Here is a 144,179-nt window from a genome sequence, read left to right as displayed (position 1 = left end):
GTATTTTTTTTTCAAGTTGGACAAACTAAAGAGGAGAAATGCCGCCGTCTAGAGGTCTTTTCATGAAACTGCGCTCCCTGAATAAAAAAAGATCGGAAAAAATTGTCATTAGAACACTAAAGGACTGTTGTTATTTTTTTTTATTCTACAATAAATCTTTTGAAAAATGAATTTAATTTAAAGTAGTCAAATATATTAAAATTTCAAATTTCATTTGTATTTTCTTGGAAACTCCTAAATAGATAGGTAGTTGTTGTGGAAGTAAAAGTTTCAGAATGCCCTGATGGATATTAGTTGATGTTGGGATTTGTAGTTAAAAAAAATGATGGATAGAGTCATGTCCAGAAAGCAAAAACTGTCCAGAAAATATTTGTGGAATTATATTATATCATTTGTAATTTCTTTAATAATATTTTGTGATATTAGAAATGTCTGTCTATACCTTGGCCCCGTCACATACGGTATCTCTTTTAATGTGTGTCATTAATACTGCTCTTATTTGTGTGTGTTGCTGTGTATATGGTTATTAGGCTTGGCTATGTACTATTAAGTCTGTAACCAAGTGGTAATTGTTTAAGTATTGTTCTCGACTCCGGAGCCCTTTGATTTAGTGATGAATTATGAAGCTCTTACTTTATTGATTGTTAATTGTTTTCCTCCTGTTCCACTTCCCCCTTGCACCCCATCTGTTCCTTTCTATGAGCCTGTGTGTGTTTTGTCTTTGTCTCTCCTCCTTTTATTGACACCTTCATTTCAATGGTCACTTCTGCCACCATTGGCAATCTCTTCTGCCCCATTAACTCATCGGCACGGGGGGCTTTCCCGACAAAGAGATGAAATGGGATCTGCTTCTTTATTGAATGCATTGTGTGCTGGCTAATTCCACTTTGTCTCCTAGTCTTTCCATCAGCCCTAGACATAGAGACCCCTGGAAGCTTTCACGTCTCATGCACCGACTTCAAAAACGACCTTCTAAAACTATATATAAAAAATAATAATTATAAAATAATGATAATAATTATTATCACCAGGACATTAAACATATAACTGATTAATAATAACACTTTAATGGCTATTATTATTATAAATAATAATAATATAATTATTATTAATATTATTATTATTACTACTATAACTAATCATGTATTATTATTAATAATAATAATGATCATTATAATTGTTAAAATTAATTATTCATTAATTACTTAATGTGTTTATAATTATTTTACAAAATTGAAATACCCCATCATTCATTATTATTATTATTATTATTATTATTATTATTATTATTAGAATTACCCCCATTATTGTCCATAAAAACAGTGTTATCATTATTATTTGTACTATTATTTTTAAATTATAACGAATTATATATTGTCAAATAAACATAATAATGACTAATAATGACAAAGATAATAATGACTAAGCGACCCACTTAGAGGGTCACTTATTCATTTTCTAAAAACAGACATGTTCTGCAAAATTCTTAAATTATATAACCTGTCAAAGAAAATAAAACCAAAAATATATATATAAAAAAATAAACATTGACAATAATAAAAATTTTCAAATAAATTGTATCTTTTCAGTTTAAAAATATACTCTATTTTTTGAGCTGGGTGACCACGGGCTCCTTTATAGATGAAATGGGTGACATATTTTGTTATGTAACGGCCTAATAGTTTTTGTTTAAGATTTAACAGGGTTTTTGCTATGTGTGTGCATGGGAGTGGATTTCTGTTCAAAATAGATATTCAAACTAGTTTTGAGACTATAAAGAATCTAACATATTTGTAACAGGTAATAAAATTATTCAATAATTTGGGCCGGCTGCATGAAGGTAATTATTGGTTTACTGTAAAACAACCTAACAGCCAAAGGGCAGCGCAGTTATGAGCACCAAACACCTGATATTAGGAACACAAGGCTCTTGTATTATAAAATTACACTTAATAAATAATTCAATAACTGTGTGAGTAAGCAATGTAAAACAGACTCTTTTATATGTATGACTGTAATTAGTTACTTTTATGCTTAGGGCTATTTATCCATTATTTTTTCATAATAATTTCACACGACTATTTTCAAAGTATGTCTGGCACTGGGGCCGTGACTTGTGCACTTTCTTACCAAATAATAGTAGTTCAAAGAAGCAGTTTTCGTTAGTAGATCTGATCTAAAACCCATGTCAGAACCTTCATACTGTGTGGAGTTAAAATTGGGTGGGGACTTTTATGTTAGTGATGGTGGTAGTCTATGGTGAGGATCTATCAGTCCCGAATTTTTTCGACCCTATCCATTGTTCCCTCAGCTTTCCCTCAGTCACAGTTGGCGGCTGAGGCTTCGTTCACATCTGCGTCAGGGTCCCGTTCCGACGTTCCGTCTGAGCTTTCTGTGGAAACGGGACCCTCACTAACACAAATGGAAACCAAAGGTTTCTGTTCCCATCACCATTGATTTCAATGGTGACAGATCCGGTGCCAATGGTTTCTTTTTGTCTCCGTTGTGCAAGGATTCCGTCGTTTTGACAGAATCAATGGAAACCAAAGGTTTCTGTTCCCATCACCATTGATTTCAATGGTGACAGATCCGGTGCCAATGGTTTCTTTTTGTCTCCGTTGTGCAAGGATTCCGTCGTTTTGACAGAATCAATTACGTAATCAAATACGCTATTGATTCCGTCAAATGACGGAACCCTTGCACAACTGAGACAAATGGAAACCATTGGCAGCGGATTCGTCACCACTGAAATCAATGGTGATGGAAACGGAAACCTATGGTTTCCCTTTGTGTCTGTCAGGGCTCCGTTCCAACGGAAAGCTCCGACAGAACGGGACCCTGGCGCAGATGTAAATGAAGCCTAAATTTGGAAAACTTCGACTGTCATCAGAATTATGCAACTGGTTGTTGAGTTTTTTTGACCAATAGGAATCATTAGTTAGGGTCGGTAATTCTTAATAAAAAGCAAGAAGGTCATCCTGAGGGGATCCCACAGGGGTGTTGTAACATGTCACAAAGATACTATTCTATAAAATATGTGGATGACATGATTGGTCCCATTACAGGTGAGGATGAAACCCCTTATCGATCAGAATTTCAGCATCTGGAGATGTGGCCTAGGGAGAATAATAGAGTCTTAAATGTAGAAAAACAATGATTATTGATTTCAGGAAAAATCAAAGAAGTTTAAAGGGGTTTTCCAAATTTGGAAAAAATGTGGTGAGAGCAGGAAATGTGTTAAAATAATAAAATAATCTCTACTCACCTGATAAATCCCCTGCTCCTCAGCCATGTACGGCATGAGACTGCCGAGGCCAGAGATTGGCTGCAGCAGTCATATGGGTGTACGGGGATGACATAGCTGTAACCAAAGACTGGTGGGGACTACCGATGTGGCAGAAGCAATTTATCAGATGAGCACTGCTTATTTTATTATTTTAACATTTCCCGCTCTAACCATATTTTTTCATGAACTTGGAAAATTCTTTTAAACTCCTTTACTAAATTTACCAGATTCCTACACATGGTAATCTTAGAAAGTACCTGCTGATTTTTATGTATTAAAATAATAAAATAACCAGTATTCACCTGATAAATCTCCCACCGCTCCAGCACTGCCGCATCGGTGGTCCCCACCATTTTATCAGGTGAGTAGTGGTTGGTTATTTTATTATTTTAACACATTTCCTGCCCTTGCTCCGTTTTTTTTTTCTTAACTCCGAAAACCCCTTTAATCTCCTAGAGATCACTATTTGTTGTGATTTGACATGGTCTAGTACAATAAATGCTTTAATGAAGAAAGCCCAGCAGCGGAATGTATTTTTTGACACTCTTGAAAAAGAATGATTTACGTGTTGACGTTTTGCAGAGTTTTTATCAGGAAAGAATTGAGAGTCTTTTAACGTACTGGATCACTGGTTTGGTATAGCGACAATAGAGGAAGCGGTTAAAACGGCCAGGTCGATAATTGGTTGTGATGTTCATGAGTTGCCAGGTATTTTTGAGAAAAGATGTGTAGGTACGGCAAACAAAATTGTGCAGGACCAGTTGCACCAGGGCAAGGACTGTTTCAATTGTTACCATCAGGCCATAGATATACAATGATTAGGGCATTTACATGTAGGTCTAGGGAATGTTTTCATCCCACTCCAGTGCATCTTTTAATGTTTTAGATATGTTTTTTAATGAATTATGTTAATTGTAAAATCTGTTATATGTGTGCTAATCCCATAATGTTTTACACTTTTCAATGTGGGGATTTCTGTTCACAGAGTTTTTCCTACTTGACATTAACCCCTTAGTGACCAGCCTATTTTAGGCCTTAATGACCAAGCATTTTTTTTACATTTTTCCATCGTCTCATTCAAAGAGCTATAACTTAGCTGTATAAGATCTTGTTTTTTTGCGGGACAAGTTGTATTTTTTAATAGCACCATTTTGGGGTACATAGAATTTATTGATTAACTTTTATTAACTTTTTTTGGGGGGGATAGAAAAAAGACAGCAATTTTGCCACACTTTTTTACGTCCTAAATTTACACCGCTTAACGTGTGGTATAAATAACACAATAACTTTATTCAGCGGGTTGTTACAATTGCAACGATACCAAATTCATATAGATTTTGTACATTTTACTACTTTTACACAGTAAAAAAAAAAAATCCAAATTATTTATTTTTGTGTCTCCATATTTCAAGACCCATAACTTTTTTATTTTCCGCCGATGCAGTTGTATGAGGGCTTTATTTTTGCGGGATGACTTGTAGTTTTTATTGGTACCATTTTGGAATAGATGCGACTTTTTGATCACTTTTTAATCACATTTTTTTAAGGCTGGATTCACAGAAAATAGTAATTATGGCGTTTACCGTGCGGGTTAAATAATGTAATAACTTTATAGTTGGGGTCGTTACGGACGCAGCGATACCAAAAATGTGTAACATTTTTTTAATAATAAAGCATTTTGTATGGGGAAATAGTGGGTTTTTCCTTTTCTTTTCAGTTTATTTTTTTTTTACTTTATTAAACTTTTTTTTACTTTTTACTAGTCCCACTAGGGGACTTCACTATGCGATCGTCCGATCGTTTTTATAATACACTGAAATACTTCATCTATTTTTGTAATGTCTGCCATTTTTGGTGGTATTGCCTATGATACACATGGAATTGCTCAGTACTCTCATAAATTTAAATTTATCAACATAGAAAAATAATAATGCAAAGGTACAGTTACTTAAATGGTGACACATTTTATAGAAAGTTGAGGATATTCCATACATTTCTGAGTAGGGAATAATAAAAGTGTGTGATACTTATCTACATTGTACTCCTGGTTATTCTGAACAGACTTCTCCAGCCTTTAGTTTCTTAAACATGAAGTAGCTGTCTGACAGCTAAAGTACCGTTGTCAGCCATGTTAGTTCTCGTGGGGCTCATTTCTCTGTCACCCAGCCTCTGCTTTCTCCCACTTTACCTTTTCAACTTTGGTGGTTTCACTGGAATCCAATACCAACCAAGTGTCTGAACATGTCCAGAAGAAAGAACATATTGTTCTTAAAGACGTCTCGGGAGGAGGATTTCATGGTTCGAGTCTTTGAGTCTCATCGTAGAGTGTAGTGTAGAATTTCTCATTATCATGGAGCCTAGTTGGGTTTTTGGTACTCAGAAGTGTTCAAAGAAGCAATTTCCATGTTCACAGTCTTTGGTCTTGATATGTTACTGTGTCTGGCATGCCCAGGCTGCATTTGGTAAAAGTTGGGGGTATGTGTGAGATGATTGGCTTACATGGAAGATCGGAGCACAGAATGACCAAGGCATGGCCATGGGAAAGTTTGGGTTCAACTCTTTTCGTTTGGGGATTGTTGTCTTACTATGCAAAGTTTGTTGTTCAACTTTGGAAATTACTTTGTGAACTTATTCTTTTTCTAGAAATCTAGGACATAATCTAGGAAAGTTCTAGATACGTAGTTAATATAAGTAGATGTTCTATGGAGTTGAAGCTTTCACAAACTAGCAGATTTTGTAATTCAATCCTATGTTAGTATTGCAATTCTGGTTTAGTGATAGGCAGATATAAAACTGCATAAAAAAGAAATGCAGGGCAGGAATACATATAATCTTAGTGTCTGAAAAATTAACATTGATATTGATAAATATAGAAAACTCACCATCTTTGAAAAGCGAGCTTTTACATTAGGTATACGATTATGTAGCATCAGGGTTGTGGGATAAATACACTCAACCGTCATGTATCCTTACTTCCAACAGTCATGAGTAATATTCGTGATGAAGAAAACTAAAAGTGAGTGTAACCACTTTGGTTTTTTTTTATCAAAATCGTTCTAATCTCTATATCGATTAATTTCTTAATTTAATTTAATTTATTCCAGTCAGAGCTCCATTTATCTGGGAGCTTCAAATCCCATTACATACAGTTTAATGATAAAAGTATTGCTGCCTTCAGCCACCACTAGAGAGAGCTTAGGAGCAGACTGTATACTATTTTTTCATTGAACTCAATAATAAATCAGTATACATAAAGTTCCCAAGCTCCCTCTAGTGGTGGCTGCAGGTTCCAGAAGTTTATAATTTAACGCTGTCTATGAAGAGGATTGGAGTTAAGGAATCACAAAAAAATATATACTAAGAAATTAATCAACACAAATAAAAATGACATAGAATGAAAAAATAGACACGCAATATAAAGTTTTGAGACAAGTTTACAACTGAGGTATTTGACATCTTAGTAAAGCGTTGTTCACATTTTAAAGTAGGTGAGTTTTCCAACTTTATCAATGTCTGCATCAGCCCTTCTGGGTCAGGAAAGACTTTTTTTTTTCCTACTATGACTAAAATGTAACAATAATTACCCATAGACTATGTCTTGCCTTCCTCTGAACTTGATGGCCATATAATGTATTTCGACCTATGTAACTATTTTGTAATTAGTCCCCTCTTTGGGTTATTGTACCTGTATCTTAGACCAAGATGCTCATTCATGGTTAAAATTTACGTACAAGGATATACAATTCAGGCACATCTTTAGTTGTTGTCTCATGAAAGAATGGCCCTTTTTTGGGCCATGTGATAAAAGAGACTCTGATGATGCAGTGTAAATATTGGGGGCTTTATGAATATTAATGCACCTGTCAACAATATTACTTTGGCCACTGGGGAGACTTGTTAGATAGTGCAAGTCATTAAAATTACGCATTTGTCAGACTCTTGAATGTCAAGGGCAACACAAAATCTTTTTACCAAAAATTTGCCAAAATATTAAAACATAGTTACTCGACCAAAATCTTTTTATTAAATATGTATGATTTTCTCATCCTTAATCTGCCCCTATACATTACTAAAAACGAATGGTATATTATATAAATTATAATCCATATTTTAGACATGGAAAAAGGTTTGTCACTTAATTTAACCCCCTGAAGACAGAGCCAATTTTGGCCTTAAAGGGGATGTCCAGGTTTAGAAAAAGCGTCCGATTTTTTTTCTTCCAACAGCACCATGTTTATCTATGAGCTGCGTCTTGGTATTGCAGTATTCACTTAAATGGGGGTGACCTGCAATACCAGACACAGACCATGGACAAGAGTGGCGCTGCTTCTGGAAAAAAAGGAGACTCCTTTTTCTAATCCTGGACAGCCTCTTTAACTGCTTGCCAATGCTTCAAATCTATGCTTGTCATGAGCAAGTGGAACCTGCCGCATAATGACGAGCATAGACGTCATGCTGATCGTGCGAGCACAGCAAGTGTGCCATACGATCAGAGCGCTAACGACAGAGATCAGAGAAATCGCCTCCATTAACCCTTAGAATGTCACGATCAAAGCTGCTCGCAGCATTCAAACACAAAATTGGAAGGGGGCCCCCTTTGATCGTGTCACAGGGAATCCTTGTGACGGAATTGAGGTACAGACCTTATATGGGCAGACAGCCCAGGGTCCATTGAAGGACCCTAGAGCTGTCTGACCATATTTACTGTTGTTAGGGCATACTTAGGGCACAACTGCCTGTGTGCTCCCAGTAGATATATGCTTGTACATTAAAGTTAAGAAAAAAAAATCTAAATTACAAAGTCTCCTATGGGATTAAAAAAAAGTTAAATGTATTCAATAAAAAGTCATGTAAAAAAAAAACATCAGTCGAAAAATACACACAAATGCAAATTTTTTATAATAAAATGTAATAAATATAAGTCCCAAAACATAAAATAACATGCACATATTTGGTATACTCACGACTGTAACAACCTGCACAACAAATTTATAGCATCATTTTTGTTGATTGGTGTGTGCTGTAAAAATAAATAAATGTATGAAAACTGCAGCGGAACCGCATTTTTTTCTGCATTTTCGCCAAAATTAAAATGAACATAAATTAAAAGATCATGTAAATTTACCAAAAAATGGCAACTCCATAAAGTAAGACTTGTCCCGCAAACACAAAATCTCATACAGCTAGGTCGCACAAAAAATAAAAAAGTTATGAGCACAGGGATGGCAAGAGAAAAAAATCTAGAATTATTCTGTCCTCAAATTTGGCCATGTCATAGCCGGGTTAGAAAGAGCGGGGCGACCCCCTCTAGCAGATCATCTCCCACCCGCAATGCAATCGCAGGGTGGCAATGGTTGCTATGGCAGCCTGGGGGCCTAATGAAGGCCCCCAGGTCCGCCATCTTTGTGCTCCTACTAAGGGCTTAATAGAAGCCTGTCACAAAGACGATATACTGCAATACATTAGTATTGCAGTATTAAGTGCAAGCGATCCGACGATCGCTGGTTGAAGTCCCCTAGGGGGACTAATAAAAAATGTAAAAATTTGTAAAATAAAGGTTTTTTTAATGTAAAAAAAAATAAAAAATATTAAAAGTTTAAAAAAAAACCCTATTCCTATTTCCCCCCTAAAGCATTGTAAATAAATAAATAAATAAATAAACATAATTGGTATCGCCGCATCCGTAACAGTCTGAACTATTACAATATATCATTATGTAACCCGCACGGTGTACGCCGTAAAAAAAAATGGAAACTCCATAATCCCTATTTTTTTGGTCACCTCATCCAAAAAAATGGAATAAAAGTGATAAAAACGTTGCATGTACCCCAAAATGGTATCATTAAAAACTACAGCTTATTCTGAAAAAATAATCCCTCATACCACTTAATCGACGGAAAAATAAAAAAGTTATGGCTCTCAGAATTTGGCGACACAAAATATATTGTATTTTTTACACTTAGTTTTTTCCATGTAAAGGTAGTAAAACATAGAAAAAACTATATCTATTTGATATTGCTGTAATTGTATTGACCCGCAGAATAAAGTTAACCTGTTGTTTTAATTGCCTGTGAATTCCGTAAAAACGAAGCGCAAAAAACAATAGCGGAATCGCTGTTTTTTTCATTTTCTACCTCACAAATATTTTTTTCCCCGTTTCCTATTACATTATATGGCACAATAAATGCCGCTATAAAAAACTACAACTCATCCCGCAAAAATCAAGCTCTCATAGGACTATATCGACGGAAAAATGTAAAAGTTATGGCTTTTGGAATGTGGGGAGGAAAAAATTTAAATTAAAATCTGAAAATTGTTTACGACGGGAAGGGGTTAAGGACCCAAGAATTTTTTACTATCTATTGGAACCACTTTGGGAAGTATATATATATATTATTGTTTTGTTTTCCTTATATCCACCATCTGATTATCCAGAAAGTCTGATAATGAGCACAGAACTCCAATGTAATGTGATATTAGAATAAGGCCTTATTCACACGAACGTGTTAAACGTCCGTGGGACGGCCGTTGAAACAGCGGCTGTCCCACGGACCTATGTAATTCAATGTGGCCGTTCACACAGCTGTTGTTTCAACGGACCGTGTGAAGGGTCCGTGGGAAAATAGGACATGTCCGTTCTTTTCACGCATCACGTATCCCTCCATAGACTCTCAACTATGAGGGATGCGTGACAACGCGTCCCGCAGCGCTGAGCACGGATGCACCTCGGACGTGAAGAACTGCCATTTTTCACGTCCGAGATGCGCAGCGCTCGCGTAAATCAGGCCTTCGGGTATATTCACATGCGGCAGATTTGTTGCAGAAATTTCTGTGACTCAAAATCAGTTTTATTCATCTGAAGTTGTTTTGGCGGCAAGCACATGGATTTCTGCCAGCTCTATTCAGATGAATGGGATAGTCGCAGAAATTTCAGTAACGAATCTGTCCTATGAGCATATACCCTTATAATAACTTCTCTCTTCATGAATGTGAGTGATCCAACGATACAGGAGAGAATTTCTGGGGAAATCAAGTGCCATGTGAATTCCCTTCAGCAGACACTTGCTGTTTTATGGCAGACTGTGCCTTCTGCACTATTAGTATACCTTCTTCTTTATGACTGTTAGTGATCCTAATACGGCCGCGGTCACGGACCGCGACCTTCACTTACCTGCCTCCCGCAGATCTTTCTCTTCCTGCTGGCATCTTCTTCCCCAGAGACGTCGGCACATGCGCCCCCGCTCACTAGATCACTAGAGGGCGCGCGCTGGTTCCCGGCCTTAAAGGGCCAGCGCGCATATGTAAATAATTAATTAATTATTCCCTGATCACCCTGAACTATAAAAAGGCCCCTGCCCTTCTGATCCTTGCCTGAGCATTGTTAGTTAATCCCATGTTAGTCTTTGCAAATGGTCGCTTAGTGTTATCCTGTTACCGTTGTTTCCCGTGCCCTGCTACCTGTATCCTGTATCCCGTGCTGTGTTATTGTTCCTGAGTTTGTTTAGTGTTTGGAGTCGTGTCCGGCTACACCCGTTGTTGTCCGCCACGTCTGGTACAACCTACTGCACCCGTTGTCATCCGCCACGTCTGCCGCAACCTACTGCAGCGGCTGTCTATCGCCACATCTGGCGCAACCTGCTGCACCTACTAACATCTGTGCCAGAGCCCCTGTCACCTGGACTATTTCAGGTACTCGTGCGCTACGAACTTGTATAGACTCTTGCATAGACTGTGACTTGGCCAGCTGCCTCTTCGCTATGGCGAAGCGGCCTAGTAGGTCCACATACCCCGTGATCATGATAGATCCAGTAATCGAGGAGACAAACTGTGGAAAAAGTTCACAGTGACTTCTAGGAGAGAATATATCCGTACACACAGAGTTTGATGGAGCCTATAGGGCTGTGCACCGGAACTGTATGGCTCCGCATACTGCTTTAAAGGCCAGTGTGCTCAAGCAGGGCACCCCCTTTATGATATCCATATGTGAAAATAGGGCATATTGATAGACATTTCTGTTCATCATCAATAACCTCGGAACGTCTTTTGTACAGTGATGGGATCTTGGTAAGAAGTTGAGTAATTGTCCTCCCTGCATTGGGTGATTACAAATCCTCTCCATATAAGATGTATAAGAATATATCGGTGTGCAAGCCATTCCAAATGGAACGACGCCTTTAAACATATCACAAAATAAAGAAAAATGTTGCAGTGACCAAGTTTTTGCTTCAAATTTTATTAGTGCCAGAAGAAACAAAACTGCGGCTTATTCATATGCTAATGTATGTATTTGTTCGTACTGATTCTAGACCTGATGAAGGGCACATGGCGCACAGCATTGTGTGTTCCCTATGTTTGTGCTTTAATAGACTGGCCTCAGGGGAAAAGCAGTAAAATAGTAATGTTGCTTTAAATAGCTTGCACTTTGGTGTGTTTCCGCATCTCATTACATGTAATCAGACAGAACTGGATTTAGTTGTTTTAGTTTCGATCACAATGTGCTAACAATGCAAATTTGGGGATTACATTTTCCTATTTTGGACACTTCTAATATTCAATTATATCGCCAGTTATTTCCAAATCAATAACATTACATTAATGAGTTTGCTGTAAAATACTGACATCTGGTGGATTGAAATAATTGGCGGTGGCGTTCATATGGAAATATCTAATGAAAAATCTATATGAACACAAGGGTTTGTTCTCTGGGGCTTGTACATTACTCTGGCGCCTGTTGTGTTGAATGCACAAATGAGCTTCTGTACAATAGGGATCAAAGTGCAAGTCTTGTGTTTTCCCTATCCTATTGTTCAATACATGTCACCAAACTAGTACAAAGCTGGCCATAGACAATAAAGAGGGCTAGCTTCAGTGCAGACGGCAACCCTAAGAACATATTGGGTCACATTAAATACGGATCATGACACCATATGGGGTTAACTATAAAAAGAATTCCTGTTCTAAGATTTTGCACAATTTGAAATTCTTTTTCAATTTTAACATAAAAAATTTTCACCAACCATTATGTATGGCCAGCCAGGCCCAAAACAAGCAACAGTCAATAAGGAATAGCTCAAATAATATGTTACCGTTTTTATTAGTTTAAAAAGACACATTAAATAACTGTTGGAAGAACGCCAGCTCGACTGAGAGTTACTTCTCCGGACTCCCGGTTGTGCAGGAAGCTACAGAATAGCCCCTACCTTTATTTGAATGGGGCCGTGCTGTAGTTCCCTGCACAACGGGAGGCAGTAGCACTGTTGTGCAGGGAAAAACACTCAGGATCGGTGACGGTCACCCAGAATTTTGGCCCTTATACTGAAACACATTTTTATAGGCGTTAGAGGTCCATTTTTCTGATAAAGAGCTCAAAAACTCCCCTGCTTCCCTTCACGCAGACATAGGGGAAGATTTACTAAGACTGGCGCTTCATGCGCCAGTCTTAGTTATCTGCTCCGCTGGAGTGGAGTAAGATGCAACAGATTTATGATGAGGCCCACACCTCATAATAAATCTGTTGTATCTTTCGGTTGGCCGTGCACTACAATTGTGGCGCAACAACTGCGGCCGTGTGCCATCCATTCCCTTCCCCTTGGAAATAAAAAAAATGAATGGTCATCTCATCGCTCCTCCTCTCCGAGACCCCTCAGCATACTACAGCTCATACGAAGCCCTAACTCTGACCAATGTCTGGGCCTTATATGCAACGCATGACTCAAGTGTTCAGTGCTGTGTCACATACAATGACCTGAAGATGGCCGGTACCAGTACGTTGTATCAGTCGCCGTGGCCGTTACATAGAGCCTGAGGAGACCCAGCGGGGAGAAGAGGAGCGGTGAGGAGAGTATACTTTATTTTAATATCTAATGGAGGGTAATCTGATGGGGGAGGGAGTCCAATCTGGCAGGATGAGGTAAGGGCCCGACACGGGCCTCTACCCTGCTTTTGCCCACCCTCAGATGTAGAGTAGAACTTTGTAGCGGCTCTCTGCCCTGGCTAATAGAAGGGGGTCCCGAACAGGGGACTCCTCTCTATTACATCTGTATGCCCTAATAACGTTTTTGCATTAGGGTTGTCTAAACTATCAACCGTACCATAGAATCCATTACAAAACCAAATATATTGCAGATTGGACATCATACTATTCATACATAGGGGCTGCACTGCAATATGATCACATTTCTCCTATCTGATAATTTCAAATATTTTCTAAGAAAGTAAAGATTTTATGCAATTTAAAGAAAGTCAAATTAATTATGTAGTTAATTGTTTTGAAAAAGCTTGGAGAACACATTTACACATGCAGACAATGCTGTAAACTGTCTACAGCCTGACACATTATTCTAATTGTTTTTGCACAGCACTTCAAATGTTTTGCAGAATCCAAAATCAGAAAATCTGTTTGTTTGTATGAGCGTGATGTGCAAAATCTATTTAATATGTAGTTCTGTATTTATTTCCAAATAACACTCAGAACAGAATTTATTCCCAAGAAAAGGTTCACATAATTACATTGAGACGTCACTGCAGCTAAATATACAGACAGGACGTTATTTGCTGTGTATCTGACGGATCCGTTAGGTCTACTAGGAGCTCTCATAGAGGGCAGATGCTGAGCTTGGATATATATATATCTTTCTTACCAACATTTAAATTCCTAAATGCAAAAATTTTGAAGGTCATGTTCTCTTCCATTATTTTTAGAAGGGTCCATGACAATCATATGATCACAAAGTGATCTTAGTCCTTCCCCTACACATACAGCTGTCAATCATTATCGGCCACAGCCCCATTTAGCCTCTTCAAGTGAAGTTTCTACGAAACGCCTGCTTGGGATTAGTACTATTTTATGGAAAGTGCCAAAGGGGTTGTAAGTCCTTCTTCTTAGGCCGGATTCACACGCCGTTTTGCGCGCGCAAAAGGTCCATAAAAGCTCCGAGTGTCATCACTATATGATGCGTGGCTGTGTGATTTTCACGCGCCACCATCATTATGACACTCTGTTTTTATGTTTGTAAACAGACTACTGTAGCGCGAATCACGCGCGGCACACGAAAGTGCGTCCGTGTGCCGTGCGCGGTTTTCAAGCACCCATTGACTTCAATGGGTGCGTGATGCGTGAAAAACGGGCAAATATAGGACATGTCGTGAGTTTTACGCAGCGGACATACGGTGCGTGAAATGGACAGTCTGAACGACCCCATTGACTAACATAGGTCTGTGCGACGCGCGTTGCACGGACGTATTATACGTTCGTCTGAATAAGCCCTGAGAATTAGTTTAGGTCCCAACAGTTGGATCCCCGCAATCAGACGACATTTTCTATTGATATACCTTCAATGTCTTGACTTGCTTAGTCAAGTCAAGACATTGATGACATTCACAGTTTTCTGATCAATGGAGGCCCCACCACTGGGACCCCGACAGATAGGTGAGAACGGAGGTCCCAAACCCCCAGATCCTTCTCATTGCACCTCCCGCAGTGAGGAGAAGCTTGAATGGCGCGGCGGTCAAGCATGCACCGACTGCTCCATACAATGTCTATGAGAATGACAGAAACTGCCTGTACTTGGCTACATCTGTCATTCCCATAGACCTTGAATGGAGCGGCAGCTCCATTCAATGTCCTCCTCTCTGCGATCAGACATTGACTTGGATCTGGGGGATAGGGATCTCCGATTTCACGATCAGTAGTGGTCTCAGCGGTGGGGCGACCAGCGATCAGTAAATTATCACCTTTTATGTAGTTAGGAGATAATTTTTGATTCTGGTATAACCCCTTTAAATGATACAGTCCCGCTTGCCTACAGCCACCATTGGGGCCCCTGTACAGGTAGAGGATTTGCTATGAATTTTCCATCTGAATTTGCAGGCAGAAAATGCAGCGGAAGACTGTTGCATGCAAATGGATGAGATTTTAAGTGGACGTATCATAAGTCAACCACCTGTCTCCTCAAAAAAACGTACCACGTGTTTCACATGACCACATTACATTCCAAAAACGCACAAAGATTCAATTAATTTTGCATAAAATTGGTATTTCTTATTACCAAATTAGTTGTAGTGCATGTAATAAAAATACAAAGGTACAATAATGTAGTAACATGTACAAATGTACCAAGAGAAAGGACAAGACCGTATGTATAGATACTTTATTTAGACCATAGGTATGAACACGTGAATTACTAAACATTTAAAAGAATCTCAAAACGACACGTCTCCGACACTGCCGCGCCGCCACAACCTAACCTGATCATCGGGCTACGCTTCAGTCCAGCTGGGTGGGACCGTGACGTCACTCAGCCCGTAACGGTTCCGGTGTGTGTGGTGTGTGTGGTGTGTGTGGTGTGTGTGGTGTGTGTGGTGTGTGTCAGCCAATCAGATTATAGGTTTCATTTTCCATGGCTGGATTTCAAAATGAAAGAAGAAATCTCAATGGTTGCTATTAGTGGCCTCTCATTGTTTTTCTATACACTGTTTTCAATAATACTCCCCCCATTCTACCGTGTCAATGAGACAGCCCAACACCACGCGGCGGTCACCATGGTTACTCTTCCTTCTAGTCAGCAAAACAACAACATGCCATGACGTCACTAGGGCGGGACGGGGACATGACAGCGCACTTTTACTACATGTGATATTACGGCATGACGTCATCACTGCGGGACGGAGAATGATGATAGCGCAGTTACACGGGATGACTTGTCTGGAACGTTCTGGGCCCGGTGGGAGGAGATCACGGAGGATGACTCCGCAGCTTAGGCCCATGACTCAGCATGAGGCACTGGTATATAACGAGTCGGGAAGGTCGGGACTGGAAACAGCGGGACGTCAGAGTGGTAAGAGAGCTGGGTCTTCTGTATATGGTAGTGATCGGCAACCTACGGCAGTGGTCTCAGGACATGCTGAGAGTTGTAGTTCCTCAGCAGCTGGAGGGCCACTGATTTTGGAAATTGGTGCAGTTAGTCGCTTTTTTTGTTTTGCGTCGCCTTATTCTGAGGGCCAAAACGTTTTACTTGAGTGGTGTGGGGGCTTGTTGTGGGGCGAGTTGTAGTTTTTCTTAGTACCACTTTGGGGTACATAGGATTATTTGGATCACTTTTAATTCCATTTTTTTTTTGTGGGAAATGAAGTGACCAAAAAAAACGCAATGATGGTGTTATGTTTATTTTTTAACTGTGTTCACCATGCATAATGTTCTATTGTAATAGTTCAGACTTTTACAGATGCGGCAATATCAATTCTGTTAAAATAAAAATGTTTCATTACTTTTGGGGGAAAATGGGAAAAGGTGTTTGTTTTTATTTTTTTAACGTAATATTTTTGTGTGTAATATGTATGTTGTTGTTGTGTGTTGTTGTTTTTTTTTTTTTTTTTTTTTTTACATTGTTTTTGTTTTTATATTTGTTAGTCCCCCTAGGGAACTTCAACTAGCGATCGTTGGATTGCCGCTTACACAATATACTACAATACTTGTGTATTGTTTTTTACCATCTCCGTTGCAGGGAGGGGCTATGGGCAATCGGAGGGGGTTGCCCTACTTGTTCTAATGGCGTAGATGCCACGGTTGCAATTTACCGTGGTATCGAAGTGGTTATACGGGAGGCATCAGAGTCATCCAGTGAAGTGTCAGTTGTAACATACATTGACACCTGCTGGACCCGTGAGCCCGCTCCATACTTCCCTCTTGTTGGCTATGATAAAGCACACAAAGCACAGAGACGCTACAGAAGTGTCAGGAGAATGAATACACATCATGTCCTGGCTGGAGGTAATGTATATTCATAGTCATGACACACGAGTAGCGTTACAGTGTGTTTGTGACTGCACATAGCGATATAGCTATATCATTATCTGCAGTGTAAATGAATAGCGGGAAGTGTATGACGCTGATTGGTCAGCGTCATACACTCCTCTGTACAACGCCCACTTGGTCATATAGTAAAACACGCCCAGTTGTCCATTGAGAAACTCATTAGCATAAAGCTAAAATAGGTCATAACTCCGTCAAAAATGATTGTTATTTCTAAATAAAAAAACTGCTGTAATCTACATTACAGCGCCGATCACATTATGTACAAAATAGGCCACTTATAATGTGGTGACAGAGTCTCTGTAAAGCTGTTTTTTCAGGGGATAGAAAGAAAGCTACCCTGCTGTATGGACAGTTTAACACTCTAGATGAATGTTGGAGTAGTGGTAGTCCCCGGCTATGGATTGCTGGACCAACAGACTTTTATTAATTAACCAGATTCCAACAAATCCTAACCGATCCCATTAGTGTCATATAAGACCGGCAGTTTTTTTTTTTTACGGCAGGAACAGTGTAGTCAAAGAGCAAGGAAACCCAACGGGACAGAAACCAGCATCAGTGTGATCAGACTTCCAAAATGTTCTGACCTATGAATTAATGTTTTTCTTCTTTATTATTTTTACCTCCCAGAATATCCAACGTTCCGAGAATCTTCCAGCTCTGTAGAATGGAGTTACCGGATTTAGGAAAACATTGCTCCGAAGTCACATGCAAACAACTAGGTATTATAAGCCGCTTTATCCAGTACCTTCTATGGCCGCAGTAACATTTAAAGTACAACTTCTGTCCATGTGCCCTCTTAGGACCCTGCTCAGAATCCCCTCAGATCCGTTATGTAATGGCCTCTATGTATTAGGCCTCATGCACACCACCGTAAGGGTTTTTACTATCTGCAAATACGGATGCACGTCCGTACCCTTCCGCAATTACGGAAGTGCCCATGGAATTCTATGGGCAAGTCAGTGCCGCAATTGCGGTTAAGAATAGGACATGTTCTATATTTTGCAGATCATTTCTCCGGCCTGGACACACCTGTGTAAATGTACTGGAAGGCGTCCGTGGCCTGTAGAAATGTATGGGTCCTCAATTTCATCCATAATTACCTGATCCGTAATTACGGATGAAAACTACGGTCGTGTGCATGAGGCCTTACTACAGGCGCTGCAGGCAAAATGTCTGTCTGGCTGTGGTTACCCCTAAAGAAACCGCTGTTTGCCGGTGGTGTCGGAGTCGGACCCGCAGTGATGATCTGATTGCCACTATGACTCCTATATGATCAGGGTTATCTGTGATGAAGTAAATCCTTTTAGGGCATGTTCACACGGCAAACTAAAAACGGCTGTGAAATACGGCGCCGTTTTCAAGGGAAAACCGCCCCTGATTCTCAGCCATTTTTGATGCATTTTTTTTTATGGCCGTTTTTGGAGCTGTTTTTCTATCGAGACAATGAAAAACAGCTCAAGGAGTGACCTGCACTTCTTTTTTACGGGGCGTTTTTTTTTTTTTTTTTTTTTTACATGCTGTTTTTCCCATTGACATCAATAGGCAGATGTTTGGAGATGTTCAGGCACTGTATTTTTAGCTGTTTTTCGGGGCGTTTACGGCCGTGTGAACATACCCTAATAGATGCCATGAATTCTTGGGGATATCCTAAAAAGCAGCAGCTAAAAATGTATTAAAGAGTGAGAAAGCCCCTCCTCGCATTTGGGCTGATTCCTGGCCATGTATGTTACTGCTATGGATATAAATACTATTTATTCCGAGCATTAAGCGGTGATTGGTGAAGGGCGGGGGGATTGGCGTTCCATTGCTGGACCCTCCTCATGTTGATCAGCCGTTATTTCCAGGGGCCGGGACACACTCCTTCAGGGGGGTTCCTGTCTTGTTACTGGAAGAGAATGTAAACCTTTCCCCAAATTTTTTTTGCAGATTTCCTCCCGATGACGTGTGATGCTTGCCAGGATGTTTTCTGCAAGGACCACATAACCTATGACCAACATAAGTGTTCTTCTGCTTACAAGAAGGTATGATCTGATGCGTCTGCTTCACGGGGGCAGGATAAGGACAAGGGGGCGTGTTAAAAAGCTGGTCTATGGGGATCGATTACCTTCTAGCAGAAGACTGCGAACCGTGGCTCTACAGGCGTTGTAAAAAGGACCTGCTGGGAGTTGTCATTTCACAAGCTGGAGAGCCGGGTTTGAGTACACTGCCTCGATCTCGTTAAAGGGAACCCGTCCGCCTGCTTTAGCTTCCCAATATAAGGGCAGAATAAAGTGGTGACAGATAAGATGATTTCAGCCATTGTCACTTTTTTATGTTAGTTGACGGGTTTTTCCCACTAACTAAAATACAGTTAAATGTGTCCATAAATGGCAGTTATACATTTGTGCAATTTCATGTCATTTTCGACAATGCCCTGTTATAAAGATATATTATTACCACAGCGCTGTCAGAAGTTTTGTTGTGTTACTGGTTGCCCTTGGATCCGACCATAACCCATTCCTCTGGCTTTGGTCGGGAAAAGACACATCCCGGCCACAGTATGGCCTTGTGGTCGCTTTCAATGTCCTCACGAACGCGCTTTATTTAGTTTGCACTCGGGAACGTCCGATTTATTCTGGAGTGGTTGGTGTGACTAGAAGCCTGTGCGCATGCGCAGCAGGAGCGCTATCCAAATCCGCGCATGCACTCGGGAACTGGCAACTGTTCCCGAGTGCTTCTGCTAAACTTGCATTTCAGCAAGACTGTATACACCCGGGAACCGGCGACTGTTCCCAAGTGCTTATTCTAAACTTCAATTTTAGCGTGCGCTACTGTGCATGCGCAGTACCATCGCTGTGGAAGATTGTATGCACCCGCGAACCGGCGGTTGTTCCCGACTGATTCTAATTTATTATTTCAGCGTCTGCTGCAAGTACTAGTAGCATCGCTGTCCAAATCTTAGCCTGCGCTAACAGTCGCCGGTTCCCAAGGGCAGGCGGGGATTTGGACAGCGCTACTGCTGCGCACGCGAACAGGCTTGTAGTCACACCAACCACTCGGGAATAATCGGAAGTTCCTGAGTGCAAACAAAATAAAGCGCGTTCATGAGAACATTGAAAGCGACCACAAAGCCATACTATGGCCGGGATGTGTCCAGAGGAATGGGTTATGGTCGGATCCAAGGGCAACCAGTAACACAACAAAACTTCTGACAGCGGTTTGGTAATAATATATCTTTATAACAGGACATTGTCGAAAATGACATGTAATTGCACAAATGTATAACTGCCATTTATTATTTTATTATGTCATACGTCAAATGTTTCGTGGTTATTGTATATTTGTTTGTTTTTGTGATGCAGTGACTAATTTCCCTTCGGGGATGAATAAAGTCTATCTTATCTTATTTATGGACACGTTTAACTGTATTTTAGTTCGTTGGAAAACACCTTTTAAGTGATTTTAGAGAACTTACATTGTGAACGTTGCAGCGCGCGGGGAGTAAGGAGTCCGGCGTATTCTTGAGCTGCCGCTACCCCTGCCCAGCCGCCTATGCACAGTAATATGGGGCGAAGGCTATCTATAATCTCTGGGCAGCGGCAGCTCATCAATACGCCAGACTTCTTTCTCCCGGCGAGATGTGAGCGTTGCAACGTTCGAAATGTAATTTAAAAAAAAAACAAAAAATACGAAACTGTCAGACATAAGGGACAAACCACTGAAATCAGCGTATCGGTCACTACTTTATGCTGCCTTCAGAGGGGGGAGCATAAATGGGCTGACCGGTTTCCTTTTGAATAAGTATTTATTGCAGTTCTATCCATATGGCCACAAGGTGGCAGTATAAACATTTAAATAAAACACATCATTGTACTAACCGATCTATGTAGAGGATCGTAATTCTTATTGACAAACAAATGCTGCCATGTTTAACCCCTTAAGGACACGGCCAATTTTGGCCTTGAGGACAGAGCAATTTTTTTTACATTTCACTCTTTGCATCCCGACGCTCATAACTCTCTTATTTTTTGTACGACGTAGTTGTATGAGACTTTGTTTTTTGCGGGACGAGTTGTACTTTATGTACGTACCATTTTTTGGTACAAATACATTATCGTTTAATTTCTATACATTTTTAATTAGATTAAAATGCCGAAAAAAAGCAGTTGCGCAGCAGTTTTTTAATTTTTTTTTTTACACCGATCATCATAAATAATGTTATACATTTATTGTACAGGTTGTTACGGTCGTGGCGATACCAAATATGTCTATATTATTTCATGTTTTGGGACTTATATTTTAAAAAGTTTATTATAAAAAAATGTGTTTTATGTGTATTTTATTTACTTTTTATTTATTTACCATTATTATTATTTTTTTACATTCATTTAACGTTTTTTTTTTTAAATCCCATAAAGGGATTTATCATTTTTATTTTGTAACTGCAATGTACTGGCATAGATCTATATGCCAGTACATTAGCCTGTTACTGATTGTACACAGGCAGTTGTTAGGACATACCTCAGTATATCCTAACAGGAAATATGTTCAGACAGCCCTGGGGTCCTTCACTGGACCCTGGGCAGTCTGGCCATATGAGTTGTGGGCTTTGATCGCGTCACAGTTATCTTCTGTGACGCGATCAATGTGTAGTCCCCCCTCTTTGAACGCCGCGATCAGCTTTCATCGCGGCGTTCAAAGCGTTAACAGCGGAGCGAAGAGGTTTCTCTCCTCTCCGCTGTCAGAGCGGGGCCGTGGCTGTGTATTACAGCCGTTGCCCCGCTCTCGATCGCACACACAGACGGCAGAGACTGCTGTCACACAGGACGATAGATAGATACACAGCACTCTCTTAAACGCGGTTGTGCATGCTTGACAACCGCTCCATTCAAAGTCCTTTCCGCGGTCGTGCCGGTGAGGAAGAAAGGGGGTTTCTGGGACGCCTATTCTAGTGATTGGTGGTTGTCCCTAGCAATTATACATTGATCACCTACCCTGGGGTAAACCCCTTTAAATGAAAGTTACATAACAGGATAAATCTACATATTGGCTTCTCCGTAATTGTAATAACTCTTATAAGGCCTGAAATAACAAAGTTAAGCCTGAAGAATGTAGCGAGTGAGAAGCGGAAAACATTTACTGCATCTTTAAGGCAACAATTGGGTGCGTTGTGAAACATTTTTATCTGTTTTCTGGAAATTGCTCTTCTCTCGTCTTTTCTTGTTTAACACCAGGTTTGCTGATAATGACCAAACCGGTTTCTCTAGAAATGTGTACACGTGGCCACTACACTAATCTTATTGTCTACTTTCGTCCTACTGTCTATTTTAGGATGTGCAAGTCCCAGTTTGTCCACTGTGTGGCGCTCCAGTACCAGTGAGGAGAGGAGAACTGGCAGACGTTGCTGTTGGTCAACACATTGACAGAAACTGCAGTTCTGATTCTTCTACGGGTAAACAGAAGGTATCATTATTTCTCTACTACCACAACCAAATATTTCAGGGACCTATTTGAGTTTGCATCCTGGCTAATTTTATTGACATCCAGTTCTGCATCTATATCTTTATATATTGCCTTATAGGGACAATTAAAGATGGTTTGTTAAGGAAAAGCTCACAGCAAAACTGATGCATTGTGTTAGGCTGGATTCACACGAGCACGTTCGGACCGTAATGGACGGAACGTATTTCGGCCGCAAGTCCCGGACCGAACACACTGCAGGGAGCCGGGCTCCTAGCATCATAGTTATGTACGACGCTAGGAGTCCCTGCCTCTCCGTGGAACTACTGTCCTGTACTGAAAACATGATTACAGTACGGGACAGTTGTATGACCGTTCTATGATGTTAGGAGCCCGGCCCACTGCAGTGTGTTCGGTTCGGGACTTGTGGCTGAAATACGTTCCGTCCTTTACGGACCGAACATGCTCGTATGAATCCAGCCTTATGCCTAATGTAGGCCTAGCATGTATGCCTAATGTAGGGCTCGAGGGGGTAGTACACTACACAGGGATTTTTTTTTTGGACGTTTGGATCTCTGTGTCATGCACTGCTCTCTCAGGCCCTACGCTAGTCCACACAAAGTGCAGGAGTTCCTTGGAGCGTTCCATTAAACAGTTAATTGAGTATTTTCCCTTTTTGTCAGGGAATTAAAAATACTATTCCGCCGTTTTGAGTTCTTGGGAAAGCAGACCTATGTGGCAGCTATATAGGTTGTCGCCCAGCTTAAAGGGAATGTGGCGCGAGAAAAATATATATATATTTTTTTTTAGTTAAACAGTTAGTATATAAATGATTAGACATTGTTCTAATTTTTTATTTTTTTTTCACAAGTCAGGAAATATTATAAATTACATTCTAATTTATAACATTTCCCTGTGCTGGTCACTAGAGGGAGCAATTCCCAAAATTGCAGCATTGGCATGTGGTAAAGCAACCACATTGCTTCTGAACATATGGACGGAGGCCGCGACCGGAAGTAGTCATCCTACTGTCCGGCCGCGGCTTCCGGTCCACATGAAAATGGCGCCGGATGTCACTCTGCCGAAGACCATCCTTTTGGACTGTGTGGGAGCGGCGCATGCGCAGTTCCCACACAGACGGCGTACACTATAGTGAATGGAACGGCTCCCGTTTGCATTCTCTATGGGGCTGTATCTGCCGTATTCCATCTCTGTATGTGTCGTTAATCGACACATACAGAGATGAAAAAAAATGGCAGCCCCCGTAGAGAAGTAAAAGAAAAAAGTAGAACACAAATACAATTTATTTTAATGACCTACTAAAAGCAATAACATATATATAAAAAAAAAATTTTTTCGTGACACCTTCTCTTTAAAGAGGACCTGTCACATGACATGTCTGCTTTAGTAAATACTTGAAATAATTCTGGAACCTATTTTCTTGCCACTCTACGTTGTGACATTCCTCTGTTATTCCTCCTAGAAATGTATGAAGAAATTGACAACTGGGTATTACCAGTTGGGGGTGTGTCTCTACGCAGACTGACACTGTCCAATCAGTGCTGACAGAGTGAGACTGGAGGGAAAAGATGTCCCACACTTGTCATTTCATGGGGAATACAAGTATTTACTAAAATAGACCTGTCAGGAGAGGTGACAAGTTTGCTTTAAGACTTCTAGGTAGGCACCATTAATGGGACAGTTGTGTAAATGAAACAGAAGCTATTTTTATAATTTTTTTTATTAATGACCAAGGTTTTTACAAATCGATGCTGTAAACCAGGATGCAAGAGGAAAGAGCTGATGAAGATTGAATGCCACCGGTGTCACAGTAATTTCTGCCTTTCCCACAGACATCCATCGGATCACGACTGCAAGTCCAAAGGGCAGGCGCTGTCTAAAGCTGGGTAATTAATTTACACACTGCTCCGGGAGTGGGTAGATGTTTATCTGCATGTCTCACACCGTTCACAATGACTGTAGTTTCAGCATGTGTTTCCTCCTTCACAGATATGCTGCTTTGATGAGATCTCCGAAGACGTCAGAACAAAACCGAGCAATCGTTAATTCTCCCATGAAGTTACAGGAGGTGACGCAGTCTGGATGCTGCAGAGCTATGGATGAAAGGTAGTGAACTGCCGCTATTGTGCCGTAATGTTTCTCAATATACATGTTAGGCTTCATTCACATCTGCGCTAGGGCTCCGTTCCGTCTGAGCTTTCCGTCAGAACGAAGCCCTGACCGACACAAACGGAAACCATAGGTTTCTATCACCATTGATTTCAATGGTGACGGATCCGGTGCCAATGGTTTCCGTTTGTCTCCGTTGTGCAAGGGTTCCGTCGTTTTGACAGAATCAATACCGTAATCGAATGGTGAAGGAAACGGAAACCTATGGTTTCTGTTTGTGTCTGTCAGGGCTCCGTTCCAACGGAAAGCTCCGTCAGAACGGATCGCCAGCGCAGATGTGAACGAAGCCTTAGTGTATTTATTTCTGTCCCCCTCTGCAGTCACTGTACATCATCCTAAAATTCCCCACGTTTTAACACTTTGGTGCCGTACATGTATGGCATAGGCTCAGGAGCTGTGTCTGTGACATCACCCATGGGAGTCGCAGTCCGCAGCCTTACACTGACAGGTGATAATGTCTTGGTGTACACTGGTAATCCACTGGATTATGGTAAAAAAATCTGTTCCCTAGTGGGACAACAGAATAAAACAAAGATTGAAGGGGGATTATATAAGTAAAGGAGAACAAACACATTTTGTTTCCATTCAAGTATTTTTTTTTTTTTTTTTAATTGAATAAAAGTCATCAAACATAAAAAATATATATACATATTTAGTATCGTAATGCATGTTATTTATACTGCGCGATGAATGGAGTAAAACAAATTCTTGTTTTGATTCCCTTGTTTGTTTGCATCTGGATAAACCTATTGCTCCCTCCCTCTGTAAACCACTTAAATGCTGCGGTCGCTAGTGACAGCAGCATTTAAGGGGTTAAACGGCCGTGATCAAAGTTAACTTTGATCACTACCGTCGGAGCAGGAGCCTGGCTGTCATCCGACAGCTGGGGCACCCACTCCAGCTCACTAGGCTGCCGTGAAAAGGCGGCAGTCTAGCCTAAGGCCTCTTAGTGGCCACTGTGAAAAGGTGTATTGGTGGTCATTAAGGGGTTAAATAAGGTAACCTATAACCTAATGTAAGTCTTCACATAAACCTGCTCTAACTTGTGCTTTTTTTTTTTTTTTTTTTTTTTTTTTAATCCAGCAACTCATTGGTGGCCACTGGAGAACCGGTTCTATCTGATTTTGGACTACTTAATGGATTGGTAAGAAAATACTTGTATACGTTCTGCTAAAACTTTTAGTTAGAACTGCATTTTAAATCTTAAGTAAATGGAGTGTGAGATGTCAATAACTGATCACAATTCTATTTCTGTGTGTCCAATAAAACTGGGTTATACTCAGGCCAAAAAACAAAATGGTTAAAAATTGGGCAGGTTGTTTTTGGGGCAATGGGTGCACAGGTTCCATTAATAAGCAGTAGAGACGTTACATCTCTGGAGCCTGTAAGTGCAGATTCTCTGCTCCTTAGGCTCCACCCATAAAATAGGCCACACCTTAAGTGCAACATCTCATGCCCTCTGCAGCCTTTCCATGTCTCAACCCCCCCCCCCCCCCCCTTCCTGGGTGTCCTCTACCACTCGCTGTACTTTGGAAAATAATTGACCTACGCAACAGTAGGAAAAAAGGAGGGGTTTTGAAAGAGAAAAAAAGCCATTTAAGGCCAAATTCAAACAAACGTAGAGTACGGCCGTTAAAACAATGGCCGTCACACGGACGCATATATTTCAATGGGGCCGTTCACATGGCCGTTGTTTCAATGGACCCTGTGAAGAGTCCGTTGACAAATAGAACATGTCCTATTTTGTTCCATTTTTACAGATTCCTCCATAGACCCAAGTCTATGGAGGTCCGTGAAAACGGAACCCGCACGGGGGCACCTCGGACGTGAAAAACAGCACGTTTTTCACGTCAGGCCAGATTCACACGAACATGGGGAAACTCGAAGAGTAAGCAGTTGGTTGATCGGCGCTCGACTGCTCATTTCATGAGGAGCAATGATTGGTTATGTATGAGGACGAGCGCTCATTCATCCTGACACATTCCCATCATGTTGGCAGCACATCTCCCTGTTTACAGGGGGAGATGTGCTGCCGACAACGATAATATTTCTTGCAGCATAACCGATAAAATCAGCCGATTGCACGTTCATTGGCTGATCGTTGCCCTGTTTACATAGGGCAATGATTGGGAACGAGCGTTCATGTGTAAAATGGCATTAGTAAGCTTGGGGTAGATTGGTGGTTGCAAAATCGACAAATAAGAGCTCACTTTTTTTTTTTTTCTTTTTGGAACACGTATTCATAAGTGTCTAGTTAACATCAATACGCATAATTTACATATGACTACACTAACCAGTACACGTAATATGTCAAGTTTCCCTTTAGCATTCACCCCCCCCCCTCCCCCCCAGGGCCACCTATAGGCGTACTGTGCCTAGAAATAAATTTCGCTCTGTTGACAAGCCAAAAACAGGTTAACTGTTCAATCTAATCCCTCTCACTAGGTCATGAAAAAAAAAACAAAGTTGAATTATCTATGTATATTTGTAGGATTCAGACCAGCTGAAGAGGATGGTTTTATTTAATTTTCATATTCAGCATCGCGGCCACACCTTTCCCCGCTACGTGTGTGCTTACTCTAAAATAAAATTTATAAGCTACTGCGAGATCAAAAACACTTACAATATGATGTTAAATATGAGATCTGAAACCCTGTTACCCTACGTAAAGTGATGGTAAATTACTGACAAAAAGCCCTGCTTCAAGGAACCCATAAAAGTTACCCAAATTCAGCCATGCTTCGTTATACAACTAGAGTACAACGACTAATGTGTAGAATATTCTTGTCTTTTCTAGAGTGAAGAAGAAGCACTGCAGAGGGCGCTAGAGATGTCATTGCTGGAAGCCGGAATAAACAACCTGCTAACTCTCAGGTAAGTGGCACTTTAGTATAGAATTCTTTATCCACACCATCATATTCCCATAAAGGTATTGTAATCAAATGCTAGGCTCGGACAGTCCAGTTTCCCCAACTATACACAGAGACATGGCTGTGTTTACAGACAGCTGGTTGTGCTGGAATTGTCTGCTCTGAGAGAGAGAGAAAGAGCTGCTTTTTTCAGTATTTGGACACAGAGGTGATGGTATTTTCTATGCAGGGATTTAAAGGGGTTTTCCCTCTATTGGAAATGATGGCATATCGCTAGGAAATGCCATCACTTCATGATCGGTGGTCCAAATGCCAAGACCCTCACCGATCCTCGAAATCGGGAAGTAGCTGCAGCGCATCACGTGAATTAGGTGAAGTTGCGTTTCCCTAAACAACGAGTGGCTGGGGGTACTGCTGTGCAGGGGAAAAACTGCCTTTAAAACAACGGCCGTCACAGACACATGTAGGTCAATGGGGACGTTCACGTTGCCGTTGTTTCAACGGAGTGTGTGTGACGGGTCGGTGGAAAAATAGGACATGTCCTATTTTCTTGCGCTTTCACGCTTCCCTCCATAGACTCTAGTGTATGAGGGATCCATTTTTTCATGTTTGAGGTTGCACACGCTCATCTGAATGTAGCCTTAAGACACTTTTTTTTCATCGACCGGTGCAGCGAGCGCGATCAACCGGAAATCGTTGATCGGGGCTCCTGTCACACGGAGCTATGGATGGGGACGAGTGGACGTTACTCAGATCGCTCGTCCCTATACCTTATCATGTCGGCAGCGCGTCTGTGTACACAGGGAGATGTGTTGCTGCCAACTGGAATATTTAACTTCTTTTAAAACGATACGACCAGCCGATGATCGAGTGTTTGCTTGTTCATCTTGTGATCGCTGCCCTCTTTATACAGAGAAATTATCGGCAACGAGCGTCATGTGAGCGCTTGTCTGCCCGATAATCGCCCAGTGTAAAACACAGTTTAGTCCTAAATGGAGAAGAAAGCACAATGCAATCTGAACTAGATAAGGAATGCAAAGTATTTAGACCGTTAATGAACTTTTTATGTAAGTTGTAACAGTGGAATGTTGTCAATGGTTAAATAATCGTCTCTCTACGTCTGATGTCATTTTTTTTTTACATTTTTTTTTTTTTTCTTTTTTCTTTATAGAAATCCCGGCATCAACACAATTCAAGCCAGCGGGCAATGAAAGCTTCTGATCAGTCCTGATAGTCCATAGGCTACAAATAAATGTTTTTATACCCATCGCATGACGTTTTTAAAGGCTCTAGACACCTTCACCAACAATTTTTTTGATTTTTCTTTATAAATTCATACAATGCAATAATAAAAAATAAAAAAAAAGTATGCAAAGGTATCCACAGTTTTTAGTCCAATAACTTTTTAATTCCACAAGAAACCCTTTTTTCTAAATCCTCTACATTATTGCATTGTAACCTCTTCATAGCGCAGTAGAACTCCCAAACCTGTAATATCGAACACCTCATTCTTCTTTCTATACCATGATTGAACATTGACCCAGCCCCACAAGATTTAGCTGCGTAGACAAAAAGCAGCTTTAACTTCCTCAGGTTTTTTTGTTTTTTTTTTTTTGTTTTTTTTATTGAATGCAGATCTGTTCTTCCCAGATCCTAAATCTTTAAAAATCATGGTGGCCCTCAGTTACCGCTCCTGGCACAGCTCTACACATCTGCTAATGTAGTTAATAGGCATCGTATACTGCTATATAAGTATGATACCCTTTGGGGGATTAGCCTTGGTCCACTAAGATTTGATATATTTATATACTCCCTATATTAAGAAAAGCTTTAAAAATATAGATTTATTGAAAGGTTATTAAGCACCACAGACACGTGACAGGTTAAACTAGTGGGTACAAAGAGCTCACAATCGACCATTTCCTTGATGAGAGGTTGGTCGGGCTATATACGGAATATGGCACCCAGCTTAATGGGACATTTGGGAGGAGTATTAGAAAGGAGAGCCCTGTCTATCAGCCAATCAGCATTGCTGAGAACACTCCAGCGATGCTGATTGGCTGAGACCAATTGAATGACACTGTAGCTTACAACGCTTCTCCCAAATGTGCTTGTTCGCTAGATGCCACACAATGTGTAGCTTCCGCCTAAACTCTTGTTCTGGGAGCTGTATAGTTATTTATCACCCACTTTAACCCTTTATCGATGCCCTTGTTTTAAGTGGCTCTGTGTCATGACCGTGGCACTTTTCGGAGTTGCCTATAAAAGGGCCGGCCACCGCTAGCCTAGGAATGAATCCGTTGAAACATGAACTGAACGATTTCTTAGCTGCGTTACTTATTATGATGTTTGTCGTTATCGATACTGGGATGTAAATATGGCTGCCTGTAACCAATAAATAGTTATATTTTGTAATGATTTGTCCTTTTCTCACACATGATGATTATGTCTTCAGGTAGAGCATATCGTTTTGTCACATACCATTTTCTCCCAAATTACATTGAATGTTCCCAAAATTATATATTTCCTACTTTTTTAAAAGGGGAACCCTTGGAAGCCATCCAAGATGTCAATGCAACTTTTGTGTCCCCTCCAATGCATCTAAAATAAAAAGCCATTTAGCAAAAATACTTGATATAAAAAAATCCTACTGATTTGTATAAACGGCTTCGAAGCAAACTGTTTGTCTCCATGGTCGCAGACTACAAACAAACCCTGTGTGTAGTCTGATTCTGCAGTCATGTCTTACAACCCTCTCCGACTGGCTGTATTTAAAGGGAACCTGTCCTGTTGGAAATACAGTCCAGTCTTCCGGTAGGGTGTTCTAGAGCAGGGTAGGTTAAAGTATGAATTCTATGTTATACTGAATCTTTTGCTACAAAAATATTAATCTAAACCTCTGCTCATTCTGAGGTTAGGAGTCCAGTGGGTGGTCCTACGCAGAAATTGACAGCTATCTCTGTATGCACACTCATTAAAGGGGTTTTACTATTGGGCATTTATGACATCCACAGGATATGTCAGATAGATGCAGGTCCCACCTCTGAGACCCGCACCTATCTCTAGAACGGGGCCCCTTAAACCCAGTTTGACCGCTCTGTGTTCTCGCTGAAGCGTGTGATTTCTGATTTACGTGTGTTTGATGAAAACAGTGGAGCTCGCTGAGCTACGCTATTTTTGTAAGTCCCATAGAAGTGTATGAGAGAAGGCTGTAATATTTTTCACCGCCGCTACAAGTTTGAAGGCGAGTCACACTGTGCGCAATCGAAATGAAGGGGAAGCAGCGGTCGTACGAGCGCTGCAGCCCCTTCAAAACAGATGATAGGCCATTGTGGGGGGTTTTTTGGGACTGGAAAACCCGCTTTACACATTTATGGCATATCCACACACGCCATTCTCTCCTCCAGACAGCGGCTGGATTCTGTGGCAGGTCCCAGAGCTGTCTAAGTTGTCTCAAACCCATTTTAGAGATTCATTTGGATCAGTAAAGCGTCTGAAAAGGTAGACATAACTTTTAATGGATAAGGTCCAGCATCCATGTAGCATGGCCATCAGTCTAATGGTCTTGCTATGCTGCCAGATCATTGGACAAACACTATGTTCCATTTCAACAACTGTGTGTAGCCAAACACACCTAAAACAAATCTCTTTCTTCATGTGGCAACTCCATTCTAGAACCACTGCAGCTGAAATGTCATTACCAGTTTATCTCCTTGATGCCCAAGTGAATGGGGCCAATCTGCAATGCCAAACACAACCCATGGACAGGTGTGGTGCTCCTTCTAGATAAAAAAACAAAAAACTGCCCCCTTTATATAATCTCAGACAACCTCTTTTTTTTTTTTTTTTACTTGTTAGGCTTCGTTCACATCTGCGCCAGGTTCCCGTTCCGTTGGAGGTTTCCGTCGGAACGGGATCCTGACTGACACAAACCAAAGGTTTCCCTCACCATTGATTTCAATGGCGGCGGATCCGGTGCTAATGGTTTCCATTTTTCTCAGTTGTGCAAGGGTTCCGTCATTTTTGACGGAATCCATAGCGTAGTCGACTACGCTATTGATTCTGTCAAAACGACACAACCCTTGCACAACTGAGAAAAATGGAAACCATTAGCACCAGATCCGCCGCCATTGAAATCAATTGTAACGGAGCCATGGCGCAGATGTGACCGAAGCCTTAGATGTACAGAGTCTCTTACTCTAAAGACGACCTTTCCTGATCACAGATTGCGGTTTGGTATACGTATGCTTAAGACTATAAAGAATATACTGTATGTGAAAGGCAAATATTTAGGTTTACAGCTCCGTTTATAAGAATTTAATGTACATCTTAAAATAATCAGCATATCGTCATCCCAGTCTTTATTTTCCAAGCATTTCAGAAACCTTAAAAATGTCCACCCTCTATACCAGTAGTTTTTAGCTGTTGCAAAACTACAACTTTAAGGCTTATTCAGACGAACGTGATATACGTCCGGGCAACGCGCGTGATTTTCACGCGCCTCGCATGGACCTATGTTAGTCAATGGGGCCGTTCAGACAGTCAGTGATTTTCACGCAGCGTATGTCCGCTGCGTAAAACTTACGACATGTCCTATATTTGTGCGTTTTTCACGCATCACGCACCCATTCCGTGGGACGCGCGTGATTCGTGTAACAGCAGTAAAAACTAAAACGGAAAAGCACCACGTGCTTTTCTGTTTACAAAACGTGTCATAATGATGGCGGCTGCGCGAAAATCATGCAGCCACGCATCATACGCTGCTGACACACGGAGCGGTTATGTACCTTTTGCGCGCGCAAAACGCACACGCTTGGGTGAATCCGGCCTAAAGCTGTCAGGGAATGCTGGGAATTGTAGTTTTGCAACAGCTGAGGAGCCACGGTTGGCGACCACTCATCTGTACGACTATAATCTTGAATGGTCCACATCAAGTGCCTGTTGCAATATGTTGACTAGGGATGTCACGATACCAGAATTTGGACTTCGATACCGATACTTCGTTTAGTATTGCGATTTCAATATCAAAACAATACTTTGCCAACAGTAATAAAAATAAAAAGGTTCTTCCATTTTCTGATGAGAGGCGCGAGGTGTGATGATGAATTTTGAATGTGCCTCGCATTAATAGTAATTAACCCCATCCTGTTTCTCAGTTATAATGGGTTAAGGTGTAAGGTACATGATGGGGTTAATTACTATTAATGTTAGGCACATGGAGGTTAAATTCATCGCACCTCGTGCCCCACAATAAGTGAAAAGTTTTTATTTTATTCTTTTTACAGCGTACACTTCAAAAAAATTGTTCTGCAGGTTATTACGGCCGCGCCAATACTGAATGTGTGTACATTTTATGTATTGAGACTTATTTTAATGTTTATTGTAAAAAAATGTGTGTATTTTTTTTATTTTATTATTTGTTTTTACTTTATTTTTAAACTTTAATGTACTGGCATATATCTATATACTGATAGTAATGTACTGGCATATATCTATATACTGATAGTACACAGGCAGTTGTTAGGGCATACCTCAGTATGCCCTAACAGGAAACATGGTCAGACATTACTGGGGTCCTTCAGTGGACCCTGGGCTGTCTGTCCATATATGGTATGTCCCTCAATCGCATCACAGGCATCCAATGGGCACCCCCCCCCCCATTTCTCATTTTCCCCTGAACGCTGCAGTCAGCTTTGATCGCAGCATTCAGGAGAATAACGGTGGAGATGAGCGGTTTCTCGGATCTCTGCCGTTATAGAGCGGGGCTGCGGTTGTGTAATACAGCCATTGCCCCGCTCCTGACAACTAGTGCGTGTGCGGTCCGCATGAGGTGATGCGGCTGGCGCGGTACTAATAAGCGGCGGTTCAGGCACTGAAGACTTAACATGGGAGTGTTTTGCAGTGCGCTCGCCATGTTCGGTTTTCAGTGCCGCCGCTCGTTATTGCAGCGCGCACTTGTCAGGACTCGGGAGCAGGGCAATGACTGTATTACACAGCCGCAGTCCCGCTCTCATACATTCATGTGTTACGATACTTAGCTGTATCGAACCGTTTGGGGATGCACGGTATCGAAATGGTATCGAAGTTTCGATGCATCGTGCATCCCTAATGTAGAATACGTTTTTGGTTTTTTGTTTTTGTTTTTTTTTCTTCAGTACTTTTGCAGGTGCTTGTCATACGAATTATTGCATTGGATTGTAAAATTGAGCCAGCTTTCTACTTTAATTGAGACCTATGGTAAAGTTTTATATATTTTGCATTCCCTAAGGCCGAATTCACACGAGCGTGTGCGTTTTGCGCACGCAAAAAACGTGGCGTTTTGCGTGCGCAAAAGACACTTAACAGCTCCGTGTGTCAGCCCTGTATGATGCGCGGCTGTGTGCTTTTCACGCAGCCGCCATCATTATGACACTCCGATTTGATGTTTGTAAACCGAAAAGCACGTGGTGCTTTTCTGTTTTCATTCGTCCTTTTCACTGCTGTTGCGTGAATCACGCGCGTCCCACGGAAGTGCTTCCGTGTGGTGCGTGTGATTTTCACGCACCCATTGACTTCAATGGGTGCGTGATGCGCGAAAAACGCACAAAGAACGGACATGTCGTGAATTTTACGCAGCGGACTCACGCTGCTTAAAAATCACGCAACTGTCTGCACGGCCCCATACAATAATATAAGTCCGTGCGGCGGGCGTGAAAAATCCCGCGCGTTGCACGGACGTATATCACATTCGTCTGAATAAGCCCTAAGGGTATGTTCACACGCAAACGTAAAATACGTCTGAAATTATGGAGCTGTTTTCAGGCGAAAAATGCTCCTGAATTTCAGATGTTTTTGAAAGTGCGTGCGTTTTTCACGGCGTCCATTACAGACATAATTGGAGCTGTTTTTCAATGGAGTCAATGAAAAACTGCTCCAATTACGTCCCAAGAAGTGACATGCACTTCTTTGAGGCGGCCGTCTGCACAGAACACCGTAAGACCCATTGAATTCAATGGGCAGATGTTTGGAGCCGTTTTTTTCGGCCGTAATTCCAGGCGTAAAACGCCTGAATTACGTCCGTAAATAGGGTGTGTGAACATACCCTTATAATGATTTATCAAAACTACAGGGGGCACTGTGTGTGCCACTTTCTAGAGGGAGCATAGCGTGTGTGTGTGTGCGCGCGTGTGCGTGTGCGTGTGTGTGTGCGCGCGCGCGTGTGCATGGGGCACAGCTTGTGGCACTATTTTCAAGGGGCACCGCATGTAGCCTTTTTTCTAGCACGCACTTTGGCATTTTATTTTCAGGGAGCACACTGTTTAACACAATTGTATTCATGGCACAAGGTGTGACAGTATACTCAGGGGTACGGTGCATGATGCTATTATATTTAGGGGCGTACTCTGGCACCACGAGGATTTTGTCTTCGTTTATAGTTACAGCTGAGCGGCAAACTGCAGAGATGAGTTGTGGTCGGGAGAAGACTGCATGGCGGTCTGGTACGGATGGAAAAGAAGAGAAAGTGAATGACTCCAGTCAGCTGTGAGTCACTGAATGTAAATGTTAATTCTTCCTCTGACTTTGTCGGATCAGTAGTGTAGTCACTTGTATGGGCGGCAGTGTGATAATAGGTGGCACCTACTTTTTTTTTTTTTTAAACAAACTCCCAGCATAGCATGACAAGTGTTCAGTCCATACTAGGAACTGTAGTTTGCACGTGCTAAGCTGAATCTGCAAATCCCTGTGCTGAGTTGTATTTGTGCTGGTGCTGTATATATTATGAGCTTGGTTCTGGTGCTGTATACATGTACTGGTGCTGTATATATGTAGTGAGCTTGGTTCTGGCACCATAGCTATGCATTAAGCTTGAGTCTGATACTGTATCTGTACACTAAACATTTGTTTTTAGAGGTTGTATTAAATAGCCAGTAGATTTGTCATAGCGCGCTACGTACGCCGCACTGTTCTCCATGCTTTTCACAATGCACAGCCTAACAAAATAGGGTACTGAATGTGCACATAGGTCTATGCGTAATTGGTTAGTTTAATATAACAGTGTGGTAGGTATGCATTCTTAGGGCAGATACAGACGGACGTTGCGTTTTTTGCGCGCGCAAAAACCATTTGACAGCTGCGTGTGTCATCCGTGTATGATGCGCGGCTGCGTGATATTCGCGCAGCCGCCATCATAGAGATGAGGCTAGTCGACGCCCGTCACTGTCCAAGGTGCTGAAAGAGCTAACTGATCGGCAGTAACTCTTTCAGCACCCTCGACAGTGAATGCCGAACACAATATACAGCAACCTGTTAAAAAAAAAAAGAAAACGTTCGTACTTACCGAGAACTTCCCGGCCGTTGCCTTGGTGACGCGTCCTTGGTGACGCGCCTCTCTTGACATCGGGCCCCACCTCCCTGGATGATGCGCCAGTCCATGTGACCGCTGCAGCCTGTGCTTGGCCTGTGATTGGCTGGAGCTGTCACTTGGACTGAATTGTCATCCCGGGAGGTCAGACTGGAGGAAGAAGCCGGGAGTTATCGGTAAGTCAGAACTTCGTTTTTTTTTTACAGGTTCATGTTTATTGGGATCGGTAGTCACTGTCCATGGTGCTGAAACAGTTTAACTCTTTCAGCACCCTGGACAGTGACTATCTCCGGACGTCGCGTACCGGAAATTTTTTTGCCGAGTTCGGCCAAAACGAGTTCGGCCGAACCCGGTGAAGTTCGGTTCGATTGTCCGGGTTCGCTCATCTCAAAGACGCTCCATTTGGATGTTTGGAAACAGAAAAGCATCCTTTTGACAGCTGGTGCGCTGTTTCAGTCGGTTCGCACGGAAGTGCTTCCGTGCGACCTGCGTGGCTTTTACGCACCCATTGACTTCAATGGGTGCGTGATGCGCGAAATACGCGGAGATATTAAACCTGTCGCGCTTTTTGCGCAGCTGACAAACGCTGCGCAAAAAGCACGGACTGTCTGTACTGCCCCATAGACTTGTATTGGTCTGTGCGTGGCGCGTGAAAACCACGCGGCCCCCACGGACCGAATACACGCTCGTGTGAATCCCCCCTTATGGAAATATATACATAGCGTGGTAGTCGGGAGCCACGTAAGCTTGGGAAGTTTCTAGAATATTACTGATACATACAAAAATATTTATTCAGGGTCCACATTAATATGTAGTGCAGTTGGAATATTGAAATCGTTTGATTTGATTATTAGAATTGGAATAATCTTTAATTGGCGTGACACACTGCCCTACTCCCAACATGTAATATATTTGTCGGCAAAGTAGAGAACCTGTTGTTTGAAAATTTGATGTAGGTATTTCAGCCTCACGGAAATGTAGAGCCCCCAAAAATTGATGGTCTCCTGACCCATACCACAGGCAAGACTGCTAGAGCATCGGTATACAGAGTAAAAACAGAAGACAAACTTACATTACCATCTTCAAAGTTCAGCGTGTAACTGGCTGTATACATAGTGAGCGTCCCTCGCAAAAATGCTACTCCTTATGTCTCATGTATGGTCTCCGAGACCGGATTACTCAATCTAATGACTCTAGCTTCTTCTTTTTCTTTTCATGAACTCCATATATTTCTTGCAATATGGGCAGTGACCTGATGCAAATGGGAAAGCTGCGTGTGGTGACTCACCTGCTATGTCTTGCTAAAATGCTTTTCTTAGGAAGAGAAATATTGTGACATCTCATGTATCATAGCACCTTAAAGGGAAACTCCACCTTTTAACACCCGCTTGTTTTTAGGTGTTATACTCTGAGCTGATTAATTCCTTTAAAGGGTTATTCCCAAGTTGAGTCAAATATTTTTTTTTAGGCATTCTGAGCTGAGCTGAAATAAAAAAGAATTTGCTATAAAAAAAATGTAAATATTAATTTCCTAACTATCTTTTTAAAACTTGATCACTCCGCTAGTGCTGGTTCTTTTATAAAAAGGGGCATGAGCGGCTTGATGTAAATTAAGCCGCTCTGCAGTGTGTGTGCGTCTGGTGTTGCTAGCTAATGTAGTTGTAGCAGCATCGGGAGAATGTGCCTCTCAACCAGGCATGGTAAGCCTGGTTGACACACGCACACGCACACGCACACGCACACGCACACGCACACGCACACGCACACGCACACACACACACACTCTCTTGAGTGGACCGCTGATTTCTCCTCACGACTGTTGCCCGGCATCTAATGCGCATGCGCCGCTACGCGCGTTCATGAGAGAAATTGCATCCTCTCCGAAGGACGGACAAGATATCATTGCGCAAGCGTGGCCACCGCTAAAGGTAAATAGTGGTGGCCGGATCCCTAGACAACGACCTACAAACAAAGAGGGTCTGAGAGCGACTTCAAGAAAGAATATCCAGAAAACGACATCGCTGGGATAAAGATGGGTGATTACAAAAATTATTATCTTTAGAAGGGTGAGATTAATAGCTAGATTTTTGTAGATGGGAATAACCCTTTAATATATGTTTATAACGATTAGAGCTTTTTATAATACAGAATTACACAATCCCAAGTTACTGCAAATACAAAAAGTTTAATGACAAAACGCCACTAGGAGGAACTTACTGTGTATCGTGTTATTATTGAGTTGTAGACCGTAAGCGCCCTCTAGTGGTGACTGCAGCCTGATTGGCTGAAAGGGAACTCGTGGTTGCAGCCGTGGGACTTATTTACAGAAAATAGTTGCAGCCATAATCAAATGATACCTCTAAACCAACTAGGATGGAAGGCACCGTAATAGGTATGCAGCGTGCTCTTTGAATGGTGCCCCAAATGGTAGTTGGGGGAACCCTTCAGCAGGGGCCCAGTCCCCTTTACTGCTGAGACACATCCCCTTGTCGAGAGAGTTAAAAAAAAGTGTCAAACACCTTATAAATGCGGCTTACGACAGAATGGTGTCGCAATTTCATTAGTAAATCTGCCCCAATGTTTTTGATTTATACAAGCCGTTATTAGCGACTATTGGTAGAAGGTATAACATTTCATGTTACATGGTTGATAATGGAAAAAAAAGATACAGCGGGAGATTTATTAAAACTGGCGCTACATATGCCAGTCTTAATATAAAGATCGCTGGAGTAAGAGGCGCCCAGTTTATTGCTTCTATGGTTTTCCATGCGCCAGAATATCTACTCCAGCGATGAGCTGTGCACTATAATATACACAAGCTTCTTACGTAAATTATAAATTTACCAGGCCACGCCCCATTTGGAAGGCTATGCGAACTATTGGCGTGTGTGACGGGAAACCGCACAAAAGTAGCCGATTGTGACATTCCTGCGCCATGCATCATGCATCCTATGACTTTATTTGCCTTGGCAGCAGCTGCCTGGCACTGATTGCTAAATAAATGTTGCCAACCATGAATACCCCCATATCTGTTTTGCCCAGTGTGTCCCCATTTAATGTGTAGTGGTGACATTTCTTATCTCAGAACCTTACATTTATGTACATTACAACTTTTTTTAACACTTCACGTTCAATTCGACCAAACAAAATAAAAAATAAAAACCGTAGCTTTCAACACTATGCTTAAACGTTACGAGAACACCGCCTAACGCCTTCCTGGCATGGCTGACAGTTCTAAAGAAATGGAAGCATATATGGAACGGACGCACTACTCGGCCTACAAGACCAGAGGTTAGTAGCCTGTACACTGTCTAGGGAGCTAATCGGAGTTGTAGCTAGTCTTTCCTTCGTCTAGGGCAAAGATTCAGTTTGCTGCCCTAGCCTTGTATCTAGATGCCAAGGCAAAGTAGATTGTAGCTGCCCCCCCCTGGCACTCCGCACCCAGGGCAGGCATTGCCAGCTCCATTTTTACTCCCGCCTATCTGTAGTGCTTATACAGTGGCCCCAGCTGTCTAATTTAACAGTGCAGAGCCCCTTGAGCTCTCCGGGACCTGTTTAGTGGGCCCACCGTGGTTAACCCTTGTAGATGCTCCCGTTTAAAGTGCCGACTTCTCATAATATGTTCAATTAATTAGCGAATTGCTTATTGTTCTGTTATAAGTTAGAAACCATACACTGTATGAGTAGTTAGTAATCTGAGGTTTATTTATTCAGGAAGTGAATTACCTGCGAAAGATATCTATAGAGTTTATCTACCCACAAAATCATCTTTCCATTTCTAGCAATCACAGCAACATAGAAAAAAAAGGTCCCCAGCACTGTGTATTTTTCTTTTCTACGTCGTCTTGTTTTTCTCCTTTTTATTAGCCGTATTATCCCCTCCATACATTATGTCCTATACATTTACCAGAAGGCACAGTATGAATTACTCATCAAACTGCTTTGTTCTACAGCAATTTTTTGTATTATTATTACAGGGTAATTCAACTTTAAAAAAAACTTCTGACGTGTCAGAAGCTTTGATCGGTGGGGGTCCTAGCACTGAGATCCCCACCGATCGCTAAAAGAAGGTGGCAGAAGCGCTCGGGTTAGTGCTGGGCCGCTTTGTTTCTGATAAGCTTTTCTCGGAAAGCCAAGCAATTAGTGTACGGACTCATAAACTTTCTATTGAGCCTGTACACAAGAGCTTCTACTGCTCCGCTTTAGCGATCACTGGGGGTCTCAGTGCTCAGATCCCCACCGATCAAAGCTTCTGACATGTCACTATGACATGTCTAATCTTCTGTTGCCCTTTAAAGAAATTGTGGTTTATGGTTATTTACATTATGGGGAATTTGACCTCATTCCCTTGGCAGATTGGTGTGTATTTAGTCCATACAGAGGCACACAGAGTGCCTGTAGCTCTGTACTACGTATGGTACCTGCATAGGGCACCATATTAGGGAGATAATTTTCCCTCAGAAGCATGGCACAATTTTTTTCCCGTTGGATTTAGATGGAATACGGCATCCATAACGCTCTATAGGGCCACACTGTACCTCTGTAGGTCTCTTAAGCGTACAGAGGTAGAGTATACTGCGGGCAAAATGTACACATTGTGTTATGCCTAGTGCAGAGCTTAAAATGGCAATGCATGACACAAGGATTCTTTCTTTGGTGTCCTTTGAATCCCTGTGTCCTGTATCCCCCTTCCGGTCCTGTACTCGGCATAATACAGTTTTAAGTTTAGCCCAAAGTTTTCCTTTCGATAGGCTATCCTATGAATCATTTTCATACCAGAAGTCCTGAAACGCTTTAAAGGGTAAATAAATGTTCAACAAACTTCTCATATGTCATAGTGACATGTCAGAACTTTTGATTGGTGGGGGTCCGAGCACTGAGACCCCACCAATTGCTAAAACAAAGCTGCAGAAGTGCTTGTGTGAGCGATCAGCCGCTTCATTTCTGTTCGGCTTTTTCCGGAAATCAATGTATCGGAGGACGGACTCAATAGAAAGTCTATGAAAGTAATTTTCAGTGTTTCTAGCATAAAAAAATACCGCATCATCTTTTGTCTCTCTGGTGTCCCTCCTGCTAATCTGTGCTGCTGGAGGAGGGTCACTGGTTGGAATCAGTCTTTTTCCCCCTCTGGCAGTTTACAATCTAGTTCCTTCTTACTTTCCAATCCAGTTTTGCAGTCCTAACAAGCTGAGAAGAAGTCTCCTCACCTGTACCGCCATGTTACTGCAGAGGCTCTGCTCCTTTCCTGACAAGCAGGGCAGATAACAATTTCTATTGGCTGCTCTGCAGTAAACATAGGATCAGTATGCAGAGAACTGAGAGGATAGTGACTGTTCATGCATGTCCACCAGCACTCCGCTCAGTAGGTGGACATGCATATCGCTTTACACTTTGAACATCAAGTGGCGGCATAAAATGTAAGTAAATGTCATAAAGAAAAAAATTATAATTTTTTTCTTTAAGTTTAAATACAAAATGTAAGACATGCAAATGGAAGACTGCAGTTGAAATGTGGGACTGACCGAGCATCCTCATGGGCAAGTCAGACATTTGGATACCGCCCAACATTTGAATCCCAAATGAGTAGACCTTTTAAGAATCATCCAGAAACACCCCCAAAGCAACCTAGAAACATTAAGACGTAGGGCTCGTTATTTGTTTGTGCCCCCTCAATCTTTCTAACTGCAAAAAACTGACTTTAAGATCCTCCTTTCCTTTAATTCCATCCTGTCCCATATTGCAGCCAAAACTGGGAAGTCTAACATATAAAGAATTCTTCTGTGTCCAGGGAGATCAGCCATTTTCTTCCTTCCCACAAACCTCTAGCTGTGCGGCAACTTGCTGCAGCAGAAACCCTCCCCCAATGCTCTGTCTGACATAGGAAACTAGAAACTCCTTAGTGAATACAGGCGACTCTCTGCAGGGGGCGCTAGAGCTTTTCTTGTAGGGAGCTGGAATCGTAGCAATCCAAATAATCGTAAATAATCCAAAAGCCTCCCGACTATCTTCATCCTTTTAATGTTCTGTTTGCAGAATATTACAATGTTTGTAAGGTAAATTAATCTTCTGACTCCAGCGAGTTTACATTTATTTCTGAACTATTCAGAACATTTAGACCCCATGCACACGAACGTGCTTTTGTGGCCACAATTCCCCCGAAAATCCACAGGAGAATTGCGGCCCCATTCATTTCTATGGGGCCATGCACATGACCGTGGTTTGCACCGTCTGTGCATGGCCCCGGAGCCCGGACCGCAGAAAGAACGGGCAAGGCTTATTACGCCCGTGTTGTGTGGTCCGGGCTCATTGAAAATAATGGCCACGGCCATGTGCACAGCCCGCGAGTGGCCGGCCGACCTGGAAATCACGGCCGTGCACATGGCTACGGTCGTGTGCATGAGGCCTTACAATTTCCATTTCTGAATGTTAGTCCTAAACTAGGACTGACTGGGAGCAAGTCTATATGTCCGCTCATTGCTGGTATAGATTTTGTTTTTTGGCGACCAGAGATGCACCTAATTTATTTAGGGGTGTGCCCCTATTAATAAATTAGCCGCATTTTACTCCAACTTTCTTTATATTTGTCCACACATAACGAAATTGCTGCAGAAAAATTCTGCAGAAACGACCAGAAATTCCGCTGCGGAAAAACCGCCCCATTTACTGTGTTTTCTACTGCAGAACATGGTGCGGATTTTGCTGCGTTTTTCTCAATGTTGGTGGAAAAACGCAGAATTTCAGTCCGCTTTCCGCAGCAGGTATTGACATTCTGCGGTACGAAAAATACGCACCGCAAGTCAATTTCTGGTTAGAAATTTTACGTAGGATGAGATTTGTTAAATCTCACCCACTTAGCTGCTACCGTATTCTGCGGCGTATTTTCCGTCCGCAATTCTGGATGGAAAATACGTAGCAATTCTGTTACGTGTGGACGAGCCCTACGGCTGGCGTATAAAAATTGCCCCCTTGGTACCCACTCCACTGCTAAAGAAGCAATTTAACTTCTTGTATAGTTAGTACGGTCTCACTCGTAATACACCTGGATTATAGCGTCTGTATTACGGCTTCTACACCTGGAACCCCGTGGTTCAATTGAATTGAACTTAGATCACCATAGTATCCTATGTACCGTATACAGTCTGATGGTAAGAAGTCTTTAAGGGGGTTGTACAAAATAAAACATGGCTGCTTTCTTCCAACACAGTGCCACACCTGTCCACAGGCTGTATTGCAGCTAAGCCCCATTCATTTCTATGGGGCTGAGCTGCAATACCAGACATAGCCCACGGACAGGTGTGGCGAGCTAGAAGAAAGCAGCCATGTTTTTTTTTTTTTTTTTTTTTTTTTTTTTTTTTACAACATTAATTTTTTATTGAGAGATAAATAAGGTAACACATACAGTTGCATAAACACTTGAAAACCAGGTCATTCCCTGCTTACATTTTAACAAAATTGACAGTATATAGTGCACGGTTGAAGCATACAAACTTTGCATAATGCCCTAATCACTTTAACAAAGGCTAGAGATATTGTCCCATTCACTGTCACAGGGTGTCGCGAGAGCCAAGCATATGCGCACCTTGAGGAGGAAGACTGTGAGTAAGGCGGGATTCACACGACCGGGTCGTTCCCGAGCCCGAGTGTCGGCCGGTAAAATCGGCCATTTTGCCCGGCCGGTTTGCATTATGTTTTGCATCCGTGCCGGGCCGGGCTGGGCAGATCCGGACAGTGACATCAGCGGCAACTCCTGAAGGGGAATCCCCATGTGTTCGGGGATTCCGCTTCAGGAGTTTCCCCTGATGTCACTGCCCAGATATGGACAGAGACATCAAGCGCTCTGTCCAGGAGCGGAATCCCCGAAAACACGGGGATTCCGCTCCTTCAAGGAGCTAAAGTGCGGCTAGCACATAGCAGAGCGGGGAGATACCTCCCTGCTCTGCTATAGTGGCGTCGCTACAGTAGCAGCAGCCGCAGCAGCAGCAGCTACAGCTGCTAGCGGCGCCATCGCAGGTGTCGCCGGGCCAGGGTGCTTTTAACAAGCAGGGGAAGGGAGCCAGCGCAGCGCTCCCTCCACCTGCTGTACACCCCGGCCCTGCCACACAGTGTACAGCGATGCCATTCGTCAGAATGGCATCAACTCCTCCTCCTCACATGCACTCTGCGCTGTGAGGAGGAGGAGATAGAGCGCAAGCGATGGAAAACCCGGCCATCACTCGGGACACATCCCGGTGATGGCCGGGTATTACCCGGCCCCATAGACTTCTATGGGAGCCGGGCGGCCGGGTACCCGGGCGAAAATAGAGCATGTCCTATTTTTTGACGGCCGGTTTTGCAGGCCGTCAAAAAATCGGTCATGTGAATAGCCCCATTAGGGGTCTATTATTCCTAATGCAGCCGGGTGCTGGCCGATTTATGAACGGCCGGCACCCGGCCGGGAAACCCTGCCGTGTGAATGAGGCCTTAGTTTTTTGGCATAGAACAAATTTAATAAATCAAGAAATAAACAAACAAAACTAAGAAACTAACCTAAACAAAACAAACTTAGCTCAGTTCACAAGGTCATAGAAATTGTATCATACCTGAAGAATCAGGTATAAAGAGAATCTACATAGTATTTAGAGGAAGTCCATTTATCCCATTGGAGACATTGAACAGTTTGTGATCTTTGTAGAAAAATCGTTCTTTCCATAATACATGTATAATTAACCGACTGTATCACCTCAGTTAACGTCGGAGTGGAGGTGTTCTTCCAATATCTAGCTATGAGGATTCTAGCAGAGCATAGCACATGAAAAATTATTGACCTATCATGAAAATGAAAATCAACTAACCCTACATTAAGCAGAGCTAGAGCAGGAGTGCAAACTAGGGGGTATTGTAGTATATTTGATAGCAGTTTAGTTATCTTGCCCCAAAATATTTGAATAGCCGGACAATACCAAAACATAAGTTTCAATGTCCCCACTCCTGATTTACATCTCCAGCATATGTTAGACGAGATAGGATATATCAATGAAAGACGATAAGGTGTAAAATACCATCTGTAAAGCATTTTTCTGGTAGCTTCTAGGTGATGTACAGAATTAAATAATTGAGAGGCCAAAGAAAAGGTGGCCTCCCAATCGACACTATCCTGAGGTATGGCTAAGTCCCCCTCCCACCTCTTGACACAATGAAGAATTGGCTGTAGCTGAACCTCTGAAATTGCTGAATAAGCCTTGGAGACGCCCTTTGTGGTTTTAAAAAATTGAAAAAAATATTCTTCGTAAAGTAATTTAGGGGGAGGGGTTTGCTACCAATAGTTTGCAAAAAATGCCGAATCCTGATATATTTATAAAATTCTGTAGATGGTAAGGAAAACCTAGTAGCCAGCTCTGTAAATGTAGAAAGAACACCTCCACTCCATATATCCCCAACTCTATCCATTCCCAGCGTTTCCCACAGTGACAAATTCAGATCAGGAAATAAATGTGAAAGGGTCCGCATAGACATGTCTGATATTCTTAGAGGAAAAAGAGCCTTCTGACCCACCATTAATTTCCACGTACAAATAGCAGCCTTAATGGTTAACAGAGGTGAAGTAGGGAAGGACAACTTAAGTGTTGTAGCCCATAGATAGGTAAAAAGGGAGTCAAAATGTCCACATGACTCTTCTATCAAGACCCACGACTTTGTAGGGACGGGGTTAAGCCATTGTCGTACTTGATCCAAGATACAAGAATGGTAATATGCTGCTATATTTGGAAATCCCAACCCTCCTTTAGCTACAGGAAGACATAAGATTTGAATAGCCACCCTCGCCTTTTGTTTCTTCCAGACATATTTAACTAAAAGCATCTGTAATTTATGTAAATAGGAAGCGGGGACCCATATAGGCAGATTCCTAAATAAATAAAGAATCTTAGGAAGAATCAACATTTTAATGACTGCAATACGCCCTACCCACGAAATTTCAAATTTTAGTTGGTCATAGATATCTTTTTCCAGCTGTGGAAGTAAGGGGAGATAATTAAGAGCATACAGTCGTGACACAGGATAGACCATCTGAACCCCTAAACATGGAAGTCCTTGAGAAGTCCATTCAAAGGAATATAAATTTTGCAAAGTATGAACCTCCTGCTCTGGTAATCCCATATTCCTAATTTTGGACTTGTTCTCATTCAATTTATAATATGAAACAGCGCTAAATGTGTTCAGAATTGACATAATGCAAGGAAGGGAGGTACAAGGATTTGATAAGACCATAAGTACATCGTCTGCGAAAAGACCAATTTTGTGCTCAATATGCCTAATAGTAACCCCTTTAATATCTGGAGTTGCTCTGATGGCTTCTGCCAAAGGTTCCATCACCAACGTAAAAATTAACGGGGAGAGTGGGCATCCTTGATGTGTGCCATTGGTTATAGAGAAGGACGATGATTGATAACCTGAGGCTAGGACGGTGGCAGAGGGTTTGGTATATAAAGCCATAATAATATCCCGCGCTTTACCCACAATTCCAAACGTGCAGCCATGTTTTTTTTAATCTTGTAAGACTCCTTTACTTCTAATTTTCCCAAACGGTATGTACTCTACCTCTATTAGTTGCACACGTGCATTTTGTGGACTAAAGACTATTACTTTTTATTGCGTTTTAATTGGATCGCTATCACATTATATCTACGCATTAATTTTGTGACTATGTTGCACTTATACTGATGCCTTCACGGAAATCCCCAAATCTTCCATGACCTTTCTACACAACTAAACGGTTTGTCATTGACCGCTCCAGTCTGGATGAAGCGTAGTTTAGGTCGAGCACAGTACGGTTGTGTTCACACATTGTGGTAGTGTGTTGCAATGGCAAAAATGCCACCGTTTTATAAACACATTAAAAACTTATTTCGCCTGTAAAATCTGCACGGCCAATAAACGCTTTGCAGAACTGTGACAATTCACCGTAAAATGCATGCGGTTTGGCCAAACGTTTTTTTTTTTACGACACGTCACACTACGGTAATGTGTGAACACTTCCTACTGAAGCAACGTGATATATTATATATTACTGCAAGCAAAAACAATGAAAATCTCCAAGCAACCAGTAAAGGAAATAGAAGATGTTATTAACTAGAATATTCCATTCTAAGACAATAAAAAAAAAACACTAAGAAAACTTTGTACAAAAAAATGAGAAGTTTCAGATCTGAACTATGTTGTTGGCAGCAGTGGTGACGTCACTATGGATGACACTTTACCATTGGTGGCCAACAAGCGGCTGCTGCAGTCACGTATACATAGTAATATGACTGCGATGAATTTTAGAGGTACGTATATTACAGTTCATTTTTTTTGAGCATTTGGCAACAGATGAAATATATGGTAATTGTAGTTGGAAAATAAGTATATACTGCCGGCGTAACATGTCCACACCAAAATATGTCCTAAAAGGCCATGTGAAAAAGGCCAGTGCTGACTGTCTATATATCACCAGACCATAATTACCTAGATATAAATCCCAAATCTTTGGACATTTTGAGCCTGCCTCTTTTCCGCCCAGGGATATCCCCAAAATGCTAATTTTTGTTCCTAAATTTTCGACGAAGTCTCCGATGGGTTCGCTGGGAAAACCTGCTGACCTGATCAAAAGAAAGCTTTGATTATACTGCCTGGGGCAATTAAAGGGTTAAATGGTCAGGATTAGAGGTTTCTCCGATCCCAGCCATTAAAGTTTCAGTGCAGCTGTCAATCACCGTTCAGTTGCTCTCCTGCAATTGTGCCATCGCCGTGCCTTATATGAACGTTATGGTGCATGATAATTAAGGTGTAAATGTACGGTGCAGTGCAGGAAGGGGTTAAAGTAATGGGTGTGCAGGGCTTGCAGACAATCACACCGGCCCTCAGCCAAGAAAACAAAACGGCGGAGCTAAAAATGGACAGTGTCCAGGTGAGATCATGACCATTGCACAATACTATGGTGACTACAAATACAAAGGAATACAACTATAAATCATGTCTAGCGTAAAGTCATCACATGTGGGGGGTTGGGAGGGACGAATTGTTTTCGATTTTATCAGTGCCCAGAAGCTCCAAGCTACCCCTCCGATCCTGGAGACGGCACACGTGCAACCTGCGGAGGAGCTTATTTGCTTTTGTAGAAAACATGAAAGTTCAGTACAAAGGGCATCATCCTGTTTTGCTCACAACTTCCCCTTTAATTTTGCAGTAATTTGCAAACAAGACGGTTACTAATCTCCCCAGAGAATTGCAAAACGTAACCTCTTCTAGTGTCACCATATCAGTCAACACACATTATATATCCAGCACGTACAAGTGCAAAGAGGAGCGGGCAGCTCTACCAACATGTCTTAGTAAATACTTGTATCCCCCATAAAATCACAATTTTGGAGCATCTTTTCATAGAACTCTATTTATTGCCGTTCCTCTGTTATTCCTCCTAGAAATTTATGTATACATTGACATCTGGGTGTTACCATTCCCCCTGTCAAAGGGGTGTGTCCCTACACACTTTCACTCTGTCAGCGCTGATTGGACAATGTCAGCCTGTGTAGGGACACACCCCCAACTTGTAACACCCAGTTGTCAATTTTTTCATACATTTGTAGGAGGAATAACAGAGTAACAGTACAACAAAGAGCTTTAAGAAAAGATGCTCCACAGTTGTTATATTATAGGCAGTACAAGTATGTGCTTAAACAGACATGTCAGGAGGGCCGACAGGTCCCCTTAAGGCCCCATGCACACGACCGTATTTTTCATCCGTAATTATGGACCCATTCATTTCTATGGGCTACGGACGTGTCCGTTTTTTTGTCCGTAATTACGGCTCGGACTCCCCATAGAAGTCTATGGACGCTTTTGGGATTACGGATGGCTACAGATGTGCATCCGTAGCCATCTGTAATTACGGAAGCGTTGCTGTGCGACGCCAGGAGATTAGCCAAGATTCCTCCCAGGTTTTTTTTTTGTGGATCCGTTCCATATATGCGGATGATTTACGGATGACTATAAATGACTACGGATTTGTATTTACGAACAGTATTTACAGATAGATGAAAAACAACCTGTAATTACGGGCACGGACGGCCGCGGACAGCCGTTTGCATTTACGGGCCGTGCTGCCATTATAAAGTATGGGAGCACGGTACGTAAAATAAAAAAATAGGACGTCCTATTTTTTTCAGAAAGTTTCTACGGCACGGACACCTTCCCGTAAATATACAGGAAGGTGTCTGTTGGCCATAGAAATGAATGGGTCCGTAATTACGGGCGATTTTACGGTCATGTGCATAGAGTCTTAAAATGTAACTTCAATTTTGGATTTTTTTTACCATGATATATATGATTATAGGCAACTTGTAAATCTGTACCATGGGGTGTGAAATATCGGCCTCATGCACACGACCGTATTTTTTCCCACCCGTAAATACTGGTGTAAATACGGGTCCGGTGTCACACGTATTCCACCCGTTTTGCACCAGTATTTACGAACCCGTGCCCGTAAATATGGGTCCGGTGTCACACGTATTCCACCCGTATTTACCTGCACGTTTTTGGCGGCAAAATAGCACTGCACTAATCGGCAGCCCCTTCTCTCTATCAGTGCAGGATAGAGAGAAGGGACAGCCTTTTCTGTAATAAAAGTTAAAGAAATTCATACTTACCCGGTCGTTGTCTTGGTGACGCGTCCCTCTCTTCACATCCCTGGATGACGCGGCAGTCCATGTGACCGCTGCAGCCTGTGATTGACCTGTGATTGGCTGCAGCGGTCACATGGCCTGAAACGTCATCCAGGACGTCGGGCCGAATGTCGAGAGGGACGCGTCACCAAGGCAACGGGCGGGAGACCGGACTGGAGGAAGCAGGAAGTTGTCGGTAAGTATGAACGTCTTTTATTTTTATTTTTTACAGGTTTATACTGATCGGTAGTCACTGTCCAGGGTGCTGAAAGAGTTACTGCCGATCAGTTAACTCTTTCAGCTCCCTGGACAGTGACTATTTACTGACGTCGCTTAGCAACGCTGCCGTAATGACGGGTGCACACATGTAGCCACCCGTCATTACGAGAGCTCCATAGACTTCTATGGACTGTCCGTGCCGTTATTACGGCCTGAAATAGGACAAGTTCTATCTTTTTCAACGGCACGGGCACCTTCCCGTGAGAAAACGGGAAGGCACCCGTCGCCAATAGACGTCTATGAGCCCGTTATTACGGGTCGTAATTGCGACCCGTAATAACGGGAGTTTTTACGGTCGTGTGCATGAGGCCTAACAGTGTCTATAAACACAGGACTTTTTTATATGGGGTTTCAAAAGAGAAAATATGATTCAGGGTTTTGTGGCACAAGAAAACTGACACAGAAATTGAGTTTAGAATATCATTTTGTCACACTGATTTGTTGTTTACACATTTTGTGTTCACCAAATGCTTTTAGTGGTACAAAATAGATTTTGTACAAATAGTGCCCCATATTTTTGTGGAATTTGTCCTAAAGCGATATGTTAAATAAAAGATAGTGAAGATCTATGAATTCTCATTCAGACAGTGTTGGTAGTGCACTGCTTTGTAAGAGAGGATATGAGCCTTCCGGGGACGGGGCATGGTGCATGGCCGCTTTTATTTGTGGCTCCTAACAGCCTCTTCTATCCCGGAAGAATCGGAGACATCCCGTCCCTAAAACCTGCTGGAGGCTCATACCTGGGTCAGTGGTGAGTGGGGTTGACGGAGGAGCCCCTCATTTTCTATTGTCTGAGGCAGTGTAACGCCATCTTGAGAAGCTGCGGGATGGCGGTGACTGCCCTGGTCGGTCTCTGGTGAGTGGATCTCCCCAGGGGGAGCAACTTGGTGGCCTCAGGGTCTCAGACGATCCACCTGTAGATACTCCTGTCCGGAGTGCATTGGCGGAAGTGCGGGAGCGCCCGCCGGTTTACTAGGCCGCGGGATGGCCTCCTCCCTCTGAGCTCCACATGGGAATTATCCCTATAGGCCCGGAGGACCCCATCGATCCCCCTGAACCCTGCAGATTACAGTGGGGCCCAAGCCTCACGAGGGGCCACACCTGCCCTGCACAATTGGGACTAGTGGGGACACCCCAGAGGGCTCCTGGTGCCCTTTTTACGGCTTCCTGGGGATTCCGTTGCTCTACCTGGTCCCATACAGGCCAACCTGCCTGGTGGTCGGCCTCCACTGTGACCATCACCCCCTCGCTGAATATCGAGAGAGTGTGGGTTGCTCTGCCTCATATTTGTCTGGGAACTGGACTTTGGCGGAACACTAATGCCATAATTGAATCCTAATGTCTCCTGTCCGGATCGGGAGCATAACGCCACTCATGTTTTAATGATTGTCTGAATGCTGTCGGGCAACTTCCCCGTCTGACCCTCTTTTTTTCTGTTCTAATACGTACTTTTGACTCCTTTTCCCTGACATAGGGAACTGTGTCATGGACAGATAACTCACAAAATCGTCAAAAGGAAAATTGACCCGCTCTCAGAACGCCCCAGTACTGGACTCCCCACGCTCCTCCACCATGCATAAAGATAAGGGAAACGCTAAAGGGGAAAATCATCTAAACTCATACCTGCTAAAGTGTGCTCTCCACAACCGCAATTCTCTCTGGAGCTACTTACAGGAGATATGCCCCCCCCCCCCCTTCAGCTGTCCCCACAAAACAGCCCTCCACACGGCTCTGCCATGGACTCACTTCATGCTACCCTGGTGGCGCAGGAGGTCTCGAAGTTGTTGATGCCACTCTGATAAACGCCTGGTTGTCCTACACACATCTATCAACTCTGCGCTAGCCCAGATCACCTCCAACTCCCAGAAGATTGCTGAAATGGAGACCAGATTCACCTCCGCTGAACACACCATATCAAACCTGGAGGATACCCTGCGCCAGAGCAAAGCCACGACTCGGGCGCTACGGGACAAACTGGAGGATCTGGAAAACAGGGACAGACGCAGCAATCTGAGATTTGTGGGTATCCCTGAAACGGTGATGGACTATCCCAGCAAAACCCCCCCGCAGGCGCTTGACCTTGGGGGTGACCCCCTCATGATTGAGAGAGCACACTTCCTAGGTCCAATGGAGGAGTGGGTGACACTAGACCACGTCTGGTCATAGCTAAGTACCTCCACGGGGCTATAAAAGAAAAAGTTCTGAGAGCCTATAGGAATCAAAGGGACTTTTTATTTTATTCCCGGCAAGGCTGAGAGTTCAAGATGGCGACCGCATCTGCATTTTTGAAGATCCGCTTCTGGCTCGGAGACCGCTTCACCTGGAGGACCGCGATGCCAAGTGATATGCAACTGTGATACCAGGGAATATGCCCTGGTATCATTGGACTTTCATTGGACATGTGCACATTTCGCCCACGGTTGCGAATTGATGCAGACAACGTTCAGTTTGCTTTATTAACAGTAACCTCGCTGTTCTTAGCCTGGATCGCTGTCACTGTTGTTCATCTAAGGGTATGTGCACACACACTAATTACGTCCGTAGTTGACGGACGTATTTCGGCCGCAAGTACCGGACCGAACACAGTGCAGGGAGCCGGGCTCCTAGCATCATAGTTATGTACGACGCTAGGAGTCCCTACCTCGCTGCAGGACAACTGTCCCGTACTGAAAACATGTTTTCAGTATGGGACAGTTGTCCGGCAGCGAGGCAGGGACTCCTTGCGTCGTACATAAGTATGATGCTAGGAGCCCGGCTCCCTGCACTGTGTTCGGTCCGGTACTTGCGGCCGAAATACGTCCGTGAATTACGGACGTAATTAGTGTGTGTGCACATACCCTAATTGTTCACCTGTTTTGCCTTTATTGCTGTTATTACCTGTCATTGAAAGAGGAGAGAAGACCTCAGACTCCTGGGTGCGCAACTCCAGAAATTGCTGACACCTCTCTATTTAGGCTACACATGCGGCTCGCTGGGACTGCGTGGAGTGGCGACTGGTTTACATCTCTACTGTTCCAGAACTTCCTACTAGTCACAGGATGAGTACCTCACATACATTGACACCTGACACTTATCACATATCACCACATTTAAAATTCCTCTCATGGAACGTTGCAGGCCTAAACACGCCTCTGAAGAGATGGAAAGTGCTTAACCACCTCAAGAAACTCTCCCCAGATATCATATTTCTGCAGGAGACTCACTGGAAATTGACAGCCCCCTGGTTGTCATTCCGCCTTGCACTCTTCTTCTTCGAGGGGGGTGGCGATTCTTTTTAGAAAAACCCTACGATTCAAGCTAGAACAATCCATTAGTGAACCTCAAAGCAGATACAGTGGAGGAAATAAGTATTTGATCCCTTGCTGATTTTGTAAGTTTGCCCACTGTCAAAGACATGAACAGTCTAGAATTTTTAGGCTAGGTTAATTTTACCAGTGAGAGATAGATTATATAAAAAAAATTAAAAAAATAACATTGTCAAAATTATATATATTTATTTGCATTGTGCACAGAGAAATAAGTATTTGATCCCTTTGGCAAACAAGACTTAATACTTGGTGGCAAAACCCTTGTTGGCAAGCACAGCAGTCAGACATTTTTAGTAGTTGATGATGAGGTTTGCACACATGTTAGATGGAATTTTGGCCCACTCCTCTTTGCAGATCATCTGTAAATCATTAAGATTTCGAGGATGTCGCTTGGCAACTCGGATCTTCAGCTCCCTCCATAAGTTTTCGATGGGATTAAGGTCTGGAGACTGGCTAGGCCACTCCGTGACCTTAATGTGCTTCTTTTTGAGCCACTCCTTTGTTGCCTTGGCTGTATGTTTCGGGTCATTGTCGTGCTGGAAGACCCAGCTACGAGCCATTTTTAATGTCCTGGTGGAGGGAAGGAGGTTGTCACTCAGGATTTGACAGTACATGGCTCCATCCATTCTCCCATTGATGCGGTGAAGTAGTCCTGTGCCCTTAGCAGAGAAACACCCCCAAAACATAATGTTTCCACCTCCATGCTTGACAGTGGGTACAGTGTTCTTTGGGTCATAGGCAGCATTTCTCTTCCTCCAAACACGGCAAGTTGAGTTAATGCCAAAGAGCTCAATTTTAGTCTCATCTGACCACAGCACCTTCTCCCAATCACTCTCAGAATCATCCAGATGTTCATTTGCAAACTTCAGACGTGTTTGTACATGTGCCTTCTTGAGCAGGGGGACCTTGCGGGCACTGCAGGATTTTAATCCATTACGGCGTAATGTGTTACCAATGGTTTTCTTGGTGACTGTGGTCCCAGCTGCCTTGAGATCATTAACAAGTTCCCCCCGTGTAGTTTTCGGCTGAGCTCTCACCTTCCTCAGGATCAAGGATACCCCACGAGGTGAGATTTTGCATGGAGCCCCAGATCGATATCGATTGACAGTCATTTTGTATGTCTTCCATTTTCTTACTATTGCACCAACAGTTGTCTCCTTCTCACCCAGCGTCTTACTTATGGTTTTGTAGCCCATTCCAGCCTTGTGCAGGTCTATGATCTTGTCCCTGACATCCTTAGAAAGCTCTTTGGTCTTGCCCATGTTGTAGAGGTTAGAGTCAGACTGATTAATTGAGTCTGTGGACAGGAGTCTTTTATACAGGTGACCATTTAAGACAGTTGTCTAATGCAGGCACCGAGTTGATTTGGAGCGTGTAACTGGTCTGGAGGAGGCTGAACTCTTAATGGTTGGTAGGGGATCAAATACTTACTTCTCTGTGCACAATGCAAATAAATATATATCATTTTGACTATGTGATTTTCTTATTTTTTTTTAATATAATCTATCTCTCACTGGTAAAATTAACCTAGCCTAAAAATTCTAGACTATTCATGTCTTTGACAGTGGGCAAACTTACAAAATCAGCAAGGGATCAAATACTTATTTCCTCCACTGTATATTATCTTACGCATCACGGTGGAAGGCACTCCCTATTTATTGGTTAACGCATACGCCCCTAACCAGGACCAACACGTATTTTACACGGAGGTTCTTCAGGTAATTCTGGGTCTCCCGCGCTGTGATCTAATCATTGACGGGGACTTTAATCTAGTCCAAAATGTCTCTATGCATCGCTCTCCACCAAACGCACAATCCCAAATGGCTGCGTCTTCCTTACAGTTTTTCGTTGACTCTCTTAATTTGTGTGACCCTGGAGAGTAGTTGACACTGGAGCTAGGGAATATACGTGTCACTCGAGTTCACATGGCACATTTTCCAGAATCGACTATTTCCTAATCTCCACCTCATTGTTTTGATTCCCATAAAAACTCCCAAATCTATCCGATTACTATTTTGGACCATGCCCCGATTACCTTGACTATGGCCTTGTCCTCCCCGACTGACAGATCTAAAATTTGGAGATTTCCTGCCTACCTGACAGATTCCTCTGAGTTCCAGCAACACCTTCAAATGCACTGGGGTAATTACCTGGATGACAACATATCTCAGTCATATCATATCCCTCTATTGTGGGCTGCATCAAAGGCTGTGATGTGGGGACATGTCATTAGTTATCTGTCTCGGAGGCGGAAATTACGCACAAATAGTTTCACGCCCTTACGTAGCTCTCTATTATCGACTCAAAGGACCCATGCTAATAATTCTACCCCGGAAAGTCATCTAGCATATCAGACAGCTAAGCACCTCTTGGACACCTTCATCCATGATGAATCTCACTGGCAGGTGAGAAATACCGACCATAAGTTTTATAGATGGGGGCACAAGACAAGTAAACTCCTGGCCGCTCTTGCTAAACAGAGCCACCTCTTTAAACCTATCCTCTCCTTGCTTAACCCCTCCACGAAAACCGTTTCCATAGACCCTACTGAGATTGCACAAATTTTATAGGGCTACCCTGACTTCACTTTCGGACATAGATTCCTTTCTGGACTCAGTTTGTTTACCCACTCTCTCTTCAGAACAACAGGTTTTGTTGAACTCTGAGATACAGGAGGAAGAGGTGAGACAGGCAATTTCTTTGACCTCTAATAGGAAAACGCCGGGTCCAGACAAATTGCTAGGCCCCCAAATTGTACCGATCCTGACGAGGCTATATAATGAAACCTTCATAAATAATAAGCCCATTGACCGCTTCACAGAATCTTGCCGGGTCCTTATACCGAAACCAGATAAGGACCCATACTTACCCTAATCTTATCACCCGATATCACTACTAAATCAAGATTACAAACTTTTGGCTAGAATATTGGCGGACAGACTCCAATGCTTTCTCCCCTCTGTGAGGCCCAGACTGGATTCACAAAAGGTAAGACCAGCATCAAAAATATTAGAACGGCGGTGACTGCGACTGTTTTGGCACAGGACCCGACACAACCGATCACCATGCTCATGAGCCTGGAGGCCGAGAAGGCCGTTGACACAGTCACATTCCCTTTTTTAGATGTGGTCCTCTCCAAATTACAATTTGGCACGGTTTTCTCTCACTTTGTACAGTTTCTGCGCTTTGATGCGGCGACGTGTGTGACGGTCAATGGGCTGACTTCTCCCCTGATAGATATATTTAGGGGCACAAAACAGGGCTGCCCTCTTTCCCCTTTACTTTTTAATCTGTCAATCGATCCCCTTTTACGTCATCTGGTGCAAACTCCGGTTTTTAAGGGAATTGACTCACACAATTTAGAATTAAAGGTAGCCTCATTTGTGGATGATATCTTGTTAGTGGTGTCGGATCCCAAGCGGGTGCTGGCCCCACTCCTTCAGGACCTGGATAGACTGGGGAGATCGTCCGGCTATGTGTTGAATGTGAAAAAAAAAAGGAATCTCTTTTTACTAAAGGGACCTTCTGTACCACTGTGGTCCTCGGCATTCCCGTTTCGGGGACAATCTTCAGTGTTCTCATATTTGGGGGTACAAATCTCCCTGGTAAATTATGTAGGCTTAACATGTCCCAATATATCTCCCAATTCGAGAAGAGATTAAAGGGAATGTGTCACTAGAAATTTATATATATTTTTTTTTCAGTTAAACAATTATTATTTAAGTGATTACACATTGTTTTAATGTTTTCACAAGTCAGGAAATATTATAAATTAGATTCTAATTTATAACATTTTCATGTGCTGGGCACTAGAGGGAGCAGTTCCCAAAATTGCAGCATGGTCAATGTGGTAAAGCAACCGCATTGATTTATGCTGCAAATTTGGGGTGGACACACTCTCTAGTGTACTCACACAATCCCCCCTCCCTTCTTCTGGCTAGTGCCAGGATAAGGAAGGGTTTGAATCTTCAAACCTTCTACACTGTGTGCCGCCATTTTCTGAGCGACTGCACAGTGTAGGAGGATTAGATACAGGGCTCAGCAGACCGTATATAATACATGTACATAATACACACATAATAACAACATAATAACACACGAACATAATACACACATCACATACACGGACATAAATTACCTGCCGCCGCCGCCTCGCTGGTACACGCTCCTATTCCTTGCACCTGAACATATGGCCGGAAGCCGCGGCCAGAAGTCGTCATCTGACTGTCTGGCAGCGGCTTCCAGTCCACATGAAAATGGCGCCGGATTTCCCTCTGCGAATGAGCTTCGTTTTGGTCTGTGTGGGAGACGGCGTACGCTTCTGAGAATGGAATGGCTCCCGTTCGCATTCTCCATGGGGTTGTATGTGCCGTATTTTATCTCTGTATGTGTCGTTAAGGGCAGATTCACACGAACGTTGCGTTTTTGCGCACGCAAACAACGCGGCGTTTTGCGAGCGCAAAAACCATTTGACAGCTGCGTGTGTCATGCGTGTCTGATGCGCGGCTGCGTGATTTTCGCGCAGCCGGCATCATAGAGATGAGGCTTGTCGATGCCCGTCACTGTCCAAGGTGCTGAAAGAGCTAAATCTTTCAGCACCCTCGACAGTGAATGCCGAACACAACAGCGAAAAACATGTAAAAAAAAAGATAAAGTTCCTACTTACCGAGAACTTCCCGGCCGTTGCCTTGGTGACGCGTCCTTGGTGACGCGTCCATGGTGACGCGCCTCTCTTGACATCGGGCCCCACCTCCCTGGATGACGCGGCAGTCCAAGTGACCGCTGCAGCCTGTGATTGGCTGCAGCCTGTGCTTGGCCTGTGATTGGCTGGAGCTGTCACTTGAACTGAAGTGTCATCCCGGGAGGTCGGACTGCAGGAAGGAGACAGGAGTAATCGGTAAGTTAGCTTCGGTTGTCGGGGTTCGCTCCTCGCAAAGACACTCCGTTTGGATGCTTGGAAACAGAAAAGCACGTGGTGCTTTTCTGTTTCCATTCATCCTTTTGACAGCTGTTGCGCAAACACGCAGTTCGCACGGAAGTGCTTCCGTGCGACATGCGTGGTTTTCACGCACCCATTGACTTCAATGGGTGCGTGATGCGTGAAATACGCAGAGTTATTGAACCTGTCGCGTATTTTGCGCAGCGAACAAACGCTGCGCAAAATACACGGACTGTGTGTACTGCCCCATAGACTTCTATAGGGCATTGCGTGCCGCGCGAAAACCACGCGCCCTACACGCTGCCAAATCACGCTCGTGTGAATCCCCCCTCAGTGAAGGTTTTTTACGGTCGTGTGCATTAGGACGGATATTAGGAACTGCTTTCAGCACCTGATCTGGTTTCAGGAACAGATACTCCTAGGAAACACACCAGTGTGAGGGTGCACATGATTTTGGAGTGATTGAGGTGTTGGTGGGAGTCGTGCACTCAGATGGCGTGTTCTCTTCCATCGGACGCCCCCGCAGCATTTACAGCGGCGTGGATGGAGATGGGCGGTCGGCTGGTCCCCGTCCCCCTCTTTATCCATGGTCGCATTAAGCCTTGATTAAGAGGAGGAGAGGCACGCTTTCTATTTTTATATGACATTAATGCAGCAGGAGATTTTGTTCTGCAGACAGGCTGACTTGTTTGTTTGTCGTCGTCCACCCCCCCTCCTTTCCCTGACTAATAATACGATCTATCCAGATTGACTGCTGTGTGTTTGTTTTATAACATCTGTGATCTCTTGTGACCACTTTCTGCTTCTGCGGATTCCGGGAATTCCCCCCAACCCCCCCACATTTTCTTTTACTTTCATTTGTTTTTATTTTCCCTCCCTTTTATTCCTGTACCCCATATCCAAAAAGTTTAATAAACAAAATTAGAAAAAAAAAAAGAGAGGATATGATTCTATATTTTGTGGCACACGGAAATTTTCCATGACTCAGAAATTATTGACTTACTGATTATCATTTTATGACTCTGATTAATCATTTACACAAATTTTGTGTTTCGCATCTCCTACCTTTGTGGCATTTTTCTGGTGTGGTATTGTAAGGCTCTGTTCACACGCAAAACTAAAAATAACTAAAATACGGAGCTGTTTTCAAGGGAAAGCAGCCTCTGATTTTCAGCCGTTTTTTAAGCATCAAACATTTTTTGTGCCCTTTTTTGGAGCTGTTTTTCCTTCAGTTTTTCCCATTGAAATTAATGGGCAGATGTTTGGAGGCGTTCAGCTTCCGTTTTTTTCAGCCATTTTTCGGGGGGTTTACGGCCCGAAAAACGGCTGAAAATAAGCAGTGTGAACCCTTAGGGTATGTTCACACGGCAGCCTCCGTTACGGCTGAAATTGCGGAGCTGTTTTCAGGAGAAAACAGATCCGGAATTTCAGACGTAATGGCAAGTGCAGGCGCTTTTCGCTGCGTCCATTACGGACGTAATTGTAGGTGTTTTTCCATGGAGTCAATGGAAAACGGCTCCAATTACGTCTCAAGAAGTCACAGGCACTTCTTTGACGCTGGCGTCTTTTTTACGTGCCGTCTTTTGACAGCGGCGCGTAAAAAAAATGACCGTCGGCACAGAACATCGTAAAGCCTATTCAAATGAATGGGCAGATGTTTGCCGGCGCATTGGAGCCGTATTTTCGGACGTAATTCGAGGTTAAAACGCCCGAATTACGTCCGTAAATAGGGTGTGTGAACCCAGCCTTAGGGTATGTTCTTCACATGTACAAAAAGAAGTGGCTGAAAATTACGAAGCTGTTTTCAAGGCATTTTTGAACCTTAAAATGAAGCTTTTTTTTAATTTGAGGCTTTTTTTTTTCTCTAAACTACGACTGGCAGGACATGTAGCGGTTTTACAAAAGTTTTGCAAGTCCTGAAAAACTTGGGGTTTTCAAATGCAAAATATCAGTGAGTTTGCAAAAATCTCATTCACATTCATGTCACATCTGGACACTTTTTTTTTCCTGTTGCACAAAAATGTAGCAGCAAAAACAGCAAAGTCTTCACATGGCTATATACTCTCATTGAGAGTTCATGTCTCAAAGGGGTTGAATAAGATTATGAAAACATGAACCCTTTCTTCCAGAAACAGCGCCACTCTTGTCCATGGGCTGTGTCTGGTATTGCAGCTCAGCCCCATTCACTTGAAAGGAGCTGAGCTGCAATACCAGACACAACCATTTTACTGCCCCCTTTAATAAGCAGCGCTATACAGATCAGGAGGTGATTGCTCAACTATAGAGGGGGAAATCTGAACGGTGCTGCAGCCACTTGACAATATTACCATATAATCATGTTTTAGATCTGGAATGTGATAAAATATTTATCATATGAAGAGGCCGGAAGCCTGCGTGTAACCACAAAACATGTGTTCACAAAGCTGTACGTTTTAGAGCTGGTTTCCAAGGACTGATATATAATCATAAGAGCTCATTCGGACCCCAATAACGGTGTCATATTTGATCCTTCTCTTATACATGGTCAGCAGCATAGCTATAGGGGTCGCAACTGCGATCAGGACCCTAAGCCTGGTGCGCCCGCAGGGCCCCTGTTGCCACACCGCGCTGGTCCCCCCTCCAACTGAATCTGCGTCTGCAGGACACACATTCAGTTGGGTTCAATGCATTAATTGTGCCGCGAGCGGCTCGGCGCAGGTAGGCGCGATGTAGTGACGTCATCGTGCCTGTCTGCGCCGAGTCACTCACAGCACAGTGCGGAGGAGGAGAAGAATCTCCTCCACCCGTCGTTGGAATGGGGATAGGTAAGTAATTTATGTTATTCTTTATCTATTAGGTACATACATATGGGGGCATTATACTGGGTACTGGAGGGGGGGCTCACATGGCAGCTGCTGAGAGGGCATTATACTGTATGGGGGCATTATACTGTATGGGGCAGCTATGGGTGGCATTATACTGTATGTGGCAGCTATGGAGGGCATTATACTGTATCGGGCAGCTCTGGGGGGCATTATACTGTATGAGGGCATTATACTGTATGGGGCAGCTATGGTGGGCATTATACTGTATCGGGGCATTATACTGTATGGGGCAGCTATGGAGGGCATTATACTGTATCGGGCAGCTGTGGGGGGCATTATACTGTATGAGGGCATTATACTGTATGAGGCAGCTATGGTGGGCATTATACTGTATCGCGGCATTATACTGTATGGGGCAGCTATGGGAGCATTATACTGTATGGGGTGTTATACTGTATGGGACATCTATGGGGGCATTATGTGAAGGCAGCTATGGGGGTAGTATACTATGGAGAGCATTATACTATGGGGGTATTATACTGTGTGGGTGGGCAGCTATGTGGGGCATTATACTGTGGCGGCATTCGTGGGGTCTGTCAGGCAAGGCAGCTGGGCATAGGCGTGCGCAGGGGTCTGGTGGTGTTTGGGAGGGGGCCCAAGCTGAATTCTTGCACCAGGGCCCATGAGTCTTTAGCTACGTCCCTGTACGTAGTCGTACACGATGTTGGGTTACAGAGTTATAATCTTCTCCCCTTCAGTGATGACAAGCGTCCAGAATGTGGCACTGTCATTGCCTCACAATGCCTCTGTCCCTACAGTTGTGATCAAATAGATTGCTTCAGTAGGGCAGAAATCTCTTAAAGGGGTAGTCCAGTTCGAGCAAACCCTGCTCATATGAATCTCCCAGCTGATGTGCTGATCCCTGAGGAGTCCGCTACCCGCACCCTCCATGATCAGCTGTTATTGCCTAGGGGTGTTATTGTCTGTAAAGCAGACAACTTCTTTAAATGGTTTGGCCACTTCAGACAATCCCTACTTGTTAGAAGGGTTCCCGGACAAAAAGCAGATCACAAATAGTCGTCCTACTGGAACCCCCAGCTGTAATCTGCAGTGAAACCTGGCAGTACGAGTTAAATTTCCCTGCAACGCCACTACAGGGGAAATTAAGTATTACACAATGCTCATTCAAATCAATGGGTTTACCGTGTAATGCCGGACAGGACAGGACCTCCCAGTGTAAGAGACGTTCTTGGTAACCAATCTTTAGTCTGGCTTATAGATGATAGCCCTGAACAGAGACCCCCCCCCCCTCCCCCTCTATTAACTCAGAAGTTGCAGGAACTGGGGGGCTTATTGTCCGTAAACCCCCCTAGGACAAAATCCTGTTCCTACCCCTGCTTGGCTAATATCTTAGAAAGTCCAGATGGGCTTCTAAAATTAGGTAGTTGGACTCTGGGTAAAGCAGGCAAGTCTAACGCATAGCTTGGAGTTTTTAGCTATATATGCCCCATTAGGGTATCTTAGGATAATTGAGGGACCTATACTTGGGCCCCATTCTATTAGCTATAGTTTTTTTGGAGGACAGCCAGGATATTACATATAAAAGCGGGTTTCCTCTAGAAAGGATCAGAAGGGGCACCTAATAATAGTGTCCGGTATTGACACCCAGGACAGGAGGGCCTGGTGTTTATTTCCCCCTCCACTTCCTATCTATGACCCATGGGCCAATCCCCAACTTGTTGCTTACTAGCAATGCAGTAGAGGGGGGTAGTCCTGCACGTGTGAGCAGCCTGTGAAAAAATAGGACATGTCAGATTTTTGCCCATTTTCACAGATCCCTAAATACTCTATTTGCATGGCTGCAAATCGGCCGTGAAAAACGACTGTTTTTCATGGCCGATTATACACACCCTTATATTCTTCTGTGAATTTAATATTTCATATGTCCCTAAAATACATGAAAACAGTGACCGAAATAAGTTCTGTTGTCTTTTTAATGATGCATAAAATAAAACGGACAAAATAAAATAATGTACAAAAAAAGTTTGTTTTTATTTTGGGTGCCAATAAGAGCGAGGAAGGGGGATGTCAGATCTAGGAAACTTATGTTTATATTTAACTGGAGCCAAAGAAAATAAATGCTGCTGAGATCCAACATGTTCACAGGAGGGTGTGCAAGGCAGGATTTACTGTAAGTGAGCGGCATGTAGTCACTCCCAAGAGTCTTCCCTGCATAATCCTCTCTTCTAGGAAAACTCCTTAAATATACCAGCTCTCCTGACGTGTCTATTGTAGACCTGTATTCCCCATACAATTGAAATTCTGGAGTATCTTCTCTGAGATCTATGTTGTGCCGTTCCTCAGTTCTTCCTCCGGGAAATGAACAAATATATTGCCAACTAAGGTCCCATGCACACAACCGTACCCGTAATCACAGTCCGTGATTATGGGTACGGACAGCCATCCGCATTTGCGGGCCGTGCTCCCATTATAAAGTATGGGAGCACGGCCCATAAAATAAAAAATAGGTCCTATTTGTACGGAAGGTTTCTACGGCCCGGACACCTTCCACTAAATATATGGGAAGGTGGCCGTCAGCCAAAGAAATTAATGGGTCCGTAATTACGGCCGAAATCTACGGTCGGGTGACTGGGGGCTAAGTTTTACCATTCCTCGTCAATAGGGTGTGTCCCTACACAATCTGACAATGTGCTAACAGTGTAGGCACACACCATATTACACAAGGGGAATAATAACACCCAGTTGTTAGTTTATTTATATATTTCCAGGAGGAAGTACAGAGGAACAGCACAACACAGAATATGCTCCAGAATTGTTATTTTATGTGGAATGTAAATATTTACTAAGGCAGACAAGTCAGGATAGGTGACAAGTTCCCTTTAATGACTTGTTATATGTCTGTTTTATCGGTTGAGGGGGTTGTGTGTGGTATTGCATTTTAGTCATTTACGTGAATACGTCAGAGCTTGAGTCTCCTGATTGGTGGGGGCACCAAAGAACAGATTTGCACTGATAATACAATGATGACTTTCTAAGGATATGCCTGCAGTCTTTAATAGTATTTAACCCCTTCTTGTCACTGAATCATCTATATACCTCACTGAGTATACTGTATGAAGTATAGTGATAGTCTATTATGCTTCACTCATCATCTGCCACGGATCAGATGTTGTATGACAGGTGATGTGTAGATGAAAACTATTTTTGCATTATATTGAATGTAGCATTTTTTTTATTTCTATCGATTCTGTTCATCCTGGAACGCAGCTTTGTACCCTGCCTATACTTCTACTAGAGCAGTGGTCCACAACCAGTGGCTCGTGATCTCCAGTTGTGCGGCTCGTGATCAACAGTTGTGCTGCTCGTGATCTCCAGTTGTGCGGCTCGTGATAGGATCCCTGACCATATGCATTGGCTATAATAAGCTTTCCAAATTTACTATATTGAAGACATATCCTAAAACACTTTCTCCATGTTTAGACTGTGACTCGCGACAAGTTTCATGTGGCTCACAAGGTCCGAAAGGTTGATGACCTCTATCCTAGAGGCTACGTGTCTGACCTCCTCACAGTGCTGGTTATTTTTTTTCTCCATTCGACCTTTGCACGTAAAAAAGTGAGCCAGTGTTATTGACTTTCCTAGATGCCCATGCAAAACCTGTAACAGGCCCCCTTGTAAAATGGGGGGGGTGGTATACCTCCCAACGTCCTGGATTCAGCGGGACAGTCCCGGATTTTGGGGGTGGTGTCCCGCTGTCAACTGTATCTGCGTCCACAGTTCAGAGTGGAGGAGCAGAGGGAGCTCCTCCGCTCGCCAGGGACTCCCAGAGCACAGCGCTGTGCTCAAGGAAGCCCTTGACGTCACTGTCCATATATGGACAGTGACGTCAGTGGCTACTCCTTGAGCGGAATCCCCGTTGCCGATGATTTGGCCGGAGATTCCGCTCCTAGAGGAAACCCCTGAGGTCACTGTCCTTATACATTGACGTCAGGTGCTCCTCCGTCGGCAACAGGGATTCCGCTCAACGAGTAGCCACTAACGACAGTGACATCAGAGCTTCCCTCTAGGAGCGGAATCCCCAGCCTATGCTCTTGCTGGCGTTTACGCTCCTAGAGGGAGTCCCAATGGCGCTATCTACAGGGGGGACAGTGCTATCTACACTATCTACATGGACACTGTGGCACTATATAGGGGCACTATCTACAGGGGACACTGTGGAGCTATCTACATGGGCACTATCTACATGGGCACTGTTGCACTATCTACAAGGGTACTGGGAATAGGGGAAGCTAAGGGTGCATTATACCGTATGGAGGCATCTAGGGGCATTATGCTGTATGGGGCAGCTGTAGGGGCATTATACTGTATGGGGCAACTATGGGTGCATTGTACATATACCACCGGCGGGCACCGCATATATGTTGCCACATACCCTGTAAACTACAGTATGAAAACTCAAAACACCAAATGGGTATGTATATGAGGCAAAAATATCATGAAATAGCTGTATTAGTAACCCAAAAATATATTTATTTAGATTTAATACACCACATGAATGATAAAAACATTTAAAATCAGCATAGAAATGCTATACAAAAATCTCTGGGAGGGGGGGCCACCCTGATAAGTGGCAAACAGTATAAACCCCCACTTACTCACCTAGACGCCTCAACAAGCTTCCTCAGGGGCGCCATTTTGTGGAGATACACGTGGGGTTTACAATCCCCTTCTCCCCTCATGTTTCAGGATCAGGACATGTCGATTTGATGCAACATTTTGCTACATACCTTATACATTGAACGCTTGTTGAGGGGTCTAGGTGAGTGAGTGGGGGTTTATACTGTATGCTACTTATCAGGGTGGCCCCTCCTCCCAGAGATTTTTGTATAGCATTTCTATGCTGATGTTAAATGTTTTTATCATTCATGTGGTGTATTAAATCTAAATAAATATATTTTTGGGTTACTAATACATCTATTTCATGATATTTTTGCCTCATATACATACCCATTTGGTGTTTTGAGTTTTCATACTATGGGTGCATTATACGTTATGGGGCAGCTATGGGTACATTATGATGCATGGGGGCAGCTATTGGTCATTATGCTGTATGGGGGGATTTGTTTGCACATTATACTGCATAGGGGCGTCTGTGTGGGCATTATACTGTATGAGGGCATCTGTGTTGGCTTTATACTATATGGGTGCATCTATGGGGGTATTATACTGTGTGGGGGCAGCTATTTGGCCTTATACTGTGTGGGAGGCACTATGGGAGCATGATACTGTGTGGGCTGTACCGGGTGTTTATGGGTGGGGATTGAGTGGGATTAGAGGCGTGGCTTAAAAGAAAAAAATTCTTCTACGCGCGCCGCATCAGTTGTCCCTCTTTGTGATGCCTGAGAGTTGGGAGCTTTGGTGGTGTGATGTGGCTGGTATGCTACAGAAAAAGATAGAACGAAGCAAGAGCTTAGAATAAACACTTTAAATTTTACTTTTAGCTTAAACAGGTTTTCCTAGACTGTAGATATATTTTTGTATCCGCAAAACCCTCCCCTCTAAAACACATTTTAAACTCTACTATGAAATATATATATGAAAAAACGGATAGAAACAAATTTCCTTTTAATGCTTGGGGGTAGGCCACAGCTTTTATTTTGTTTAGCCAGAAAAGGACCTTGTATATACAAATAAAGACCGAGTCCAGCAGAAATGCTGTCGTCACCGTACACACGGGGGGCATGAACTATTAGCTCCAAACTGGGACTCTGTTGATGTCCTGATGCACCGAGCAAGTTCCTCCAAAGGCGCCGGCCTGTGACAACGATATAAAGAGAAAAAACAGTTAATGACAAATAAACGTAAAAATTGTTTACAAAAGATAGTGAAAAAACGATACAAAAGTCCATAAAAAATTAAAAAACCTTTATATAAGGTAGCGGCTTGTACACAGTCTGAAGCGCGGTCCAAGAGGAATTATAGCGCTGGGGCTGTGACTTTATAAGGATTGGCTCCTCCCTGTTATGACATCTGCCCCCCCCCCCCTTTGGGCCAAACATTTCATTATTTTACCCTATTGTAACCAAATAAAACAGGGAGGCCTGCGGCTTAAGGCTACAGACCCCTCCAGTCAGGATCTCCCTAGTTAATACAATCAGTGGGGCTTGCATAATCAATATTTATCACCTCTCCACAAGCTGGCGCACTGCAGCCCCATAGTAATTAATGGAGTGGTGGCCAAACATGCATACTAGAGCTCACTAGAACGGCAATATAAGCCCGTTCTCGTGATCGCTGGGGTTCCCAGCGGTCGGCCCCCCACCAGTGGCGTAACTACCACTGTAGCATCCATAGCGGCTGTTACGGGGCCCGCGGCATTGCGGGGGCTTGTGCCTCCACTAACAGCTGCTATGGCTGCTACAGCGGTAGTTACGTCACATTCAATAGTATCTGCGTCCTTAGGACGCAGATACTATTGAACACTATGGCAGAGCAAGGATCACGTCGGCGTTGAGGAGCACTTCCTTCGTCGCAGGAATGGGGCCTAGTTAAGTAGAAATTTTTTGTTTCATTTGTTTGGGGGGGAGATATATGGTGCTATTTACAGGGCGCTGTATAGCACTGTCTGAAGGGGACGCTGTATAGCACTGTCTACAGGGGGGGGGCTGTATAGAAGTGTCTACAGGTAGGGACTGTATAGCGCAGGGGCTGTATAGCATGGTCTACAGGGGGGCCCATGTAGCACAGTATACAGGGGGGGCCCGTATAGCACTATCTACAGGGGGGCCACTATCTACCAAGGGGGGCTGTGTGTAGCACCCAGGGGAGGGGGCCCAGTCAAAAGTTTGCAATGGGGCCCAGTGTTTCCTAGTTACACCACTGTCCCCCACCGATCACATATTATTGATAACCTATCCTGTGGATAGGCTCATAAATAAGGATTATGGGAAAAACAATATGTACAGTTAATTTGCTTTTGCTGATGTTACACTCGGCCAGAAATATTATATTGTGATAGATAACTTCTTTTTGGAGGGAGACATGAAAAATGTGAATAATTACATAAGGAATATGGTAATGAAGTAACATACGAAGTAAAATCAAGGTGAAGGGAAATTAATATTTATAGGAGTATTTGATGGGATGATAAGGACTGGAGAAAACCAATGAGTCAAGGATTAAAGGGACAGAGAATTAAAAAAAATACATTCGATATTGCAGAGAAAAGATAAAAGATTCCCATACGATAATTCCTATGGTTTAATAATCCAGAATTACTCAAGATAGTAGTACGTTGTATATGACAATTTTATTTTGGGCCACACAATTATTTTTATTGGTTCGTATGAACACTGTTAAGGTGCATTTTACTTCTCCATGTCTGTATGATATTCTTTCATCTGTTTGGTCCTGATGATGCAATGTCCCATTAATAATTAAAAGAATTTTACTCTAAAAAAAAAAAATTGAGAAAGGAAATTATATGAGGGTCATGTGAAGTTTGTGAAAAAAATATTCTTTTTAACTTTTTGATTTGTTTGGGCTCATTTTACCATTCACCAAAAATGTTGAAAATAATAAATGTTATTTTTGTTGTTTGATTAAATATATTATTTCATATTATCATCATTCCACGTATGTAACTTCAATGATTAGGGTCTTATTTATGTAATTTCTATATTCATTTATTTTTAATTTTTTTGTGTGCAATTAAATCAAATGGGTGTTAATTAGTTAATATGTCAAGCACTTGATTTATTTTATACCAAAAATTTCAACCTACAATAATGCAATGGTCCATCCTCTCTGCTCTCATATGGCTGCAAAAGAAGGAAATTTAGCTCCTTAGGACTAAAAAGGTGGTGCAAAAAAGATCAAAAAGGACAGCATCCGAAGCCAATGTCACAATAGCATGCGTGGTGCAAGTCTTGGGCTCCGTCCAACTGCCCCGACACAATATCCAGCAACACAGCAGACAGCACTCACGTCTTGATGCAAAAACGTAATAACGTTAATCCGGTCGTGCTTACTAGATTAAAGTTATTACACTTTTGCGTCTAAAAAAAGGTGAGTGATAGCTGTAGGAGCCATAATGGCGGCAATATTGGTTGTCATCCAGATTTCTCAGAAACCGATAATGAAACCTCTAAATTACCATAAATCTTGTTAAAATGATGCCCTCTGACCCACATATACCTTAGACTTTTTATTTTACGACTCTAAATGATTAGGTTTATTTAAATCTGCTCAAATCTATGCTATATGTACCATAGAGGCAGCCAATGAAGCTCTGATGGGCCAGCCAATGAAGCTGAACTTGGAAGATTTACATCAGTCGAACTTGCCGGATTCGACCATCTAATGTGAATTAGATGTACTGCCGGCGTTCAATCGGCAGAAGTCGGGGGGGGGGGGGGGAGGATCAGGCATGTTAAATTTCAACTTGCCAAATCCTTTATTTTCAAGGGAGATAAGCCGATGCCAGAGGTTTGGCTGGTGCAACAAGCAAAGATCAACGAGAGAGCTAGTATAGGGATGAGCGATCATTACTCCGATCGTCCGTCCCCATACATTTGTATCGTGTCGGCAGCGCGTCTCCCTATTTACACAGCGAGATGTGCTGCCGACAGCGGTAATATTTTGCACATTAAGAACGATACGATCAACTGATGAACGTTTGCCCGATAATTGGCCAGTATAAGGGCCTTTATTCTCTTCACCCAATGAAGAACATATATACGCTCGGCCGAACCAACCATGTATGTGTATGTGAAGGTCAGGAGAAACAACGAGCGTTCGGCCGACAGCTATTAACGTTGTATGGCCACCTTAAGAAATAGATTGATCCCAATTGATTGATGAAGAGGGGAGCAAGAGAAGAGTGCTGGATGAAGTAGAAACAAGGGTAAATTATGGTGGAAACCGGAGACAATAGCCCAGACACTCAACATACCAATAGGGGTAGACATATAGTCTTAAAGTGTTGATTTATTTGACAGGGGGTATAGCTAGGGGGTACTGGCGGACAGTGGCGTAGCTATAGGGGTCGCAACGGCCGCAGTGGTCACGCTTACAACTGTATTTGCGTTTTCAGGATGCAAATACAGTTCAATGCAATGCTGGAGCAAGGCTCCAGCATTCACTGTGCCGCGAGCGGCTCGGTGAAGGCAGGCGCGATGTAGTGACGTCATCGCGCCTGTCTGTTTCGAGTCGCACAGACCGGAGGAGAAGGATCCTCCACCCTTTGTAGGAACGGGGATAGGTAAGTAATTATGTTATTATTTTTCTATTAGGTACATACATATGGGGGCATTATACTGGGTATGGGAGGGGGGGGGCATTAAACTTTGAGGGGCATTATACTGTATGGGGCAGCTATAGGGGGCATTATACTGTATGGGGCAGCTATGGGGGCATTATATTGTACAGGGTCCAATATACTGTATGGGGGGGCATTATACTGTATGGGGCAGCTATGGGGGGCATTATACTGTATGGGGCATTATATTGTATGGGGGGCAATATACTGTATGGGGTGCATTATACGGTATGTGGCAGCTATGGGTGGCAATATACTCTGGGGGCAACTATGGATGGTAATATACTGTGGGTCAGCTATGGGGGGCATTATACTGTGTGTGGGCAGCAATCGGGGGCATTATACTGTATGTGGCAGCGATGGGGGGCATTATGCTGTATGGGGCAGCTATGGGGGCATTATACTGTATGGGGCATTATAGTGTATGTGGGTATTCTACTGTGTGTGGGCAGCTATGGGGGCATTATACTGTGTGTAGGCAGCTATGGGGGCTTTATTATACTGTGTGTGTGTGGGCCGCTATGGGGGGCATTATACTGTGGAGACATTCATGGGATTTGTCGCGCAAGGCGGCTGGGCATAGGTGTGCGCAGGGGTCTGGTGGTGTTGAGGAGGCCCAAGCTGAATTCTTGCACCAGGGCCCCTGAGCCTTTAGCTACGCCCCTGCTGGCGGGGCATGTGCCTCGGGTACCAGGTGGCACCAACAATACACTCTGCCTTGGGAATTTAGATAGAGGACTTGGGCAGTGAACTGAATTTTTGCCTGGTGTGAAGAAAAGCTTAGCTGCAACTAGTCTAGTCTAGCAGCAAGAAGTGAAGGGAGGAGGAGGGGTGATATGACTGGAGGGTGTGGGCACTATTCGAAAGAACTTGCTCTGTTAGAATTCCTTCTGCATGCGTGTGTCCGTTGCCTGGAGATCATCTGAACTAGAAAGTTTGCAAAAATATGTTTGGCGAGACCGGAGGTCAAAGTCAAATTGCAAAATGCTGTATGTTAAAGGCACACTAAACCTAAAGACTGTAATATCTACAACAGAAGACAGAGATTTATTAATTGCTCCTTGTAAGGCTGCGCTTCAGACTGACAAGGGGCCAGAAACCTAGAAAAATCTCTTCCCCTACGATCACTACTTTATCTCACATATATGCGGATCTGAGCATCTTTATGGACTGTTTCATATGTATGTGTTGTACTATAACAGCACTTTTCTAAACTGTGGACTGTAGGGAAAATGCTCCGTAAATTGAGAAAATATTTGGATAATTTTGCCTGTTACAGGCTATATATACACTAGTATAGAAAACACGTTACACTGGTTTGCTAGCAAAAGGAATGCAGTGGTCTGTTAATATATATAAATGCTCCCCATGGCTGCCCCCACACCGTATAATGCCCCCCATAGATGCCCCACACAGTATAATGCCCCCATAGCTGCCCCCACACAGTATAATGCCCCCATAGATGCCCCCACACAGTATAATGCCCCCACAGTATAATGCCCCCATATAAGCTCCTCCCACAGTATAATGCCCCTCATAGATGCCCCCCCATACACCGTATAATGCCCCCTCCCTCGTATACACAGTATAATGCCCCCTCCCTCCCAATCACAGTATAATGCCCCCCGACCATCCCAAAGACAGTATAATGCCCCCTCCCTCCCATACACAGTATAATGCCCCCACACAGTATAATTCCCCCCATATCCGCTCCTCCCACAATATAATGCCCTCCATATCAGCTCCTCCCACAGTATAATGCCCCTCATAGATGCCCCCTCCCTCACTTTCACAGTATAATTGCCCCCTCCCTCTTATACACAGTATAATGCCCCCTCCCAAATAAACACAGTATAATGCCCCCATAGATGCCCCCACAGTATAATGCCCCACACAGTATAATGCCCCCCATATCCGCTTCCCGACATTATAATGCACCCATATCAGCTCCTCACACAGTATAACTCACTCATAGATGCCCCCCTCCCTCTTATACACAGTATAATGCCCCCTCCCTCCCATACACAGTATAATGCCCCCTCCCTCCCATACACAGTATAATGCCTCCCCTCCCTCCCAAACACAGTATAATGCCCCCCCCCTCCCTCACAAACACAGTATAATGCCCCCTCCCCTCAAAGAAACTTCAGCACTGAATTGGTCTTTGAAAAAATAGGTTTTGGGAACGTTCTCAAAATTTTTAAAAATTGCTGCTTAAAGTTATAAGCCTTGTAATGTCCAAGAAAAATAAGAGCTTACAAAAATGAGTAGACATATAAAAAATATTTATTAGTAACTATTTTGTGTGGTATTACTATCTCTCTTACAAGCAGATACATAAAATTTTTGAAAAATGCATATTTTTCCCACATTTACACTAAATGTTGGTGTTTTTCACAAAGAAACACAGAATGTATCCACCAAATGTTACCACTAACATAAAGTACAACGTGTCACGACAAAACAATTTTGGAATGGTGAAACATGTCAGATTTAAAAAAAATTAGACTCTGTTGGGAAGGTCAACATTGGCTGCAACGGCAAGGGGTTAAATATGAAGCCACTAGAGGGTTTCGAGTAAATCCAGCAGCTTTCCAAGCTGGAGGAGAAGATAGTTTCAATTTGCATTTTGTCCCTGCCCACAGTACGTGTGTCAGAGCTGGGAAACTATGCACTTACAAAGTACAGGAGGAGAACAGAACTGAATATAGGAGGCCGGGCTATCCTGCCTTTGAGCTGAAGAGGAAATACGTGCGATGTGTCGATAAGAATAGCAGAAGAGACATTTCTGGGCATATACAGATATGAGAAAGGAAAAAACACCTAAACACCGAATTGTCTTCAACTAGGTGACGGATGGAAAATATAAGGTACGTTCACCAAAACTTATAGCCATGTATCTATAGGGAGATTGGGGTGGTACCGAGGAAGGTTGAAGGCATTAGCTCAAGAGATCCAACTTAGGTGAAGATAAGACCAATCTTGATCAAAATCAAAGGTTCTTGGAGTAGAACTTGTCCATTTTATGTTTCTCCTCATAGATGGTAAGAGTCTTGGTCTTCTTGACCATGTTTAGTGTCTCATAAACATGTGTCCACCTATGGAAGAAGGTCTAGGTAACGTCAATTAAGCTTTACTGAAGACTTGACCCAGTAGACCACGACCATTAATTGTGGTACAGGTCGCTACTCATCGGGGGTGAGAGATCAACATATGGTGGTTGTCTTTTCCAATCTTATCAGAAACATGGTTGATCTACCCTATAGAAGGAGCCCTAAGCTCTACTGAAAAGACGGACCAGGAGAGTGAACTATAGTGCAAACACCCCCCCCCCCAATTAGGGGTGAGGGGTCACCATATAATCTGCCTTGTACCAATGTTTAGTTTGTTAAAATTAAAGTACATAATGTATGTTACTGTGTGTAGTGTTATTACCAAATGTAGCAGAGTCGAGTTTGCCATTTGCCCTATGCATTGTCGTATCACAATGTGCTATCTGTGGTTTTACATAGAGGTAACGCTACTACATTATATTAACTGTTTAAAGCCAACTACAGATAGGACAGTTTGTCTTCGATCTCACCAGTGTCGTTTGCTACTTGGACACGTAACGTGGAAAATTATTCCCACTGTATAAATTATTATTCGTGCACATTTCTGCACAGCTGTTTTCTCACGGGATAACTCACTGCTACTATTATAGTGTTAAACAAGTAGGACCAAGAAAACACATTCCTATTACTAAAGCTTTTAGTCACAAACTCAGCTCTGCTACATCTGCATATTGCTGTGGTTGGTTTTCATACACGTGTCCTTTAAACACAAAATTGTTGCTTTCTTTACAGCACAGTGAAATGCAGCAAGGGAGAGTGACGAAATTCTCCTGATAAGAATCTGCAGATTTCCAACAACAATAAAGGTAAAAGATTCTCATCTTAGTCCTGAGCAGCGCGGAAATGTCCCCAGAGAAGTAAAGACGTGGGGAAGTTTCTTCATAGTTTAGCTTCTTATCATACTTTTATCTACAGCATGAGACTTGCTGTCGGACTTCCCCGGTTTCTGCTGGTGTCACAGACAACTAAGGGCATTAACAGGGCAAACACAGTGCGTGGGCCCCTTCCACCCGCATATCCACAACTTTCATCTTCTCGTATTATAATAAACTAGCACTAAAGCCTGTTGTGTGAAAGAATACAACGGATCTAGAAAAGTCTGCCCCCTAACATGCCATCACTGTCCCCTGTATGTCACCACTCTGTCCCCTGGGTATGCCATCACTGTCCCCTAAAGTATGCCACCATTCTGTTGTCTGTATGCCATAACCGCCCCTGTATGTCACTACTCTACCCCGTGTGCCATAACTGTCCCCTGGATATCGCACACAAGAAAAGAGCGGCAGCAGACTGCGAACACTAATGCCACTAAATATAAATAAATATGCATTACTGCTAAATCTACTTACAATAGGGAGGTTCTTAGCGCACATTTTGATCAAATTGTGTGAGCCCACCTGCCACGACAACGCGACCTGTATATCACCACTCTGTTGTCTGTATGCCATTACTGCTCCTGTATGTCACCACTCTATCCCCTGTATGCCCATTGTGCAAAAAATACAATGGGCTTTAGAAAACTCTTGTTGGTCAGTTGTTTAATTTTTCATGAAACATTAAAATACAAAGTGCAGAAACATTTACAGGATGATAATCCTCCCAGCGCAGGAGATGTTGACCCCTTCCGCGTGTTGCTTCATAGTTTTTGTTTTTTTTAATGGTTTTATATATATTTTTTCTCCCCTCATATCTATTATACTGACTGTATCCACATACTGACCTCCAAATAGCGATAGACCCCCCCCCCCCTACTCAACACCCGTCTACTGGTAGAAAAACTCTTTTAAACGGATTCCAGTCTATGCCCTTCAACCAGCAGCGGCCAGATATCCTTGTTTTTTTTTACTTTATTCATGCTACTTATTGCGGATGCTTTTACGCACGGCCGAGTAGGATCTGCGGTTGGTCCTAAACTGCTCAAAGCTTCTGTACAGAGTTGTGCCAAGGTGAGCAGTTACATCTTCCTCTGTCCAATCTCTACATACCAAAAGGCTTCTTTACCATGGAGCGCCATGTTTTTATTTCTTAAACAGGTTCTCTAACTGATCAAGGCGCTGTGGGTCCCCACTGGCCATGTGCCCTTGTGTCCTGCTATGCCAATCAGGGTGCAAAATTGCCCATTAGCTTCTGTATATCAGTGCGTCTTATAGTCTGTCAGTCAGAGTCGTAAGTTGAAGCTGGACTTCTACCTCTGCACCCCATGTAGCTGCGCCCCTGCCAGCAGTTTGTTCTACAGTGAAGCTCACTTCTTGCTGTGACTGTTTCCAGATAATGATTTGGCAATAATCTCCTGTGTATATAAAGGAACTGTCGTCACAAAAGGGAACAAACTAGCCCTACGATGTGTACTGGAGAACACGGATATCAGTTCTGCAGAAATCTGCAGTAGAGTCTTCAGTAGATCTTTTGCTGTTACACTTTCTCACCCCTTTAACCTCTTCCCAACATTTCGTACGGCTATGTCATAGCCGGGTATGGGAAGTATGGAGCGGGCTCACGGGCTGAACCCACTCCATAAAATGCGGGTGTCAGCTGTATGTTACAGCTGACACTTTACAGTAACGAGTGGGATCACGCTCGAGCTTAATCCCGCTAGTTTATCCCGTTAGATGCCGTGGTCATGGCGACCCCCGCAATGCAATTGCGGGGTAGCGATGGTTGCTATGGCAGCCTGGGGGCCTAATGAAGGCCCCCAGGTCTGCCATCTTTGTGCTCCTATCAAGCCCTGCCTCTGGCCTGTCAGAAAGACGATATACTGCAATACATTAGTATTTCATATGAACGCTCGTTCCTGATCACTGCCCTGTGTAATCTTACTTTACCCATATTAGACCACAGAGCTGCATTCTGCAGGCTTCAGAGCTGAAATATCCCAGCATTCCCTTCATTCTAATGTCCGCACAGAGCTTGTTACATTCTGAGAAGACTTATCTTTGGGCATTATACTATAATCAGATTTTGGCAAAACTAACTGTCCCACTCTTTTAAGGGAGTGCAACTAAGGCCTTATTCTTCCTATGACGATGACATCTAACTGAAGATTCTTTATCTGCAGGCATTTTTAAAATCTCATTGAAATGAAGACAATGACAACATTGGGGCTGGAATCAGAGATTATACAGATCAGCTTGATATGGATTACTGCAATAATGATTGCACTGAGTAATTGTGAGTTTTCTGCTTTTTATAAGGATATGTATGTCTTGAAATCTTATTTAAAGGATTTTTCCAGTTTTATGCAAAAAGTTTTATATACTTTGTGTTGCAATTCATCTTTTTCAGGATCTCTGTCAGTCTTGCTGTCAGTGAATAGGAACATTGTTGTTTACATCCAGCAAGTAAAAAGTATAAAGACCAAATACTTCTGCTATTTAGATTGATTTATATTTAGACAATGCTTTGTGAGCTAAATACATCATAAGCTAATTAGAAATCTTTCTCATTTGTAGGTAAAATGTCTCAGCCTGGAGTCCAGACTGATTAGTTACCTAGACTAAATACAACTGTAGCAAAACCTTAGCTGTGTGATGTCTAAGATCCCAGGATTTTAAGATTGTTTTCATTTACTGACAGTAAGCAGAGAACTTGAAAATGGTGAGGAACTAAAAAGCAAAGTGTATTAGAAATGACTTTTTTGGGAATCAATGGCCCATCAAAAAAAAATCACATATATTTTTACTAAGATTCCAATAATTTCACAAATGTGAATATATTCGATTTTGGTCCCTGATAAACTACGGCACTGGTCCCCAACCTGTGGTTCTGAAGTTGTAGCGGGTGTCAGACCCGCGCAGATGATATACTGATGACCTATCCGGTGGATAGGTCATCAGTTGTCCGCTAGTAGACAACCCCTTTAATTAATGGATATACTGGTTAGTGGTAAATTGCTATATATTTCCTTTACTTACAGCTCTGGAAATACCAAGGATTAAAAATTTGGACTGTCTGAATGATTATGATACAAAAATGATTTGCTCTTGGGAAGTCGTGAATGGAGAAGCCAAATGCAGTTCGGATTTCAAGTTAAAGTACACAGAATTTATACATAAGTACAAGACCAAACTCTCTAATGTATAAATATAAAAAAATGTAAAAAAATATCAAAAGTTTTTCATTAATTAACTTTTTTCTTTCTTTCCTTTTTCTTTATTTCAGAAGTCTGTATTGCCAGGATCTAGATAATGAATACGATGGTGACTACAGAGTACCGAATAAATGTATATGCAACATCAATGTATCTGTGATCATATTAGCGGATTCTTATCTCATAGAAGTTGAATCACATGGGCAAAGTGTGGGCAAAGCGACCATAAATATTTCCTCTACTGGTAAGATACTTGGTTTCTGTAAGATTATGTTCCAAAATTTGAAAAGCATGTGCATTATATGGATAGCCCATTGATTTTTTTTTATCTGTGTAAGACTTTATTACTCCTGTGGTGGCGCTGCAGGGAAACTGAACACTTGTTGCATAGCACCTCCACTGATTGCAGCTGATCAGACAAACCTTTTAACCTATATTTTTCAATCCCACAATACACAAGAGCTACACCACAAATTACACAGAATGAATGTTACCTTAGCATTGAGATGAGGTCTTCACACGTCACTGGTGGCAGCTAAAGAAGTGCCAACCACATTCTGGTGTTTCTTGCTTAAGTCTTTCCTATTTTCCCACCAGTAAACATAAGTCCTTGAGTAATCCTGTCAAGTAGCCGGTACAATGCTCACATGGACCATCAACCAGAATCTACACTACTTGAGAGCAACGCCATAGAAAGTGCAGGATGAAGATAAAGTCAATGATGGTGGCTAAAAAAGGGGCAACCAGCATTTTGTTTTCATTGGTGAGATTGCCCCTTTCATTTCCCCACAGAGTTGAAAGGGAATAGAGCTGTCCTAGGCCAGGCAGAACATCTGCTCAGGTTAGGAGATGTTGTAGGCCAAGTTTACACAGAGACATTGACTACTAGGGCCCTACGAATGGGAATTTAAATGCTAAATCTAACCCTGTCAGGGTCGTTTTTTTTATTATTTTTTTAAAAAAAGAGGTAATTATCTTGCCATATACAGGACACGCATTTATTAGGCATGTGTTTAGAGGCGTATATTGAAGCTCTTGGGCCCTAATGCAAAGTCTGCTACAGGCCCTCGACCGACCATGTGTTATTCAAAAAACTGTTATAGAGGAGCCTTTGGGCCCACTCAGGCACCCAGACTTGAATGTGGCTACTACTTTAGCACTCCCTACAGCTACGGCCCCTGCCTGTGGCAACAGGACATAGTAGGGGATTATCGTTCATCATTTTAGCTATATCTTTCTCTAACCACACATTTCATACTACACTGCACTGAATATCCTTATTGTACGGCGTTTTGGTGACTTTGGTCATTATCTTTAGATGTAGTTTGTGCTCCTTTTTTTATACTTTCCAACCTTGTTTAGTTTAATTTTCAGTAATTTTTCTGTGACTTACGGTATGTACCTGGTGTAATGCATTGGTCTTATCTAGTGACACCATTGCTGTAAATCTGCGAATCCTTACTGCAAAGCAACATGGTTTAGGTTTGCGAGACTATAAAAATTGTAGGGTCATTAAAATAAATAAATAAAATGCTAATGAAAAAAAAATCAAATGTTTAATGCCTGGATCCATCTGTACTGTGCTGTCAAATTCTATAGAATTCCTCTGAAAAGTTTGGAATAAGTGATATTAGCTTGAATTTTCACATAACTCTCGCTTCCCTGGTCACTACCACAGAATTTGTCAACCTGCCTGGATTTGTGGCTTTTATACACGAATTACAAATTAGTTAAAGGGATATCTAATTAACAAAAAAAAAAATACAAAAACAGCAGCGAATGCATTAAAATAAGTAAAACAACAAAACACTCCCCTCTACTATACTCCGCCGATCAAGCACCGCCGCTCCCCCTCATCTTTGTTTACAAGCAGCCAGCATGTGACTGCTGCAGCCAATCAGAGGCCTCAGCAGTCACATGCTGCACTGCTGGCATCCTGCATCCCATTGCAAAGCGGTGAGATCTCAAGGCTACTGAGCAAGCATGGCACTGCACACTGATGATGACCATGTATGCTCAGTAGGAGGAAGATTGCTTTCGCCGCCCTTCATCGAAAACCGGGCCACTAGTTGATATTAAGATTACAAAAACATGGCTGCTTTCCTCCAGAAACAGCACAGGTCTTGTCCATGGGCTGTGCCCCCTTCACTTGAATGAGGCAAATCTGCAATACCGAACTCAGCTTATGGACAAAAGTGGCACTGTTTCTGAAAAAATTAAATATGACTTTTTCTGTAAGCTCACACAACCCCTTTAAAGAAGCACTCCAGCAATAAATTTTTTGGGCTATATAGTGCAGCATAGGCTATTATTAAAGAATCATGTAAAGGCTCTTGTGTATGCCTTGTGTATACCTGTATTACTTAATGTATCATTTATGGGTTGTTTGCCATCTTGGTTACTTCTTCAGCACTTATATGGTTCCCCTTATGCAGCCTACATTTCCCATGAAGCGTCTGGCTTTGCAGAGGGGGCGGAGTCTCATCACACTGCACTTGCTATGTGTCCTATATAAGTGCACAAGTGATAGATCAGTGACATAGAACTTCTGTCCCCTAACTACAGTATCTCAGTGTATCCCCACTGCAAGGGTCAGCAACCTTCGGCACTCCAGCTCTTGTGAAACTACAACTCCTAGCATGCAATGACAGCCGACGGTCTTATTAATCAAGCCAAAGGCTGTCAGGGCATGCTGGGAATTGTAGTTTCATAACAGCTGGAGTGCCAAAGGTTGCTGAGCCCTGCCCTACTGTATGTGATGCAGCTTCAACCTGTCTCCTCTGCTTCCGCCAGTGATAGATTTCTCTGTCAGTGTTTACACAAGAGCCAGTGAGGAGCCGCATCTCGTATAATTACACTGGAGATTCTGCACACAGCACTCACTGATAGTATAGGCAGTGTGAGTCAGTGCAGTTTTCTAACTCTGCAGCTAATCATTGTATGGACTCACCTGTTATATCACTGCACTCCTGCTACCTTATATAAGGCAGAAAAGATCTCTTCAGCAGAACTATATGCATGGGGCACATACAGAGGAACAAGGAGGGTGGAGCTGGGAGGGAGTGGAGGTGTTTCATAGCTGCCAGGAGGGATTTGATTGGTGATGATGTAATCCTGTAGTTAACAGGAAGTCAGCCACACAGGGGAGAGTGACATCCTGTCTACACATGAGAACATGGGTCTATTCTGGTGGTCAGACTGAGATCACATGACACAGATGCCCATAATGAAAGGGTACAAAATGTATAGATGCAACTGAGCTGGGAAAAAACAAATTACACTGCTAGAATATTGCTGGTCAATTAGCATTATATGTACAAAAAACATATTTGCCGGAGTGCTTCTTAAATTCTCTGTACCCTCTATGTTAGTTGGTCAGACATGCTACCGAACCCATATGCAGACTATAGGCTTTGGCTGCTGATGGATTTGTCAATCTATGTCAATGGTGGGGGATTTCAAAGGCCTTGCATGTTATTATGGAAGTTCTCCCTTAGCTTAAAGGATCTATTTCAATAATAATGTTGTACTAGGGAATTGCTATGTAAGCAATCTCCTTATATTGTCTCATGGGTTCATCTAAGGTGACACTTTAGAATAGAGAATTTTCTGATGTCCAGTACTGTCATAGCACTGCTTTACCTGTAGCCTCTTTTACAGCATGTTTTACTAGTTCCTCTCACTTATCTGGCTTTTTACTGGTGAACGTCACTCTTAAACAATATTTTCTTTCCACAGTTAAACCGAAACCTCCAACCAACTTACGTGTGGACCTCACAGAGCCGGAAAATGGAGTTGCACACTGGAAAACTAATTATGAAGACAGCTACATTAGAGGCATGCTATCCTTCAATATCCAGTTCTTCTCCGAGCAAGAAGGAAAAATGGTAACTTCTGCATTATCATTTGTTCCAATGGTTTAGAGGGGGAGCTCTACAGATGAGTTTGTTTATACATCTTATAAGGATGGATGGATGGATGGATGGATCGATCTAGACTGACTCACTAAATCCTGAAGATTTTAGATAGGGTTGAGTAACAGGGAGTCGCATGATAGGGGCCCCAAAATACACTATGGCAATTTCCTGCACTAATGCATTAAAGATGTATTCCCAGAAAATACATTTATCACCTATCCACAGGGGGCCCCACTGCTTGGACCCCCACCGATTACTATAATAACAGTCCCAAACCCCCCGTTCCTCCTCGCTGCACCCCTCGCTGGAGCTCGAATGGAGAGGAGGAAGGGAATGCGCCCTGCAGCTCCATTCAATGTATATAGGATTGACGGAAATAGCCGAACGCTGTACTTGACTGTCTGTGTCATTCCCAAAGACTTTGAATGGGGCGGTACCACAAATGCTCGACCGGTGCTCCATTCAAAGTTCTCTGCACTGCGGTCTTGCAGTGATGAGGAACAGGGGGCTCAGGACCCTATTCTAGTAATGAGTGGGACCACCAGTGTTCAGACGCTTGTCACCTAACCTGTGGATAGGTGATAAATGTATATTCTGGAAATACCCCATTAATATTTGGACTGGGCATCCACGGCTGTTAACCCGTTAGTGATCGCCCCATAGTGTTTTTACGGTGGCCACTAACGTTCTTTATACCGATGCAATAGCCTTTTTACGGCGTTGCATTGGAATAAATAAATAGAGCAGGGAGCATTTAAATCTCCCTGCTCTCAGCTACCAGAGGCAGCTGAGGGCTGGGAGCAGCCCTGCTCGAACGGCTCCATCTCGTATCGATCTCGCTCGTTTAACCCTTCAGATGCGGTGCTCAATAGCGAGCGCCGCATCTGAGTGGTTTTGGACAGAGGGAGGGCATGGCCTAGCAGATGGCTGTCCGTTTTACACAGACAGGCAGTAATACACTGCACTACGGAAGTATTGCAGTGTATTATAAAAGCGATCAGAGGATCGCATAGTGAAGTCCCCTAGTGGGACTGGTAAAAAAAAAGTTTAATAAAGTCAATAAATAAAAAAGTTAAAAAAATAAAAATGAAAAACCCACTTTTTCCCCTTACGAACTGCTTTATTATTAAAAAACCAAAAAGTTACATATTTGGTATCGCCGCGTCCGTAACGACCCCAACTATAAATTTATTACAGTATTTAACCTGCTCAGCAAACGGCGTAAAAAATTAAATACAAAACAATGAAAAATTGTTGTTTTCTGTGAATCCTGCCTTTTAAAAAATGTGATCAAAAAGTCGCATGTACTCCAAAATGGTACCAATAAAAACTACAAGGCGTCCCGCAAAAAAGTTGTGGCTCTTCAAATTTGGAGACACAAAGACAAATAATTTGGAAAAATAATACTTTTACTGTGTAAAAGTAGTAAAACATACAAAATCTATATAAATTTGGTATTGTTGAAATCGTAACAACCCGCTAAATAAAGTTATTGTGTTATTTATACCACTTGGTAAACTGCGTAAATGTAGGACGCAAAAAAAGTGTGGCGAAATTGATGTTTTTTTTCTATTACCCCCCCCAAATAGAAGTTAATAAAAGTAACTCAATAAATTATATGTACCCCAAAATGGTGCTATTAAAAAAACACAACTTGTCCCGCAAACAACAAGACCTTATACAGCTATGTCGACGCAAAAATAAAAAAGTTATAGCTCTTGGAATGCGACGATGGAAAAACGTAAAAAATAGCTTGGTCATCAAGGTTTAAAATAGCTGGTCATTAAGGGGTTAATAGTGGATTCCATTACAGCCTTGTGGTAATTTACTAAATTTATTCTCCCAGGTATTGGAACGTATCCTTTCACAATTAGAAGCTCGATATACGTTCAGTAAGAGGCAGCTGACCCTAGGCCATGACTACAAAGTGAGAGTAAGGACAAAGCACACAAGCGATCAGCAAACAAAGGAAATCTGGAGTGAATGGAGTCCGGAAGTTGAGTTCAAAAACGGTAAAGACTTTGAGATCTGTAATCATTAATAAAGAAATGGTAAAACAATGACAAGGCATGATTGTCCACCCTTGAACGCCATATTTTTTTTTTAAGTCAGTCTAAAACTCTGTGCTGATAAATTTCTTAAACGGAACCTATTCCTAGATTTTAGGGCACTAAACCGCCTGAATGTTGTTAGGGTTTAGCGCCCTAAACATGACCCTCTTAAAACCATTAGCATTTTGTCTGAAAAGAAGTTATAATACAGCGTGCTCTATATGTAAATAGAGTCCTGAGGCATCCTGCACATGCTCAGTGTTCAGATGAAGCCAAGGCCAGTACACCAGGACTCCTCTCTGGACTCATATAGGGAATTTGAAGAAACTAACGGGAGACGTCGCTCCTCCGAGATCTGTGTCGTTCAGTATCGAAGCCGGCTGCCACCCACTGCGTTCCCTGGGAGGATGGATCCTCCTTACAGGAATCAAATTGGTACGAAAGGTAGAAGAAAAAGTTGCAGTATTTACCGTATCGGCCCAAGACAGGTAGGAAATAATGATGGCAGATGGCTTCATCTTTAAAAGGATTTTGTTCTTTATTCAGTGGACGACGCGTTTCTGGAGCGAACGGTCCTTACAACAGACCTGACGAAGGGACCGGTACGGTCCAGAAACGCGTCGTCCACTGAATAAAGAACAAAATTCTTTTTGAAGATGAAACCATCTGTCATCATCATTATTTCCTACCTTCCTGGCGCCGATACCGTAAATACCGCAACTTTTTCTTCTACCTTTCGTACCTCTCTGGACTCATAACACTGCTTTACAATTTCTTAGATGAGAATACTCTTTAATCATTTTCCAGAACTATTCTGCGCCTAAAGTACACCTGCAATGTCTCAGGTGAACAGGGGTATCTTCAATATGCCCATAAAGAGTTAACTGTCCACTTCAGCTGGTAAGCCACACCGTTTACAGACTCTGGTTGGGGGCTGTAAAGTGGGCACCCTGTGTTGCGATTTGTGTGCATGTTAACTCTGATCTTTTTATGGATATAGTTATTCTGAGAACTGACACTAAAGTTGTACTCTTGTAGATTATACCCTGACTATACTAGACTGGAAGAGGGTCATCATCACAGTATCCTGCCTAGTTATATTACTGCTCAGTGGACCCTGCTATTTCTGCATAACCAGGTAAGACAATAAGACTAAAGGGTCAATAATCTCCATTCAGTAAAGTCTCTTAGTGGGTAGTGATTACTGATCAGCATTATGAACAACTGCTTTCAAATTAAATGCATGTCATCCCGGCTCTCCTATATACCAGACTACTACTACCCCGGATCTCCTATATACCAGACTACTACTACCCCAGATCTCCTATATACCAGACTACTACTACTACCCCAGATCTCCTATATACCAGACTACTACTACTACCCCGGATCTCCTATATACCAGACTACTACTACCCCAGATCTCCTATATACCAGACTACTACTACTACTACCCCGGATCTCCTATATACCAGACTACTACTACTACCCCGGATCTCCTATATACCAGACTACTACTACCCCGGATCTCCTATATACCAGACTACTACTACCCCAGATCTCCTATATACCAGACTACTACTACTACCCCGGATCTCCTATATACCAGACTACTACTACTACCCCGGATCTCCTATATACCAGACTACTACTACCCCGGATCTCCTATATACCAGACTACTACTACTACCCCGGATCTCCTATATACCAGACTACTACTACCCCGGATCTCCTATATACCAGACTACTACTACCCCAGATCTCCTATATACCAGACTACTACTACTACCCCGGATCTCCTATATACCAGACTACTACTACCCCGGATCTCCTATATACCAGACTACTACTACTACTACCCCGGATCTCCTATATACCAGACTACTACTACCCCGGATCTCCTATATACCAGACTACTACTACCCCGGATCTCCTATATACCAGACTACTACTACCCCGGATCTCGTATATACCAGACTACTACTACCCCGGATCTCCTATATACCAGACTACTACTACTACCCCGGATCTCCTATATACCAGACTACTACTACCCCGGATCTCCTATATACCAGACTACTACTACTACCCCGGATCTCCTATATACCAGACTACTACTACCCCGGATCTCCTATATACCAGACTACTACTACCCCAGATCTCCTATATACCAGACTACTACTACTACCCCGGATCTCCTATATACCAGACTACTACTACCCCGGATCTCCTATATACCAGACTACTACTACTACTACCCCGGATCTCCTATATACCAGACTACTACTACCCCGGATCTCCTATATACCAGACTACTACTACCCCGGATCTCCTATATACCAGACTACTACTACCCCGGATCTCCTATATACCAGACTACTACTACCCCGGAACTCCTATATACCAGACCACTTTTTTTCCCTTTTATTATAATGCTTTTATATATAATATAATGTAATAGAAAATACAAAAGATTACATAATATACCCCATATGAACACAAATTTCAAACAACTTAAATCTAAAGTAATAAAAACAACAAAATCTCTATTATAGACCCCTCACCCCTAAACCCCCTATCCCCAAACTTGAAAGAACACAAATTTCAACATACATGTAGTACCTAAGAAGGAGCCAGATGCATGGACCCAGACCCACAAAACCCAGGGCCTATCTCTTCCTCTCAAGAAGGATTTAAGAATTTCCAGCGGAAACCAATCTAATACTGCTCTCCTATAAGGAAAAAAAAAAAGAGAGGAATTCTTCTGCGATTCTAATGACTTGAAACTGAAATAAACCTTGTAACTATAGGCAATATATACCTAGGATCCATGTGGGCTTTAAACCACCCCTGGCTCCCCTTGTACAAAAAGTGGTCATCCCTTCCCCCTACTGGAGGAATTATTTTTTTAAACTCCTAGAGGATGTGCCTATTCATACAAGATATCCCACGAACGCGCCACCTCTTTTCCCATTTTGATCTAAGGGAACCAGAACGACAGGCAGATTTCTCATGCAGGATTAGATTTTTTTAGAGCGTTAACACAAGCGTCAATATTAGAAGGTTCTTCTTCCAGTTGATTAATATCAACTTTGTAGCCACATATAAGCTTCTTCCAATGGCCAGCTTAAAGAGGCTCTGTCACCAGATTTTGCAACCCCTATCTGCTATTGCAGCAGATCGGCGCTGCAATGTAGATTACAGTAACGTTTTTATTTTTTAAAAACGAGCATTTTTGGCCAAGTTATGACCATTTTCGTATTTATGCAAATGAGGCTTGCAAAAGTACAACTGGGCGTGTTGAAATGTAAAAGTCCAACTGGGCGTGTATTATGTGCGTACATCGGGGCGTGTTTACTACTTTTACTAGCTGGGCGTTGTGTATAGAATATCATCCACTTCTCTTCACAACGCCCAGCTTCTGGCAGTGCAGACACAGCCGTGTTCTCGAGAGATCACGCTGTGACGTCACTCACAGGTCCTGCATCGTGTCAGACGAGCGAGGACACATCGGCACCAGAGGCTACAGATGATTCTGCAGCAGCATCGGCGTTTGCAGGTAAGTCGATGTAGCTACTTACCTGCAAATGCTGATGCTGCTGCAGAATCAACTGTAGCCTCTGGTGCCGACACGATGCAGGACCTGTGAGTGACGTCACAGATCTGCACTGCCAGAAGCTGGGCGTTCTGAAGAGAAGTGGATGATACTTCTCATCAGAACGCCCAGCTAGTAAAAGTAGTAAACACGCCCCGATGTACGCACATAATACACGCCCAGTTGTACTTTTACTTTTCAACACGCCCAGTTGTACTTTTGCAAGCCTCATTTGCATAAATACGAAAATGGTCATAACTTGGCCAAAAATGCTCGTTTTTTAAAAATAAAAACGTTACTGTAATCTACATTGCAGCGCCGATCTGCTGCAATAGCAGATAGGGGTTGCAAAATCTGGTGACAGAGCCTCTATAACCTGCTTATCCAGATTCTGTTTACATGGTTTCCTTATACACAAATCTTGGGATCGGGCTGGACATCTAACTGGGCATAAAGTTTTATTCTATCAAGTACCTGGGTCCAGAATACTCCCAGGCTTGGACAGTCCCACAGTACATCTATCAAATTACCTCTATTCCTCTCACATCTCAAACAGGTATTTGAATCGCTAAAGCCCGTAGCTTTCAATCTACTAGGAGTCTAGTGGGCCCTATAGATAATATACAATAGTGAGACCCTTTGAGAAGCAAATATGGACACCTCGTAAATATTTACTAATATCTGTTCCCAACATTCATCTGATATGGTGCCCACATCCGCTTCCCATTTTGTCTTTAATTTACCAGTGTTTTCTACCTGGGAACTAGATCTTAAATGATTTTAGACTTTTTCTAAACCCTTTTTAACTTTATGATTGAATAATAAATACCCAATATTCGATAGATTGGGAAATCTAGTTTCAATGTTAAACCACTCTTGACTTACTCCAGATATTACTTGACCACAGTGCATCAATCTCCCTCCTCCAACATACAGTCTCTGGCAAAGACTCGAAAGGATATAAGCCCTTTATTATCCATTACCAAAAATCCATCCCCCCCCCCCCCCCCTGTTAGTTTAACCTCCTACAAACATTTAACTTGTTTCAATGAAGTGTAAATATTGGGGTGTGTGATGTTTAAATATTTTTTAAGCTCTACCCGTACTTCATATAAGAGATGGACTGTTTGAGGAAAGAGATTTTTAAACTCTCCATCTTCCAGCAATTCCATATACCCAATCTCCTTCAAATGTGCGATGATAATCCCATCATGAGTATTCTTACTGGACTGCAGGGCCCATCCCTGTATCCAGAGACTTTGTGTTGCTAAAAAAGTCATCCTAATATCCGGAATAGCCAACCCGCCTCTGTCTTTCGAATTTTTGAAATACTCCAGCTCTATCCTAGGGGTTTTACCTACCCAAAGGAATTCTTGATATATAGATACAAAGGCCCCACAAATTTTTCCCCCAATCCACATTGGGCTGTTCGAAAGTATATACATTAATTGTCAGTATTGTGAGAAACTAGACATGGACCGCACATCCACAATATATGCGTTGATCTGAGCCGCTAGGCATAATTTATAAACATGAACATGAGGTTCTTTGTTAACATTTTGATCAAACTGTATAAGCCCATTTGCCATTTCCAGGAGTAAATTAGCAGATTTTGATTTAATAATTTGTATTCCTGAATAACTCGAAAATTGGATTAACGCACCAATAACTCCTCCCAAAGATTTCTGTGTATTTTCCAACTAGAGAAGAATGTCATCCGCATAAAGCATAATTCAGTGATTGTTAGATTGAAAACCCTCAATCCCAAGATCCTTTCTTACTACAAAAGCCAATGGCTCCAGAGCCAGAGCAAAGAGGAGGGGAGATAGGGGACAACCCTGCCTAGTTCACGTCCTAAGTACAAAATATTGGGTCTTTTCCCCATTAACTAAAACCCTGGCCCTAGGGACATCATATAGGACAGAAATCACGTTTCTAAATTTCTCAATAAAACCAAAGGCCCCCAAGGTTGCCTGCAGAAAATCCCACTCTACACAGTCAAAAGCACAAGTTGCATCCAGTGTAACCACTTACCCTTTCCCTCTTGTTCCCTTACAGCTTGAAGGTTCAAAAATAATCTCCTAATATTATGTCCTGTTGACCTACCAGGCATAAAGCCCGCTTGGTCAGGTCCCACCACCTCAGAGATGACCTTTGAGAGTCTCCCTGACATGATTTTAGTCAAAATTTAACAAAGAGATGGGACCCAATCTCAAGAGGATCCTTACTTGCTTTTGGAATTGCAACTATAGGCCCAATGCACACGACCTTAAATTCGGCCATAATTACGGCCCTATTCATTTCTATTGGCCGCGGACACCTTTCCGTATCGCTACGGATGGGTGTCCGTGCTGTAGAACTGTGCCGGGAATTATGGAGCATGTCCGTTTGTTTTCGTGTTTTACGGACCATGCTCCCATACGACCCAAAAATGCGGGCGGTAGGCCGTGCCCGCAATCGCGGACCGTGATTACGGGCACGGCCGTGTGCATGGGGCCTCAGTCTCATATATTGAAGGTGGTAACCGACCGATCTCCAAAGAGTAATTCAGAACCTGTAACAGAAAGGGCAACAATACGGAGCCATATCTTTGAAATATTTCTGCAGGCAACCTGTCTGTTCCTGCCGCCTTACCCCTAGGAGCTTTATTCACCATCATCCGTACCTCCCCTATGAATAACGGTGCCTCCAGCATATCCAGACTTTCCTGGGACCGTTTAAGGAGTCCCAACTTTAAGATATATTATATCTTGAACAAAATTAATTGCCAAAGCATTACAAAGTGCTAAATCAATCCTTGAAAATGTGCAATGTGACTAATTGTAACATGGATAAACCTTATTCAAACCCTTCTTTTCTCTCTAAATATCTAGCCAATCAAACTGCGTGATTAATTTTCCAAAAACTGTTTTACCAACTCTTAAATTCCTTTTCCCGGAGTGCCTATCTAAACCATTATCTAATAAGGTCCCCTAAAATAAAAAAGGGGAGATTCTCTTTTCCAATAAAAAATGTTTTAAATTCAAACAAAACTGTTAGCCAGTGGAGGGATATAAATCGAGGCTATAATACACCTCAATTTATTTATTGTACACTGCAAAAATATATACCTCCCTTGGCTATCAATCACCTTTTCGTGCAATAAAAAATGAGTATCTCTGGTAACTAAAATTGAAACTGCGGAAGAGTATGAGGAGAGGGTGGAGCGATATTGTTCGCCAACCCACGCATTCTTAACCCCTTAAGGACGCAGCCTAGTTTGGGCCTTAAGGCTCAGAGCCCATTTTTCAAATCTGACATATTTCACTTTATATGGTAATAACGTCGGAATGCTTAAACCTATCCAAGCGATTCTGAGATTGTTTTCTCGTGACACTTTGGGCTTCATGTTTGTGGTAAAATTTGGTCGATATATTCAGTCTTTATTTGTGAAAAATTGCAAAATTTAGAGAAAATTTACAAAAAATAGCATTTTTCAGAATTTAAATGTATCTGCTTGAAAAACAGACGGTTATACCACCAAAAATAGTTACTAGTTCACATTTCCCATATGTCTACTTTAGATTGGCATCGTTTTTTGAACATTATTTTATTTTTCTTGGACGTTACAAGGCTTAGAACATAAACAGCAATTTCTCAAATTCTTAAGAAAATTTCAAAAGCCTTTTTTTGAAGGTGCCAGTTCAGTTCTGAAGTGGATTTGAGGGGCCTATGTATTAGAAACCCCCATAAAACACCCCATTTTAAAAACTAGACCCCTCAAAGTATTCAAAACAGCATATAGAAAGTTTTTTAACCCTTCAGGCATTTCACAGGAATTAAAGCAAAGTGGAAATGAAATTTGCAAATTTCATTTTTTCTGCTGAATTTCAATTTTATTCAATTTTTTTTTAGTAACAGAGAAGGTTTTACCAGAGAAATACTACTAAATATGTATTGTCCAGATTCTGCAGTTTTTAGAAATGTCCCACATGTGCCTCTAGTGCGCTCGTGGACTAAAACACAAGCCCTAGAAGCAAAGAAGCACCTAGTGCATTTTGAGGCCTCTTTTTTATTAGAATATATTTTAGGCAGCATGCCAGGTTTGAAGAGGTGTTGAGGTATCAAAACAATGGAAACCCACCAGAAGTGACCCCATTTTGGAAATTACACCCCTCAAGGAATTCATTTATGGTTTTTGTTATCATTTTGACCGCACAGTTTTTTCACAGCACCTATTTGAATTGGGCTGTGAAATGAAAAAAATGATATTTTTTCCAATAAGATGTCATTTTTGATCAAAATTTCTTATTTTCACAGGGAACAACATACCCCATTTTGTTGCCCAATTTGTCCTTAGTGCGGCAATACCCCATTTGTGGTGATAAACTGCCGTTTGGGCCCATGGGAGGGCTCAGACGGAAAGGAGCGCTATGTGTTTGTTGGAGTCCAGATTTTGCTGGATTGGTTTTCGGGTGCCATGTCGCATTTGCAGAGGCCCAGAGGTATCAAAGCAATGGAAACCCACCAGAAGTGACCCCATTTTGGAAACTACACCCCTCAAGGAATTCATTTATGGTTTTTGTTATCATTTTGACAGCACAGTTTTTTCAGAGCACCTATTTGAATTGGGCTGTGAAATTAAAAAAATGATATTTTTTCCAATAAGATGTCATTTTTGATCAAAATTTCTTATTTTCACAAGGAACAACATACCCCATTTTGTTGCCCAATTTGTCCTGAGTGTGGCAATACCCCATTTGTGGTGATAAACTGCCGTTTGGGCCCATGGGAGGGCTCAGAAGAAAAGGACCACCATTTGGCCTACTGGAGCTTTTCTGGTGCTAAGTCATGTATGCAGAAGCCCCTGAGGTACCAGTACAGTTGAAACCCCCGAGAAGTGACCCCATTTTAAAAACTACACCCCTTAAGACATTCATCTAGAGGTGTAGTAAGCATTTTGACCCCACAGGTACTGTGTAAAAGATAATGCGCAGCAGATGGTGCAGTGTGAGATTTGCAATTTTATATATATATATGCCATTTCAGTGTCCAATATAGTGTGCCCAGCATGCGCCACCGGAGATATACACCCCTTAAATTGTAATGTGGGTTCTCCTGGGTACGGCAATACCCTACATGTGGCTGTTATCAGCTGCCTGGGCATACGGCAGGGCTCAGAAGGGAAAGATGAGGGGGGTAAGCTGTGCGGAGTGCATCAGGGTAAATTAAAAATCAAGGGATGTATGATACATTTTAAAACAATCTTTTATACAGAGCCCTGGTTTTTCGGGACACGTGTCACATTGGTATATTGTGTTCTTCCTTATCCCCCTCTTATAGCAGACTCTGCACCTCTTTTGACTCTTTCCCTTTCCACCGGTTTGGGGAACTTCTCCTGGAAAGTGTTGCCCTGGTACGATGCGTGTGGCCTCGCTTCCAGAAGTACTGGGTGCCCCCCCTTCCTGGTCCCTAAAGATTAGATCTTGAAATTCCAGGAAAGTTCCCCTCTGGCCTGAACATCGACGTAGCACGTACACATTGTACAAAGCCATCTGTATGATGTGCCCGGCCAGCTTCTTATACCACACCGCATGGCGCTGTAGGGCTTCAGGACTTGATTTGACAAATCCATCCCTCCCATGTACCTATTGTAGTCCAGGATGCAGTCTGGTTTGCGGGTGGCCTTTCCTTCATATATCCTAAATCTGTAGGTATACCCTGATGCCCTCTCGCAGCTTATACATCTTCACGCCATACCTTGCCCTCTTACCCGGCAGGTACTGGCGGAATTGAACCCTCCCTTTAAAATGTACCAGGGACTCATCAATAGAAAAACACTTCTCGGGGGTGTATGCTTGGGAAAACCGGGCACTGGAACGGTCTAATAGGGGTCTCCGTTTATCCAAACGGTCAAAACTGGGGTCATCTCGGGGTGCGCACGGCTCATTATCAGTATAATGTAAGAAGCGAAGTATTGCCTCATTTATTTATTTTTTTAGGTTCCAGTTCATTTCTGAAGTTGCTTTGAGGGGCCCATATATTAGAAACCCCTATCAAACACCCCATTTTAGAAACTAGACCCCTCAAAGTTTTCACAACAGCATTTAGAAAGTTTATGAACCCTTTAGGTGTTTCACAGAAATTTAGAGCAAAGTAGAGGTGAAATTTACTCTTTTTATACCATTTTTTTTATAACACAAAAGGATTTATCAGAGAAACACAACTCAATACTTATTGCCCAGATTCTGCAGTTTTGAGAAATATCCCACATGTGGCCCTAGTGCGGTAATTTACTGAAGCCCCGGCCTCCGAAGCAAAGGAGCACCTAGTGGATTTTGAGGCCTCTTTTTTATTAGGCACCATGTCCGGTTTGAAGAGGTCTTGTGGTGCCAAAACATTGGAAACCCCCCAAAAGTGACCCCAATTTGGAAACTAGACCCCTTGAGGAATCCATTGTTGTTTTCTTGGGGTGCATGCGGCTTTTTGATCAGTTTTTATTCCATTTTTAGGTGGCGTGGTGACTAATAAACAGCAATTCTACTATTGTTTTTGTATACTTTTTTTTTTACAGCGTTCACCGTGCGCTATAAATGACATATTCACTTTATTCTGCGGGGCGATACGATTACGGCGATACCAGATGTTTATAGTTTTTTTTTATGTCTTATGGCGTTTGCACAATAAAATACGTTTTGTAAACAATCATTCACTTTTTGTGTTACCTTATTCTAAGAGCCAGAACGTTTTTATTTTTCAATCAATAAAGCCGTGCGAGGACTTATTTTTTGCGTAACGAACTGTAGTTTCGATCAGGACCATTTTTCGGTACATGCGACTTTTTGATCTCTTTTTATTCCATTTTTTGGGAGGTGAAGTGACCAAACAATTGTGATTGTGGTACGGTTTATCAATATATTTTTTTACGGCGTTCACCGTGCGGGATAAATAACAAAATAATTTTGTAGTTCAGGCCGTTACGGACGCGGCGATACCAATTATGTATAGTTTATTTGTTTGTTTATATATTTAAATTAATTATAAATGACTGATAAGGGAAAAAGTGGGACTTTTACTTTTATTACTTTTAAAACTTTTATTTTCTTATTTTTACACATCTTTTTTTTACTTTTTTTTTACTTTATTACTTTGTCCCACTAGGGGACATGAGGGCAGGAGGCTCTGATCGCTATTCTAATACACTGCACTACATGCGTAGTGCAGTGTATTAGAGCTGTCAGCTACTCACTGACAGCAAGCATAGTGGGTCCTGACGTTGTCAGGACCCACAAGGCTTCCGTCTATGGCATAGCCGGACGCCATTGTTTGGTGTCCGGTTGCCATAGTCACCATCGCCGGCCGCTATCGTGTAGCAGGCCGGCGATGGCGGATTAACCCCTAAGAAGCCGCGATCGCTATTGAACGCGGCTTCTGAGGGGTTAATCGGCGGGGGAGCTCCGCGATCGGTCCCGGCACATTGAGCAGTGATAGTCTGCTGTCGGAAACAGCAGCTATCACAGCTCATGAACGCGCCCCGCGCGAACGGCGCCGTGTTTACTCCATGACCTACTATTAGGTCACTGAGCGCGAACGCTACAGTTAGCATGACCTAATAGTAGGTCATGGAGCGTTAAGGGGTTAAATAAATGGTTCCATGCTGGAGAAAAATGTGTTTCCTGAAAAGAAATAACATTAAGCCGTACACTTTTAATTGAATCCAACACTGAAATCTGCTTTATATTAGTGCGCAATCCTCTTACATTCCATGATGCAAGTTTAAACTGCATCTAATAATTAAAATAAAAAAAATAAAATATAATTAAAAAATACCCGGAGGGAAGACAATACCAGAAAACATAAAATGTATTACTCAAGATCATCTCAAATAAATTCTCCCTGTCACGCCCTCCCTCCACTCCGCCATGCCTACTCTTTCTTCCTTCTTTCATATTCTTTTACTAATCCCTACCTCCCCCCCACCATGAAACCCCGCCTATTAACTATATTTTTAGACCTTTAGAGTCCATCCAACTGCTCACATCCTCAATCCTATCAAAGAAAAATGGGCACTCTTCCCAAACAACTCTAAGCTTAACTGGATAAAGCAATGAGTACTGAAGAACATACATCCTTAATCTCTTCTACATACCAGACCATTACTACGCCGGCTCTCCTATATACCAGTCCAGTACTACCCTGGCTCTCTTATATAACAGACCACTGCTACCCCAACTCTCCTATATACCAGACCACTATTTCCCAGGCTCCCCTACATACTACACCACTACTACCCCGGCTCTCCTATATACCAGGCCACTACTATCCATGCTCTTCTATATGCCAGACCACTACTACCCCAGCTCTCCTATAAACAGACCACTACTACCCCAGCTCTCCTATATAATAGACCACTACTACCCCAGCTCATCTATATACCAGACCACTACTACCCCAGCACTCCTATATACCAAGACCACTACTACCCCAGCTCTCCTTAATCTGGGAAAAACATACATTTATTATGCAAATTCTTCTCTGCCCTGAGTATATGGTATTAGAAGTACAGATTGTTACTGTACAATATGTTCCTGTATAAATATATCCTGTTATATTCCTCAAACTTGTAGAACCAAGAAAAAATGGTGGAATAACATTCCAGATCCGGCAAGAAGTAAGCTAGCTGGGAGCACACTGGTACAGGTGAGTGACTATGAACAGAGAATATATTAGGCACTGGCTACAATACTGGCTTTGTCTTTGAAGAATGAAAGTCTACATAGATCATCATTATACAATCTATAGTATTATAGCTTAACCCCTTCCCGCTGCGGCCAGTTCTGACTTTCCTGACAGAGCCTAATTTTTCAAATCTGACGTGTCACTTTATGTGGTAATAACTTTGGAATGCTTTTACCTATCCAAGCAATTCTGAGAATGTTTTCTCGTGACATATTGGACTTTATGTTAGTGGTAAAATTTGGTCGTTATATTCAGTATTTAATTGTGAAAAACACCAAAATGTAGCGAAAAATTGCAAAAAGGAGCTCCTAGCGGATTTGGTGCCTTCTTTTATTGGATTATTTTTTATGCACCATGTCAGGTTTGAAGAGGTCTTGCGGCAACAAAACAAAGGAAACCTCCCAAAAGTGGCCCCATTTTAGAATCTACACCCACAAGGAATTTATCTAGCTGTGTAGTGAGCATTTTGACATCTGTGCATCAGGGCATAATAAGAGGGTATAATAACGGGGTAAATAATACAATTATCCATAGATGTGTGGTATGCTGTGAAGCAATCTGTTAAGCACAGACCAGTGTCGCACTGATAAACGGTATCCTTTCTTATCCCCCTTTTGTAACACTGCACGTTTTGGGGACTTTTCCTCCTTTGTAGTTTTGGAAATTTTGCTGGGAAAGTGTTGCCCTGGTATAATGCGCCCTCGCTTCCAGCAGATGTGCTATGTCCCTTCCTTTACTAGTTCCTAAATACCAGGGTCCTGAAACGGAAGGAATCTTCACCTTCGGCCTGCACACCGGGATGTTTTTTCATCACCGCTTTACTAGTGCCATAACTTTTAAAATTGTCGGTTGATGGAGCTGGGTGAGGGCTTGTTTTTTGCGAGACAAGCTATGGAATTTATTGGTCAAATTTTGGGACACACAAGACTGTTTGATCACTTATTTCATTTTTTGGAAGAGGAAATTACCAAAAACAAGCAATTCTTTAATTTGTTTTTATTGTTTTTTTTCCGGCATTCACAGAGTGCCATAAATTACATGTTAACTTTAGTCTGAGGGTCCATACGGTTTTGACAGTACCAAATTTATATACCGTATTTTTCGGACCATAAGACGCAGTTTTAGCAAGAATAAATCTTGCTAAAAAGTACCCTGCATCTTATAGTCGTCAGTCAAGGGACCCCTGACCGCTTCTTACTTAACCCCTTCCCGACCCATGATGTGCCGGCACATCATGGAGAGGGGAGGGGATAATGTTTGGAGCAGGCTCATGCACTGAGCCCGCTCTATACATTGCAGGTGTCAGCTGTGTTTTACAGCTCACACGCTGCTCTAATGGCCAGGAACAGCAATGGCGCTGTTCCTGGCCGTTTAACTAGTAAAGTGCCGCGGTCAATAGGGGTCTTCCCATGAAGGACATTTATGACATATCCACAGGTCCCCCAAAACCCCATTTTATCTTACACGGCTTCGCTATCTCCCGGCCACTTCCTGGTTAGGTGGTCGGGAGTTACGGAAACAGCCGAGTGCTCACTGAGCTATGCTGTTTCCGTAACTCCCATAGAACTGAATAGTAGTTACAGAAACAGCATAGAATGCTACGCTGCTTCTATAACTGCCATCCACTACTATGGGAGTCACGGAAACAGAGTAGCTTAGCGAGTTACGCTATTTCCATAACTCATCCATGTATTGCAGTGTATTGTACCAGCGATCTAATGATCGCTGGTTCAAGTCCCCTAAGGGAACTAATAAAATGTGTAAAAAACAAAGTTAGATACATTTTCAGGAGTGTAAAAAAATATTAAAAGTTCCAAAAAAAAAAAAAAAATTCACATTTTTCCCCAAGCACAAGGTAAAAGTCCGAAGTATTACAATATAGCATTATTTTACTCTCACGGTGAACGGCGTAAAGAAAAAATAAAAAATGTAAAACCCCAGAATCGTTGATTTTTGGTCACCATAGCGCAAAAATGAAATAAAAGGTGATAAAAAAAATCGTATGTACCAAAAAATGTTGCCAATAAAAGCTCGTCCTGCAAAAAATAAGCCCTCACACCGCTCAAACGATGAAAAAATATAAAAGTTATGGCAGAATGTGGTGAAACCAAACAAATTATTTTTTTTTAACCAATAGTCTAAAACCTGGGTGCGTCTTATAGTCCAAAATGTACGGTAGTTTTTTTTCATGTATCGCAGCTTTTTCACAATCAAATCACTTTTTTTTAAAAAAAATCCTTTGTTTTCTGTCACCATATTTTAAGGCTCATAACTCTTTATTTTTGCGTGGACAAAGCTGAGTAAGCGATTTTTTTTTCGGGACGAGTTGTTGTTTTAATTGGTACTATTTTGGGGTAATTGTGACATTTTTATCACTTTTTATTCCATTTTTTGGGAGGAGATGTGTCCTAAAAACAGCGATTCTGGCATTGTTGTAACTTTTTTTTTTTACGGCATTCACCGTGTGGCATAAATGACATAATAGTTTTATCAGTATAAAAGAAAGTATCCGGAACACCAATTTGAAAAAAAGTTTAATTTTTTTAATTTTTTTGTTTTTAATGCCAGTGGCAGAGTGCAACGTTTCGGTCAATACGACCTTCTTCAGGCACTGAGCCATGCTGGGAATACTGCATAGACGAGCGCTTGTTGTGGTAATAGCGTCTTGCCGCTTTGTCATGGCGCTCATTGCCAGGTTTCTCCACAGATTACAGTTGATCACTGGGGGTCCCAACAAGGGGACACTTTGTTATCAGCTTATTGTCAAGGGACACTTCTAATAAGTAGGGATTGTTCAAAGCGAAGAACCGCTTTAAAGAAAGAGAGAAACTGAAACCTGAAAGCAAGGTAGTAAAATTCACAACGACTGCGCAGTTGATTCCGTCACAAAAACGGAAACCTTTCCGGAATGGTGTCAAAAGAAAACCATTAACAATGTTTCCGTCACCATTGATATCAATGGTGATGCAAACGGAAGCTAAGGTCTCCATTTGACTTTCCGTTGAGGGGTTCGTCCGACGGAAACCTCCGACGGAACCCCTTAACGGAAAGCAAACGCTGCTGTGAACAGGCCCTAATAAAAGTTTTCAAGTTATATTTAAGCAAAACAAACAGAAGGGAAGTCATGAATAATTATTATTGCTTTCTGCAGTGAGCACAATGTTGAAAGTAGCTTATTGTAGTTCCTGCATGCACCGGAGATGGGAGTTGTACAGAGGCGGTGTCCACAATAGTTTTAGTTAAGCGCACTAGCTGGTATACACCAGATGGATTCATTTGAGGTGGGAAGCCCAGGTTCAAGTTCATAGGAAGGGCAGTAGTTGTTGGTGGAGAGCAGGAGTGGCGTATATCACAATATGGAGAGAAAGGCTATGTTACGGCCGGCGTGAGGCAGCGCAGCCACTCAATGTAAACTTGTCCGCAGGAAGGGGGTAGAAGAGGGATGAGGACGTGCAGACTAACGCGACCATGGAGCACTAAGATGGTATTATCGATAAGCAGATCAATATAGAAACATATGAGTGAAGTATAGCAATTGGATGGCTATATGGGATTCCACCTGCTATGGAGTGCTCCAGGTAACAGCAGGACATTTGAAAGACTATTTGCAAAGTTGCTTCAGGTTTTGTTTTAGGAGCATTGGAGCAAAAGTATTTGGTTGCAAAAGTGGACAAGTCCTTTAAGTTCTTCTTAATGAAAAAATAGAGGAGAGCTGCCCGAGTGGTCACAAGTTAATTTCACAGTTAATATCCACTTAGGGTATGTTCCCACGTGGCACACTTGTTGCAGAAATTTAACAGACAACTAATAGAGAATACTGTACATGATTATAGTGAAACCTAAGATACAAAACTAACGACATTTATATACAACAGACCCAAAATAAAGGCATATCTACATTCATTGATCGAGATATATATATATATATATATATCAATCAAATGACCTTCCTAGGGGAAGATGGAGGAGGTTCTAGTAGACATGTATCTAAATCTGAAGACCCTGTGGAAGCTAGAAAGGGTGGTCTTATAATAGGGTAATAATATTATATAGGAATGAGATTTATAGAGAATTATTTGTTGATTACAATTTTTTTTATATTCTTTAGAAAAATTATTTGAAACCAGATTGTAAGACAAGTGCTGGAAAAGCATGGTAAGTTCTTGCTTCATATTTGTACATTGATGTTTTTGGTGGCCCTCCGTTTTTATGTTTTTATCATTTCCATCTTCTCACTAGTGGAAAGCTGGTAAAAGCATACAAGAAGTCCAAGCATGAACAATTCACTAAAGAACTTATTGTCAAAGATAGTCTAAAACTTATGGAAAGTAATATGAAAAAAAAATGTTTTGAACCCGAGAAAGTGGATATTGAAAGTTGCGTTCATCTGTACCCTAGAGAAGATAACATCTTAAATCAGGAAGACTCCGCTGAAGATAAAGAAGAAGATATTCATCCGATGGACACGGACTGGTCTATTGGAAGGATGTTTTGTGAAATTTTATGTGATTCACCTGCGGAGACGGAAGCGCTGGCAAAGTTTAATGTGGACAACACATTTGGGAGCTTTGGTTTATCAATTCTAACGGATTATTTTCAGAAGGCTGAGAAGCATCTACCACTTTCTATAGTCTCCCAGGAATCTGGATATCAAAGTTATGATTCTGATGATTCTCCAGGGGATGTTAACTCAAGATCAGATGGGCCAAATCCTCTTTGCTTTGATCATTCTTTGCTCGGTCAAGGTGATTTTTTGCCTTACGCTCCAGTATCCAGCATCACGGAGAGTGGCTCTCAAATAGGTAAAGAAGATGCATTTGTGAATTCTGGCTACAACAGCTTTGCTAGTGCTCTAGCCGAAGCGACATTCGATTCGGTTACTGATATTACGGAAGGAGACAACATATCGATCTTCTCCTTGGGCACAAGGTTTTACAAACCCAATTACCATCATTCATTGCAGAATCCAAAAAGTATTCTATATTACAATACAAGATATTTACCAACTCTTTATGAGGATGATCTTCGACCGACCATAACCCCAACATCTGAACTTCGAGTAGAGACTCGTCCAACTTCTGTGTCTGAAGGGTTTGGATATCAAAGTTTTCATCAAGCCGTTCAACAAGGTGACACCTCTAGAAGTACCAGTTGCCTTGAAAGTCCTACAAGAGTCTCTACTAATAGTTTCGATGATAGCAGTTGTTTGTCGGATAACCAATATCCCTACAATGAATCTTTTCAAAATAACCAAGACCTTTTACAGACTGGACTGGTCAATGGTGAGACAGATCAGTGGAACGACACTCAAAGTTTTGGCTTCCACTTAAAGGAATTCTGCTTTCTTGATGGGAAATATCCATCCTATTCTACGACATTAGCAGATGAACAAAAGGGTTTGGCAGACCAGGCCTCAGACATTCATTATGGCTTTAACAGGACATTAAAAGAAGCTGATAAATCTTTGGCTTTGACCTTTGACATAAGTGAACATATAAGGAATGTTGCAAATATGCACGGACCTGACATGTCACTGGGCTTAGCATCTGTTGGATTGCCTTCAAATCCTTTATCATTCCCATGTTCACTGGATGAGGCACCAATCATTCGTGATGATCTCCTTGATAAGAACGGTCTTCATGCCAAGTGCTTACCAATGAAATTTGAGAATTTGTCATATTTTGTCCCTCTTTATGGAGATTATAGCCAAACAAATAGCCATTTACTAGTACAGCAAAACAATATGGACAAAGAATGCAATTCATATATGAAGATAGCATTGTGGTAGAAATAAACTATATAAAATAGAAAAATATACGGACAAGCACAAAGAAGCTTTTTTAAGAATGTATACAACAGAAATAGGACTTATTTATTTGAGAATACAGTGGGGGGGGGGGGTCTATAATTCTTATAGCAGAAGCTAATGTCTTTCAAACTTCACCCACTGGGGTTCTACTTTTTGACCTTACAAACCGCTCATGGCAACATGAATGGCTTCGCTTCACTATGTGTAAGCAGCAGCCGATTGGGACAATGGTATATTTTGTGCATTTTCTGGTTGTCGTGTGGGATAACATGTCTCACTCAATGCAAGGGCATGAACTACTAGTGAGAAGTCTCAAATTACACATTGAGACACCTGGCTTAAAGTATATGTCCAACTTTTAACATTATGTTGTTTTTAGATCGAACCTTCTGTGCTGATTTCTTAATAGACTTTTTTTATATGCATTATTTCTCTAAATATTTTTTTCTCATACGGAGCTTCAAATCACCTGCATAGACATAAAGATAAATTAATAAGGTGTCTGAGCCCCCACTAGGGGGAGCGCACGCATACTGCTGTTACATTGAATTGAACAAGTATGCAGCAAGCTCATAAGCTCCCTCTAGTGGTGGCTGCAGGAAGTCAGAATTTCAGCATTTAACTCCGTCTATGCAGATGATTTGGAGTTCTGTATAGGAAAAACAGATTTGACTGCTATAAACATATATTAAGAACAGAATTGTGGCCCTGTTTAGATGAAGAAAAAAAACGGTCTTCAAATGTGTACATTCACTTTAAACTCCTGGAGAGATTTGTTTTTGTTTGTATCGCTTACTTTGTATTTTAATATGTGCTATAGTAAACAATAATGCACTATTGGGCCCGTGCTACATTTATTGTGCCAACATTTTCAAATAACTTATCATAGCAGACACTGAATAAGCCTATATGTATAAAAAAGCGTATGTTTCATTATTTTTCAGTTACCTTACAGAGACCTTCTTCAGTGTGAACTTTTAAAACACTGTATTATTTATTTAACCCCTTCCCGACATTTGACGTACATGTACGTCATGGAAAGCATTGACTTCCCGCAAAATGCCGTACATGTACGTCAAATGTTTGGCACCGGCTCAAAAGCTGAGTCGGTGCCATCATCACCGGATCTCAGCTGTATCTTACAGCTGACATCCGACTGTAACGGCGGGGACCGAAATTAGCTTCGATCCCCGCCATTAACCCCTTAAGTGCAGCGCTCAAACGCGATCGCTGCACTTAAGGTGTTTGCAGCTCATCGGAGCCCCAGCAATGAAATTGCCGGGGTTCCGGTGGCTGCAATGGCAACCGGAGGCCTAATACTGGCCCCCCGGTCTGCCTAGCACCGAAGCCGGTCAAGATCCGCCCGGCGGCGGAGCCTGATCGGCTTCCGTAGCTGCCGGCAAGATGGCGCCGGGTCAGGAGCTGATCCGGCGTCATCAGCGGTGGAAGTCAGCTGTACTGTACAGCTGACATCCACCTGTAACGGCAGGAACCGGAGCTAGCTCCGATCCCTGCCATTAACCCCTTCGATGCAGCAATCGAAAGCGATTGCTGCATCGTAGCGGTTACTAGCAGATCGCCAGCCCTGACAGGCAATCGGGACTGGCGACTGCTGTTATGGCAACAGGAGACACAATGTTCTCCTGCTCTGCCATTACGGAAGCCGATTTAGGCCCCGCCGGGAGGCGAAGCCTAATCGGCTTGCTGTCAGTGAATGACTGACAGATCTAATACATTGCACTACATAGGTAGTGCAATGTATTAGAAAAAAAAAAATCTGACCGTTGGACCTTCAAGTCCCCTAGTGGGACTTGAAGAAAAGTGTAAAAAAAGTATAAAAAAGTGTAAAAAAAAAGTGCAAAAAATAAAAGTTTGAAAACAATAAAAGTTTCAAGTAATCAAATAAAACACAATCCCCCTTTTACTCTTATCAAGTCCTTTATTATTGAAAAATAATAATAAACCATATGTATTTGGTATCGCCACGACCGTAACGACCTGAGGTATCAAAATATTGTATTATTTATTGCACGCGGTGAACAGCGTGTAAAAAACATTACCAGAGTTTCTGTTTTTTAGTCACTTTGCCCTACAAATATTAGAATAAAAAGTGATCAAAAAGTCGCGCGTATCCAAAAATGGTACCTATAAAAACTATAGCTTGTCCCGCAAAAAACAAGCCCTCATACAGCTCCGTCGACAAAAAAATTAAAACGTTCTGGTTCTCACAACTTGGCGACAGAAAAAAAATACATTCTTTTTAGAAAAGTAATTTTATTGTGAAAAAAGTTGTAAAACATAAAAAAGTGCTATAAATTAGGTATCGCCGGAATCGTACTGACCCGCAGAATAAAGTTAACATGTAATTTATAACGCATGGTGAACGCTGTATAAAAAAAAAAACGAAAAAAGCTGTGCCAGAATTGCATTTTTTTGTTTACCTGGCATCCCAAAAAATAGGATAAAAGGTGATCAAAAAGTCGCATGTACCCCAAAATGGTACCAATAATAACTACAGCTCGTCCCGCAACAAACCAGCCCTCATACCGCTACGTCTATGAAAAATAAAATTAGTTATGGCTCCAATAAGTCAGGAAATAAAAAAATATGCAGTTGTGCCCGAGGGGAACATTTCTTCAGTTTGAAGAGGCGATTTATCAAGGACCTAAAATTAGGGAACCAGGAAAGGGAGGGCCCAAACATATCCGCTGGAAGCGACGGTGCCCGTATTATACCAGGACAACACTTTCCCAGCAAAATTCCCCAAACTACAAAGGTGCAGAGTGTGGACCAAAAGGGGGATAAGAAATTACACCATTTATCAGTGCGACACTGGCCTGTGCGGAAAGGATTGCTTCACAGCGTAACACACATCTATGGATTATTATTTTTTTTTCATACCACCTGACTATGCCCCTTATATACTCCGCCCCGCTTACATGTACCCCCACATTATAAAACACCAGCAATACTCAAACAAATTTAGTACCAAGCAAAATCCGCTCTCCAAAAGCCAAATGGTGCTCCCTCGGCTCTGAACCCTACAGCGTGCCCAAACAGCAGTTTCCTTCAACATATATGGCATCGTCATACCCGGGAGAACCCTTTTAACAATTTTTGGGGTGTGTGTCTCCAGTGTCATAAGCTTGGCATGACATATTTGCCACTGAATGGCATATCTAGGGAAAAATATACATTTTTAATTTGCACCATCCGCAGTGCATTCATTTATGGAAAAGACCTGTGGGGTGAAAATGCTCACTACACCTCTTAATAAATGCCTTGAGGGGTGCAGTTTCCATAATGGGGTCACTTCTCAGGGGTTTCTTTTTATTATTTCACATCTGAGCCTCTGCAGTTGTGAACCAATACTTTGTAAATCGCCAAATTAGGCCTCAACTCCGCATGGTACTCTTCACTCCTGAGCCCTGTCATATGTCCAGGCAAAAGATTAGGGCCACATGTAGAGTGTTTCTAAAACCGGGAAACACCGCATAATAATTAGAGGGCTGTCTTGTTATGGTGGCACAAGCCGGGCACCACATATTGGCATATCTATGGAAGAAAATCCCATTTTCACTCTGCAACATCGAGTGAACACTAATTTCTACAAAACACCTGCAGGGTTAAAATGCTTACTACACCCCTTGGTAAATGCATTGAGGGGTGTCGTTACCAAAATGGGGTCACTTCTGGGGGGTTTCCACTGTTTTGGGCCCACAGGCGCCCAGAAACCAATCCAGCAACATCTGCACTCCAAATGGCGGTCCTTTCCTTCTGAGCCCTGCCGTTTGCCCAAACAGCAGTTTATGACCACATATGGGGTATTGCCGTACTCGGGAGAAATTGCTTTACAAATTTTGGGTTCTTTTTTTCCTTTATTTGTTGAGAAAATGAAAAAATTTGCGCTAAAGCTACGTCTTATTGAAGAAAAAGGACTGTTTTTATTTTCACTGCCTAATTCTAATAAATTCTATGAAACATCTGTGGGGTCAAAATGCTTACTACACCCCTAGATGAATTCCTCAAGAGGTGTAGTTTCCTAAATGGAGTCCCTTTTTGGGCGTTTTCATTGTTTTGTCCCCTCAGGGGCTTTGCAAATGTGACCTGGCCTCCGCAAACCATTCCTGCTAAATGTGATCTCAAAAAGCCAAATAGTGCTCTTTCCCTTCTAAGCCCTGCCGTGTGTCCAAACAGCCGTTTATTACCACATGTGGGGTATTGTTTTACTCGGGAGAAATTGCTTTACAAATTTTGTGGTGCTTTTTCTCCTTCAGTCCTTGTGGAAATGAGAATAAATTAGCTAAACCTACATTTTCTTTGAAAAAATTTAGATGATCATTTTCACAGCCTACTTCCAATAATTTATGCAAAAAACCTGTGGGGTCAAAACGCTCACTATACCCCTAGATAATTTCCTCAATGGGTGTAGTTTCCGAAATGGGGTCACTTGTGGGGGGTTTCCACTGTTTTGTCCCCTCAGGGGCTTTGTAAATGTGACATGGCCTCTCAAACCATTCCTGCTAAATTTGAGCTCCAAAAGCCAAACGGCGCTCTTTCCCTTCTAAGCCCTGCCGTGTGTCCAAATATCCATTTATTACCACATGTGGGGTAGTGTTTTACTCGGGAGAAATTGCTTTACAAATTTTGCGGTGCTTTTTCTCCTTTAGTCCTTGTGGAAATGAGAAAAAAAATCGCTAAACCTACATTTTCTTTGAAGAAATGTTGATTTTAATTTTCACGGCCTACTTCCAATAATTTCTGTAAAAAACCTGTGCGGTCAAAATGCTCACTACACCCCTAGATAATTTCCTTGAGGTGTCTAGTTTCCCAGATGGGGTCACTTTTGGGGGATTTTCACTGTTTTGGCACCGCAAGAGCCCTTCAAACCTGACATGGTGCCTAAAATATATTCTAACAAAAATAAGGCCCAAAAATCCACTAGGTGCTCCTTTGCTTCTGAGGCCGGTGCTTCAGTCCAGTAGCACGCTACGGCCACATGTGGGATATTTCCTAAAACTGCAGAAACTGGGCAACAAATATTGAGTTGCATTTCTCTGGTAAAACCTTCTGTGTTATAAAAAAAATTGTATTAAAAATGTATTTCTGTAAAAAAATATGAAATTTGTAAATTTCACCTCTACTTTGCTTTAATTCCTGTGAAATGTGTAAAGGGTTAAGACATTTTCTAAATGCTGTTTTGAATACTTTGAGGGGTCAAGTTTTTAAAATGGGGTGACTTTTTGGGGGTTTCTAATATATAAGGCCCTCAAAACCACTTCACAACTGAACTGGCCCCTGTAAAAATAGCCTTTTGAAATTTTCTTGAAAATGTGAGAAATTGCTGCTAAAGTTCTAAGCCTTGTGAGGTCATAGAAAAATAAAAGAATGTTCAAAAAACGATGCCAATCTAAAGTAGACATATGGGGAATGTTAATTAGCAACAATTTTGTGTGTTATAACTGCCTGTCTTACAAGCAGATACATTTAAATTGAGAAAAATGCTAATTTTTGCAATTTTTCACTATATTTTCGTGTTTTTCACAATTAAATACTGAATGTATCGACCAAATTTTACCACTATCTTAAAGTCCAATGTGTCACGAGAAAACAATCTCAGAATTGCCCGGATAGGTGAAAGCATTTCGACGTTATTACCACATAAAGTGACACATGTCAGATTTGAAAAATGAGGCTCTGTCAGGAAGGTCAAAAGTGGCTAAAGAGGGAAGGGGTTAAAGGGTAACTAAACGTTCAACAGACTTCTGACATGTCATAGTGACAGGTCAGAAGTTTTGAATTATGAAGCAGGATGCAGAATCATGTATGTATGTATATATATTTCCTTTCTTATGGCTTCTTCCATTGAAGTGGATGGAAACCCCAAGAGAGTAATTATGTATTGCTAGCTCCCAATATACATATAGTCTGTCATGTGAATGTTCCTTCATCAGTGTAAGAGTGTACTAATCCTAATAGGCATAGAAGGTAAATGGGCATGACTAAGGGGGTAACAGGTACAAAACTGGCAGACATGATGAGAGGAGAGGGGAGTAAGGAGGAGAGAGCAGAGATGTTTGTGTATACTTGTATACATTTGAGTGACCAAGTGACTAAAGATACCTCTCCATACCCTTTATAATGGCTGTCTATAGCTGCAACTTCCAGTTTTCAGTTTTAGTAGGAGGAGCAGCTCTGGAGCCAAAACTGCTTCTCTAACAGGAGCAATACTGAGAAGAAAAAGACAAGAGAATCATTCATAAGCAAAAAATATGAAAAAAAATGCTATAGCTGAAGATCACTCAGGTGGTGTTCACAGTGGTGTTAGGCGGTTCCGTCAGTTATCCATGGCCAGAATAGTGTAGTCTGGTGTGCTTTTTTTTTTCCTGTTAAAAAAACCCCATAATATCCAGAATGGTTCCTGTGAACAGAGCCTTAATGTATTAAGTATACTTAAAGGGGTTATCCCACCACCGCATTTACTCCCAAATCCTCCTATTTTTTTCTTTACAAATGTAATATTATGTATTCTCACCCCTATTAAAGTTGGTTCTCATGTTAATTTTTTATGTTTGAATCCCATGTTGAAACGTGCCGCAAGCCCCTCGGAAGAGGGATCTACTAACACGTGACCGGGCTTGTAAGGTTGCCTCATACAATCCCCAAAATGCCGTTTGTGAGCCTCTGCAATATTGTCCTTGCTGCTGCATCACGACCTGAGCCTTCATCCCTGCTGATCAGCTTTCTCAGCGCTATGACGTGAGAAAGCTGATTTAGGGACGCTTGGCGGAGAGAACCTAGTGCATTAATCCGCCACCAGGTGCTCTCTACAGCTGGCCGCATACTAGGAGAGACTGCACATGCGCGTCCTCCAGGCAGAGCATAGCTGGAAGAACGTGCAGAGCAGTGGAGAAATGAAACAGCAGGGGGTGCCATGAGGGATTAACAGATTGGTTTAAATGGCAAATGTATTCAGTTTTGGGAATAGATAAAAGGCTTCTGAGGTTAATGATATGCAAGACCAACCAGGTTAAAGAGGCTCTGTCACCAGATTTTGCAACCCCTATCTGCTATTGCAGCAGATAGGCGCTGCAATGTAGATTACAGTAACGGTTTTATTTTTAAAAAACGAGCATTTTTGGCCAAGTTATGACCATTTTTGTAGTTATGCAAATGAGGCTTGCAAAAGTCCAAGTGGGTGTGTTTAAAAGTAAAAGTCCAAGTGGGTGTGTATTATGTGCGTACATCGGGGCGTTTTTAATACTTTCACTAGCTGGGCGCTCTGAAGAGAAGTAACATCCTCTTCTCTTCAGAACGCCCAGCTTCTGACAGTGCAGATCTGTGACGTCACTCCCAGGTCCTGCATCGTGACGGCCACATCGGCACCAGAGGCTACAGTTGATTCTGCAGCAGCATCAGCGTTTGCAGGTAAGATCGACTTACCTGCAAACGCTGATGCTGCTGCAGAATCAACTGTAGCCTCTGGTGCCGATGTGGCCGTCACGATGCAGGACCTGGGAGTGACGTCACAGATCTGCACTGTCAGAAGCTGGGCGTTCTGAAGAGAAGAGGATGTTACTTCTCTTCAGAGCGCCCAGCTAGTGAAAGTATTAAAAACGCCCCGATGTACGCACATAATACACACCCACTTGGACTTTTACTTTTAAACACACCCACTTGGACTTTTGCAAGCCTCATTTGCATAACTACAAAAATGGTCATAACTTGGCCAAAAATGCTCGTTTTTTAAAAATAAAAACGTTACTGTAATCTACATTGCAGCGCGATCTGCTGCAATAGCAGATAGGGGTTGCAAAATCTGGTGACAGAGCCTCTTTAAGTGTATACAGTAGTGAAATAAAAATTTTAAGTGGATCTTTAAAGATACTATACAGATTCTTAAGGAAAGGTGGTAGAGGGGAAGAAGCAGATACTCTGTGTATGATTGGGTCCATGTTCCAGGCTCTGACAGAGGATGTTCACCAAAAACTTAAAATTGTCCACATAATAGTAAATTAATACTTAAATTGGTATTTTTGCATAAGTGACAACGAGAAGTGCAGCCATTTTGGCTGTGACCTTTGACGATGCGTGAATGGTCAGTCAGCCGGGGAGCTGGAAACACTACTGCCCATGCTGCGAGACGATACCATTGTATGAAATATAGTACAATCTACTCTAGGGGTGAGCACTGTAATTTTGTTCTTTGCTCTGATATTAGTTGTCACCTTTGAAAAATAAAAAGTAAAGGTAAGGGTATGTTCACACGGCAGCGTCCGATACGCCTGAAATTACGGAGCTGTTTTTAGGCGAAAATAGCTCCTGAATTTCAGACGTTTTTGCATGTGCAGGCGTTTTTCGCTGCGTCCATTACGGACGTAATTGGAGCTGTTTTTCTATGGAGTCAATTGAAAACGGCTCCAATTACGTCCCAAGAAGTTACAGGCACTTCTTTGACGCGGGCGTCTTTTTTACGCGCCGTCTTTGGACAGCGGCACCTAAAAAAAAAGACCGTCTGCACAGAACATCGTAACCCCATTGAAATGAATGGGCAGATGTTTGCCGACGCTTTGGAGACGTATTTTCGGCCGTAATTCCAGGCGTAAAACACCTGAATTATGTCCGTAAATAGGGCATGTGAACATACCCTAATAGTGTCGCTTTGGTACTGATAGTAAAATTATCATTCTGTCTACATGTTCTATTAGTTTCTGAGAAGCTAATTCAAACTTTCTGTTGTCACTTTTGCAGAAAACAGAAAAATGCCAATATCTCTGTAAGTAAAGCAAACATAATTACCAACCTCTGGCTGCTGCTTTAAAGCTGGCCATGCACATGCATAAAAAAAAAAAAAAGATGGCCGACAACTCCAATGGGAGCTCGCTGACTGTCCCCTGTCAACAGATGTCGGGGGAAGAAGGACCAGGCATGTTGGATTTCAACGTGCCAATCCTTTGTTGCAGCGGGAGATAAGCTGCGGGCAGAGGGAACTGGCAGCAGCTTATTCCCATCTCCCTATTGAAATAAACAGTGTGCATGCATACAGTATAGTCAGTTGAAATCGCTCTCAAGTGTACGGACAGTTTTACCTCAGATTATATGTTTAGAGTGGAAATTCTCTTTAAGGCCGGGTTCCCACGGGTCGGATACGCTGTGTAAAAACTGCACAGCGTATCCAACCTGGAACCCCCGCAGCACCTTCCGTCCGAAAAATCGCACCACATTGTGGTGCAGTTTTTCAGACGGAATTTCCACTGCGGAAAGAAGCGCTTAATAATAACAAAAAAAAGTCGATACTTACCCCCTCCCTTTTCTTTGTGCGCAGTCCGGCCTCCTACGATGACTTTGCAGGCCATATGACGCTAAAGCATGTGATTGGCTTCAGCAGTCACATAGGATGAAAAAGTAGTCCCAGGAGGCCAGAATGCAGGAAAAAGGAGGGCGTTCTGGGTAAGGATGACTCTTCTTTTTTTTTTTCTTCTCCCGGAGTTGCGATTTTTCTTTCTGTTGCGGGTTTTGCATCCCCACTAAATTCAATGGGGAAAACCTGCAACAAAAAAAATCAACAAAAACACAGCAAAAGGTTGACATGCTGCGGAATTAAATTCCACACCGCAGGTCAATTTATTAATATTTACGCTGCGTTTTTTTTCCGCAGTGTGGGCATGAGATTTTCAAAATCTCATTCACTTTGCTGCTACTGCAAACGCTGCGGAATTTCCGCAGCATTTATGCTACATGGGAACCCGGCCTAAAAGGGTTGTCTGGTATACCTACTAGTAGTCCCCTCACTGCAGCACATCATCCACAGCAGGGCTGCCACCAAGCCTTGCTGCCACTTTGTTCTGCGGATTAGTGGGGATCTGGTGGGTCAGACCGATCAAACATTGATGGCATACATATAAAATTACATTTGATTGTTCATTCAAATCTACTACTGGTGAATCAGACACCGCGTTACACGCCGGCCTCCTGACCCAGCACCATGATTCAGACAACTGGCATGGACTTCATTTGCTTCAGAAAGTGTGTCTACCGATAGTGTGCGAACTCTCGAGGACCAACACCCAGAATTCTGAGGAATATTAAATGAGTCAACAAACGCGCCTGCTCTAGTAGAGAACATGAGTTGGCTGTATATAGCAAACACCGATAACTTGATATATGTAAATGATTCCAGGTCATTAGTCTGCTAAGCTTAGATTTAGTGGACTTTGAACGGAATGATTCTATTGATATTAACCCGTTAAGACCAACACTCTTTAAACGGACGGCACACGGTCCTGGAATTTAAACCCATGCCATTATAATTGTACAGTGTATGTTTAAAGCCTCAGCTCTTGCAATCGACACCCTGCTTTTGCCCTCTCTATTTTTGCTTACACGATGCCGCTCAATGAGGACAGAGGCAGCAGAAGTGCAATGCATGATCACGTGATCGCTGAGTGCCCTCTACCGAGACATGACAGACTCAGATGATTCAATGCAAAAGGCAAAAGCAAAACTTGGACTCCAATACTGGTGTCTTCTTATGTGGCAGAGGAAACTTTACCCTCCCTAGTACGCTCGCTGCTTCACGTAAACATTGCAGCGGCACTGAGGTCCATACAAGACAACCACCACCCGCATAATGATAGTATGGGACCTGCCCGCAGCAGGGTATCACTCTGTGCAATGAAGGGGGGCACTGTAAAATTCAACAAAGATTAAAAGTGTGAAAGGGGCCTGTGCACGCACCTGATGTTCACATGCAGCAGCGGTTACCCTAGGAATTGCAAAACTCTTATTTTTAATGAAGGGGGCAAAATAAAAAAAATCCTCAATTTACATATAGAATTAATCCACATATAAAAGTTGAGTATCTTTGTAAATAGATTATATAACTTACCTTGTACTGATCCGGATACTCCAGAGCTGAATTCACAATTCTGTGGCTTCAGAGCTGTAATCTCTTAGCTTTCCTTGCCTTTTGGTTTACACAGGAATAGCTCTGATTTGTATTCTGATAAATCTCTTTACACCAGGCACTAAACAGATTTAGGAGAAAATAACGGCGCCACTGCATTACAGTTGCTCTGCTAAGCTGTTAGGGGTGTGTCTGTTGGCAAGCTTGCTGACTGTTTCCAATGCCAATCAGTAGAACTACCACTGTAGTACTGCAAGATGCAATCGCAAAGTTGCTGAGGCTAAGGCTTCGTTCACATCTGCATCAGTACTCCGTTCAAGGGTTCCGTCTGAGCTTTCCAATCGGGGGAACCCATGAACGGAACCCTGACTGAAACAAACGGAAACCATAGGTTTGCATTACCATTGATTTCAATGGTGACGGATCCGATGCAAAGGTTTCGTTATTTTGACGGAGGCAATACCGTAGTCGACAATGGAAAACTCCGAGTTTTTAGACTGCTAGTCCAGGACGGACTACAGGGGGGAAAAAACAAATCCAATAAACTCAAAGTAAAACAAACAAACCGCAACACCAAAAATCACCACTAGATGGAAATGCAACTACATTACATTTCAAATAGCAATCAATATCCAGTCAGTATATACAGTAAAGTGGAAGAGGCATTCATCATTTTACCCCCTAACAGGCTCACTTTTTTATTGTAGATTTTGAATTTAGACCTCAAGTAAATATCACATGCCCCTTTTAATGCTGCATTGTAAAGTCTATGTAATTGTACATCTTCAATTGATAAACTTCTATATTTGCAATAAGATTAATGTCTGAGAATTTCAGACTCATCACGGTTATCAGAAAGTGGAAATCTGTGCAAATCCACAGCAAAACCTGCATGTGTTAGGCCTCATACACACGACCGTGCCGTATTTAAACACTGCACGGATGGGCCGCAGAGCGTCATACGTAAATGAGAACAATAGGACATGTCCTATTTTTTGCAGGTCATTTCTACGGCCTAAGGTGTCCGTGGCCGATAGAAACGTATGGGTCAGTATTTTATCCGTAATTATGGATCCGTAATTTTGGATAAAAATGACGGTCGTGTGCATGAGGCCGAACGTGAATTTCATCCTTTGCTGCCGTTGATTGACAAATTACTCCCTATTAGGGCTTGTCCACACGTAACGGAATTGCTGCAGAAAATGTCTGCAGCAATTCCGTTGAAAGTAGCAGACCTTCCGCTGCGGTAAAAAAAACAAAAACATTTCCTCCATTTTTTATTTTGCTGCGTTTTTCTCAATGCTGTCAGATGGTGACATCTCCTCTGAAAAACACAGCCATTCAGTCCACTGTCCGTAGCAGGAATGGACTTGCTGCGGTACGAAAAATATGCACCACAGGTCAAGTTTCTGGACGGAATATTTACACAGCGCGTGGATGAGATTCGTTACATCTCACCCACTTTACTGCTACTGTATTCTGCTGCGTATTTTTTCAATTCGCAATTCCGCTATGTGTGGACGAGCCCTTACTGGGCATAGGAAGAAAAGCATCCAATCAGCAGCACCTTGGCAGGGGAAGCGGCAGTTCATGAATACATCAAAGCATTCACTGAGAGCAAACAGAGATCTTGAGAATTGTGAAAAATTGGAACACAAAATAAACCAGTAAGTGGAAGAACTGTTATTTACATCAACCTAAAAAAAAAACTTTTAACTGTTTTATAATGTACGAATATATTTTAATTTCTCACCATTTTAAGATTTCTGTTTGCTGTCAGTGAATGTAAATATTCTTGTTTACATCCAGAGGCTGAAAACCTGTATAAACCAACGTCTCACAATTGAGCGTTAAATACAAAAAATACATGCATTGAGTTTGTCTAATGGTTCAGCATAAAATAATCCGAGCTGCAGTACGAGACACAGCCCATGGAAGAGTGGCGTTGATTCTAAAATAAAGCAGCCATGTTTTCCTAATCACAGACAATTCCTTTATTATTGCAGTAAATCCTCAGTTTTTTTTATTACTTTATTAAACAATGAAATATTACAGACTTATAAAAGAGAAGATTCATAATTTTTAAATAATTTTCAATACAAATTATTTCAAAAAATCCAAAAGGGAAGATAATTCGGTTTAGCTTTGTACAAAATATTAAACAATATAAGATAAGTTCACACCGTTTTGTTACGATCGCCTTGATCTGGTGGCGGCTGCTACGCTGTTTCCTTTCCTCCCTGCTGTTCTTGTATCTTTCGGGGAAGTGGAAGGAGTTTGGGAATCAGTCTGTGACGATCCTGTGAAGTATATAATCAATCAGTATTATTTATATTCCTATATAATGTTTATTACTCGTTCTAGAAAAAAAAACAAAAAACATCCGTTTGATATTAGTAATCGCTCTACTGCTAAAACTCTTGATAATGAAATAAAACAGTAGCCTAATAAAGACAAGTAAGGTTCAGCAAACAACAAAATCATAAAATATTGGCTAGTCAAATGAGGCGAAGTAGGTCAATTCCAAATCAGAGTTGACAGATCAGCCAATGTTTCCGGTCGTGACAAATCTGGTCAGAAAATCTACGTGACCTTAATTGACACAATAATTAAGCTCGTTCATTGGCGGATCGCTGGCCTGCTTACACAGGGCAATGATCGGGAATGAGCCTTCATATAAAACGCTCGTTTGCCTGATTATTGGGCCGTTAGTCATAAATAATGATCTTACTAGGAATTTCCTGCGACCACGCTTCAGTGCACTGGGGACAACGTGGTTCCTCGTGTCCTTTGAAATACTTTCCCACGCAAGTCAAATGGATCTTGATGCCGCAGTTATCACAGATCTGACCCTAGAATGGTAAGGAAAACAATCGAAAGTCATTCATTCAAGCGAGGGTCGTTCTTTAAAGGCTATGAAAACTTTTGTAGCCAATTTTTTTTTGTTTAAATAAATCAATGTTTTATTTCATTTTGAACAACTTTTGAATTGGTTTTTATTTATTTTTTTAAAAATTTACTTTTTGGAGATAAAGCTTCTATGTATTGGGTTATATGTTGTATCAGGTCGGAGGGACCGACGGCTTCGGTGAACACTGGTCCTGCGTGCCTCTGCTATTATCGATCACATGTAAATTTCATGAAATTATTTTCTTAATTTTATTCCTGCTTTACCTTATCGTTTAATTTCCATGGTGCTGTAAGGGTACCCACGCATGTAGTGGTTTTGTTGAGGACTTTTCAACAGCAAATCAGGAAAAAAAATCTGCACGTATTTCGTGTGGATTTCACCTCTTCTACATTGAAAAGGGTGAAATCCGCAAGAGCAGGTGGATGTGCCGGTTCCAACATAGCTGGGACTGGTATATTTCCGTCCCGTGGAAACAGATGCCTATAAATAGCGGAAACTTCCTTTGACTAATGTGCTTACCAACTGGAAAGGCGTCCCTGAAAGGAATACATCTAGTCATTCCTAGCCAAAAAAATGTGGAGGGTAGAAACTCCAGTTACAACCAATGCAAGTAATTCCAGATCCGGGATATATTTGTGAAATGATAAAAGTAAACATTCTACAACAGTATAACAGGGCATGTAGTTGTAGAGCCCATTAATAAAGGTGTGTCAAAGGAGTGCAGTCCACGGTTGAGTGCTTTATTTCAGCCCACCTGGCTGTAGATGATCCATCTATTTTGCAGGAAGTTTTAACAATGAGATTACAGAACCCCCTACAAGGGGTTGTCTCATGAATAGCGCATATGGATGTCATGGAGGGAGGTCCTCCTCTAGAAGCCTGAATGGAGCAGATTCGATGAAGCCACACATTACATGGATGGCCATTCATTTAAAATTGCGGACATATAATGTGGCAGCCACAGCCAAATAAAGCTTCCCCTGGCGATAACAGCTGATCGTTCAGCAGGTTTCAACTCAGAAATGGGTGGTCTTAACGTCTATTAAGTTTCCAGGGCTTTCATAGGCAAATAGCAGCAATATTTCTTATTAACATTAATCAAATTTACCATAGTGACCCAGAACAGAAATGTAAAAACTGCTTCGCAACTAAAAATCTACCAGGGGGGGGGGGGGGGGGTTTACCTGAATAGCAATGTTGTGGCAGATATTGCAAGTTTTGACAATGTCCTGGTATGTGACCTGTATATAATGTTCCATTTCCATTATGCAGCGAGTGTGAAGGCTGTACTCTCCATCTTTCTACGGATCAAGAAATGAAGCAAAACATGTAAGACATTTTATTTTTCACAAGTATACGTCCATTACAATAATTCAGAGAGTTTAAAGGATACCTCTTGCACCTTATTCAGTTTTGAATCAATCGGTCATTGGATACGTCTAATTCATATATAGTTATCACATAGCGCCGTGGCTCCTTTATCTGCTCATACTGTGAATCGCCGACACACTTGTAGCGGTGGTTGACAGTATAAGGCTGGGTTCACACGAGCATGTTACGTCCGTAATGGACGGAACGTATTTCGGCCGGAAGTCCCGGACCGAAAACAGTGCAGGGAGCCGGGCTCCTAGCATCATAGTGATGTACGACGCAAGGAGTCCCTGCCTCTCTGCCGGACAACTGTCCCGTACTGTAATCATGTTTTCAGTACGGGACAGTTGCAGGGACTCCTAGGATCGTACATAACTATGATGCTAGGAGCCCGGCTCCCTGCAGTGTGTTCGGTCCGGGACTTGCGGCCGAAATACGTTCCGTCCATTACGGACGTAATGACCTCGTGTGAACCCAGCCTTACAGTCTTCTCCTATTGACTTGAATGGGAGAAGGCTGTAATAATGTGAGCCGTCGATGCAAGCGTGTCAGCGATTTATAGTATGAGAAGATAAGAACTGAAGGGGAAGCAGCATTTGTACAAGCACGAGCACGGCGGCGCTTTCAAAACAGCTGATCAGCAGGTGTGCCGGGAGTCGGACCCCCACCGATCAGATATTCATGGCTTATCCTGAGGATAGGCCATCAATTTCTTTTGAATGGACAACTAACATCCAAATTAGAGGGTCCTTCTTCCATGAGAATTGTAGTTTAGGTTCCCAATTTGATACTTGTGTGCTCTCTGTATAAGTAAATGGCTTTGTATATAAGCAGATACATAAGCGCCATTACTTATTGGTGAGGGGAGCAGGAGGAGGCCTGGGAAGCACCGGGCACAAGAATACACTGAATTATTTCTTATCGGCTGTTAACCAAAAATATTTTAACTCCAAATTGTTAAGCAATTGTTTTAGGAGTATTTAGGAGTGAGCAACTTACCTCAATCAACCACTTTTCTTGCACAAAATTCTGAAGCAGTTGTTCAACCTCTTTTTTCTTAATTTTTTTGGTTTGTAGTTGGTCAGTGAGGTTTAAAATGTTTGTCGAAGACGCAAACCCATTGTCCGAGTCTATTATCAGGTCCATCTTCTCAGGATCGAGCGTGAATAGAAAAGAACGGAAACGGTAGAAATATAGAATTAACTTCTCCTTACTGTTGTGGTGCAGCAACGAGACAAACTACTACCATAGTAATGGGGGAATAAAAAAATACATTAAAAAAAGCATGCGTTAGTTACACACTGTTTTCCTGCTGGTTTCAAGGGATTATTTTACTCGGAGGATGTGACGCGGGGAACAGACATAGGAACACTTACCTGCAGACCTCCAGATATTGGAACACAGTTGTGACCCCGAATCAAGACCACCATGTCCCAGTTGTGATGCCTCTGGAAAGAACGCCATGGTCGCCACAAAATGGGCACAATGACTGCTACAACCAGGACGTTGCACCAGCAAAGTTTGACCAGGAAGAAGTTACCAGGTTATTATTCATAGAGCGCCTTCTAGTGGAATCATGTGATACTGCAGTGAAAACAACAAGCAGACTTTTCTGTGCAGTTTTCATTGCGGTTATTTTATCACAATCACGTCAATGGGTTAATGTAACATTTTTATTTATTTATTTTTAAAAAGGGTCGGGCACAGCTTCACTAGTACTCACGACAATATTTGTTTATTTCTGTTTCTTAGATTGCCGTTCACTTCAGTCCCTGGGGCTCACAATCTCTTTCCCTATCTCAGACACGCACGTTAGGGTCAATTTCATAGAAAATTAACCTATCTATGTTTTTACTGTAAAGAAACATTGGAGGAAACCCCCACAGACACGGGGAGAACACACAATCTACATGCAGAGGTTGCCCGAGGTCAGATTCAAACCCAGTGCCAACCAAGAGTGCTAACCACTGAGCCGCAACATTCAGATTCCCATTATAACCTACTCACTAGCCCTAAATAGCACAAACATTTACATAGACACACATGCAAATCATAATGAATGATCAGGTCAGCAACTAGTTCCTTACATTTAGTTTAGTTTTTAAGCAATATGAGAAATCCAGGGGTCAGCGACATCACACAAATCACATGAATGCGCCGTCAGATTCATCAAAAGACTGAGAACGTAGAGAATTAAACATTCCACTAAAAAATCCTTATAAGTGGCAAACAATGATAAAACATCTTACCGTCTTCCTAAATAATTCCAGTTCGTTCTCTGCATAATCCGTGGCCATTTTAGTAACTTCATTTTCTGCTAGGTTGACCTATCGAATCAAGAGACATAATCGAAAATGAAATTGAAATCGGGAGCAAAACTTTTCAAAGCTAGGGTTGGATCCTAAAAAAATAAAAATAATAATTTATAAAAAAGTATATACATTTTTGTGCTTAAGCGAAAACTATTTAAATAGGAATTCCAGGTAAAATGAACTAATATTTCAGATGCATCTATGAAGGTTTATGATATCATCTCAGACCACCATTGATATCCACTTTGGCACTGCTCAGACACTTCGACAATTAAAATGGAGATGACGGCAGCAATCCTTGCAAACGAGCCTTTATTGTCACACTTATATTTTGTGACAATTGCTATAAATGACCAACAAGTGTGAATAATCAAATGTCAAATTACAAAAGCAAAATCTCTTTAATAGCTACCCCCCCTCCCCATGGCATCCTCCAAAGTCCGGTATACTATGCACGTCAGGAAGTAAATGATAGAATATGCGGGAACAGGAGACAAACACAACCACTGAGTACGTCCCTGTGCAGTTTAAAGGGAATGTGTCGCTAGAAAAAATTTTTTTTTTTAGTTAAACAGTTAGTGTATAAATGATTAAACATTGTTCTAATTTTTTCACGAGTCAGGAAATATTATAAATTAGATTCTAATTTATAACATTTCCATGTGCTGGTCACTAGAGGGAGCAATTCCCAAAATTGCAGCATTGGCATGTGGTAAAGCAACCACATTGCTTTATGCTGCAAATTTGGTGTAAACACACTCGCTCTAGTGAGCTCACAGTATCCCCCCTCCCTTATCCTGGCTAGTGCCAGGAGAAAGGAGGGGATTGAATGTTCAAGCCTCCTACACTGTGTGCCGCCATTTTTTTAGCAAATAAACAGTGTAGTAGGCTTACATACAGTGGTAAACACGCAGTATAACACGAAAAAACACAGACATAACTTACCTGCTCCTGCCGCCGCCGTTCCCTCCGCTCCTAGTCCTTGCTTCAGAACACATGTCCGGAAGCCGCGACCGCAAGGTAGTAATCTTACTGTCCGGCCGCGGCTTCTGGTCCACAAGAAAATGGCGCCGGAGGTCGCTCGGCCGAAGACCTTCCATTTGGACTGTGTGGGAGCGGCGCATGCGCCGTTCCCACACAGACGGCGTACAGCATAGTGGATGGAACGGCTCCCGTTCGCATTCTCTATGGGGCTGTATGTGCCGTATTCCATGTCTGTATGTGTCGTTAATCGACACATACAGAGATGGAAAAAAAAATGGCAGCCCCCATAGACAAGAAAAAGTTAGAAAATAAAAAAAAGGAAAAACACAAACACACAAATAAATAATTTTTTTTCCCATAAAACACTAAAAGCAAATTGATATAAAAAAAAAAAATTTCCGCGACACCCGTCCTTTAAATGTGGATTGTGCCTTGTTTTTAGGAGTGCGAGGCACGCTGGATTGACAGATTGGGCAGGTTTTCCCTTAGTCGATATGGCATTTGTTGCAAGTTGCATACTTTAAATGAGCGCGCCAAACATAAGCCCTGATCGCAGTCTGAACAGAGCCAAAGTTAAAGGGGTCTACAGGTATTCATGAGACCTTCCTAAGACAGGTCCACTTATTGGGGCTTTAATGAGATCAGTACTAGAGTTCAGGAAGCAGTGCTCTGTATCCTCCTATTAGCTGGATTGGATGGCTCACAGCGCAGTGTAAGGAAACAGAACAGACCCAACGTACCAGAGAGTAGTATCTTCTTCCGTCATTTTCATCTGTTCCCTTCCTGATCTGCATGAACAGAGGCTGCAAATGTTTGTTGATAACACCCACAAAATCATCCAGCTGGTCACGCCTGTATTGAACTGAAACAAGAAAATATAAAATGTGGATAAATTGTCTGACCATCACAAATAGCATGAGATAGCTAAATCATGAAAAACAACTAAAATATTTATTATTAAAATAAACATATTATAATACTGATAATACATAAGATGCTTCACAGAATAAGATGTTTTTGGTTACAATAACTATTAGACTATGTTCACACAGCACATGTTCAGCCTGAGATCTCCCAAGCTTATTTGAATAGAACACAGCCTCTGGAATACAGGCGTTTTTGGAGGTGATTTTTGCAGGTGTATTTTGAAAAAATTTTTTCAAAGTGTCAAAGAGAAAAATCAGCTTGTAAACTCTTCAAGAACGGACATGTTGGTCTATTTTCACACAGAGATTTTTTTTCTGAGGATTCCTGCCCCGCTTCTGCAGTAAAATTGCAGTTGACTGCCCGGAGATTAGTCCCATGTAATGGGGCTCATCTGCCTTTGGCTAACCAAGGCTGTTTTCACTGCGGAATACGACGCAAATACCATGTCAAGAACTGACATGTCACCCTTTTTTTTGTTCAGCGAAGCAGATTGCAACTCTGTCCACTGAAAATTCCGCCCAGTATAAACAACAGGCCGGTTTCTAATTGAAGACAATGTGAAACTTGTGTCCCCCTGCTAGGATCCTCAGCGATCAGCTGTCATCTGAGAAGAAACCTGGCAGTAAGTGTTCAATTTCCCTGCAGCGCCACCACAGGGGAAATTAAGCATTACACAATGCCCATTCATACACCTATTGGGCCGGATTTATTGTTGTGTTTGCACCTTGGTTCTGGGGTTTCTTGCACCTGTATTTTGGGCGCATATATTGTCGGCCAAATGTATAAATGCGTGCGCCAGAAAGAACCTTGGTTTGCGACAAGCTCGCAACATCGGGTCGCATACTTAGAATAGGGTCGTGGATTTAACAAGTCATGAAATGTGGCAGATTTAACACTTGCGTGCGCCAGTATTGTGGTGCTGGAAACTAGTATACCATCATAAAGGTGCTATAAAGAAGGAAAAGGAGCCTAAGATGCGCTAAATCTATCAAACCGTGTGCACGTCATAAAAAAAAAATCCTGGTTAGTATAAAAACGTTAATTCACTTAGGCTACATTCACACGAGCGTGACATATTTCCGCACGTAAATCTGTCCATGTGCGTTCTGCATCAGTGTGCTTTGCGTGTTTTTCACGCGCTTGCAAACACTTTTTTTATTTTTCAATGTGATTGATGCGTAAACCACGAACAGCACGCGTATGTGTGTCCGTGGTTTTCACGCCCCCATTGACTTCAATCGGCGACTAGGTGCATGAAAACGCACCAATATAGGACATGCAGTGAGTTTCGCGCAGCGGACACTCGCTGCGTGAAAACTCACGCATGTGTGACAAGCCCCATTTAATTCAATTAGGCCGTGTGCTGTGCGTTGTTTCAACGCACAGCACACAGACGAAAATAACGCTAGTCTGATTGAGCCCTAAGGCTGTGTTCACACGAGACTAATACGCTGGGTAAAAGAACGCAGCGTATCCGCCGTGTGCCGCATGGAATTCCGGGAGAAAAACCGCTAGCAGGCCGGCCACTTGGGATAACGTCTCATCCCAGGAGACCGCTGCATCCTGTGATTGGCTGCAGCAGCGGTCACATAGGATGACGCGTATCCCAGGAGGCCGGCCCTCTGACGTCATCCCGGCCAGCCTCCTGGGATGACGTTTTATCCATGTGACCGCCGCTACATCCTGTGAATGGCCTAGCGGCGGTCACATGGGATGAAGCGTCATCCCAGGAGGATAAAACAGACTCCTGGGTAAGTATAATATATTTTTTAGTTTTCTGAGTTGCGTTTTTCGCGGCAGGATCGCTGCGAATCTGCCACAAAAAAAGCAAGAACTGCTATTTGTTGCGGGATTTACCTCCCCATTGAATTTAATGGGGAAAACACGCAACAAATAAGCAGCGTTTACGTAAATACAATTAACATGCTGCGGAATAAAACTCCAGACCGCATTTCTGAGCGTTTTTAAGCAGCGTGTGGATGAGATTTGTTTTATCTAATCCACTTCGCTGCTACTGTATTTGCTGCAGATTTTACGCAACGAATTTCGTTGCGGAAAATCCACACTATTTACACAACTTGTGAACTGGCCCTACAGGTTCCCCCGTAGAACTACACATTTTTTGATCTTAAACATAATGTGTACATTTTTGCTCGTAACTCTTTGCTGCCTGGTGTTGAATTACACACATTATATAACTCTATACATTGTTAAACTGTGAACCTGACCTGAGTAACCGCAAAAGAATAGCGGACTAACCTTTGTGTACCTCACAGCAATGTCTATGTAATGTCCTTACAGCCAAACCTTCCATTATCCCATGGGACATAAGCACTTGAAGAAATCGCTGGTGGCTTTGGTTGATGGCCATTCTTCACTGCAAAATAAACAGCAAAAAACAATTATCATAATGCCTAGTATTTACCGAGATGCCTGGTGGTCAAATACAGCGATCACGCTGATCACACCGGTGACGTCATTCTGACATTCTGGAAATGCTAATCTGCATAGATTCCTAAAAAGCAATAAAAGGTGCAGATTTTCATACAGTTAAAAGGGTAAAACAAAAAAAACATTGTAATCTACTCAGCTTGACTCCACCAGTACTCGCCAGTTCCCAAGTGCTCACTGTGGACTGATGAAGCAACATCTTTGCGATAACCTGTGATACTAAATGACATAATGCCGGTCGCCAAATGGCCAATGCAATTGCACGGAATCACATGGACGTCATGGCATCAGGTCGCTTTGAAAGCAAGGAGGACGAGGAACTCCTTTTACGTGGAGCGAAGATCGGTAATATATGGGGATGAACTATCATTACTACGATCCCTCGTCCCCATACATTTGCATCATGTCAGCAGCACATGTCCCTGTTCACACAGCGAAATGTTATGCCAACTGGCGACCATTTTATTGGCCGCATACACTAGTAGATCAGCCGATGAACACGCTTTTGCTCGTTCATCGGCTGATCGTTGCCCTGTTTACAGCTCGTTTGCGAGATCATTGGCTTGTGTAAAAGGACCTTAAAGGCGATGGATAATGAACTTTGCTATATTTGCAGGATTAAAACAATCAGCTGTAACGTATGGAAATCAGTAATAACTCGATGAGGTCACGATCTAAGTGATTCGACGCACATGAATAATATTTTGTTTCGATTTTTTTTTTTAATATGGAAATTCCTGCTCTTCATTGTAGATATCTTGCAATGTATGATTCACTATAGTGTAGCGCCACTTATAAAGCAGAGACTGTTGCTAAGGCAACCTTTGGGCGTTGAAGGTCTCACCGACTTAGCAGCATTAGAAAAACATGGCTGCTCCACGGTAAAAAAAATTCAACAAAATGACATAAAATCTGCAGTATGCCCTGATTTTTTTCTGCTACGTGTAGATGGGTTTTTAAAAATCTGCAGTGTTTGAATTCACACTACGGTTATGTTCACACGTTCAGGTTTTGCCTATGGCAAATCCATAACGAGGAAGAGCTTGAATGGAGCGACAGTCAAGCATGTGCCTGCCGCTCTATTCACGGTCTATGAGAATAATGGAAACAGCCAAGCGCTTTACTCAGCTGTTTCCGTCGTTCCCATAGATATTAAATGGAGCCACAGTGCGAATGCTCGACTGACGCTCTAATCAAACTCTTCATCACTGCAGTGGGTGCAGCGAGGAGGATCTGGGCTCCGGGACACCCTTTCGCATGATCGGTGGGGCAACCAGCAATCAGAAAATGATCACCTACACTGAGGATTAGGTGATTGTTTGATTTTGGGAATACCCCTTTAATGAGTATTTAGGTATGGAATTAGCACCTAAATCCTCATTAAATATGAATGTGTGAACATGGCCTCAGACACCAGACAAAAACCCCTGTGCAAAGGAAAGGTGTAGTAGTTACCCATGGCAACCACTCAGGTGTCTATTTTCATTTTCCAAATGACCTCTGCAAAATAAAAGGTGACATCTGATTGGTTGCTATGTACAACTACTACACTTTTCCTTTGAAATTTCTCACTAACAGACATACTGAGGGAGATATCAAAACTGATGCAAAAGAAAAGTGGAGTAGTTACCCATGGCAACCAATCAGGTTACTGCTTTCATTTTCCAGAGGATCTTTGAAAAATGAAAGGTGGAATCTGATTGGTTGCCATGGGCAACGACGCCACTTGCGCACACACACACACAATTCTACATATTATTAAAGCATATGCGTCTATATTTTCAGCAGCTACTTGTAACAAACGAAGACACTGTCCATTCGTGTACCGAAGCCCCTACACCCCAGTCATAACCCTATGTCGCAGCGACATAAACCCAGTACGGAGAGTTTATACACACTACCGGCAATTGGCGGGAACGTAGTCTACGAAGAGAAATGAGGAAGCGTCACCTAAGGCCTCACCTTCTTAGAGCGCAGGCGTAGTAATGCTTCGTACTCATGCGCATGCGTAGACGCATGCTGGTAGTTAGAAGGCTGGATGTAGTCTACAGATCGATCACTAGGGGGCGGCATATTACTAGATAATGAATGCGTCATGTGGAGAACAGGCTGCTGTATGGGAGTTGCCGTGCAGTTTCTTAGAAATGGAGGTGAAGCTCCAATTTTGGACAAGTGGGAATAAAAGCATTCAAATGACGATATGAAAATGAAAACAATGTTCCTAAATGGTTTGTTGGTTCATGGGTTGACATATTAGGGAATTGCATTATTTGGAGTATATTATTGTTGGAGGAATTGCCCCATTGCAGAATTAAAATTCCACACTATAGCCCAAAATTGACAATTTATAAGCCATTATTTTATACTGTGACTGCGTAGCAGCCTGTACTGTCTCTTTAAGACGAATCTGTAGCCCAAAACTGCAAATTACCACCCGCGAATTCTGAATGATTCACAGCAAAAAAAATAAAAATCCCCGTTTAATAAATTTACATGTAGTATAATAATCGTTCGTGTGTTAGTGTTTTTGTAACTTGGTTCTGCTTTTTATGTTGGTGGACTTTTTATTGGACTTTGTGTTATTTTTCAGTGTTTTGTTCGCTAATTTCAGAACTAGAGTATACACAGGGGAGTCCATGACCGAAAACCCCACCGGCTAAACCAATATGACTATCAAAATTTATAAAAATAATATTAGGACTGGTGCACGCGGCCGTAGTACAAGCCCCGAGTTACACAGAGCGGTAATACAGCTCGTATAGACCTCTATGGCGCCCCACTGTACCTCCATGCGTCTCCGATTTTATACATAGGCATACAAAAGTTTTTTTCCGTGTGAAACAGACAGAAAAAAAACTTGCCATGTTTCATGGGATGCCATCTTAGATTGGTAACCCCTCACATGGAGGCCCTATGCGCGCAGAGTAAGGGCCAATTTACACAGGCCAATTATATCGGGCCAATTAGCATTCACAGAGCCCGCTCGTTCATCGGCTGATTATATCGTCTCAAATGACGAAAATATTATACTTGTCGGCAGCACATCTCCCTGTTTGCACAGGCGGACGCGCTGCCGACATGATAGAAATGTATGGGGACGAGTGATCGGAGTAACGGGCGCTCGTCCCCATATATAGGGAGCAAACGAGCGCCGAAATGGCTGTCTCGTTGGTCGGCGCTCCTTTACCCGGCCCAAGTTGGGCCGTGTGAGACCACCCTAAGTGTATGTTCACATGTATTGAAAAATACGAGACTGATTTTAAGAGAAAACAGCCTCTGAATCCCGGAGTTTTGGGGTCTGCGTATTTTAAGACATATTTTGAGGCATATATTGTAGTGTCAATGGAAAATTAGCTCCAAAAGTGACATGCCACTTCTTTTTATGAGGCGTTTTTTTTAATTCAGCAGGATAAAATTGCGCCTTATATAAACTACACAGTGTATTTCCCATTTAAATCAATGGTAAATTGTTTTCAGGCGTACATCGAGCGTATTTTGAAGCGTAATATGAGCGTTTCATGCACCAAAATCCGCCTGAAAATAAGCCATGTGAATATACCCGCACAGGGAAGCCTCCGTACAGCCGCTGTGCACACAGCTCTCTCCATGCGGTAATCGCGGTTATTAAATTGCAATTTCCACAGAAATATAGGGTGGGATTATTAAGACGGCTGTTTCATACACCAGTCTTAAAGGCTAACTAAACGGTCAACAAACTTCTGACATGTCATAGTGACATATCAGAAGTTTTGATTGGTGGGGTCCGAGCACTGAGACCCCCAATAATCGCTAAAACAATGTGGCAGAAGCGCTGGTGTGAGCGCAGAGCCGCTTAGTTTCTGTTCAGCTTTTTACGGAAATCAATGTATTGGTGTACGGGCTCAATAGAGAGTCTATAAGCTTTCCAGAAAAAGCCGAACAGAAACGAAGCGGATGTTCGGGTGTTTCCGGAAACTCGATGTATCGGAGTACGGGCTCATAGACTTTCTATTGTGCACCGCTACATTGATTTCCGGAAAAAGCCAGACAGAAACAAGGCGGCTGAGTGCTCACACGAGCGCTTCTGCCGCTTCATTTTAGCGATCGGTTGGGGTCTCAGTGCTCGGACCAATCAAAGCTTCTGATACGTCACTATGACATGTCAGAAGTTTGTTGAACGTTTAGTTACCCTTTAATATTAAGAGCACAGGGGGTCATGTGCCCTAATATATAAAGAGGCGCACATCTTTTTTTAAATTAGAGGCGTCTCTGGCTGTCCATGCAGCTAAAAAGCAAATCTACTATAATTTATGCCAGTCTATGGTGAAAATTATAGCAAACTTATCGTGCCGCGGCAGGCGATGCTTTTTAGCTAAACCTCACCCACTTTTAAGAACAGCAGTGGGGTCGACGTAAATCATCAATAGTGGCAATTTTCGGCACAAATTGTGTCTTTTGATGCATTTGCAACTCTTCAAATTTTACAGGGGAAATAGTCTGCATTGTGTAGACTCAACCTAAGGGCTCATGCACACAACCGTTGTTTTCTTCAGTGTCATATCCGTTGTTTTTTTTTGCGGATAGCATACTGAACTATTCATTTTTATGGGGCCATGCACACGTCCATTTTTTCTGCGGATCTGTATACCTGTTCCGCAAATTATAAAACAGGTCATATTCCTGTTCATATTTACGGTCCATCTAACCCATTTTAGTGTATGGTTTCGCAAAAGAAACGGACAGAACACGGTAGCCACTAGGATCCACGTATTGCAGTCCTTAAAACGGCAATGGTCGTGTGCATGAGCCCTAATGGAGAATGGTAGCTGAAGGAGATAAATAAATTAGCAGCCCAAATCTCTTTCCTATCCTGTAGTTTGCTACAATGTATCAGTACAGGTAAAATGTTTCAGCCCCCTGGAGTCCAGGAAGTTTAGCGCATAGAGAATTGCCTGGATCCAGATACTGTATCCTTCGTTTAGACTAGGGCTACACGGCAATTTTGGCTGCATCATAGGTCACGCGTCTAAGGCTGGGTTCACACGACCTATTTTCAGACGTAAACGAGGCGTATTATGCCTCTTTTTACGTCTGAAAATAGGGCTACAATACGTCGGCAAACATCTGCCCATTCATTTGAATGGGTTTGCCGACGTACTGTGCAGACGACCTGTTATTTACGCGTCGTCGTTTGACAGATGTCAAACGACGACGCGTAAATTGACTGCCTCGGCAAAGAAGTGCAGGACACTTCTTTGCAACGTAATTTGAGCCGTTCTTCATTGAAGTCAATGAAGAGCAGCTCAAGATTTCCGAGCGTCAAAGACGCCTCACATAATACGAGGAGGAGCTTTTACGTCTGAAACGAGGCAGCTGTTTTCTCCTGAAAACAGTCTGTCTTTTCAGACGTAAAAGCCACTTCTCGTGTGCACATACCCTTAAGATTGCTCTGTCACCGTCTGCATCTCAGGTAATTAAAGCCTTTGCCACCCGCAATTTGCCACGACCGTGAAACCACAGTTGCAAGAAGTTCAGTGGGTATAAATTTCTTGCGAATGTGGAATTGCGGCAACTTGGGGGTCAAAAAGCGACCACATTGACTTTCATCCATCGTTGCCGTGCGACCTGTGTTGCGGCCAAAGTCACTGTGTAGCCCGAGCCTTAGCTGTGAGAAGATTAGGTCCACCTGTGGATGTAAGGCCACCATTCAATGACCGCAAAAGAAACTGATGTTGCCGGCATGTTAAAGAAATGTAGTATTACATAGTGCCTATTCAGGTGACAGAATAATACCTCCATACAGTGACCGAATAATACCTCCATACAGTGACCGAATAATACCTCCATACAGTGACCGAATAATACCTCCATACAGTGACCGAATAATACCTCCATACAGTGACCGAATAATACCTCCATACAGTGACCGAATAATACCTCCATACAGTGACTGAATAATAGCTCCATACAGTGACCGAATAATACCTCCATACAGTAACTGAATAATACCTCCATACAGTGACTGAATAATACCTCCATACAGTGACTGAATAATACCTCCATACAGTGACCGAATAATACCTCCATACAGTGACCGAATAATACCTCCATACAGTGACTGAATAATACCTCCATACAGTGACCGAATAATACCTCCATACAGTGACCGAATAATACCTCCATACAGTGACTGAATAATACCTCCATACAGTGACTGAATAATACCTCCATACAGTGACTGAATAATACCTCCATACAATGACCGAATAATACCACCATACAGTGACTGAATAATACCTCCATACAGTGACTGAATAATACCTCCATACAGTGACTGAATAATACCTCCATACAGTGACTGAATAATACCAACATACAGTGACTGAATAATACCAACATACAGTGACTGAATAATACCTCTATACAGTGACTGAATAATACCTCCATACAGTGACTGAATAATACCTCCATACAGTGACTGAATAATACCAACATACAGTGACTGAATAATACCAACATACAGTGACTGAATAATACCTCCATACAGTGACTGAATAATACCTCCATACAGTGACTGAATATACCTCCATACAGTGACTGAATAATACCTCCATACAGTGACCGAATAATACCTCCATACAGTGACTGAATAATACCAACATACAGTGACTGAATAATACCTCTATACGGTGACTGAATAATACCTCCATACAGTGACTGAATAATACCTCTATACGGTGACTGAATAATACCTCTATACGGTGACTGAATAATACCTCCATACAGTGACTGAATAATACCTCCATACAGTGACTGAATAATACCACCATACAGTGACTGAATAATACCCCCATACTGTTACTGAATAATACCTCCATACAGTGACTGAATAATACCCCCATACTGTTACTGAATAATACCTCCATACAGTGACTGAATAATACCTCCATACAGTCACTGAATAATACCTCCATACAGTGACTGAATAATACCTCCATACAGTGACTGAATAATACCTCCATACAGTGACTGAATAATACCTCCATACAGTGACTGAATAATACCTCCATACAGTGACCGAATAATACCACCATACAATGACTGAATAATACCAACATACAGTGACTGAATAATACCTCTATACAGTGACTGAATAATACCGCTATACAGTGACTGAATAATACCTCCATACAGTGACTGAATAATACCTCCATACAGTGACTGAATAATACCTCCATACAGTGACTGAATAATACCTCCATACATTGACCGAATAATTCCTCCATACAGTGACCGAATAATACCTCCATACAGTGACCGAATAATACCTCCATACAGTGACTGAATAATACCTCCATACAGTGACTGAATAATACCTCCATACAGTGACTGAATAATACCTCCATACGGTGACTGAATAATACCTCCATACGGTGACTGAATAATACCTCTATACAGTACTGAATAATACCTCCATACAGTGACTGAATAATACCTCCATACAGTGACTGAATAATACCTCCATACAGTGACTGAATAATACCTCCATACAGTAACTGAATAATACCTCCATACCGTGACTGAATAATACCTCCATACAGTGACTGAATAATACCTCCATACCGTGACTGAATAATACCTCCATACAGTGACTGAATAATACCTCCATACAGTGACCGAATAATACCTCCATACAGTGACTGAATAATACCTCCATACAGTGACCGAATAATACTTCCATACAGTGACCGAATAATACCTCCATACAGTGACTGAATAATACCTCCATACAGTGACTGAATAATACCAACATACAGTGACTGAATAATACCAACATACAGTTACTGAATAATACCTCTATACAGTGACTGAATAATACCGCTATACAGTGACTGAATAATACCAACATACAGTGACTGAATAATACCTCTATACGGTGACTGAATAATACCTCCATACAGTGACTGAATAATACCTCTATACGGTGACTGAATAATACCTCTATACGGTGACTGAATAATACCACCATACAGTGACTGAATAATACCTCCATACAGTGACTGAATAATACCTCCATACAGTGACTGAATAATACCTCCATACAGTGACTGAATAATACCACCATACAGTGACTGAATAATACCCCCATACTGTTACTGAATAATACCTCCATACAGTCACTGAATAATACCTCCATACAGTGACTGAATAATACCTCCATACAGTGACTGAATAATACCTCCATACAGTGACTGAATAATACCTCCATACAGTGACCGAATAATACCACCATACAATGACTGAATAATACCAACATACAGTGACTGAATAATACCTCTATACAGTGACTGAATAATACCGCTATACAGTGACTGAATAATACCTCCATACAGTGACTGAATAATACCTCCATACAGTGACCGAATAATACCTCCATACAGTGACCGAATAATTCCTCCATACAGTGACCGAATAATACCTCCATACAGTGACTGAATAATACCTCCATACAGTGACTGAATAATACCTCCATACAGTGACTGAATAATACCTCCATACAGTGACTGAATAATACCTCCATACGGTGACTGAATAATACCTCCATACGGTGACTGAATAATACCTCTATACAGTACTGAATAATACCTCCATACAGTGACTGAATAATACCTCCATACAGTGACTGAATAATACCTCCATACCGTGACTGAATAATACCTCCATACAGTGACTGAATAATACCTCCATACAGTGACTGAATAATACCTCCATACGGTGACGGAATAATACCTCCATACGGTGTCTGAATAATACCTCCATACAGTGACTGAATAATACCTCCATACGGTGACTGAATAATACCTCCATACAGTGACTGAATAATACCTCCATACAGTGACTGAATAATACCTCCATACAGTGACTGAATAATACCACCATACAGTGACTGAATAATACCACCATACAGTAACTGAATAATACCTACATACAGTGACTGAATAATACCTCCATACAGTAACTGAATAATACCTCCATACAGTGACTGAATAATACCTCCATACAGTGACTGAATAATACCTCCATACAGTGGCTGAATAATACCTCCATACAGTAACTGAATAATACCTCCATACAGTTACTCAATAATACCTCCATACAGTAACTGAATAATACCTCCATACAGTGACTGAATAATACCTCCATACAGTGACTGAATAATACCACCATACAGTGACTGAATAATACCACCATACAGTAACTGAATAATACCTCCATACAGTGACTGAATAATACCTCCATACAGTGACTGAATAATACCTCCATACAGTGACTGAATAATACCTCCATACAGTGACTGAATAATACCTCCATACAGTGACTGAATAATACCTCCATACAGTGACTGAATAATACCTCCATACAGTGACTGAATAATACCACCATACAGTGACTGAATAATACCACCATACAGTAACTGAATAATACCTCCATACAGTGACTGTATAATACCTCCATACAGTAACTGAATAATACCTCCATACAGTGACTGAATAATACCTCCATACAGTGACTGAATAATACCTCCATACAGTGACTGAATAATACCTCCATACAGTAACTGAATAATACCTCCATACAGTGACTGAATAATACCTCCATACAGTGACTGAATAATACCTCCATACAGTGACTGAATAATACCTCCATACAGTGACTGAATAATACCACCATACAGTGACTGAATAATACCACCATACAGTAACTGAATAATACCTCCATACAGTGACTGAATAATACCTCCATACAGTGACTGAATAATACCTCCATACAGTGACTGAATAATACCTCCATACAGTGACTGAATAATACCTCCATACAGTGACTGAATAATACCTCCATACAGTGACTGAATAATACCTCCATACAATGACTGAATAATACCTCCATACAGTGACTGAATAATACCACCATACAGTGACTGAATAATCCCTTTATACCGTGACTGAATAATACCTCCATACAGTGACTGAATAATACCTCCATACAGTGACTGAATAATACCTCCATACAGTGACCGAATAATACCTCCATACAGTGACTGAATAATACCTCCATACAGTGACTGAATAATACCTCCATACAGTGACTGAATAATACCTCCATACAGTAACTGAATAATACCTCCATACAGTGACTGAATAATACCTCCATACAGTGACTGAATAATACCTCCATACAGTGACTGAATAATACCTCCATACAGTAACTGAATAATACCTCCATACAGTGACTGAATAATACCTCCATACAGTGACTGCATAATACCTCCATACAGTGACTGAATAATACCTCCAAACAGTGACTGAATAATACCTCCATACAGTGACTGAATAATACCACCATACAGTGACTGAATAATACCCCCATACTGTTACTGAATAATACCTCCATACAGTCACTGAATAATACCTCCATACAGTGACCGAATAATACCACCATACAATGACTGAATAATACCAACATACAGTGACTGAATAATACCTCTATACAGTGACTGAATAATACCGCTATACAGTGACTGAATAATACCTCCATACAGTGACTGAATAATACCTCCATACAGTGACTGAATAATACCTCCATACAGTGACCGAATAATTCCTCCATACAGTGACCGAATAATACCTCCATACAGTGACCGAATAATACCTCCATACAGTGACTGAATAATACCTCCATACAGTGACTGAATAATACCTCCATACAGTGACTGAATAATACCTCCATACGGTGACTGAATAATACCTCCATACGGTGACTGAATAATACCTCTATACAGTACTGAATAATACCTCCATACAGTGACTGAATAATACCTCCATACAGTGACTGAATAATACCTCCATACCGTGACTGAATAATACCTCCATACAGTGACTGAATAATACCTCCATACAGTGACCGAATAATACCTCCATACAGTGACCGAATAATACCTCCATACAGTGACCGAATAATACCTCCATACAGTGACCGAATAATACCTCCATACAGTGACTGAATAATACCTCCATACAGTGACTGAATAATACCAACATACAGTGACTGAATAATACCAACATACAGTGACTGAATAATACGTCTATACAGTGACTGAATAATACCACCATACAGTGACTGAATAATACCAACATACAGTGACTGAATAATACCTCTATACGGTGACTAAATAATACCTCCATACAGTGACTGAATAATACCTCTATACGGTGACTGAATAATACCTCTATACGGTGACTGAATAATACCACCATACAGTGACTGAATAATACCTCCATACAGTGACTGAATAATAGCTCAATACAGTGACTGAATAATAGCTCCATACAGTGACTGAATAATACCACCATACAGTGACTGAATAATACCCCCATACTGTTACTGAATAATACCTCCATACAGTCACTGAATAATACCTCCATACAGTGACTGAATAATACCTCCATACAGTGACTGAATAATACCTCCATACAGTGACTGAATAATACCTCCATACAGTGACCGAATAATACCACCATACAATGACTGAATAATACCAACATACAGTGACTGAATAATACCTCTATACAGTGACTGAATAATACCGCTATACAGTGACTGAATAATACCTCCATACAGTGACTGAATAATACCACCATACAGTGACTGAATAATACCTCCATACAGTGACTGAATAATACCTCCATACAGTGACTGAATAATACCTCCATACAGTGACCGAATAATACCTCCATACAGTCACTGAATAATACCTCCATACAGTGACTGAATAATACCTCCATACAGTCACTGAATAATACCTCCATACAGTGACTGAATAATACCTCCATACAGTGACCGAATAATACCACCATACAATGACTGAATAATACCAACATACAGTGACTGAATAATACCTCTATACAGTGACTGAATAATACCGCTATACAGTGACTGAATAATACCTCCATACATTGACCGAATAATTCCTCCATACAGTGACCGAATAATACCTCCATACAGTGACTGAATAATACCTCCATACAGTGACTGAATAATACCTCCATACAGTGACTGAATAATACCTCCATACAGTGACTGAATAATACCTCCATACGGTGACTGAATAATACCTCCATACGGTGACTAAATAATACCTCTATACAGTACTGAATAATACCTCCATACAGTGACTGAATAATACCTCCATACAGTGACTGAATAATACCTCCATACCGTGACTGAATAATACCTCCATACAGTGACTGAATAATACCTCCATACAGTGACCGAATAATACCTCCATACAGTGACTGAATAATACCTCCATACAGTGACCGAATAATACCTCCATACAGTGACCGAATAATACCTCCATACAGTGACTGAATAATACCTCCATACAGTGACTGAATAATACCAACATACAGTGACTGAATAATACCAACATACAGTGACTGAATAATACCAACATACAGTGACTGAATAATACCAACATACAGTGACTGAATAATACCTCTATACAGTGACTGAATAATACCGCTATACAGTGACTGAATAATACCAACATACAGTGACTGAATAATACCTCTATACGGTGACTGAATAATACCTCCATACAGTGACTGAATAATACCTCCATACAGTGACCGAATAATACCTCCATACAGTGACTGAATAATACCTCCATACAGTGACCGAATAATACCACCATACAATGACTGAATAATACCAACATACAGTGACTGAATAATCCCTTTATACCGTGACTGAATAATACCTCCATACCGTGACTGAATAATACCTCCATACAGTGACTGAATAATACCTCCATACAGTGACCGAATAATACCTCCATACAGTGACTGAATAATACCTCCATACAGTGACTGAATAATACCTCCATACAGTGACTGAATAATACCTCCATACAGTAACTGAATAATACCTCCATACAGTGACTGAATAATACCTCCATACAGTGACTGAATAATACCTCCATACAGTGACTGAATAATACCTCCATACAGTAACTGAATAATACCTCCATACAGTGACTGAATAATACCTCCATACAGTGACTGAATAATACCTCCATACAGTGACTGAATAATACCTCCATACAGTGACTGAATAATACCTCCATACAGTGACTGAATAATACCACCATACAGTGACTGAATAATACCCCCATACTGTTACTGAATAATACCTCCATACAGTCACTGAATAATACCTCCATACAGTGACCGAATAATACCACCATACAATGACTGAATAATACCAACATACAGTGACTGAATAATACCTCTATACGGTGACTGAATAATACCTCCATACAGTGACTGAATAATACCTCTATACGGTGACTGAATAATACCTCTATACGGTGACTGAATAATACCTCCATACAGTGACTGAATAATACCACCATACAGTGACTGAATAATACCTCCATACAGTGACTGAATAATACCTCCATACAGTGACTGAATAATACCTCCATACAGTGACTGAATAATACCACCATACAGTGACTGAATAATACCCCCATACTGTTACTGAATAATACCTCCATACAGTCACTGAATAATACCTCCATACAGTGACTGAATAATGCCTCCATACAGTGACTGAATAATACCTCCATACAGTGAATGAATAATACCTCCATACAGTGACCGAATAATACCACCATACAATGACTGAATAATACCAACATACAGTGACTGAATAATACCTCTATACAGTGACTGAATAATACCGCTATACAGTGACTGAATAATACCTCCATACAGTGACTGAATAATACCACCATACAGTGACTGAATAATACCTCCATACAGTGACTGAATAATACCTCCATACAGTGACTGAATAATACCTCCATACAGTGACCGAATAATTCCTCCATACAGTGACCGAATAATACCTCCATACAGTGACTGAATAATACTTCCATACAGTGACTGAATAATACCTCCATACAGTGACTGAATAATACCTCCATACAGTGACTGAATAATACCTCCATACGGTGACTGAATAATACCTCCATACGGTGACTGAATAATACCTCTATACAGTACTGAATAATACCTCCATACAGTGACTGAATAATACCTCCATACAGTGACTGAATAATACCTCCATACCGTGACTGAATAATACCTCCATACAGTGACTGAATAATACCTCCATACAGTGACTGAATAATACCTCCATACAGTGACTGAATAATACCTCCATACGGTGACTGAATAATACCTCCATACGGTGACTAAATAATACCTCTATACAGTACTGAATAATACCTCCATACAGTGACTGAATAATACCTCCATACAGTGACTGAATAATACCTCCATACCGTGACTGAATAATACCTCCATACAGTGACTGAATAATACCTCCATACAGTGACTGAATAATACCTCCATACCGTGACTGAATAATACCTCCATACAGTGACTGAATAATACCTCCATACAGTGACCGAATAATACCTCCATACAGTGACCGAATAATACCTCCATACAGTGACCGAATAATACCTCCATACAGTGACCGAATAATACCTCCATACAGTGACTGAATAATACCTCCATACAGTGACTGAATAATACCAACATACAGTGACTGAATAATACCAACATACAGTGACTGAATAATACGTCTATACAGTGACTGAATAATACCACCATACAGTGACTGAATAATACCAACATACAGTGACTGAATAATACCTCTATACGGTGACTAAATAATACCTCCATACAGTGACTGAATAATACCTCTATACGGTGACTGAATAATACCTCTATACGGTGACTGAATAATACCACCATACAGTGACTGAATAATACCTCCATACAGTGACTGAATAATAGCTCAATACAGTGACTGAATAATAGCTCCATACAGTGACTGAATAATACCACCATACAGTGACTGAATAATACCCCCATACTGTTACTGAATAATACCTCCATACAGTCACTGAATAATACCTCCATACAGTGACTGAATAATACCTCCATACAGTGACTGAATAATACCTCCATACAGTGACTGAATAATACCTCCATACAGTGACCGAATAATACCACCATACAATGACTGAATAATACCAACATACAGTGACTGAATAATACCTCTATACAGTGACTGAATAATACCGCTATACAGTGACTGAATAATACCTCCATACAGTGACTGAATAATACCACCATACAGTGACTGAATAATACCTCCATACAGTGACTGAATAATACCTCCATACAGTGACTGAATAATACCTCCATACAGTGACCGAATAATACCTCCATACAGTCACTGAATAATACCTCCATACAGTGACTGAATAATACCTCCATACAGTCACTGAATAATACCTCCATACAGTGACTGAATAATACCTCCATACAGTGACCGAATAATACCACCATACAATGACTGAATAATACCAACATACAGTGACTGAATAATACCTCTATACAGTGACTGAATAATACCGCTATACAGTGACTGAATAATACCTCCATACATTGACCGAATAATTCCTCCATACAGTGACCGAATAATACCTCCATACAGTGACTGAATAATACCTCCATACAGTGACTGAATAATACCTCCATACAGTGACTGAATAATACCTCCATACAGTGACTGAATAATACCTCCATACGGTGACTGAATAATACCTCCATACGGTGACTAAATAATACCTCTATACAGTACTGAATAATACCTCCATACAGTGACTGAATAATACCTCCATACAGTGACTGAATAATACCTCCATACCGTGACTGAATAATACCTCCATACAGTGACTGAATAATACCTCCATACAGTGACCGAATAATACCTCCATACAGTGACTGAATAATACCTCCATACAGTGACCGAATAATACCTCCATACAGTGACCGAATAATACCTCCATACAGTGACTGAATAATACCTCCATACAGTGACTGAATAATACCAACATACAGTGACTGAATAATACCAACATACAGTGACTGAATAATACCAACATACAGTGACTGAATAATACCAACATACAGTGACTGAATAATACCTCTATACAGTGACTGAATAATACCGCTATACAGTGACTGAATAATACCAACATACAGTGACTGAATAATACCTCTATACGGTGACTGAATAATACCTCCATACAGTGACTGAATAATACCTCCATACAGTGACCGAATAATACCTCCATACAGTGACTGAATAATACCTCCATACAGTGACCGAATAATACCACCATACAATGACTGAATAATACCAACATACAGTGACTGAATAATCCCTTTATACCGTGACTGAATAATACCTCCATACCGTGACTGAATAATACCTCCATACAGTGACTGAATAATACCTCCATACAGTGACCGAATAATACCTCCATACAGTGACTGAATAATACCTCCATACAGTGACTGAATAATACCTCCATACAGTGACTGAATAATACCTCCATACAGTAACTGAATAATACCTCCATACAGTGACTGAATAATACCTCCATACAGTGACTGAATAATACCTCCATACAGTGACTGAATAATACCTCCATACAGTAACTGAATAATACCTCCATACAGTGACTGAATAATACCTCCATACAGTGACTGAATAATACCTCCATACAGTGACTGAATAATACCTCCATACAGTGACTGAATAATACCTCCATACAGTGACTGAATAATACCACCATACAGTGACTGAATAATACCCCCATACTGTTACTGAATAATACCTCCATACAGTCACTGAATAATACCTCCATACAGTGACCGAATAATACCACCATACAATGACTGAATAATACCAACATACAGTGACTGAATAATACCTCTATACGGTGACTGAATAATACCTCCATACAGTGACTGAATAATACCTCTATACGGTGACTGAATAATACCTCTATACGGTGACTGAATAATACCTCCATACAGTGACTGAATAATACCACCATACAGTGACTGAATAATACCTCCATACAGTGACTGAATAATACCTCCATACAGTGACTGAATAATACCTCCATACAGTGACTGAATAATACCACCATACAGTGACTGAATAATACCCCCATACTGTTACTGAATAATACCTCCATACAGTCACTGAATAATACCTCCATACAGTGACTGAATAATGCCTCCATACAGTGACTGAATAATACCTCCATACAGTGAATGAATAATACCTCCATACAGTGACCGAATAATACCACCATACAATGACTGAATAATACCAACATACAGTGACTGAATAATACCTCTATACAGTGACTGAATAATACCGCTATACAGTGACTGAATAATACCTCCATACAGTGACTGAATAATACCACCATACAGTGACTGAATAATACCTCCATACAGTGACTGAATAATACCTCCATACAGTGACTGAATAATACCTCCATACAGTGACCGAATAATTCCTCCATACAGTGACCGAATAATACCTCCATACAGTGACTGAATAATACTTCCATACAGTGACTGAATAATACCTCCATACAGTGACTGAATAATACCTCCATACAGTGACTGAATAATACCTCCATACGGTGACTGAATAATACCTCCATACGGTGACTGAATAATACCTCTATACAGTACTGAATAATACCTCCATACAGTGACTGAATAATACCTCCATACAGTGACTGAATAATACCTCCATACCGTGACTGAATAATACCTCCATACAGTGACTGAATAATACCTCCATACAGTGACTGAATAATACCTCCATACAGTGACTGAATAATACCTCCATACGGTGACTGAATAATACCTCCATACGGTGACTGAATAATACCTCCATACGGTGACTAAATAATACCTCTATACAGTACTGAATAATACCTCCATACAGTGACTGAATAATACCTCCATACAGTGACTGAATAATACCTCCATACCGTGACTGAATAATACCTCCATACAGTGACTGAATAATACCTCCATACAGTGACCGAATAATACCTCCATACAGTGACTGAATAATACCTCCATACAGTGACCGAATAATACCTCCATACAGTGACCGAATAATACCTCCATACAGTAACTGAATAATACCTCCATACAGTGACTGAATAATACCAACATACAGTGACTGAATAATACCAACATACAGTGACTGAATAATACCAACATACAGTGACTGAATAATACCAACATACAGTGACTGAATAATACCTCTATACAGTGACTGAATAATACCGCTATACAGTGACTGAATAATACCAACATACAGTGACTGAATAATACCTCTATACGGTGACTGAATAATACCTCTATACGGTGACTGAATAATACCACCATACAGTGACTGAATAATACCACCATACAGTAACTGAATAATACTCCATACAGTGACTGAATAATACCTCCATACAGTAACTGAATAATACCACCATACAGTGACTGAATAATACCTCCATACAGTGACTGAATAATACCCCCATACTGTTACTGAATAATACCTCCATACAGTCACTGAATAATACCTCCATACAGTGACTGAATAATGCCTCCATACAGTGACTGAATAATACCTCCATACAGTGACCGAATAATACCACCATACAATGACTGAATAATACCAACATACAGTGACTGAATAATACCTCTATACAGTGACTGAATAATACCGCTATACAGTGACTGAATAATACCTCCATACAGTGACTGAATAATACCACCATCCAGTGACTGAATAATACCTCCATACAGTGACTGAATAATACCTCCATACAGTGACTGAATAATACCTCCATACAGTGACCGAATAATTCCTCCATACAGTGACCGAATAATACCTCCATACAGTGACTGAATAATACTTCCATACAGTGACTGAATAATACCTCCATACAGTGACTGAATAATACCTCCATACAGTGACTGAATAATACCTCCATACGGTGACTGAATAATACCTCCATACGGTGACTGAATAATACCTCTATACAGTACTGAATAATACCTCCATACAGTGACTGAATAATACCTCCATACAGTGACTGAATAATACCTCCATACCGTGACTGAATAATACCTCCATACAGTGACTGAATAATACCTCCATACAGTGACTGAATAATACCTCCATACAGTGACTGAATAATACCTCCATACAGTGACTGAATAATACCTCCATACGGTGACTGAATAATACCTCCATACGGTGACTAAATAATACCTCTATACAGTACTGAATAATACCTCCATACAGTGACTGAATAATACCTCCATACAGTGACTGAATAATACCTCCATACCGTGACTGAATAATACCTCCATACAGTGACTGAATAATACCTCCATACAGTGACCGAATAATACCTCCATACAGTGACTGAATAATACCTCCATACAGTGACCGAATAATACCTCCATACAGTGACCGAATAATACCTCCATACAGTAACTGAATAATACCTCCATACAGTGACTGAATAATACCAACATACAGTGACTGAATAATACCAACATACAGTGACTGAATAATACCAACATACAGTGACTGAATAATACCAACATACAGTGACTGAATAATACCTCTATACAGTGACTGAATAATACCGCTATACAGTGACTGAATAATACCAACATACAGTGACTGAATAATACCTCTATACGGTGACTGAATAATACCTCCATACAGTGACTGAATAATACCTCTATACGGTGACTGAATAATACCTCTATACGGTGACTGAATAATACCACCATACAGTGACTGAATAATACCTCCATACAGTGACTGAATAATACCTCCATACAGTGACTGAATAATACCTCCATACAGTGACTTAATAATACCACCATACAGTGACTGAATAATACCCCCATACTGTTACTGAATAATACCTCCATACAGTCACTGAATAATACCTCCATACAGTGACTGAATAATACCTCCATACAGTGACCGAATAATACCTCCATACAGTGACTGAATAATACCTCCATACAGTGACTGAATAATACCTCCATACAGTGACTGAATAATACCTCCATACAGTGACTGAATAATACCACCATACAGTGACTGAATAATACCCCCATACTGTTACTGAATAATACCTCCATACAGTCACTGAATAATACCTCCATACAGTGACTGAATAATGCCTCCATACAGTGACTGAATAATACCTCCATACAGTGACTGAATAATACCTCCATACAGTAACTGAATAATACCTCCATACAGTGACTGAATAATACCTCCATACAGTGACTGAATAATACCTCCATACAGTAAATGAATAATACCTCCATACAGTAACTGAATAATACCTCCATACAGTGACTGAATAATACCTCCATACAGTGACTGAATAATACCTCCATACAGTAACTGAATAATACCTCCATACAGTAACTGAATAATACCTCCATACAGTGACCGAATAATACCACCATACAATGACTGAATAATACCAACATACAGTGACTGAATAATACCTCTATACAGTGACTGAATAATACCGCTATACAGTGACTGAATAATACCTCCATACAGTGACTGAATAATACCTCCATAAAGTGACTGAATAATACCTCCATACAGTAACTGAATAATACCTCCATACAGTGACTGAATAATACCTCCATACAGTGACTGAATAATACCTCCATACAGTGACTGCATAATACCTCCATA

The 144,179-nt window shown here is 41.9% G+C and overlaps 3 protein-coding genes across 7 annotated transcripts; 2 read left to right on the top strand and 1 right to left on the bottom strand.

Annotated features, from left to right (window-relative positions):
- Window positions 1-15,866: 15,866 nt before the first annotated feature.
- ZFAND2A (zinc finger AN1-type containing 2A) lies at window positions 15,867-30,013 on the top strand. Its single transcript, XM_075831413.1, has 9 exons — window positions 15,867-16,122; window positions 17,727-17,818; window positions 19,026-19,120; window positions 22,410-22,541; window positions 24,294-24,445; window positions 24,549-24,665; window positions 25,812-25,872; window positions 27,526-27,602; window positions 28,770-30,013. Exons 2-9 carry the CDS (start codon window positions 17,764-17,766, stop codon window positions 28,807-28,809), a joined length of 729 nt encoding a protein of 242 aa, XP_075687528.1. The 5' UTR covers window positions 15,867-16,122; window positions 17,727-17,763; the 3' UTR covers window positions 28,810-30,013.
- Window positions 30,014-72,982: 42,969 nt separating this feature from the next.
- On the top strand, window positions 72,983-102,651 carry IL4R (interleukin 4 receptor). Of its 2 annotated transcripts, none has more exons than XM_075831412.1 (11): window positions 72,983-73,155; window positions 74,131-74,204; window positions 76,454-76,566; window positions 77,312-77,429; window positions 77,557-77,729; window positions 81,224-81,372; window positions 83,249-83,414; window positions 84,492-84,591; window positions 95,655-95,727; window positions 99,875-99,921; window positions 100,006-102,651. In XM_075831412.1, exons 3-11 carry the CDS (start codon window positions 76,476-76,478, stop codon window positions 101,552-101,554), a joined length of 2,466 nt encoding a protein of 821 aa, XP_075687527.1. In that variant the 5' UTR covers window positions 72,983-73,155; window positions 74,131-74,204; window positions 76,454-76,475; the 3' UTR covers window positions 101,555-102,651. The 2 variants fall into 2 exon arrangements, with proteins under 2 accessions (XP_075687527.1, XP_075687526.1); XM_075831411.1 differs by having other exon boundaries at window positions 77,312-77,450.
- Window positions 102,652-114,473: 11,822 nt separating this feature from the next.
- On the bottom strand, window positions 114,474-125,446 carry NSMCE1 (NSE1 component of SMC5/6 complex). 4 transcript variants are annotated; one of them, XM_075831409.1, is made up of 8 exons: window positions 125,400-125,446; window positions 123,246-123,363; window positions 120,800-120,921; window positions 119,013-119,090; window positions 117,763-117,909; window positions 116,577-116,693; window positions 115,213-115,333; window positions 114,474-114,781 (listed from the first exon to the last, which is right to left on the bottom strand). In XM_075831409.1, exons 2-8 carry the CDS (start codon window positions 123,355-123,357, stop codon window positions 114,672-114,674), a joined length of 807 nt encoding a protein of 268 aa, XP_075687524.1. In that variant the 5' UTR covers window positions 123,358-123,363; window positions 125,400-125,446; the 3' UTR covers window positions 114,474-114,671. The 4 variants fall into 4 exon arrangements, with proteins under 4 accessions (XP_075687524.1, XP_075687521.1, XP_075687523.1 ...); XM_075831406.1 differs by having other exon boundaries at window positions 125,339-125,427; XM_075831408.1 differs by lacking the exon at window positions 125,400-125,446 and adding an exon at window positions 125,336-125,388.
- Between the last annotated feature and the right edge of the window lie 18,733 nt (window positions 125,447-144,179).

Source organism: Rhinoderma darwinii, chromosome 6, assembly GCF_050947455.1.
Source record: "Rhinoderma darwinii isolate aRhiDar2 chromosome 6, aRhiDar2.hap1, whole genome shotgun sequence".
Lineage (NCBI taxonomy): Eukaryota > Metazoa > Chordata > Amphibia > Anura > Rhinodermatidae > Rhinoderma > Rhinoderma darwinii.
This window is presented reverse-complemented; position numbering and strand designations above follow the sequence as displayed.

What these genes read in the sequence shown, in the direction of transcription:
- IL4R (XM_075831411.1), top strand. Translation starts at nt 76,476, where the DNA reads ATGAAGACAATGACAACATTGGGGCTGGAATCAGAGATTATACAGATC. An exon ending in GGAAGTTGAGTTCAAAAACG is followed by an intron (nt 83,415 to 84,491) that starts GTAAAGACTTTG and finishes GTACTCTTGTAG; the next exon opens with ATTATACCCTGACTATACTA. An exon ending in ACAAGTGCTGGAAAAGCATG is followed by an intron (nt 99,922 to 100,005) that starts GTAAGTTCTTGC and finishes TCTTCTCACTAG; the next exon opens with TGGAAAGCTGGTAAAAGCAT.
- NSMCE1 (XM_075831409.1), bottom strand. Translation starts at nt 123,357, where the DNA reads ATGGCCATCAACCAAAGCCACCAGCGATTTCTTCAAGTGCTTATGTCC. An exon ending in TTGCTGTGAGGTACACAAAG is followed by an intron (nt 120,922 to 123,245) that starts GTTAGTCCGCTA and finishes TTCTTGTTTCAG; the next exon opens with TTCAATACAGGCGTGACCAG. An exon ending in GTGGTCGCAGGAAATTCCTA is followed by an intron (nt 114,782 to 115,212) that starts GTAAGATCATTA and finishes TATACTTCACAG; the next exon opens with GATCGTCACAGACTGATTCC.
- ZFAND2A (XM_075831413.1), top strand. Translation starts at nt 17,764, where the DNA reads ATGGAGTTACCGGATTTAGGAAAACATTGCTCCGAAGTCACATGCAAA. An exon ending in AGTCACATGCAAACAACTAG is followed by an intron (nt 17,819 to 19,025) that starts GTATTATAAGCC and finishes TTTTTTTTGCAG; the next exon opens with ATTTCCTCCCGATGACGTGT. An exon ending in TGCAGAGCTATGGATGAAAG is followed by an intron (nt 24,666 to 25,811) that starts GTAGTGAACTGC and finishes TTTTTAATCCAG; the next exon opens with CAACTCATTGGTGGCCACTG.